The sequence below is a fragment of the Triturus cristatus genome, chromosome 1_1 (genome assembly GCF_964204655.1).
Source record: "Triturus cristatus chromosome 1_1, aTriCri1.1, whole genome shotgun sequence".
NCBI lineage: Eukaryota > Metazoa > Chordata > Amphibia > Caudata > Salamandridae > Triturus > Triturus cristatus.
Window position 1 is genome coordinate 1,194,377,841 of NC_140579.1, and position 144,179 is coordinate 1,194,522,019.

The following is a 144,179-nucleotide window of genomic DNA, read 5'->3' on the forward strand; positions in this document are numbered from 1 at the left end:
CTGATTGTCCTGTATTTCAGAAATAAAGGATTTTACTCACCGTAGTGTGGCTTCATCTTGGAGGCAACTTCCTTTTTTCTGTATTATGCGGCGTGCCCCGCCACGATGGAGCCCCACTGCTGTCAGGGCGGTCCTGCAGCGACAATGATCAAAGACGCTGTGGGGAAGGTGAGTCCGCTTTGTGGATGTTGTATGGACAGGATGACAGCCCGGACAGCTTCAGCACAGCCCACTTGGGTAAACAATTTCAATATTTTGGGGCGAGGCATGCAACCCACTGGGTGTAACATTTATCATGCACCACAACTACCATCATTCCTTGCACAGACGCCCACAGAGGCGGGACATTTAAATTTGTGCAGGTGGTGCGATTGCTGCCTTTCCCTTCTGCCAGTGAACAAGACCATTGTTGCGCTCGAAACGCGTTTGGCTTGAGATTTGTGCAAAGGAGCAGCTGGTCTGATTGTCCTGTACTTCACAAATAAAGGACTTTACTCACCGTAGTGTGGCTTCATCTTGGAGGCAACTTCCTTTTTTCTGTGTTATGCGTCGTGCCTCGCCGCGATGGAGCCCCCCTGCTATCAGAGCGGTCCTGCAGCGACAATGATCAAAGACGCTGTAGGGCCGGTGTGTCCACTTTGTGGATGTTGTATGGACAGGATGACTGCCCGGACAGCTTCAGCGCAGCCCACTTGGGTAAACATTTTGAACATTTTGGGGCGAGGCATGCAACCCACTGTAGGTAACATTTATCATGCACCACAACTACCATCATTCCTAAATTTGTGCAGGTGGTGCGATTGCTGCCTTTCCCTTCTGCCAGTGAACAAGAGCGTTGTTGCGCTCGAAACGCGTTTGGCTTGAGATTTGTGCAAAGGAGCAGCTGGTCTGATTGTCGTGTATTTCACAAATAAAGGACTTTACTCACCGTAGTGTGGCTTCATCTTGGAGGCAACTTCCTTTTTTCTGTGTTTTGGGGCGTGCCCCGCCGCGACGGATCCCCACTACTATCAGGGCGGGCATGCAGCGACAATGATCAAAGACGCTGTGGGGACAGTGAGTCCGCTTTGTGGATGTTGTATGGACAGGATGGCAGCCCGGACAGCTTCAGCGCAGCCCACTTGGGTAAACATTTTGAACATTTTGGGGCGAGGCATGCAACCCACTGGGGGTAACATTTATCATGCAGCACAACTACCATCATTCCTTGCGCAGACACCCACAGAGGCGGGACATTAAAATCGTTCAGGTGGTGCGATTGCTGCCTTTCCCTTCTGCCAGTGAACAAGAGCGTTGTTGCGCTCGAAACGCGTTTGGCTTGAGATTTGTGCAAAGGAGCAGCTGGTCTGATTGTCCTGTATTTCACAAATAAAGGACTTTACTCACCGTAGTGTGGCTTCATCTTGGAGGCAACTTCCTTTTTTCTGTGTTTTGGGGCGTGCCCCGCCGCGATGGATCCCTACTGCTATCAGGGCGGGCCTGCAGCGACAATGATCAAAGACACTGGGGACGGTGAGTCCGCTTTGTGGATGTTGTATGGACAGGATGACAGCCCGGACAGCTTCAGCGCAGCCCACTTGGGTAAACAATTTCAACATTTTGGGGAGAGGCATGCAACCCACTGTGGGTAACATTTATCATGCACCACAACTACCATCATTCCTTGCACAGACGCCCCCAGAGGCGGGAGATTTAAATTCACGCAGGTGGTGCGATTGCTTCCTTTCCCTTCTGCCAGTGAACAAGAGCGTTGTTGCGCTCGAAACGCGTTTGGCTTAAGATTTGTGCAAAGGAGCAGCTGGTCTGATTGTCCTGTATTTCACAAATAAAGGACTTTACTCACCGTAGTGTGGCTTCATCTTGGAGGCAACTTCCTTTTTTCTGTGTTATGCGGCGTGCCCCGCCGCGATGGAGCCCCACTGCTATCAGGATGGGCCTGCAGCGACAATGATCAAAGACGCTGTGGGGACGGTGAGTCCGCTTTGTGGATGTTGTATGGACAGGATGACAGCCCGGACAGCTTCAGCGCAGCCCACTTGGGTAAACATTTTGAAAATTTGGGGGTGAGGCATCCAACCCACTGGGGGTAACATTTATCATGCACCACAACTACCATAATTCCTTGCGCAGACGCCCACAGAGGCGGAACATTACAATTCACGCAGGTGGTGCGATTGCTGCCTTTCCCTTCTGCCAGTGATCATGAGCGTTGTTGCGCTCGAAATGCGTTTGGCTTGAGATTTGTGCAAAGGAGCAGCTGGTCTGATTGTCCTGTATTTCACAAATAAAGGACTTTACTCACCGTAGTGTGTCTTCATCTTGGAGGCAACTTCCTTTTTTCTGTGTTATGCGGCGTGCCCCGCCGCGATGGTGCCCCACTGCTATCAGGGCGGGCCTGCAGCGACAATGATCAAAGACACTGTGGGGACGGTTAGTCTGCTTTGTGGATGTTGTATGGACAGGATGACAGCCCGGACGGCTTCAGCGCAGCCCACTTGGGTAAACATTTTGAACATTTTGGGGCGAGGCATGCAACCCACTGGGGGTAACATTTATCATGCACCACAACTACCATAATTCCTTGCACAGACGCCCACAGAGGCGGAACATTTAAAATCGCTCAGGTGGTGCGATTGCTGCCTTTCCCTTCTGCCAGTGATCATGAGCGTTGTTGTGCTCGAAACGCGTTTGGCTTGAGATTTGTGCAAAGGAGCAGCTGGTCTGATTGTCCTGTATTTCACAAATAAAGGACTTTACTCACCGTAGTGTGTCTTCATCTTGGAGGCAACTTCCTTTTTTCTGTGCTATGCGGCATGCCCCGCCGCGATGGTGCCCCACTGCTGTCAGGGCAGGCCTGCAGCGACAATGATCAAAGATGCTGTGGGGACGGTGAGTCCGCTTTGTGGATGTTGTATGGACAGGATGACAGCCCGGACAGCTTTAGCGCAGCTCACTTGGGTAAACATTTTGAACATTTTGAACATTTTGGGGCGAGGCATGCAACCCACTGGGGGTAACATTTATCATGCACCGCAACTACCATAATTCCTTGCGCAGACGCCCACAGAGGCGGAACATTAAAATTCACGCAGGTGGTGCGATTGCTGCCTTTCCCTTCTGCCAGTGAGCAAGAGCGTTGTTGCGCTCAAAACGCGTTTGGCTTGAGATTTGTGCAAAGGAGCAGCTGGTCTGATTGTCCTGTATTTCACAAATAATGGACTTTACTCACCGTAGTGTGGCTTCATCTTGGAGGCAACTTCCTTTTTTCTGTGTTTTGGGGCGTGCCCCGCCGCGACGGATCCCCACTGCTATCAGGGCGGGCCTGCAGCGACAATGATCAAAGACACTGTGGGGACGGTGAGTCCGCTTTGTGGATGTTGTATGGACAGGATGACAGCCCGGACAGCTTCAGCGCAGCCCACTTGGGTAAACAATTTCAACATTTTGGGGAGAGGCATGCAACCCACTGTGGGTAACATTTATCATGCACCACAACTACCATCATTCCTTGCGCAGACGCCCACAGAGGCGGGAGATTTAAATTCACGCAGGTGGTGCGATTGCTTCCTTTCCCTTCTGCCAGTGAACAAGAGCGTTGTTGCGCTCGAAACGTGTTTGGCTTGAGATTTGTGCAAAGGAGCAGCTGGTCTGATTGTCCTGTATTTCACAAATAAAGGACTTTACTCACCGTAGTGTGGCTTCGTCTTGGAGGCAACTTCCTTTTTTCTGTGTTATGCGGCGTGCCCCGCCGCGATGGAGCCCCACTGCTATCAGGGCGGGCCTGCAGCGACAAATATCAAAGATGCTGTGGGGACGGTGAGTCCGCTTTGTAGATGTTGTATGGACAGGATGACAGCACGGACAGCTTCAGCGCAGCCCACTTGGGTAAACATTTTGAAAATTTTGAACATTTTGGGGCGAGGCATGCAACCCACTGGGGGTAACATTTATCATGCACCACAACTACCATAATTCCTTGCGCAGACGCCCACAGAGGCGGAACATTAAAATTCACGCAGGTGGTGCGATTGCTGCCTTTCCCTTCTGCCAGTGAGCAAGAGCGTTGTTGCGCTCAAAACGCGTTTGGCTTGAGATTTGTGCAAAGGAGCAGCTGGTCTGATTGTCCTGTATTTCACAAATAATGGACTTTACTCACCGTAGTGTGGCTTCATCTTGGAGGCAACTTCCTTTTTTCTGTGTTTTGGGGCGTGGCCCGCCGCGATGGATCCCCACTACTATCAGGGCGGGCATGCAGCAACAATGATCAAAGACGCTGTGGGGACTGTGAGTCCGCTTTGCGGATGTTGTATGGACAGGATGACAGCCCGGACAGCTTCAGCGCAGCCCACTTGGGTAAACAATTTCAACATTTTGGGGAGAGGCATGCAACCCACTGTGGGTAACATTTATCATGCACCACAACTACCATCATTCCTTGCGCAGACGCCCACAGAGGCGGAACATTTAAAATCGCTCAGGTGGTGCGATTGCTGCCTTTCCCTTCTGCCAGTGATCATGAGCGTTGTTGCGCTCGAAACGCGTTTGGCTTGAGATTTGTGCAAAGGAGCAGCTGGTCTGATTGTCCTGTATTTCACAAATAAAGGACTTTACTCACCGTAGTGTGTCTTCATCTTGGAGGCAACTTCCATTTTTCTGTGTTATGCAGCATGCCCCGCCACGATGGTGCCCCACTGCTGTCAGGGCGGGCCTGCAGCGACAATGATCAAAGACGCTGTGGGGACGGTGAGTCCGCTTTGTGGATGTTGTATGGACAGGATGACAGCCCGGACAGCTTTAGCGCAGCCCACTTGGGTAAACATTGTGAACATTTTGGGGCGAGGCATGCAACCCACAGGGGGTAACATTTATCATGCCCCACAACTACCATCATTCCTTGCGCAGACGCCCACAGAGGCGGGACATTAAAATTCACGCAGGTGGTGCGATTGCTACCTTTCCCTTCTGCCAGTGAGCAAGAGCGTTGTTGCGCTCGAAATGCGTTTGGCTTGAGATTTGTGCAAAGGAGCAGCTGGTCTGATTGTCCTCTATTTCACAAATAAAGGACTTTACTCACCGTACTGTGGCTTCATCTTGGAGGCAACTTCCTTTTTTCTGTGTTATGCGGCCTGCCCCGCCGCGATGGAGCCCCACTGCTATCAGGGCGGGCCTGCAGCGACAATGATCAAAGACACTGTGGGGACGGTGAGTCCGCTTTGTGGATGTTGTATGGACAGGATGACAGCCCTGACGGCTTCAGCGCAGCCCACTTGGGTAAACATTTTGAACATTTTGGGGCGAGGCATGCAACCCACTGGGGGTAACATTTATCATGCACCACAACTACCATAATTCCTTGCGCAGACGCCCACAGAGGCGGAACATTAAAATTCACACAGGTGGTGCGATTGCTGCCTTTCCCTTCTGCCAGTGAGCAAGAGCGTTGTTGCGCTCGAAACGCGTTTGGCTTGAGATTTGTGCAAAGGAGCAGCTGGTCTGATTGTCCTGTATTTCAAAAATAAAGGACTTTACTCACCGTAGTGTGGCTTCATCTTGGAGGCAACTTCCTTTTTTCTGTGTTTTGGGGCGTGCCCCGCCGCGAACGGATCCCCACTGCTATCAGGGCGGGCCTGCAGCGACAATGATCAAAGACACTGTGGGGACGGTGAGTCCGCTTTGTGGATGTTGTATGGACAGGATGACAGCCCGGACAGCTTCAGCGCAGCCCACTTGGGTAAACAATTTCAACATTTTGGGGAGAGGCATGCAACCCACTGTGGGTAACATTTATCATGCACCACAACTACCATCATTCCTTGCGCAGACGCCCACAGAGGCGGGACATTTAAATTCGTGCAGGTGGTGCGATTGCTGCCTTTCCCTTCTGCCAGTGAGTAAGAGCGTTGTTGCGCTCGAAACGCGTTTGGCTTGAGATTTGTGCAAAGGAGCAGCTGGTCTGATTGTCCTGTGTTTCACAAATAAAGGACTTTACTCACCGTAGTGTGGCTTCATCTTGGAGGCAACTTCCTTTTTTCTGTGTTATGCGGCGTGCCCCGCCGCGATGGAGCCCCACTGCTATCAGGGCGGGCCTGCAGCGACAAATATCAAAGATGCAGTGGGGACGGTGAGTCCGCTTTGTAGATGTTGTATGGACAGGATGACAGCCCGGACAGCTTCAGCGCAGCCCACTTGGGTAAACATTTTGAACATTTTGAACATTTTGGGGCGAGGCATGCAACCCACTGGGGGTAACATTTATCATGCACCACAACTACCATAATTCCTTGCGCAGACGCCCACAGAGGCGGAACATTAAAATTCACGCAGGTGGTGCGATTGCTGCCTTTCCCTTCTGCCAGTGAGCAAGAGCGTTGTTGCGCTCAAAACGCGTTTGGCTTGAGATTTGTGCAAAGGAGCAGCTGGTCTGATTGTCCTGTATTTCACAAATAATGGACTTTACTCACCGTAGTGTGGCTTCATCTTGGAGGCAACTTCCTTTTTTCTGTGTTTTGGGGCGTGGCCCGCCGCGATGGATCCCCACTGCTATCAGGGCGGACATGCAGCAACAATGATCAAAGACGCTGTGGGGACGGTGAGTCCGCTTTGTGGATGTTGTATGGACAGGATGACAGCCCGGACAGCTTCAGCGCAGCCCACTTGGGTAAACAATTTCAACATTTTGGGGAGAGGCATGCAACCCACTGTGGGTAACATTTATCATGCACCACAACTACCATCATTCCTTGCGCAGACGCCCACAGAGGCGGGAGATTTAAATTCACGCAGGTGGTGCGATTGCTTCCTTTCCCTTCTGCCAGTGAGCAAGAGCGTTGTTGCGCTCGAAACGCGTTTGGCTTAAGATTTGTGCAAAGGAGCAGCTGGTCTGATTGTCCTGTATTTCACAAATAAAGGACTTTACTCACCGTAGTATGGCTTCATCTTGGAGGCAACTTCCTTTTTTCTGTGTTATGCAGCGTGCCCCGCCGCGATGGAGCCCCACTTCTATCAGGGCGGGCCTGCAGCGACAATGATCAAAAACGCTGTGGGGACGGTGAGTCCGCTTTGTGGATGTTGTATGGACAGGATGACAGCCCGGACAGCTTCAGCACAGCCCACTTGGGTAAACATTTTGAACATTTTGGAGCGAGGCATGCAACCCACTGGGGGTAACATTTATCATGCACCACAACTACCATCATTCGTTGCACAGACGCACACAGAGGCGTCACATTTAAATTCGTGCAGGTGGTGCGATTCCTGCCTTTCCCTTCTGCCAGTGAACAAGAGCGTTGTTGCGCTCGAAACGCGTTTGGCTTGAGATTTGTGCAAAGGAGCAGCTGGTCTGATTGTCCTGTATTTCACAAATAAAGGACTTTACTCACCGTAGTGTGACTTCATCTTGTAGGCAACTTCCTTTTTTCTGTGTTATGCGTTGTGCCTTGCCGCGATGGAGCCCCACTGCTGTCAGGGCGGGCCTGCAGCGACAATGATCAAAGACGCTGTGGGGATGGTGAGTCCGCTTTGTGGATGTTGTATGGACAGAATGACAGCCCGGACAGCTTCAGCGCAGCCTACTTGGGTAAACATTTTGAACATTTTGGGGCGAGGCATGCAACCCACTGGGGGTAACATTTATCATGCACCACAACTACCATCATTCCTTGCGCAGACGCCCACAGAGGCGGGACATTAATATTCACGCAGGTGGTGCGATTGCTACCTTTCCCTTCTGCCAGTGAGCAAGAGTGTTGTTGCGCTCGAAACGCGTTTGGCTTGAGATTTGTGCAAAGGAGCAGCTGGTCTGATTGTCCTGTAATTCACAAATAAAGGACTTAAGTCACCGTACTGTGGCTTCATATTGGAGGCAACTTCCTTTTTTCTGTGTTATGCGGCGTGCCCCGCCGCGATGGAGCCCCACTGCTATCAGGGCGGGCCTGTGGCGACAATGATCAAAGACGCTGTGGGGACGGTGTGTCCGCTTTGTGGATGTTGTATGGACAGGATGACTGCCCGGACAGCTTCAGTGCAGCCCACTTGGGTAAACATTTTGAACATTTTGGGGCGAGGCATGCAACCCACTGGGGGTAACATTTATCATGCACTACAACTACCATCATTCGTTGCGCAGACGCACACAGAGGCGGGATATTTAAATTTGTGCAGGTGGTGCGATTGCTGCCTGTCCCTTCTGCCAGTGAACAGGAGCGTTGTTGCGCTCGAAACGCGTTTCGCTTGAGATTTGTGCAAAGGAGCAGCTGGTCTGATTGTCCTGTACTTCACAAATAAAGGATTTTACTCACCGTAGTGTGGCTTCATCTTGGAGGCAACTTCCTTTTTTCTGTGTTATGCGGCGTGCCCTTCCGCGATGGAGCCCCACTGCTATCAGGGCGGGCCTGCAGCGACAATGATCAAAGACGCTGTGGGGACGGTGAGTCCGCTTTGTGGATGTCGTATGGACAGGATGACAGCCCGGACAGCTTCAGCGCAGCCCACTTGGGTAAACATTTTGAACATTTTGGGGCGAGGCATGCAACCCACTGGGGGTAACATTTATCATACACCAAAACTACCATCATTCGTTGCGCAGACGCACACAGAGGCTTCACATTTAAATTCGTGCAGGTGGTGCGATTGCTGCCTTTCCCTTCTGTCAGTGAACAAGAACGTTGTTGCGCTCAAAACGCGTTTGGCTTGAGATTTGTGCAAAGGAGCAGCTGGTCTGATTGTCCTGTATTTCACAAATAAAGGATTTTACTCACCGTAGTGTGGCATCATCTTGGAGGCAACTTCCTTTTTTCTGTGTTATGCGGCGAGCCCCGCCGCGATGGAGCCCCACTGCTATCAGGGCGGGCATGCAGCGACAATGATAAAAGACGCTGTGGGGACGGTGAGTCCGCTTTGTGGATGTTGTATGGACAGGATGACAGCCCGGACAGCTTCAGCGCAGCCCACTTGGGTAAACATTTTGAACATTTTGGGGCGAGGCATGCAACCCACTGGGGGTAACATTTAACATGCACCACAACTACCATCATTCCTTGCGCAGACACCCACAGAGGCGGGACATTTAAATTTGCGCAGGTGGTGTTATTGCTGCCTTTCCCTTCTGCCAGTGAACAAGAGCGTTGTTGCGCTCGAAACGCGTTTGGCTTGAGATTTGTGCAAAGGAGCAGCTGGTCTGATTGTCCTGTATTTCACAAATAAAGGACTTTACTCACCATAGTGTGGCTTCATCTTGGAGCCAACTTCCTTTATTCTGTGTAATGCGACGTGCCCCGCCGCGATGGAGCCCCAATGCTATCAGGGCGGGCCTGCAGCAATAATGATCAAAGACGCTGTGGGGACGGTGAGTCCGCTTTGTGGATGTTGTGTGGACAGGATGGCAGCCCGGACAGCTTCAGCGCAGCCCACTTGGGTAAACAATTTCAACATTTTGGGGCGAGGCATGCAACCCACTGGGTGTAACATTTATCATTCACCACAACTACCATCATTCCTTGCGCAGACGCCCACAGAGGCGGGACATTTAAATTCGTGCAGGTTGTGCGATTGCTGCCTTTTCCTTCTGCCAGTGAACAAAAGAATTTTTGCGCTCGAAACGCGTTTGGCTTGAGATTTGTGCAAAGGAGCAGCTGGTCTGATTGTCCTGTATTTCACAAATATAGGATTTTACTCACCGTAGTGTGGCTTCATCTTGGAGGCAACTTCCTTTTTTCTGTGTTATGCGGCGTGCCCCGCCGCGATGGAGCCCCACTGCTGTCAGGGCGGGCCTGCAGCGACAATGATCAAAGACGCTGTGGGGACTGTGAGTCCGCTTTGTGGATGTTGTATGGACAGGGTGACAGCCCGGACAGCTTCAGCGCTGCCCACTTGGGTAAACATTTTGAACATTTTGGGGAGAGGCATGTAACCCACTGTAGGTAACATTTATCATGCACCACAACTACCATCATTCCTTGCGCAGACGCCCACAGAGGCGGGACATTTAAATTCGCGCAGGTGGTGCGATTGCTGCCTTTCCCTTCTGCTAGTGAACAAGAGCGTTGTTGCGCTCGAAACGCGTTTGGCTTGAGATTTGTGCAAAGGAGCAGCTGGTCTGATTGTCCTGTATTTCACAAATAAAGGACTTTACTCACCGTAGTGTGGCTTCATCTTGGAGGCAACTTCCTTTATTCTGTATTATGCAGCGTGCCCCGCCGCGATGGAGCCCCAATGCTATCAGGGCGGGCCTGCAGCGACAATGATCAAAGACGCTGTGGGGACAGTGAGTCCGCTTTGTGGATGTTGTATGGACAGGATGGCAGCCCGGACATCTTCAGCGCAGCCCACTTGGGTAAACATTTTGAACATTTTGGGGCGAGGCATGCAACCCACTGGGGGTAACATTTATCATGCAGCACAACTACCATCATTCCTTGCGCAGACACCCACAGAGGCGGGACATTCAAAATCGCTCAGGTCGTGCGATTGCTGCCTTTCCCTTCTGCCAGTGAGCAAGAGCGTTGTTGCGCTCGAAACGCGTTTGGCTTGAGATTTGTGCAAAGGAGCAGCTGGTCTGATTGTCCTGTATTTCACAAATAAAGGACTTAACTCACCATAGTGTGGCTTCATTTTGGAGCCATCTTCCTTTATTCTGTGTTATGCGACGTGCCCCGCCGCGATGGAGCCCCAATGCTATCAGGGCGGGCCTGCAGCAATAATGATCAAAGACGCTGTGGGGACGGTGAGTCCGCTTTGTGGATGTTGTGTGGACAGGATGGCAGCCCGGACAGCTTCAGCGCAGCCCACTTGGGTAAACATTTTGAACATTTTGGGGCGAGGCATGCAACCCACTGGGGGTAACATTTACCATGCACCACAACTACCATCATTCCTTGCGCAGACGCCCACAGAGGCGGGACATTTAAATTCGTGCAGGTGGTGCGATTGCTGCCTTTCCCTTCTGCCAGTGAGTAAGAGCGTTGTTGCGCTCGAATTGCGTTTGGCTTGAGATTTGTGCAAAGGAGCAGCCGGTCTGATTGTCCTGTGTTTCACAAATAAAGGACTTTACTCACCGTAGTGTGGCTTCATATTGGAGGCAACTTCCTTTTTTCTGTATTATGCTGCATGCCCCGCCGCGATGGAGCCCCTATGCTATCAGGGCGGGCCTTCAGCGACAATGATCAAAGTCGCTGTGGGGATGGTGAGTCCGCTTTGTGGATGTTGTATGGACAGGATGACAGTCCGGACAACTTCAGCGCAGCCCACTTGGGTAAACAATTTCAACATTTTGGGGCTAGGCTTGCAACCCACTGGGGGTAACATTTATCATGCACCACAACTACCATCATTCCTTGCGCAGACGCCCACAGAGGCGGGACATTTAAATTCGTGCAGGTGGTGCGATTGCTGCCTTTCCCTTCTGCCAGTGAACAAGAGCGTTGTTGCACTCGAAACGCGTTTGGCTTGCTATTTGTGCAAAGGAGCAGCTGGTCTGATTGTCCTGTATTTCACAAATAAAGGATTTTACTCACCGTAGTGTGGCTTCATCTTGGCGGCAACTTCCTTTTTTCTGTATTATGCGGCGTGCCCCGCCGCGATGGAGCCCCACTGCTGTCAGGGCGGGCCTGCAGCGACAATGATCAAAGACGCTGTGGGGACGGTGAGTCCGCTATGTGGATGTTGTATGGACAGGATGACAGCCCGGACAGCTTCAGCACAGCCCACTTGGGTAAACAATTTCAACATTTTGGGGCGAGGCATGCAACCCACTGGGTGTAACATTTATCATTCACCACAACTACCATCATTCCTTGAGCAGACGCCCACAGAGGCGGGACATTTAAATTCGTGCAGGTTGTGCGATTGCTGCCTTTCCCTTCTGTCAGTGAACAAAAGAGTTTTTGCGCTCGAAACGCGTTTGGCTTGAGATTTGTGCAAAGGAGCAGCTGGTCTGATTGTCCTGTATTTCACAAATATAGGATTTTACTCACCGTAGTGTGGCTTCATCTTGGAGGCAACTTCCTTTTTTCTGTGTTATGCGGCGTGCCCCGCCGCGATGGAGCCCCACTGCTGTCAGGGCGGGCCTGCAGCGACAATGATCAAAGACGCTGTGGGGACTGTGAGTCCGCTTTGTGGATGTTGTATGGACAGGGTGACAGCCCGGACAGCTTCAGCGCTGCCCACTTGGGTAAACATTTTGAACATTTTGGGGAGAGGCATGCAACCCACTGTAGGTAACATTTATCATGCACCACAACTACCATCATTCCTTGCGCAGACGCCCACAGAGGCGGGACATTTAAATTCGCGCAGGTGGTGCGATTGCTGCCTTTCCCTTCTGCTAGTGAACAAGAGCGTTGTTGCGCTCGAAACGCGTTTGGCTTGAGATTTGTGCAAAGGAGCAGCTGGTCTGATTGTCCTGTATTTCACAAATAAAGGACTTTACTCACCGTAGTGTGGCTTCATCTTGGAGGCAACTTCCTTTATTCTGTGTTATGCGGCGTGCCCCGCCGCGATGGAGCCCCAATGCTATCAGGGCGGGCCTGCAGCGACAATGATCAAAGACGCTGTGGGGACAGTGAGTCCGCTTTGTGGATGTTGTATGGACAGGATGGCAGCCCGGACATCTTCAGCGCAGCCCACTTGGGTAAACATTTTGAACATTTTAGGGCGAGGCATGCAACCCACTGGGGGTAACATTTATCATGCAGCACAACTACCATCATTCCTTGCGCAGACACCCACAGAGGCGGGACATTCAAAATCGCTCAGGTCGTGCGATTGCTGCCTTTCCCTTCTGCCAGTGAGCAAGAGCGTTGTTGCGCTCGAAACGCGTTTGGCTTGAGATTTGTGCAAAGGAGCAGCTGGTCTGATTGTGCTGTATTTCACAAATAAAGGACTTTACTCACCGTAGTGTGGCTTCATCTTGGAGGCAACTTCCTTTTTTCTGTGTTTTGGGGCATGCCCCACCGCGACGGATCCCCACTGCTATCAGGGCGGGCCTGCAGCGACAATGATCAAAGACACTGGGGACGGTGAGTCCGCTTTGTGGATGTTGTATGGACAGGATGACAGCCCGGACAGCTTCAGCGCAGCCCACTTGGGTAAACAATTTCAACATTTTGGGGAGAGGCATGCAACCCACTGTGGGTAACATTTATCATGCACCACAACTACCATCATTCCTTGCGCAGACGCCCACAGAGGCGGGAGATTTAAATTCACGCAGGTGGTGCGATTGCTTCCTTTCCCTTCTGCCAGTGAACAAGAGCGTTGTTGCGCTCGAAACGCGTTTGGCTTAAGATTTGTGCAAAGGAGCAGCTGGTCTGATTGTCCTGTATTGAACAAATAAAGGACTTTACTCACCGTAGTGTGGCTTCATCTTGGAGGCAACTTCCTTTTTTCTGTGTTATGCGGCGGGCCCCGCCGCGATGGAGCCCCACTGCTATCAGGGCGGGCCTGCAGCGACAATGATCAAAGACACTGTGGGGACGGTGAGTCCGCTTTGTGGATGTTGTATGGACAGGATGACAGCCCTGACGGCTTCAGTGCAGCCCACTTGGGTAAACATTTTGAACATTTTGGGGCGAGGCATGCAACCCACTGGGGGTAACATTTATCATGCACCACAACTACCATAATTCCTTGCGCAGACGCCCACAGAGGCGGAACATTCAAATTCACACAGGTGGTGCGATTGCTGCCTTTCCCTTCTGCCAGTGAGCAAGAGCGTTGTTGCGCTCGAAACGCGTTTGGCTTGAGATTTGTGCAAAGGAGCAGCTGGTCTGATTGTCCTGTATTTCAAAAATAAAGGACTTTACTCACTGTAGTGTGGCTTCATCTTGGAGGCAACTTCCTTTTTTCTTTGTTTTGGGGCGTGCCCCGCCGCGAATGGATCCCCACTGCTATCAGGGCGGGCCTGCAGCGACAATGATCAAAGACACTGTGGGGACAGTGAGTCCGCTTTGTGGATGTTGTATGGACAGGATGACAGCCCGGACAGCTTCAGCGCAGCCCACTTGGGTAAACAATTTCAACATTTTGGGGAGAGGCATGCAACCCACTGTGGGTAACATTTATCATGCACCACAACTACCATCATTCCTTGCGCAGACGCCCACAGAGGCGGGAGATTTAAATTCAAGCAGGTGGTGCGATTGCTTCCTTTCCCTTCTGCCAGTGAACAAGAGCGTTGTTGCGCTCGAAACGCGTTTGGCTTAAGATTTGTGCAAAGGAGCAGCTGGTCTGATTGTCCTGTATTTCACAAATAAAGGACTTTACTCACCGTAGTGTGGCTTCATCTTGGAGGCAACTTCCTTTTTTCTGTGTTATGCGGCGTGCCCCGCCGCGATGGAGCCCCACTTCTATCAGGGCGGGCCTGCAGCGACAATGATCAAAGACACTGTGGGGACGGTGAGTCCGCTTTGTGGATGTTGTATGGACAGGATGACAGCCCTGACGGCTTCAGTGCAGCCCACTTGGGTAAACATTTTGAACATTTTGGGGCGAGGCATGCAACCCACTGGGGGTAACATTTATCATGCACCACAACTACCATAATTCCTTGCGCAGACGCCCACAGAGGCGGAACATTCAAATTCACACAGGTGGTGCGATTGCTGCCTTTCCCTTCTGCCAGTGAGCAAGAGCATTGTTGCGCTCGAAACGCGTTTGGCTTGAGATTTGTGCAAAGGAGCAGCTGGTCTGATTGTCCTGCATTTCAAAAATAAAGGACTTTACTCACTGTAGTGTGGCTTCATCTTGGAGGCAACTTCCTTTTTTCTGTGTTTTGGGGCGTGCCCCGCCGCGAATGGATCCCCACTGCTATCAGGGCGGGCCTGCAGCGACAATGATCAAAGACACTGTGGGGACAGTGAGTCCGCTTTGTGGATGTTGTATGGACAGGATGACAGCCCGGACAGCTTCAGCGCAGCCCACTTGGGTAAACATTTTGAACATTTTGGAGCGAGGCATGCAATCCACTGGGGGTAACATTTATCATGCACCACAACTACCATCATTCGTTGCACAGACGCACACAGAGGCGTCACATTTAAATTCGTGCAGGTGGTGCGATTCCTGCCTTTCCCTTCTGCCAGTGAACAAGAGCGTTGTTACGCTCGAAACGCGTTTGGCTTGAGATTTGTGCAAAGGAGCAGCTGGTCTGATTGTCCTGTATTTCACAAATAAAGGACTTTACTCACCGTAGTGTGACTTCATCTTGTAGGCAACTTCCTTTTTTCTGTGTTATGCGTTGTGCCTTGCCGCGATGGAGCCCCACTGCTGTCAGGGCGGGCCTGCAGCGACAATGATCAAAGACGCTGTGGGGACGGTGAGTCCGCTTTGTGGATGTTGTATGGACAGGATGACAGCCCGGACAGCTTCAGCGCAGCCCACTTGGGTAAACATTGTGAACATTTTGGGGCGAGGCATGCAACCCACTGGGGGTAACATTTATCATGCACCACAACTACCATCATTCCTTGCGCAGACGCCCACAGAGGCGGGACATTAAAATTCACGCAGGTGGTGCGATTGCTACCTTTCCCTTCTGCCAGTGAGCAAAGCGTTGTTGCGCTCGAAACGCGTTTGGCTTGAGATTTGTGCAAAGGAGCAGCTGGTCTGATTGTCCTGTAATTCACAAATAAAGGACTTTAGTCACCGTACTGTGGCTTCATATTGGAGGCAACTTCCTTTTTTCCGTGTTATGCGGCGTGCCCCGCCGCGATGGAGCCCCACTGCTATCAGGCTGGGCCTGTAGCGACAATGATCAAAGACGCTGTGGGGACGGTGTGTCCGCTTTGTGGATGTTGTATGGACAGGATGACTGCCCGGACAGCTTCAGCGCAGCCCACTTGGGTAAACATTTTGAACATTTTGGGGTGAGGCATGCAACCCACTGGGGGTAACATTTATCATGCACTACAACTACCATCATTCGTTGCGCAGATGCACACAGAGGCGGGATATTTACATTCGTGCAGGTGGTGCGATTGCTGCCTTTCCCTTCTGCCAATGAACAAGAGCGTTGTTGCGCTCGAAACGCGTTTGGCTTGAGATTTGTGCAAAGGAGCAGCTGGTCTGATTGTCCTGTATTTCACAAATAAAGGACTTTACTCACCGTAGTGTGGCTTCATCTTGGAGGCAACTTCCTTTTTTATGTGTTATGCGGCGTGCCCCGACGCGATGCAGCCCCACTGCTATCAGGGCGGGCCTGCAGCGACAATGATCAAAGACGCTGTGGGGACGGTGAGTCCGCTTTGTGGATGTTGTATGGACAGGATGACAGTCCAGACAGCTTCAGCACAGCCCAGTTGGGTAAACAATTTCATCATTTTGGGGCGAGCCATGCAACCCACTGGGGTTACTGTATGAGAGTAGGGTCTGCTATCCTATGGTCACCCCAAATTTTTGCTTTTTGCTTCACTGGTTTTTGACATATTGAGGCTGTGGGCCTGCCAATCAGACCCCCAGCCTGCTGTTCTCTCTACTAAATTCACACTATGCATATTGGGGTGCATAACCAATTGGAAGTGGATCACCCTGTGATCCCCTGTACCAGTGTACACTAGGTACCCAGGGCATTGGTGTATCTAAGGCCTGCCAGGGGCTGAAGCATGTATTATGCCACCCCAGGCTTGGCCTAACAAATTTGACACAACTGGCTGATCACTCAGCTGGGGTAAGTTGGTGTAACCACCTCTTACTTAGGTGTAGTATACCTATACCTAACCTTAAATGGGACACATGTTAACCTATAAGTCACTCCTATGGCAGGCCTTAACAATCCTGAAGGCAGAGTGCTTGGTTCCATGTGAGATGGTGCTCTGGCATGAGCTGAGCCTGTCTGCAGTGGTCGGGACAACTTCCTTCTACTGTTTCCAGATATCGTCATACCATATACTCTTAAGTGCATTATGAACCTCGCGGTTAAATGCTATCTTTGGTTTGGCTTTATCAAAACATGTCGAGTAAGGTGTCATACGAATTGGAATACTAACCCCTCGCCAATTCTGGCGACGGGGTTAGCATTCCACCCTTCTAGAGGGACACGACATGTACAGTACCTGAAACCCGGGTAAAATCAGACATAGCCTCAGCTCCACAAAATGGATGCTGCCACCACAGACACAAGTCTGCCCTCCTGCTGCTGGGAGTCCTTCCAGCTTGGGAGGTGTGGACAAAGGGTTTCCTGCCAGGGGAGGTGCGTGCACCACCCCAGACAGGATTTTGTGTATTGGTCAGGTAGGGCTTGAAAGAAACCAGACATGCCTGAGGCTCACAAGGAGCCTCGGTGCATATGCCAGTTCAATCCGGTCCTGGGGAACACCAGTCCCGGGCCTGGGGCGAGCTGGACAAAGGATTGGGGGTGTAACCACCCCCCTTCCTGGTCCCACCCTTAGGGAGGGACCTAGCAGGTAGTCCGGCCCCTAGAATCCGCTTAAAGGTAGGAGCTGTGTCCTAAGACTTCAGACATCCTGGAATCAACTTAACTACAAGAAGAAGACGGGAACTTCGACGCTCTGCCGCACAGAGGACTGAAGCCAATCTCCCCTGTGGTCAGGGAGTGACCACCTTGCTAACGCAAGCACCATCCAGCGAATCAACGTCTGCTTTGCTGCCGCCTCCCGCCGGAGCCCGAGCCCAGAGACTGACAAGGCCTAGACCTCCAGACCTCTCACCGCCCGATCCACAGTCCCTGAAAAGAGGAGACCCGTGGAGGCAACGAGATACGTGGAGCCAGCCATCTTGAAACGACAATGACAAGCTGCAAGTGCAACAACCGAGGCTCCCTCCAAGATGTGCTTTGGGATCTGAGAAGCCCAACCCTCGAGCAGCATCTGCACCAAAGGTGAGCCCTCCAGCATCTCCACGATCTGCGTGGGGCCCTTCTGCATTTTGCCACTCGACGCGCCTAACCAGTTGCTGGCCCGTTGGCTAGTGGCCATCTTGGCGATGAACTTCAAAAAATACACTGCTGGTCTGGTTGCTCCAGACTGGCCCTTGCTCCCCTCCAAAGGAGCGGTCCCTCTGACCTTGCTGGTCAGAACCATCAGCTTATTTCGTTTTCCAGAACAATTGCTTTTGCCAAGGCTTGTTTGCTTCGATCAAGTCGCCGACACCGCCGAGAGCCTGCATAGGACAGCTCGTGAACCGACTCCTGGACGTCGTCCACCTTCAGGGGCCATGTGGCTGCAGAGACAAGCTACACCTTTCTTCCTGTTTGCACCCGACATCGCCTGGTACCCACCTGGTGCCACGCTGGTCACTGGCTAGTGACTGTGAACACTGTCCCCTCTGCTTACAGGTCTTCTACAACTCCGATCCACCCTTGGATCCACCGCATCCCTTCCGGACCGACCGCCTGCAGTATCTTTGTCCACAGGCTCCATTGAACAGATAGAAGAAACCCGACGCACTTCGACACCTACGCACCCGCTTCCTGTGGGTGAGGTAAAGCTGGCACTCCGGTGCCCCAGTGTAGAGTATCATCTCTAGTGTCTGTGTTTCCGATCTTGAGTTCATAGTCCACCCGGAAGATCCTTTTTGCAGTAACTTTGTACTTTTTACGCACCCATTGAAAACCTATGGGAGCACGCGTGTGACTATTTGCACTGCACACGCAACCCGTGGACCTCCTGGTCACTAATTAAAGTTAGCTCCTTGTAGGCCCAGCGATTCTAGAGGCCCTAGGCCTTTTCCCTTTTCTGTTTGTGGTACTTATACCACTATTTTAGTATATGGTTTGAGCGGCCACCAGGGCCTATCCATATAAAGTGCAACTTCTGTGTATTCTACTGTAATCTTGTTTGACGATTTGTGCTCCTGTGCTCAGAAAGAGACTAGGGGTTACTTTGAGAAATAAATACATATATATTTTCAATATATATCTGTGTGGTGTCCTTTCATTGGTATAAAGGGGGGTTACATTTGGTAAAACAGCCTGCTTAACACGCTTCACGAGTTTAGCCTCAAAGACTGCTTAGCCTACGCTACCACTAGGGCAGCTAGTCCGAAAAGGTTGACTTACAACCACACCATAAGGGTTGCTTGGCATGGTACAAGGTGGTCACTTTAACTAGTGAACATCATATACCAGGCCAACTTCTCACATTGGTGAGCAGCGGTTAGATTTGAGCTTGCTGTGTTTTACCATTGTAATCTCTTGGTTACCAATTGAAAGATCACATAGGTACCTATAGGTACATATAAAACAAGATTAGATATACTTAAGTTCTACTGAACTTAGTGTTGTAGAGCAAAGGGAGTAGCACACCCTGACTACAACTACTAGATAGGTTTAGTAGGTAAACCCAAGTGTAGGTAGATTGCAACACATCCACCCACACTTAAGAGCAATGGCTGGGGCAGAGGGGTCCACTGTACCCATCTCTGTTGAGAGTGACCCCCAGAGGGCACCATCCATCTTTGCTACCCTTAATCAAAATGAGCTCAGGCAGTTGGCAAATATCAGGGGCCTTAAACAGCCCAAGAATCCTACTTCTGCTGAACTCAGGGAGCTTTTACAGGCTGATGAAGATCAGAAAGCTCTCAGGAAAGCCTCCCAGTTAGGCCCCTTAGGGACAGGAACAGGAGCCCCCCCTTCTGAAGATGCTACTGAAGTACCCCTTTCCAATAGCCATCCCTTAGATGAGAATCATACTACAGAGGAGGAAAGTGGTGAGGATACAGAAAGTAGTGAGGATGAAGGGAGAACTAGCCCAGTGCCAAGTGTTATACGTGGCCCAGCTAACTTAAGGCTACTGGGGACTGACAATGGGATCATCCCATTGGATCTCCCTAGTGGACTTAACCAGGGGTCTGGGAGGCAAAGGAATCACTCAGGTGAATCTAATGCTTCTCATACCTCTAGAGGCTCTCAAGGTCACTCCAGGAGAAGGATGACCACCCCTCAGAGGAGGGAGCATGAGGCCAGAATGCAAGAAGCCCAGCTGAGGATCAGGAAGCAGGAGCTAGAAGTAGCTCTGATGGAAGAGAAACTGAGCAAGGCTAGGCAGCATAAAGAGAGTGGGTCTATACCCACTGGTGGCAGCATTGTCCCTAAGGACAAAGATAGGGTCTTTGATAATAGGAACCTGTCTAAGGTTGTGCCCCCCTACAAAAGTGGGGATGACATCCACAAATGGATGACTGCTCTTGAGAGAGCCTGCAAAGTACAGCAGGTTCCTGAAGACCAGTGGGCAGCAATCCTCTGGCTCTCCTTTGAAGGAAGAGGCAGAGACAGACTCCTCACTACTAGAGAAGAGGATGTCAGAAATTACAGAGTCCTGAAGAGTGTCCTAGTTGATGGGTTAGGCTTAACCACTGAACAGTACAGGTTAATGTTCAGAGACACCCAGAAGACACAGACTCAGGACTGGTCTGAATACATTGAATGTGCCACTAAGGCTTTGGAGGGTTGGTTGCTGGGAAGTAAGGTATCTGATTATACAGGATTGTACAATTTGATGATGAGAGAACAGATTTTAAATAACTGTCAAAACCAGCAACTGCATCAACACTTGGTTGACTCTGATCTGACCTCTCCCCAAGAATTGGGAAAGAAGGCAGACAAATGGGTCAGAACCAGGGTTAAGCAAAAGAACCAGAACCAGGGCCAAGGGGGTGATCAGAAGAAAACAGACCAAAAGGGTGGAGATCAGAAATCTAAAGACCAGAAGTCTTCAACAGGGCCCCAAACTACTGCTAAGGAGGGTGGGTCCCAACAACAATCCAAGGGAAAGAAGAAAGAAGGTCAAAAGAAACCCTGGTGCAATCATTGCAAGAATACAACTCACTGGACTAGTGATTGTAAAAAGGGTGGAGCCCCCAACACTGTTGCCCCTAAGGCACCTGCTCCCAGTACTACTGTTAGCAGTGTTGGTCCCCAGACAAAGGGTGTAGTGGGAATCACTATGGGAACTGAAGGAGATTCTGACTTAGACAGAACCCTGACACAGGCAGTCTTGATCTGTGATGGGGACATTGATTTGTCCCTGACTGTGAGCCCCAGTAACCTGGGCAAGTACAGACAGACTCCTTTAATTAATGAAAAAGTGGCTCAAGCCTACAGGGACACATGTGCCAGTGTCACTATGGTGACACCAGGCTTTGTGGACCCTGGACAGTACATACCAGGTGAGAATTACCTGGTGACCAATGCCAGCAATGCCACTACTTCACATAGTGTGGCAGTTGTTAACTTCTCAAGGAGAGGGGTGACTGGCCTCAAAAGGGTTGTGGTTAGTGCAGACCTCCCAGTAGAATGTTTGTTGAGCAATGACCTAGAGAGTTCTCTATGGTCTGAAGTGGAGTACAGGACACATGCAGAGATGTTAGGTATATCACCACATGTCCTTGCTGTGACCAGGTCACAGGCCAAAAAGTGCCTTACTGAACCACAGATCTTGGATCCTGGAACAATGGACCAAGCACCTACCAAGAAGAAGAACAGGAGGGTCAAGGCTGTGCCTTCCCCCCTGCCTCAGAGTGATGATCAACCTTCCCAGGAAGCTGATCTAGAGGACCCTGAAGGAAATGTCCCTGAAGAGCTTGAACCTGATCAGGTTGAGTTTCTGGGGACAAGGGGACCTTCAAGGGCTGACTTGAGGCAGGCTCAGTTATCCTGTCCCTCTCTTGAACCCCACAGACAGCTGGCTGCTGCTGAGGCTGCTGGGAATGCTCAAGGTACCCATAAAGTGTATTGGGATGAAGGGCTCCTTTATTCAGAGGCTAGAGACCCCAAGCCTGGTGCTACCAGGAGGTTGGTTATACCTCTGCAATTTAGGGGCTTCCTTCTTACCTTGGCCCATGATATTCCTTTAGCAGGACACTTAGGCCAGAACAAGACTTGGGACAGGCTTGTCCCTCACTTTCACTGGCCTCACATGAATGAAGATACCAAGGAGTTTTGTCGCTCCTGTGTGACCTGCCAAGCCAGTGGCAAATGAGGTGGCACAACAAAGGCCCCCCTGATACCACTACCTGTGGTGGGGGTCCCCTTTGAAAGAGTGGGAATAGATATAGTGGGTCCCATGGATCCTCCCACTGCATCTGGGCACAGATTTATACTGGTGGTAGTGGATCATGCCACCAGGTATCCAGAGGCAATTCCCCTTAGGACCACTACAGCTCCTGTTGTGGCCAGGGCCCTGCTGGGAGTATTCTCCAGAGTGGGGTTTCCTAAGGAGGTGGTTTCTGACAGAGGTACCAACTTCATGTCAGGATACTTGACAGCTATGTGGAAGGAATGTGGTGTCAACTACAAGTTCACCACCCCTTATCACCCACAATGCAATGGGCTTGTTGAGAGATTCAACAAGACCCTAAAGGGTATGATCAAAGGATTACCTGAAAAGCTCAGGCGAAGATGGGACATCCTTCTACCCTGCCTTCTGTTTGCTTACAGAGAGGTCCCACAAAAGGGGGTTGGCTACAGCCCCTTTGAATTGTTGTTTGGGCACCCTGTAAGAGGCCCACTGTGTTTAGTGAAGGAAGGATGGGAGTTACCTCTCAAAAAGCCTAAACAAGACATAGTGGACTATGTACTTGGTCTCCGCTCCAGGATGGCTGAGTATATGGAGAAGGCATCCAAAAACCTTGAGGCAAGCCAGGCCTTACAGAAAGCTTGGCATGACCAAAAGGCTGTCTTGGTTGAGTTTCAGCCAGGACAGAAGGTATGGGTGTTGGAGCCAGTGGCCCCAGCAGCACTCCAAGACAAATGGTCTGGACCCCATACAATCCTGGAAAAGAAGGGAGAGGTCACCTACTTGGTGGACCTAGGAACTCCCAGGAGTCCCCACAGGGTACTCCATGTTAACAGGTTAAAAGCATATGTTGACAGGGCAGACATGGGCTTGCTCATGGCTACAGATGAGGGACAGGAGGAAGAGAGTGACCCTCTCCCAGACCTGTTGTCTCAGAACCCTGAAGATGGCTCAGCTGAAGGAGTGACCCTTGGAGGCAACCTCACTGCCCATCAGCAGACTGAATGTAGACAAGTTCTACAATCATTTCAACATCTGTTTTCCTTGATACCTAGCCAAACTGACTGGTGTACCCATGTGGTGGACACTGGTGACAGTCTGCCTGTAAAGAACAAGCTTTACAGACAACCTGACCACGTCAGGGACTGTATAAAGGCTGAGGTACACAAAATGCAGGAATTAGGTGTCATTGAACCCTCAGAGAGCCCCTGGGCTAGCCCTGTGGTTCTGGTCCCCAAACCTCACACCAAAGATGGCAAGAGAGAGATGAGGTTCTGTGTGGATTACAGAGGACTCAATGCTGTCACCAGGACAGATGCACACCCTATTCCAAGGGCAGATGAGCTCATAGACAAACTGTATTCTGCTAAGTTTTTGAGCACATTTGACTTGACAGCTGGCTATTGACAAATCAGATTAGCTGAGGAGTCTAAGGCCAAAACAGCATTCTCAACCCCAGGTGGGCACTACCAATTTGTGGTGATGCCCTTTGGTCTGAAGAATGCACCTGCCACCTTCCAAAGGTTGGTGAATCAAGTCCTTACTGGGTTGGATGACTTTTGCGCAGCATATCTTGATGACATTGCTGTCTTTAGCTCCACCTGGGAGGATCACCTGATCCACCTGAAGAAGGCTCTTGAGGCTCTGCAAAGGGCAGGCCTCACTATCAAGGCTACTAAGTGCCAGATAGGGCAGAGTAAGGTTGTGTATTTGGGCCACCTTGTAGGTGGAGGCCAAGTTCAACCACTGGAGAGTAAGATACAATCCATCAAGGACTGGTCTCCTCCAACCACCCAGACTCAAGTTCGAGCTTTCTTGGGCTTGACTGGGTACTACAGGAAGTTTGTTAAGAACTATGGGTCCATTGTGACTCCTCTTAATGATCTGACATCCAAGAAGATGCCCAAAAAGGTTCAGTGGACAGTAAGCTGTCAAAAGGCATTTGATGACCTGAAGGAGGCCATGTGCTCTGCACCTATCCTGAAAAGTCCTGACTACTCCAAAGAGTTTATTGTCCAAACAGATGCTTCTGAGTTGGGTGTGGGAGCTGTGCTGTCACAACTTAATGTAGATGGTCAAGACCAACCCATTGCTTTTATTAGCAGAAGGTTGACCCCCAGAGAGAAGAATTGGTCAGCTATTGAGAGGGAGGCCTTTGCTGTGGTGTGGGCCCTGAAGAAGCTGAGGCCATACTTGTTTGGCACTCACTTCAAGATTCAGACCGACCATAAGCCCCTCTTGTGGCTAAATCAGATGAAGGGTGAAAACCCCAAACTGCTTAGGTGGTCCATTTCCCTACAGGGGATGGACTTTACAGTGGAGCACCGGCCAGGTACTGACCATGGGAATGCAGATGGTCTCTCCAGGTACTTCCACTTAGGACATGAAGACGAGACTGGTCAAGGCTAGTTTAATGTCCCTGCGTTTGGGGGGGGTTTGTGTAGGAGAGTAGGGTCTGCTATCCTATGGTCACCCCAAATTTTTGCTTTTTGCTTCACTGGTTTTTGACATATTGAGGCTGTGGGCCTGCCAATCAGACCCCCAGCCTGCTGTTCTCTCTACTAAATTCACACTATGCACCCTAGGTGCATAACCAATTGGAAGTGGATCACCCTGTGAGCCCCTGTACCAGTATACACTAGGTACCCAGGGCATTGGTGTATCTAAGGCCTGCCAGGGGCTGAAGCATGTATTATGCCACCCCAGGCTTGGCCTAACAAATTTGACACAACTGGCTGATCACTCAGCTGGGGTAAGTTGGTGTAACCACCTCTTACTTAGGTGTAGTATACCTATACCTAACCTTAAATGGGACACATGTTAACCTATAAGTCACTCCTATGGCAGGCCGTAAGAATCCTGAAGGCAGAGTGCTTGGTTCCATGTGAGATGGTGCTCTGGCATGAGCTGAGCCTGTCTGCAGTGGTCGGGACAACTTCCTTCTACTGTTTCCAGATATCGTCATACCATATACTCTTAAGTGCATTATGAACCTCGCGGTTAAATGCTAACTTTGGTTTGGCTTTATCAAAACATGTCGAGTAAGGTGTCATACGAATTGGAATACTAACCCGTCGCCAATTCTGGCGACGGGGTTAGCATTCCACCCTTCTAGAGGGACACGACATGTACAGTACCTGAAACCCGGGTAAAATCAGACATAGCCTCAGCTCCACAAAATGGATGCTGCCACCACAGACACAAGTCTGCCCTCCTGCTGCTGGGAGTCCTTCCAGCTTGGGAGGTGTGGACAAAGGGTTTCATGCCAGGGGAGGTGCGTGCACCACCCCAGACAGGATTTTGTGTATTGGTCAGGTAGGGCTTGAAAGAAACCAGACATGCCTGAGGCTCACAAGGAGCCTCGGTGCATATGCCAGTTCAATCCGGTCCTGGGGCACACCAGTCCTGGGCCTGGGGCGAGCTGGACAAAGGATTGGGGGTGTAACCACCCCCCTTCCTGGTCCCACCCTTAAGGAGGGACCTAGCAGGTAGTCCGGCCCCTAGAATCCGCTTAAACATCCTGGAATCAACTTAACTACAAGAAGAAGACGGGAACTTCGACGCTCTGCTGCACAGAGGACAGAAGGAAATCTCCCCTATGGTCAGGGAGTGGCCATCTTGCTAACGCAAGCACCAACCAGCTACTCGACTTCTGCTTTGCCACCGCCTCCTGCCGGAGCCCAAGCCCAGAGCCCGACAACACCTGGACCTCCAGACCTCTCACCGCCCGATCCACAGTCCCTGAAAAGAAGGAACCCGTGGAGGCACCGAGACCCGTGGAGCCAGCCATCTTGAAAGACCCACGACAAGCTGAAAGCGCGACAACAGAGGCTCCCTCCGAGTTCTGCTTTGGGTCCTGAGAAGCCCAACATCCGAGCAGCATCTGCACCAAAGGTGAGCCCTCCAGCATCTCCACGATCTGCGTGGGGCCCCTCTGCACTTTGCAACTCGATGCGCCTGCCCGGTCCCTGGCCCGTTGGCTAGTGACCATTTTGGCGACGAACCTTGAAATCTACGATGCTGGTCTGGTTGCTCCAGAATGGCCCTTGCTCCCCTCCAAAGGAGCCGCCCCTCTGACCTTGCTGGTCAGAGTAATCAGCTTTCTTCATTCTTCACGACTTCTGCTTTTGCCAAGGCTTGTTTGCTTCCTTCGAGTTGCCGACACCGCCGACAGTGATAGCCTGCGTGGGACAGCTCGTGAACCGACTCCTGGACGTCGTTGACCTTCAGGGACCACGTGGCTGCAGAGACAAGCTACACCTCATCACCTGTTTGCACCCGACATCGCCTGGTACCTACCTGGTGCCACGCCGGTCACTGGCTAGTGACTGTGAACACTGTCCCCTCTGCTTTCAGTTCTTCTACAACTCCGATCCACCCTTGGATCCACCGCATCTCTTCTGGACCGGCCGCCTGCAGCATCTTTGTCACCAGGCTCCATTGAACAGATAGACGAAACCCGACGCACTTCGAGACCTATGCACCCGCTTCCTGTGGGTGAGGTAAAGCTGGCACTCCGGTGCACAAGTGTAGAGTAACATCTCTAATGCCTAGATCTGAAGTCTTGATTTCGTAGTTCAACCAGAAGACCCCTTTAGCAGTAACTTTTGAACTTTTACGCACCCATTGAAAACCTATGGGAGCCCGCGTGTAACTTTTCTCACTGCACACGCGACCCGTGGACCTCCTGGTTGTAGGAAGGTGGATATCTGACTATGGTTACCCTCAACTTTTTGCCTAGTGTCTAGCTGGTTTTTCGACTTAGTTGGCCTGAGATCCTGCCATCCAGGGTCTCAGGCTGTCTGCTCTCTCTTTAAAATGGACTCCATGTACCCTAGGTACATAACCAATTGGTAAAGATCACCTTATTGGACCCTGTACAGTGTACCCTAGGTACCCAGGGCATAGGTGTACCCTAGGCCTCCCAGGGGCTGCAGCATGTATTATGCCACCCCTGGTCTGGCCTTCCAATCAGACACAACTGGCTGATCACTCAGCTGGGGCAAGGTCGTGTAATCACCCCTTGCTTAGATATAGTATACCTATATCTACCCTTAAAATAGACACATGTGTACCTATCAGCCACTCCTATGGCAGGCCTTAACAATCCTGGAGGCAGAGTGCTTGGTAACATGTGAGATGGTGCTCTAGCATGAGCTGAGCCTGTCTGCAGCTTTCGGAACCATGTCCTTATAGCTGTTCTATGATATAGCCTACCTTATACTCTTAAAGTGCCTTATACTCTTAAACGGTTATGGTAACTATGGTTTGGCTTTATCAAAACATGTCGTGTAAGGTGTCTAACACTTTGGAATAATACCCCCATACCATTTCTGGTGATGAGGATATTATTCCTCCCTTCTAGAGGGAGAGACATGTTAAAATCCTACTTTGCTGTTTAACTCTAACCAAAGCCTCAGCATCACAAAATGGATGCTGCTGCCACAGACATGAGTCTGACCTCCTGCTGCTGGGAGTGATCCCGGCAAGGGAGGCTTGGACAATAGGTTTCCTGCTTGGGGAGGTGCTAGCACAGACAGACTTTAGTGTATTGGGGCAGGGAGGGCTAAAAGGAATGAGACATGCCTGGGGCACACAAGGTGTCCCATGCATAGTCCAGTTCAAACCGGTGCTGGGGCACTCCAGCCCAGTCCTGGCGCGAAACTGGACAAAGGGAAGGGGGTGTAACCACCCCCCTCCCAGGTCCCACCCATAAGGCGTGACCTAGCAGGCAATCCAGCCCCCCAGATTAGTATAAGAGTGGTAGCTGGGCCCCATGAGATTGAATTATCCTGAACCTGCAACTTGAACAGAAACTCTGGACCTTCGACATTCGACGAAAGAAGAAGACTGAAGAATCTCCCTTGTGGCCAAGGAGTGGCTACCCTGTGCAAACAGGCACCATCAAGAGACTACCCTTTGCTTTGCTGAAGTTCTACGAGGGACCGACTGCAGAGCCCGACCAGAGCCTTGACTTCCAGACTTCTCCGACCCTGATCCACATCCACAGCCGAGCTGAGATCCGTGAAGGCGACGAGAGACGTGGGACCGGCTACCTGGGAAAAGTGGCTAGTATCTTCCAGCGCAGCTTCTGAGGCACCCTCGAAGTTGTGCACCGGGGATTGAGAAGCCCCAACCACAAGCACCGTCTGCACCGAAGATCAGCCCCCCACACTCCACGAGTCCTGCGTGGGGCCCTTCTGCATTTTCCTGCTTGCCGCGTCTGTCCAGTTGCTTGCCCGTTTGTGACGACGCATCCTGAAATCTTCACTGCTGGTTTGGCTCCTCCAGACTGGCTCCCGCTTCCTTGCAAAAGAGAAGCACCCCAGACCTTCCTGGTCTGCACCAGAAGCAAGTCCTCCGTTCTTTGTGGGTTCCGCTTGCCAAGGCTTGGTGAGTCCTAGTTCAACTTCGACACCGCCGACAGCAAGAGCCTTCATGGGACAGCTCGCCTCCTGGTCCTGGTCATCCTCGACGTCTCCTGGTCCCCGTGGCTGCAGCGACAAGCTTCACCTTCACCTGCAATCTTCACGACATCGCCTGGTTCCTTCCTGGTTCCACGTGGTCACTGGCTAGTGACCTTGACTCTGTCCCTTCTGCTTGCAGGTCTCCTCTCTTCTTGATCCCAGCCTTGGGATCCCACGGACACTCTTCACTGACTGCCTGTCAGCAACTTTCCTTCAGGCATCCATAGAAGTCCACGACGAAACCCGACGCAAGTTCACACCTATGCACCCGCAGCCCGTGGGCTAGGTAACTTGGGTACTTCGGTGCTCACAAGGGTAGTGACTATCCTAGGGTCTAGTTTCCGAGTCTCGACTCTCTAGCTGCTTCAGAAGTGTCCTTAAACTGTTAATTTCTAACTGCTAGTAATTCTATCGACTTTTACGCATTACGCGTGAGTGTTTCCACTCTGCACCTGAATCCCGTGGGCCTCCCACTTCCTAACTGTTGCTAGTGTAGTGTAGCCCCAGCGATTCCCTAGGCCTAGGTCTATCCTATTTCCGTGACAGTGGTCCTTATACCACTTCTTTAGTATATGGTTTGCGTGGCCCCTAGGGCCTAACTGTATTACTTACCTGTGTGACTTAATGTATGCCTAAATAAGACTGTGTTGTACTTACCTCTAATCTCATAAAGAGTGCTCAGGGTTTGTCTAGAATAAATACACTTTATTTTATATATATATCTGTTGTGGTGTCCTTTCATTTGGTATTCAAGGGATTATATATGGTATCACAGCTGGCTTCACATGCCATTCAGAGTTTAGCCTAAGACTGCTCTTGTCCATGCTACCACTAGGATAGCTGGTCTATAAGGTTGACTTTACAACCAATCACCATAAGGGTTGTTTGGACTGATATAAGGTGTACACTAGAACTAGTGACATCATACATCAGGCCAACTTCTCACATTGGTGAGCAGCGGTTGGGATCTGAGCTTGCTGTTGTAATACCATTGTAATCTTGAGATACTAAATTGAAAGATCACACAGATATTGTTTAGGTACATATAACATAGATTATAATACTTAAGTCCTACTGGACTTAGTGGTTGTAGGTTGAAGGGAGTGACACACCCTGACTACAACTGTCGTACTTTGAAATTTGGGACCGCGTAGGAGGCAGGGCCCTACCCCGGTCTATCACGGTATTAGCGAACCGCGAATGGTCAATGCGGTATGTACAAGTGCTTTGTATAACATTCTAGCTATGAATGCACTGTGTATACGTTATTATACATCACTACGTGGGTTCCATCTTAGAGCGGTGGCCATCTTATGGTTGCCCTCACATAGGCTACATATTACGAGCAAATACGGGCCTTTAGAGCACATGTGCCTTCCTTTGACTTCTCTGTGACCTGGGCAGCTTGGCTCCGCTGCCCCAGGTCAGTCCGGTCCCACGAGCTCCCCGTCCTACGGCCACCTGTGATTAGCATCAGGGCTTGACACACCATAAAGCCTTTTCATCCCACACAAGCCTCCAGCTAATCTCTTTCACACCTGACTGTTCCTGCTTTATGGCTTGTTTTCCAAACAGGAGATGCTCGTGTTTATTGGGGCCTGTTGATCTGATGTGGGATCTGAGCCTTGCTGGGTAAATAATTGTGGGCTGGCTTAACTGGAATGTGGGATGGTCATCATGACTCTGCCTTTTCGTTTGAAATATATACATATGAATGACCATGCCATAAAACAAGGAATGTGTGCCTGAAGCAGAATATTTTGTATTTAAGGAGAAGCCCGTTTCTGTGATTTTTAGCAGTCTCCTGAGAACATACACGCTGTTGTACTTCTAGGATACCTGTAATTGGTCTGCAGCCAATAAACTGATCTTTGACTTCACCCAGAAGACTCTGTGTTTCTGTAGGTCTGAAACAGGAAGAACCCGAAGTCATAGAGTGTGTTCCCCTGCACCGCTGGGCTTAAAATTCCCAGTACTTCAGTTGGCGCCCAACTCGGCGCGATTTCAGCGGTACCGGTCCAAGCCAGAGGTTCGTGAGGAGCTTTGTGTGTAAATTCTGGAGGAAGGCCGCCACTTCATCGACCCCTGCATGTCGACGTGGTCCGAAAGTCTTTTCTGCGAGGTTCTCTGCGTCCCGACGGCTACGAAGGACTGCTGCCCTGATTAATTGCCCTGTTTTGGACCCTTGACGATTTTTGTAGTGCGAAACAATCGAGAGAGTCTTCTGGTGACGCCATTGATCATCGATATTCAGTTAAGTATAAGTGGAGCGTCTCCCAATTTGTTTGGTATCCTTCGGGATAATTTTGATTTGGAGTTTGCAAACCCCAAAGCCAGAGGACTCGTGTATTCACGAGACTATCGTAATCGATAATCCTTTGAAGTTTGGAACTAGACTAGTGAGCGAAGATGCCTGGTGCTAGTGTATTTGGAAGATTATTTTGTTTGAGTTGTGGAAGGGATTTCCAGTTAGAGGATTCATGTCCGGTTCCTCCAATTGGAACTCCAACTTATGAGCTTTATGTAAAATATGGCGTGGGCCCCATTGCATATAATGAAGTATGGATCCGATACACCAGAAAGGACGGTGTTTTAAAATGGCCCCAAAATGGTAGTTTCGATACAGATATCTTAGATAATTTGGAAGTTAAATTGTTTAAAAAGAAAGCCCGGCCGGCGATGTTTGATTCTTTCCGCCTATGGCGAAAGGAAGCCAAACAGAAGGAAATTAAGCTAGCGAAAAGGAATAAGAGAGAAAGAGGTATGTCAGTGATGCAAGCAGCTGTGCAATTTAAAGATAATGAGGAGGAACAAATGAATGAGCAATTGCACAGACAGCGCAAACTAGGGATCGATAAATGTTACCCTGTTTTGTCACCCCTTGTGCAAGATGAGACAAAAGAGAAAGAGAAAGATTCCCTAATGTCCCATTTGCTAAGTTCGCCACCCCCGTATGCACAAAATGCCACCGCGCCTCCACATCTTGTAAATGCGCAGCCTCCAGTAAATATGCCGCAAGCCTTCCCACAGCCGCCAGCTCCTCCTCAGCTGGCTCCTATCCCTGCAGTGCAGCCCTCTCAAGGGCTGCCAGTCTTGTTACCTGTTACCCCCGCGCTTCCTGCGACTTTGCCTAGCACACCAGCGGCTTTCCCTGGCGCTCCTTCTTACACTACCCAGGTACCTGTATCTGAATCTGTTTTTCTTCCCTCTATCTATCCCCCCGTTCTCGCCTCAAATTCTCCTTCAGCACGACAACGACTAGCTAATGTAGTTACTAGTTTAATGTCGCCTCTCTTTGGGTCATCTAGTGCGACTCCTGGCTTACAGCGTAAGGAATTGCGCAGTCAGCTGCCTGGTCCCGACGAGAAAGAGGTGTTAGATCATCTGGCGCGTAGGTGGATTGGTTTCCCTTCACTCTATGATGTGGAATCAGTTGTTAACGTTTTTCACCAATGGGATGCCCCAAAGCAGAGGTATGTCTTTGATAAGATGTGTGAATTCCTCTGTGAGGAATTGGAGGATAATGGTGCAAACCCAAACCCACAGGAATTGTGTCGAGTGCGATTTGATTTTGAAACAGGTATAATTGTGGGCCCCAATGTAGATAAAGCAGTTGCGACTTTACTGTCCCTCAGAAATGGGGATTGTCAGCAATCATTGTTCGAACAGGAATTCCCTGTGGGGAAGAAGGGAAAAGCGCGACAATACCCTATGAGAGAAGTCCCTCCGGTATGGAAGGAAGCCGTTGCGGCTAATGCCGCTCAAGGTATTGCTGCTGCTCCAGCACATTTTCAGCGTGTTTGGGTGCATGTCCCTTGGAAGCGTTCTGAGGTCTTAGCGCTTAAACAGACATTGCCTGACCCCCGTAAAAACCCTACAGGTTATTATAAGGAGTTATCACAAACTGCAGAATCATGTGTAATGAATCTGGCTGACATAGACATGTTGTTTGGGAATGTTGTTCCACAGCCTTTATGGGGATCCATTCGTAATGTAGATCACGCTGCAGAATTGGGTAACACATGGGCTAATATCATTGCTGCAGATGCTAGCCAAGTTGGTGGCGCGAAACCTGACCCTTTAGTAGCAGAACTCCCTGGTTGAATTATTACCTACATGAAAACTATAATGCCCGCGATGCGCGTAAATTGGGATAAATTATCCGCATGTAAGCAGAAGAAAGATGAGACAGTGTCTGATTTCTTCACCAGGTTTGAAGAAACGTTTATCGACCACAGTGGTCAAGACATTAGCACTGAAGGTGGCCAACGGTTATTTGTTGATAAATTTGTGCAGAATCTACTTCCCGAGTTGTGTAAAAAATTAAAAGACTCAGAAAGTTCCTGGGCTGTTTCCTCTTCAGCGCAAATACTGGCTACTGCACAGTATTATGAGAATAGAGACAAAGATGAGAAGGATAGAACAGATAAAAAAACGAAAGAACTGAAAACAAAGGTCCTTTTACAGCAGGCCTATCCGCCACGTGGAGGACAGAATAATTATAGGCAGACCCAAGGTATCTATCAGCAACCCCAACAATTTCAGAATAATCAGCAAATGAACGGGTATTATCAACCACGAATCCCTGTAGGTCCCAACCAATGTTCATATTGCAAAGAGGAAGGTCATTTTAAATATAGTTGCCCTAAATTAATGCAGCGTAACAGTAATGCGTATGGCGCAAGAGGTAGAGGTGGTCAGCAAGCTCCTAGAGGCAGAGGGCGTGGAAATGCTCCCCAGAACGCGCGTCCTCTTCCGCCTCAAAATACCATAAATAGCTTTGATCAGCAAGCCAACGCGACTGGTAATACAGCTCAGTACTACAATAATGATTATTATGCAGAAGACGACAATGTAGAAGATAATGATTACTAGGACAGCCGTAGACAGAGAGAGGGAGTTGTTTCAGTGCCAGTGGATCAGAGCGGACCCTATGTTAAAGTAACTACAGCAAATGTAACAGAGCCCTTTCTGCTGGACACTGGTGCTGCAAAGAGTTCAATCATGCATTCAAAACTCCCTGGCGCGCCTTTGTCAGGCGAAATGAATGTTTCAGTATGTTTTTCTGGCGCCCCAGTTAGGAACCCGATTTCTAGTCCTATGTCACTTTCTGTTGGACCTTGCGAGTTGAAAGCACCCCTCATCCTAACGACAGGTTGTGGTGAAAATTTGCTAGGATTAGATTTGCTAAAAAGATTGCATGCAACGCTATATTGTTCTCCCTCAGGAGTACAACTTACATTAGGTAAGAAAGTGATTTCCCCAATGTATTTGTCTAAGAATGCAATGCCACCTGAATTGTCACCCCTTCCGGATGCCCTTTGGGCTACTGGTCCCAATGATGTGGGTCTCCTGGAAATACCGCGATATGTGGTCACTTTAAAAGCCAATGTCAGATTGCCACGTATTCCCCAGTACAAGATCTCCAATGAAGGTCAGAAAGCATTGTTAGCAATTGTCAGTGATTTGATTAAAAAGGGTGTAATTGAAGAGACAAGAGGCAACGTTTGCAATAGTCCTGTTTTACCTGTCCTAAAACGAACGGACCCTTCACAGCCACCTGTTTACAGATTTGTGATTGATCTTAGAGAGGTTAATAAGATTGTTGTGCCACAGTTTCCAGTTGTCCCTGATATAACTGCCTTGTTAACCATGATTCCAGCCTCCGCTGCATGGTTCTCAGTGATCGATCTAAAGAATGCTTTCTTTAGCATCCCAATTGCAGAGGAGAGCAGAGACATTTTTGGCTTTAGTTTAGGAGGCCGAAGCTTTCGCTTTAAACGCGCTCCACAGGGCTACTGTGAAATTCCATCAATATACAGTCAGGCTTTAAAAGCGCAGCTTGATGCACTTGTTTTATCTAGTGGCGCTATCCTCATCCAGTATGTTGACGATTTACTAATCGCCGCGGATACTGAAAAGATTTGCAAAAACGCTACCTTGTCATTGTTGCGTCATTTGTCTGCCTTCCATCACAAAGTGTCTCTCTCAAAGATGCAATTTTGTCGACAAGAAGTGACCTACTTAGGTCATCTCTTATCGAAGGAGGGAAGGAAACTGACCCCAGAAAGAATTCAAGCCATTGCACAGTTGAGTGTGCCAAGAACACAGAGAGAAGTGCGTGCTTTCTTGGGCATTACTTCATACTGTAGGCATTGGATTCCCAATTTTTCCTTGTTAGCAAAACCTTTGTTAGCATTAACATGCAAAGACACACCGAATCCTATTCCATGGTCTGAAGAGTGTCAGAAAAGTGTTGTGGAATTGCGTAATGCATTGTGTTCAGCTCCTGTGTTGGGTACCCCTGACTACAGCAAGCCTTTTACATTGTATGTTCATGAGAAAGATGGTTGCGCATTATCAGTGTTAACACAGCCTTTTGGCGATAGACCGCGTCCATGCGCATATTTTTCGTCAACCTTGGACCCGGTAGCGAGGGCATTGCCAAGTTGTTTGAGAGCTACAGCCGCCGCAGCTATGTCTATTCGACAGTCTGCTGGCCTAGTAATGGATAATACATTGATTGTTATGGTTCCACATGCTGTGGACACATTGTTAAACAGGACCAAGACACAACACTTAACTAGTGCGCGATTATCCGGATATGAGCTGACACTGTTAGCAAATCATATACACATAAAGAGATGCAACACGTTGAATCCAGCTACACTATTACCAATTCCAGCAGACCTAGATGAGATTGAGCAACATGATTGTCTGTTCAGAACCGAAGAAGAGACGAAAGGGAGAGTAGATCTTAAAGATACTCCCCTGACTGAGTGTGATGGTACTTTATGGGTAGATGGTTCGTGTTTCAAGCTTCCAAATGGTGATACGACTGCTGCATATGCTATCACTACTTTGCACACGATTGTTGAAACTGCACGTGTGCCACAAAATTCGGCTCAAGCAGCAGAATTGATTGCCCTTACGAGAGCATGCGTGTTGTCTGAAGGAATGAAAGTGAACATATATACGGATAGCCAGCACGCCTTTGGCGTGGCTCATAGTTTTGGGCGATTGTGGAAAGAACGTGGGTTCCTGACTTCGCATGGAGCTAAGATTCAGAATGGCAAGTTGGTGAATGATCTCCTTGAGTCACTGACCCTACTGTTACAAGTTGCGATTATGAAATGCAGTGCGCACAAGAAAATCACTGATGATGTTGGTCGTGGTAATGCGTTTGCTGATGAAGTCGCGAAAGAAACAGCAAAAGATGTAAAGACTCGAATGTATGTTGCAGGCCCTGCAAGATGGGTTGGTGATGTTGGAATGTGTGAAAACACAATAGAAAGTGTAAAGTCCCTTCAAGCTGAAGCCACAGAGAAAGAGTTGAGCAAGTGGAGAGAAAGTATGGGTAAGTTGGATGAGAATGGTTGTTGGATTGATCTGTCAGAACATAGGCGATGGTTGTTACCTGATGCATATGTGCTTCCAGTGGTTACTATGGCACATGGAATGGCACATATCACGATGAAAGGAATCTGTAAGTTGTTGGCTCCAGTATGGCAGAATGCTGGAATTCCCAAGTGTGCAGAGAATGTGGTCAAGAATTGTATGGTATGCTTGAAATACAACCCTGGTAGGGGAACCCCAACTCCAGCTGGTCATTTTGCGCCTCCATCATATCCATTTGAAGTTTTGCAGCTAGATTTTATCCACATGGAAAGGTGCAACAACCTGAAATATGTGTTGGTGGTTGTCTGCGCTTTTTCAAAATGGATAGAAGCCTATCCCCTAAAAGACAACACTGCTCTATCCACAGCCAAAGCCCTTGTGAAGGAATTTTTCCCTAGGTTTGGAATGCCGAGAATGGTGTGGAGTGATAATGGGAGTGAATTTGTGGGCCAAGTAATGAAGAATGTGTGTGAGGGATTAGGGATCAAGCAGAAGTTCCACGCTGCAAATCACCCCCAATCAGCTGGATTAGTAGAGCGCTACAATGGCGCTCTAAATCTCAAGCTGGCCAAAATCCAGGTGAGCTCCGGTCTTAAATGGCCTGACGCTCTGCCTCTAGCACTCCTGTCCACCAGAATGACTGTGCATTCACGAGTGGGACTTAGTCCCTACGAGGTCGTTTTTGGCCGCCCGGCCAATGTATGGGGTGTGCCAAGACCGGCGAAATTCAGTGAAATCGAACATCCAGTACTGCTTGATTACTTGTACGAATTCACGGCTAAATTGCGTGTTTTACACCAACAGGTGCACGATACTCTTCCCCAGGCCTCTGAAGCTCCAGGACACCCTATCGACCCTGGCACGTGGGTTCTGGTGAAAAATTTCCAGCGCAAAAGCAACGATGAGCCTCGTTGGATCGGCCCTCATCTCGTACTTTTGTCTACAAGATCAGCTGTTCGAGTAAAGGGGAAAAAGAACTGGATCCACGGCGCCCACATCAAAAGGATCCCTTTGCCTCTGCCGTATGACCAGTGGGTCCAGGAGGGTATCGCTGACTCTGAAACAGACACTGTACCTCGTTTTGTGCCGTTCAGTGATGCACGCATAAAAGGCACAACTTCAGCACAACAGAGTGACGATATTTTACCAGAAGCTGTGCCACCGTCAATTCGATTGGACACCACAGAGCCTGAACTCTTGTTTCAAGATCAGACAGTACCTGGCCGTTTTCATTATAATCTAAGACCAAGGCCTATGGACAAATAAAGATTTCTTTTACCTTTTTATTTTTTGATAACCAGAGCTCTCCCATCTGAAGGACTTTCTTGATTTTTGTTTTTCGAACCACCATCCGGGTTCAGCCGCAGGGTCGCGGTGCCAAGACTTTGGGGTACAGGCCGAAAACGTTAGGTCAACGGTTCTGGTTGGTCTAGGGTGTTCCCTGGACTGACAGGCGTACTCCTTAGCAGAAGATACTCACCCGCCGCGAGCGGCACGATTAGAGGATGGAGTTTTCAAGATGGAGAGACTCGCTGAGGAAATGAACTTTAAAGCAAGAATGTGTAAAATAATGAGGAGCAAACGTTTTGTATTATTATGTCTGTTTATAGTATGTAGTATGGTAGTGTATACTGTAGGATTTGTATTCTTCTCTTCTCAAGAGCCCATTGCACCCACTGAACAGCCTGTACCTCCTCCTACTGTCTCCTCACACTCTTTTCACCCTCTGCCTGAACACGAACAAGCTAGACGATCAGAATTTGTAAACAACTCATTTATTCAGCTCCTGCACCAGCACCAACTAGTTATGAATACAACCAATTGTTGGGTGTGTGGTTTAATGCCACATACCATTAATAAGGGTATTCCTTATCTAGTGCTGCCGTTTAGTTACAATGGATCGTCATGGGCATTCCAAACCATGTTTCTCTTTGCTCTAGATGCGTACTCCCCGCGACAACCGTGTTCCATCAGATCTAGCACCAATAATAAAGCCTTAATGAAAGGAGTTGCCGATATGAGCAGAGATATCGATGCATACTCATCTATACCCAAGGAGGAATTGAGAGCTTATGTAGGGTGGAACGTGACGGGGTATAGTATTAGTCTGGGTGAAAGACAGCGAAAAATCTCATCCCCAATTTGGGTCGTACCCCACATAGGTCGGTTCTGTTTACAAGGTAATGGTCAGAATCCAAGAGCTCAACTGGGGAGAAGTGACTGTACTGAAACGTACACTTTTCCGTCACAGTTTTCCCCAGCGTTTTTGGCTGCCAAGGCTACATATTTTATCTGCAATGACCGAGCATATACATGGTTGCCCCCTGATTTCTCGGGCACATGTTATATTGCAAACCTGCTACCGCCAACATTTACTGCCGCCTCCGACTATCACAAGACCAGAGTTGTGAGAGGCGTGATTAGTAAGGAGGATACTGCCGGTCAGGAAGCGGGAGACTTCTTTTTGGGTTTCCTGCCGTTTTGGGGACCTATGGTAAATAGTAGGAACCTGAGACAACTGACTCGTGTGGTTGAATCCACCGTTAATGTTACGGCTGGTGCCCTTGGTAATTTAACAGCTGAGCTCCAAGCGGATCGCCTCATGACTTTGCAGAACCGCATGGTTCTAGACGTCATACTTGCAGGCCGCGGTGGGGTATGTAAGGTTATCCAATCTAGCTGTTGCATTTTCATACCAGATAACGCTCCAACAGTTTATCAAGCCATCTCCAAACTGCATAAAATATCTGAATCCATACACGTGGATAAAGGAGATTGGTCACTGGTGGGGTGGTTCTGGGAACTGATATCTGCCTGGGGTTGGAAGATTCTGATGGTCATTGGAATGATCTTAGCCATCCTTTTCCTGTTCTGTCTGTGCATACAGTGTGCTCCTGCGATATGTGGCCTCTGTGCTACATTATGTGTAAGGAAACCTGTATCGAGGGACGAGCTAAGTAATAGGATGATGCTACAGCAACATCTCCATGACTTCATGAATATTGACCTAGACTCGGATTGATGTGAGCATAAGTTATTGCCTATGTAAGGGCAAAAGGTGGGTCTGTCGTACTTTGAAATTTGGGACCGCGTAGGAGGCAGGGCCCTACCCCGGTCTATCACGGTATTAGCGAACCGCGAATGGTCAATGCGGTATGTACAAGTGCTTTGTATAACATTCTAGCTATGAATGCACTGTGTATACGTTATTATACATCACTACGTGGGTTCCATCTTAGAGCGGTGGCCATCTTATGGTTGCCCTCACATAGGCTACATATTACGAGCAAATACGGGCCTTTAGAGCACATGTGCCTTCCTTTGACTTCTCTCTGACCTGGGCAGCTTGGCTCCGCTGCCCCAGGTCAGTCCGGTCCCACGAGCTCCCCGTCCTACGGCCACCTGTGATTAGCATCAGGGCTTGACACACCATAAAGCCTTTTCATCCCACACAAGCCTCTGCCTTTTCGTTTGAAATATATACATATGAATGACCATGTCATAAAACAAGAAATGTGTGCCTGAAGCAGAATATTTTGTATTTAAGGAGAAGCCCGTTTCTGTGATTTTTAGCAGTCTCCTGAGAACATACACGCTGTTGTACTTCTAGGATATCTGTAATTGGTCTGCAGCCAATAAACTGATCTTTGACTTCACCCAGAAGACTCTGTGTTTCTGTAGGTCTGAAACAGGAAGAACCCGAAGTCATAGGGTGTGTTCCCCTGCACCGCTGGGCTTAAAATTCCCAGTACTTCACAACTACCAGAGAGGTTTAGTAGAAACAACTAGTGTAGGTAGGTGCACACACCACACCCTCACTAGATCATGTCTCTGGGAGGAGATCAAGTAGATGCTCTCTCAGGAGGGGCAGGTCTGAAGAAGACCCCCTCTAGATATGATACCCTAACTTTTCAGGAGATGAGACAATTGTGTACCTCCAGAAAGTTAAAACAGGGTGCAAACCCTACCCTCCTTCAGCTAGTACAACTCCTAGAGGAGTATGATACTTTGAGGGCCTCACAGGCTAGTACCCTAGGTACAAAGGAGGGTCTACCCAATACAGATGAGTCAGATGGGACTTCAGATGAAGAGGTAGACAGCCAGGGCCAAGTAGGAAGACTTAGCCAGGCTAACCTAAGCTTACATGGGAGTTTGCATGGGGTCCCCCCATACAGACCCCCAAGTGGGCTTACACAGAGAAGCAGGAGGGACAGATCTCCTTCAAGGGAATCCATCCACTCCCATGTCTCTAGCATCTCTAAAGCTTCCTCTCACAGGGGAATGACTTCCCCTGAGAGATAGGAGCATGAAGCCAGAATGAGGGAAGCTAATCTGAGGATTCAGAGGGAAGAACTTGCCCTTGCCAAGGAGAAGCTTGCTCTGGCTAGAGAGCAAAAATTGTGTGGGTCAGAACCCACTGGTGGCAGCAACATTCCTAGAGATAGGGATAGGTCTTATGACCATAGAAACCTAAGCAAGATAGTCCCCCATATCAGAATGGGGATGACATCCACAAGTGGATGACTGCTTTGGAGAGGGCCTGCAAAGTACAGCAGGTACCCCAGAGTCAGTGGGCAGCTATCTTGTGGCTCTCCTTTTCTGACAAAGGTAGAGACAAGCTCCTCACAGTCAGTGATGAGGATGCTAACAATTACAAAGTCCTGAAGAGTGCTCTGATAGATGGGTTTGGCTTAACCACTGAGCAATATAGGTTGTTGTTCAGAGACACCCAGAAGACACAGACACAGGACTGGTCTGATTTTGTGGATTGTGCCACTAAGGCTTTGGAAGGTTGGTTAACTGGCAGCAAGGTGCAGGACTATGCAGGATTGTACAACTTGATTATGAGGGAGCAGATCCTTAGTAATTGTCAGAACCAGCTTCTCCATCAACACCTGGTAGACTCAGATTTGACCTCTCCCCAAGAATTGGGAAAGAGGGCAGATAAATGGGTCAGGACCAGGATTAGGCCTAAAAATCAGGGTGGTGACCAAAAGAAAGATACCACCAAGCCTCAAGAGAAGGGTGGGGATAAAGCCAAAGAGAAATCTTCCTCAGGGCCCCAAAACTCCACACAGGGTGGTGGGTCCCAAGCTCCCTCCTCTACCACAGTTAAAAAGCCTTACTGCCATGAGTGTAAAACTCCTGGGAATTGGAAAACTGACAGCAGTTGCCCAAAGGCAAAAAACAAAACTGTTCCTCCAACTACTCCTGTCACACCACCTATTACTGTCAGCAGTAATCTCCCAGGTGGTGGGAGTGCCCCCAAAAATTTGGTTGGGTTTTCTTGGGGAACACAGGGGGACCCTGGCTTAGCCAATTCCCCTACAGCAGCTACTCTTGTCTGTGATGGTGGCATGGGGTTTGCCAACTTCACTGCCTGTCCCAACACTTTGGGTAGGTACAGACAGGAGCCCTACATCAATGGTAGAAAAGCTGAGGCCTACAGAGACACTGGAGCTAGCATCACTATGGTGGCCCATAGGCTAGTTCCCTCTGAGCAGCTTTTGCCTGGTTTTTCATACCAGGTAACTAACATTGATGGCAAACAGAACAGTCATCCCATGGCAGAGGTATGTCTCAGCTGGGGAGGTGTCACTGGCCCTAAAAGGGTGGCAGTGTCTCCAACCTTGCCTGTGGACTGCTTACTGGGAAATGACTTAGAACTCTCAGCATGGGCTGGAGTTGAACAAGACACCCATTCCAAAATGGTAGGCCTTTCAAAAAAGGGTAGTGGGGTTGTGCCAGCCACAACCCCTGTCCAAGTAGATTTCTTCCCTGAAAAGGTTGGAAGGGCAGTGGTAGCCACAGCCCAGGCAAAGACAGACTTCCCTGTAGAGATTGGCGGCAGAGCTGTGACAGTCACAGCTCAAACCCAAACTGAGTGCCTCCCTGAAAAGGTTGGCAAGGCTGTAATGGTCTCAGCCCATACTCAGACTGACATAGGTGTAGTGAAGCTTGAAACTATGGATCACCCCACACAAACAGAGAGTAGTGGGGAGGAAGAAAAGTCTCCCTCTCCCCAGACATTAGGAAAAGGTCAGCCTCCTCAGGGATCTGACCTCACCCCTTGTGAAGGAACTGCCCCAGAGGTAGCCAGGCCTGGCCTGGCAGAGCCTCTGATGTCAGTGGCCCCTTCCAAGGTGGGACCCAGTCTGGTGCAGGTAGCCTGCCTCTCTCTACCCTGCCTCAGTCAGCCCAGGGCTGCAGAGGTCAGGGAGGCCAGTGGACCCCAAGAGGGCCCCTGTCCACAAGAACCCCCCATCAAAAGAATGAGGATTGCCTGGCTAGTAGCCCTAGCCAGGTGATGGTTAAAAACATTCCTGAGGGATCCCCTTTACAGGTAGTTAGGGACCTCCCCCAGAGGGATTCTGTTGGGCACAGGCAAACCTGGGACCTTAGGGCCCCAAACCTGACCTGTCCCTCCAGTAAGCCCACAAAAGGGACCCAGCCTCCAGCTTTAGGTAGCCAGATGCTGACCCTGAGAGCACAGTGCAAGTCAGTAAAAGAAAGAAAGGCATCCATGGTGGAGGATGATTGGAGGAAGCTGAGGCCTCACTTTGAGGACACTCACTTCAGTACTCCATCTCAACACCAGCCTTTTACTTTGCAAAGACACACCAAAGGTAGAGATTCCCTATGGTGGAGACCCTATGATACCTTTAGGGTGAGGGATTGCTTAGTGGACCATGAGACAGGGGGAAACCATGCCAGTGCTGGTTCTTCCTTATATGGCCACTTAGGCAATAGAGGCTTACCTTGTCAAGGCCAGCCTTATCTCCTTTCGTTTGGGGGGGGGTTGTGTAGGAAGGTGGATATCTGACTATGGTTACCCCCAACTTTTTGCCTAGTGTCTAGCTGGTTTTTCGACTTAGTTGGCCTGAGATCCTGCCATCCAGGGTCTCAGGCTGTCTGCTCTCTCTTTAAAATGGACTCCATGTACCCTAGGTACATAACCAATTGGTAAGGATCACCTTATTGGACCCTGTACAGTGTACCCTAGGTACCCAGGGCATAGGTGTACCCTAGGCCTCCCAGGGGCTGCAGCATGTATTATGCCACCCCTGGTCTGGCCTTCCAATCAGACACAACTGGCTGATCACTCAGCTGGGGCAAGGTCGTGTAATCACCCCTTGCTTAGATATAGTATACCTATGTCTACCCTTAAAATAGACACATGTGTACCTATCAGCCACTCCTATGGCAGGCCTTAACAATCCTGGAGGCAGAGTGCATGTGAGATGGTGCTCTAGCATGAGCTGAGCCTGTCTGCAGCTTTCGGAACCATGTCCTTATAGCTGTTCTATGATATAGCCTACCATATACTCTTAAAGTGCCTTATACTCTTAAACGGTTATGGTAACTATGGTTTGGCTTTATCAAAACATGTCGTGTAAGGTGTCTAACACTTTGGAATAATACCCCCATACCATTTCTGGTGATGAGGATATTATTCCTCCCTTCTAGAGGGAGAGACATGTTAAAATCCTACTTTGCTGTTTAACTCTAACCAAAGCCTCAGCATCACAAAATGGATGCTGCTGCCACAGACACGAGTCTGACCTCCTGCTGCTGGGAGTGATCCCGGCAAGGGAGGCTTGGACAATAGGTTTCCTGCTTGGGGAGGTGCTAGCACCTCCCCAGACAGACTTTAGTGTATTGGGGCAGGGAGGGCTGAAAGGAATGAGACATGCCTGGGGCACACAAGGTGTCCCATGCATAGTCCAGTTCAAACCGGTGCTGGGGCACTCCAGCCCCAGTCCTGGTGCGAAACTGGACAAAGGGAAGGGGGTGTAACCACCCCCCTCCCAGGTCCCACCCATAAGGCGTGACCTAGCAGGCAACCCAGCCCCCCAGATTAGTATAAGAGTGGTAGCTGGGCCCCAGGAGATTGAATTATCCTGAACCTGCAACTTGAACAGAAACTCTGGACCTTCGACATTCGTCGAAAGAAGAAGACTGAAGAATCTCCCTTGTGGCCAAGGAGAGGCTACCCTGTGCAAACAGGCACCATCAAGAGACTACCCTTTGCTTTGCTGAAGTTCTACGAGGGACCGACTGCAGAGCCCGACCAGAGCCTTGACTTCCAGACTTCTCCGACCCTGATCCATATCCACAGCCGAGCTGAGATCCGTGGAGGCGACGAGAGACGTGGGACCGGCTACCTGGGAAAAGTGGCTAGTATCTTCCAGCGCAGCTTCTGAGGCACCCTCGAAGTTGTGCACCGGGGATTGAGAAGCCCCAACCCCAAGCACTATCTGCACCGAAGATCAGCCCCCCACACTCCACGAGTCCTGCGTGGGGCCCTTCTGCATTTTCCTGCTTGCCGCGTCTGTCCGGTTGCTTGCCCGTTGGCTAGTGGCCTTTGTGACGACGCATCCTGAAATCTTCACTGCTGGTTTGGCTCCTCCAGACTGGCTCCCGCTTCCTTGCAAAAGAGAAGCACCCCAGACCTTCCTGGTCTGCACCAGAAGCAAGTCCTCCGTTCTTCGTGGGTTCCGCTTGCCAAGGCTTGGTGAGTCCTAGTTCAACTTCGACACCGCCGACAGCAAGAGCCTTTGTGGGACAGCTCGCCTCCTGGTCCTGATCATCCTCGACGTCTCCTGGTCCCCGTGGCTGCAGCGACAAGCTTCACCTTCACCTGCAATCTTCACGACATCGCCTGGTTCCTTCCTGGTTCCACGTGGTCACTGGCTAGTGACCTTGACTCTGTCCCTTCTGCTTGCAGGTCTCCTCTCTTCTTGATCCCAGCCTTGGGATCCACCGGACACTCTTCACTGACTGCCTGTCAGCAACTTTCCTTCAGGCATCCATAGAAGTCCACGACGAAACCCGACGCAAGTTCACACCTATGCACCCGCAGCCCGTGGGCTAGGTAACTTGGGTACTTCGGTGCTCACAAGGGTAGTGACTATCCTAGGGTCTAGTTTCCGAGTCTCGACTCTCTAGCTGCTTCAGAAGTGTCCTTAAACTGTTAATTTCTAACTGCTAGTAATTCTATCAACTTTTACGCATTACGCGTGAGTGTTTCCACTCTGCACCTGAATACCGTGGGCCTCCCACTTCCTAACTGATGCTAGTGTAGTGTAGCCCCAGCGATTCCCTAGGCCTAGGCCTATCCTATTTCCGTGACAGTGGTCCTTATACCACTTCTTTAGTATATGGTTTGCGTGGCCCCTAGGGCCTAACTGTATTACTTACCTGTGTGACTTAATGTATGCTTAAATAAGACTGTGTTGTACTTACCTCTAATCTCATAAAGAGTGCTGAGGGTTTGTCTAGAATAAATACACTTTATTTTATATATATATCTGTTGTGGTGTCCTTTCATTTGGTATTCAAGGGATTATATATGGTATCACAGCTGGCTTCACATGCCATTCAGCTCTTGTCCATGCTACCACTAGGATAGCTGGTCTATAAGGTTGACTTTACAACCAATCACCATAAGGGTTGTTTGGACTGATATAAGGTGTACACTAGAACTAGTGACATCATACATCAGGCCAACTTCTCACACTGGTCACTAACTGAGGTTAGCCCCTTGTAGGCCCAGCGATTCTAGAGGCCCTAGGCCTTTTCCCTTTCCTGTTCGTGGTACTTATACCACTATTTTAGTATATGGTTTGAGTGGCCACCAGGGCCCATCCATATAATGTGCAACTTCTGTATATTGTAATACTTTCTTGTTTAACGATTTGTGCTCCTGTGCTCATAAAGAGTCTAGGGGATACTTTGAGTAATAAATACATATATATTTTGAATATATATCTGTGTGGTGTCCTTTCATTGGTATAAAAGGGGGTTACATATGGTAAAACAGCTTGCTTAACACGCTTTAACGAGTTTAGCCTCAAAGACTGCTTAGCCTACGCTACCACTAGGGCAGCTAGTCCGAAAAGGTTGACTTACAACCACACCATAAGGGTTGCTTGGCATGGTACAAGGTGGTCACTTTAACTAGTGAACATCATATACCAGGCCAACTTCCCACAATGATCAAAGACGCTGTGGGGACGGTGAGTCCGCTTTGTGGATGTTGTATGGACAGGATGACAGCCCGGACAGCTTCAGCGCAGCCCACTTGGGTAAACAATTTCAACATTTTGGGGCGAGGCATGCAACCCACTGGGGGTAACATTTATCTTGCACCACAACTACCATCATTCCTTGCGCAGACGCCCACAGAGGCGGGACATTTAAATTTGTGCAAGTGGTGCGATTGCTGCCTTTCCCTTCTGCCAGTGAACAAGAGCGTTGTTGCGCTCGAAACGCTTTTGGCTTGAGATTTGTGCAAAGGAGCAGCTGGTCTGATTGTCCTGTACTTCACAAATAAAGGACTTTACTCACCGTAGTGTGGCTTCATCTTGGAGGCAACTTCCTTTTTTCTGTGTTATGCGTCGTGCCTCGCCGCGATGGAGCCCCACTGCTATCAGGGCGTGCATGCAGCGACAATGATCAAAGACGCTATGGGGACGGTGAGTCCGCTTTGTGGATGTTGTATGGACAGGGTGACAGCCCGGACAGCTTCAGCGCAGCCCACTTGGGTAAACATTTTGAACATTTTGGGGTGAGGCATGCAACCCACTGGGGGTAACATTTATCATGCATCACAACTACCATCATTCCTTGCGCAGACGCCCACAGAGGCGGGACATTTAAAATTGTGCAGGTGGTGTGATTGCTGCCTTTCCCTTCTGCCAGTGAACAAGAGCGTTGTTGCGCTCGAAACGCGTTTGGCTTGAGATTTGTGCAAAGGAGCAGCTGGTCTGATTGTCCTGTATTTCACAAATAAAGGACTTTACTCACCGTAGTGTGGCTTCATCTTGGAGGCAACTTCCTTTTTTATGTGTTCTGCGGTGTGCCCCGCCGCGATGCAGCCCCACTGCTATCAGGGCAGGCCTGCAGCGACAATGATCAAAGACGCTGTGGGGACAGTGAGTCTGCTTTGTGGATGTTGTATGGACAGGATGGCAGCCCGGACAGCTTCAGCGCAGCCCACTTCGGTAAACATTTTGAACATTTTGGGGCGAGGCATGCAACCCACTGGGGGTAACATTTATCATGCAGCACAACTACCATCATTCCTTGCGCAGACACCCACAGAGGAGGGACATTTAAATTCGCGCAGGTGGTGCGATTGCTGCCTTTCCCTTCTGTCAGTGATCATGAGCGTTGTTGCGCTCGAAACGCGTTTGGCTTGAGATTTGTGCAAAGGAGCAGCTGGTCTGATTGTCCTGTGTCGTACTTTAATATTCGGGACCGCGTAGGGGACAGGGCCCTACCCCTGTCTATCTTGGTATTAGCAAACCGCAAATGGTAAATGCGGCATGTACGAGTGCTTTATATATCGTTCTAGCTATGAATGCACTGCGTACACGTTATTCTGCTTCACTACGTGGGTTCCATTTTGGAAGCAGTGGCCATCTTGTCATTGCCCTCACATAGGCTATAATGGAGTAAATACGGGCCTCACAGTACATGGGCTTTCCCTCTGACTTCTCTGTGACCTGGGCAGCTGGCTCTGCTGCCCCAGGTCAAACCGGTCTCACGAGCTCCCCTTCCTCCGTCCACCTGTGATTAGCATCAGGGCTTGACCCGTCATAAAACCCTTTCATTCTACACAATCCCCCGGCTAATCTCTTCCACACCTGCTTGTTCCTGCTTTATGACTTGTTTCCCAAAACAGGAGATGCTCATGTTTATTGGGGGGTCTATTGACATCAAATGTGGGATCTGAACCTTACTGTGTAAATCATTGTGGGCTGGCCGAACTGGAATGTGGGATGGTCATCATGACTCTGCTTTTTCGTTTGTAATGTATACTTATAATGGCCATATCGTAAACCAAGGAATGTGTGCCTGGAGCATGATATTTTGTACTTAAGGAGAAGCCCGTTCCTATGATTTTCAGCAGTCTCCTGAGAACATACACGCTGTTGTACTTCTAGGATACCTGTCATTGGTCTGCAGCCAATAAACGAATCTTTGACTTCACCCAGAAGACTCTGTGTTTCTGTAGGTCTGGAACAGGGTGAACCCAGAAGTCATAGGGTGTGTGCCCCTGCACCGCTGGGACTAAAATACCCAGTACTTCAGTTTGGCGCCCAACGTTGGGCGATTTCAGCGGTACCAGTCCAAGCCAGAGGTTCGTGAGGAGCTTCGTGTGTAAATTCCGGAGGAAGGCCGCCACTTCATTGACCCCTGCATGTCGACGTGGTCCAAAAGTCTTTTCTGCGAGGTTCTCCGCGTCCCGACGGCTACGAAGGACTGCTGCCCTGATTAATCGACCTGTTTTGGACCCTTGACGAATCTGAGAGAGCGAAACAATCGAGAGAGTCTTCTGGTGACGCCATCGATCAACAATATTCAGTTAAGTATAAGTGGAGCGTCTCTCATTTGTTTTGGTATCCTTCGGGATCGTTTGATTTGGTAATTTGGTACTTTGGAGTTTGCAAACGCCAAAGCCAGAGGACTCGTGTATTCACGAGGCTATCGTAATCGATAATCCTTTGACGTTTGGATCTAGACTAGTGAGCAAAGATGCCTGGTTCTGGACTATTTGGTAGATTATTCTGTTTGGGTTGTGGAAAAGATTTCCAGCTAGAGGAATCATGTCCGGTTCCTCCGGTTGGAACTCCAACTTATGAGCTCTATGTAAAACATGGCGTAGGCCCCATTGCATATAACGAAGTATGGATCCACTACACCAGGAAAGATGGTGTTTTAAAATGGCCCCAAAATGGTAGTTTTGATACCGATATTTTAGATAATTTGGAAATTAAATTGTTTAAGAAGAAAGCCCGGCCGGCGATGTTTGACTCTTTCCGCTTATGGCGAAAGGAAGCCAAACAAAAGGAAATTAAGTTAGCGAAAAAGAATAAGAGAGAGAAAGGTATGACAGTAATGCAAGCAGCTGTACAATTTAAAGACAATGAGGAGGAGCAGATGAGTGAGCAATTGTATAGGCAGCGCAAGTTAGGGATTGACAAATGTTACCCAGTTTTACCACATTCTAAGCAGAATGAGTTAGAAGAAAAGGAGAAAGATCCCCTGATGTCACATTTGTTGAGTTCGCCACCCCCGTATGCTCAAAATGCCACGGCGCCTCCCCAGCTTGTAAATATGCCACCTCCAGTGAATATACTACAAGCCTTGCCGCTACCGCCAGTTGCTTTGCAGCCGGCTCTTATCCATGTAGCGCAGCCCTCTCAAGGGCCGCCAGTTGTGCTTCCAACTGCCCCCGCACTTCCTGCGACTTTGCCTAATTCAGCAGCTGCCTCCCCTGACACTCTTCCTTGCACCACTCCAGTACCTGTTTCTACATCCTCTTTTCTCCCCTCTGTTTATCCCCCTGTTTTTGCCTCAGCTTCTCCTTCAGCGCGACAGCGCTTAGCTAATGTGGTTACTACATTAATGTCGCCTCTCTTTGAGTCGTCTGGTGCGACTCCTGGTTTACAGCGTAAGCAATTGCGCAGCCAATTGCCTAACCCTGACGAGAAAAAGGTAATAGATAACATGGCGCGTAGATGGATTGTTTTCCCTTCACTGTATGATGTGGAATCAGTTGTCAACGTTTTCCATCAATGGGATGCCCCAAAACAGAGATATGTGTTTGAGAAAATGTGCGAAATTCTCTGTGTAGAATTGGAGGATAGTGGTAAAAATCCGAACCCGCAGGAATTGTGTAGAGTGAGATTTGATTTTGGAACTGGTATAATTGTGGACCGCGGGGTAGATAAAGCAGTTGCGGTTGTATTGTCCTTTAGGAATGATGATTGCCAACAATCATTGTTTGAACAAGATGTCCTTGTGGGGAAAAAGGTAAAAGCGCGACAATACCCTATGAGAGAAGTTCCCCCGGTATGGAAGGAAGCGGTTGCAGCTGCCGGTGGTAACCCCGCTGTGGCGGCGCATTTCCAGCGTGTTTGGGTGCATGTTCCATGGAAGCGCTCTGAGGTGTTAGCGCTTAAGCAGTCCTTGCCTGATCCCCGTAAGAACCCAGCAGGTTATTATAAAGAGTTGTCGCAGACGGCAGGGTCATGCGTTATGAATCTGGCCGACATAGACATGTTGTTTGGTAATGTTGTTCCACAGCCCCTATGGGGGTCAATTCGTAATGTAGATCACAATGCAGAACTAGGGGATACATGGGCTAACATAGTTGCTGCTGATGCTAGACAAACTGGTGGTGCGAAACCAGAACCTTTAGTAGCTGAACTGCCTGGTAGAATCATCACGTATATGAAGACAATAATGCCTGCGATGCGCGTAAATTGGGACAAGTTATCTGCATGCAAGCAGAAGAAAGATGAGACAGTGTCAGACTTCTTTACTAGGTTTGAAGAAACGTTTATTGATCACAGTGGGCAGGATATGAGTACTGAGGGTGGCCAACGGTTATTTGTGGATAAGTTTGTGCAGAATTTACTTCCTGACCTGTGTAAAAAGTTAAAAGATTCAGAAAGTTCTTGGGCTGTTTCTTCTTCAGCGCAAATACTGGCTACTGCACAGTATTATGAAAATAGAGATAAAGACGAGAAAGATAGAACAGAAAAGAAAACGAAGGAACTAAAGACAAAGGTCCTTTTACAGCAGGCCTATCCGCCACGTGGAGGTCAGAATAATTATAGGCAACCCCAAGGTGTCTATCACCAACCCCAACAGTTTCAGAACAACCAGCAAATTAATGGGTATTATCAACCACGTGTCCCTGTAGGTCCCAACCAATGTTCATACTGCAAAGAGGAAGGTCATTATAAATATAGTTGCCCTAAATTAATGCAGCGGAACGGTAATGCGTATGGCGCAAGAGGTAGGGGTGGTCAGCAAGCTCCTAGAGGCCGAGGGCGTGGAAATGCTCCCCAGAACGCGCGTCCTCAGCCGCCTCAAAGTACCATCAATAGCTTTGATCAGCAAGCTAACGCGATTAGTAATACGGCCCAGTATTATAATAATGATTATTATGCAGAGGACGGTGATGCAGAAACTAATGATTACTAGGAAAGCCATAGACAGAGAGAGGGAGTTGTTTCAGTGCCAGTGGATCAGAGTGGACCGTATGTTGAGGTGACTACAGCATATGTAACGGAGCCTTTTCTGCTAGACACTGGTGCTGCAAAGAGTTCAATCATGCATTCAAAACTCCCTGGCGCACCTTTGTCTGGCGATATAAATGTTTCAGTAGGTTTTTCTGGCGCCCCTGTTAGGAACCCGATTTCCAGTCCCATGTCACTTTCTGTTGGACCTTGCGAGCTGAAAGCACCCCTGATTCTGACAACAGGTTGTGGTGAGAATTTGCTGGGATTAGATTTGTTGAAAAGATTGCACGCTACACTGTATTGTTCTCCTTCAGGAGTACAACTTACATTAGGCAAGAAAGTGATTTCCCCAATGTATTTGTCTAAGAATGCAATGCCACCTGAATTGTCACCCCTTCCGGATGCCCTTTGGGCTACTGGTCCCAATGATGTGGGTCTCCTGGAAATACCGCGATATGTGGTCACTTTAAAGGCTAATGTCAGACTGCCACGTATTCCCCAGTACAAGATCTCTAATGAAGGGCAGAAAGCATTGTTAGACATTGTCAGCGACTTGATTAATAAGGGTGTGATTGAAGAGACAGGAGGCAACGTTTGCAATAGTCCGATTTTACCTGTCTTAAAACGAACGGATCCTTCACAGCCACCTGTTTACAGATTTGTGATCGATCTCAGAGAGGTTAATAAGATTGTTGTGCCACAGTTTCCGGTTGTCCCTGATATAACTGCCTTGTTAACGATGATTCCAGCCTCTGCTGCATGGTTTTCAGTGATTGATTTAAAGAATGCTTTCTTTAGTATCCCAATTGCAGAAGAGAGCAGAGATATTTTTGGTTTTAGTCTGGGAGGCCGAAGCTTCCGCTTCAAACGCGCTCCCCAGGGCCACTGTGAGAGTTCATCCATATACAGTCAAGCTTTGAAAGCGCAGCTTGATGCACTTGTTTTACCTAGTGGCGCTATCCTGATTCAGTACGTGGATGATTTACTAATTGCCGCGGATACTGAGAAGATCTGTAAAGAAGCCACATTGTCACTGTTGCGCCATTTATCCGCTTTCCATCACAAAGTGTCTCTCTCTAAGCTGCAATATTGTCGACAAGAAGTGACCTACTTAGGTCATCTCTTATCGAAGGAGGGAAGGAAACTGACCCCAGAAAGAATTCAAGCTATTGCACAGTTGAGTGTGCCAAAAACACAGAGAGAAGTGCGTGCTTTCTTGGGCATCACTTCATACTGTAGGCATTGGATCCCTAGTTTTTCTTTGTTGGCAAAACCTTTAGTAGCCTTAACATGCAAAGACACACCGAATCCTATCCCATGGTCTGAAGAGTGCCAGAAAAGTTTTGTGGAATTGCGTAATGCATTATGCTCAGCACCTGTGTTGGGTACCCCCGACTACAGTAAGCCTTTTACATTGTATGTTCACGAGAAAGATGGTTGTGCGTTGTCAGTGTTAACACAGCCTTTTGGCGACAGACCGCGCCCATGCGCATATTTTTCATCCACCTTGGACCCTGTAGCAAGGGCATTGCCAAGCTGTCTGAGAGCGACAGCTGCTGCAGTGATGTCTATCCGACAATCTGCTGGTTTGGTAATGGACAATACATTGATTGTTATGGTTCCACACGCTGTAGACACATTATTAAATAGGACCAAGACACAACACTTGACTAGTGCGCGATTATCAGGTTATGAACTTACACTGTTAGCAAATCACATACACATAAAGAGATGCAATACGCTGAATCCAGCTACATTGTTGCCAATTCCAGCAGACTCAGATGAGATTGAGCAACATGACTGTCTGTTCAGAACAGAAGAAGAGACGAAAGGGAGAGTAGATCTAAAAGATACTCCCCTGACTGAGTGTGATGGCACTTTATGGGTAGATGGTTCATGTTTCAAACTCCCTAATGGTGACACGACTGCTGCATATGCTATCACGACTTTGCACACGGTCGTGGAAACTGCACGAGTGCCACATAATTCGGCCCAAGCAGCAGAATTAATCGCCCTCACGAGAGCGTGCGTGTTATCTGAAGGAATGAGAGTAAATATATACACAGATAGCCAGTACGCCTTTGGCGTGGCTCATAATTTTGGGCGATTGTGGAAGGAGCGTGGGTTCCTGACGTCGCATGGAGCTAAAATTCAGAATGGCAAGTTGGTGAATGATCTCCTTGAGTCACTGACCCTACCGTTGCAAGTTGCGATCATGAAATGCAGTGCGCACAGGAAAGTCACAGATGATGTTGGACGTGGGAATGCGTTTGCTGATGAGACCGCGAGAGAAACAGCACAGAAAGTGAAGACTAGAATGTATGTTGCAGGCCCCGCAAGATGGGTTAATGATGTGGGAATGTGTGAGAACACAATAGAGAGTGTGAAGTCGCTTCAAGCTGAAGCCACAGAGGAAGAGTTAAGGAAGTGGAGAGAAAGTATGGCTAAGTTGGATGAGAATGGTTGTTGGGTTGATCTGACAGAACATAGGCGATGGTTGTTGCCTGATGCATATGTGCTTCCAGTGGTTACAATGGCACATGGAATGGCACATATCAGTACGAAAGGAATTTGTAAGTTGTTGGCTCCAGTATGGCAGAATGCTGGGATTCCCAAGTGTGCAGAGAATGTGGTCAAGAATTGCATAGTATGCTTGAAGTACAACCCTGGTAGGGGAACCCCAACTCCAGCTGGTCACTTTGTACCCCCATCATGTCCATTTGAAGTTTTGCAGCTGGATTTTATTCACATGGAAAGATGCAACAACCTGAAATATGTACTGGTGGTTGTTTGTGCTTTCTCAAAATGGATAGAGGCTTATCCTCTGAAAGATAACACTGCCCTATCCACAGCCAAAGCCCTTGTGAAGGAATTTTTCCCTAGGTTTGGGATGCCAAGAATGGTGTGGTGTGATAATGGAAGTGAGTTTGTGGGTAAAGTGATGAAGAATGTATGTGAAGGGCTAGGGATAAAGCAGAAGTTCCATGCTGCAAATCACCCCCAATCAGCTGGATTAGTAGAACGCTACAATGGAGCCTTAAAGCTCAAGCTGGCCAAAATCCAGGCGAGCACCGGTCTTAAATGGCCTGACGCTCTGCCTTTAGCACTCCTGTCCACCAGAATGACCATACACTCACGAGTGGGACTTATCCCTTACGAGGTTGTTTTTGGCCGTCCGGCCAACATATGGGGTGTACCGAGTCCTACGAAGTTCAGTGAGATAGAGCATCCAGTACTGCTTGATTACCTGTATGATTTGACTGTTAAACTGCGTGTTTTGCACCAACAGGTACATGATACTCTCCCTCAAGCCTCTGAACCTCCTGGACACCCTATCAACCCTGGTACGTGGGTGCTAGTCCGAAATTTCCAGCGTAAGAGCAACGACGAGCCTCGCTGGATCGGCCCTCATCTTGTTCTTCTTTCGACAAGATCAGCAGTGCGAGTGAAAGGGAAGAAACACTGGATCCATGGTACCCACTGTAAAGTAGTCCCCTTGCCTCTGCCATATGACCAGTGGGTCAAGGAGGGTATCGCCGACTCTGAGACGGACACTGTGCCTCGTTTTGTACCATTCAGTGACGCACGCATAAGAGGCACAGTTTCAGACCAAGAGAGTGACAATATTCTGCAGGAAGCTGTGCCACCATCAAATCGACTGGACACCACTGAGCCTGAACTTTTGTTTCAAGACCAAACAGCAACTGGCCGTCTCCGCTATAATTTGAGACCTAGGCCCATGGACAAATAAAGATTTCCTCACTATTTCCTCTTTGACATTTTTGCTCTCCCATCTGAAGGACTTTCTTGATTTTTGTTTTTTGAACCACCATCCGGGTTCTGCCGCAGGGTCGCGGTGCCAAGACTTTGGGGTACAGGCCGAAGACGCTAGGTCAACGGTTCTGGTTGGTCTAGGGCGTTTCCCTGGACTGACAGGCGTACTCCTTAGCAGAAGAAACTCATCCGCCGCGAGCGGCCCGAGTAGAGGATGGAGTTTTTTAAGATGGAGAGACCGATTGAGGAAATGAACTTTAACGCAAGGATGTGTAGAATTGTAAAAAGTAAATGTTTTGTCTTTTTGTGCCTTTTTACACTGTGTAGTATCATGATGTTTATTGTAGGATTTGTGTTTTTCTCCGCTCAAAAGCCCATTGCACCCACTCAACAGCCTATACCTCTTTCTACTGCCTCCTCTCACTCTTTTCACCCTTTGCCTGAGCACGAACAGACTAGACGATCAGAGTTTGTAAATAACTCGTTTATCCAACTCCTGCACCAGCACCAACTAATAATGAATACGACCAATTGCTGGGTGTGTGGGTTAATGCCACATACCATTAACAAGGGTATTCCCTACCTGGTGCTGCCGTATAGTTACAATGGATCGTCATGGGCATTCCAGACCATGTTTCTCTATGCTCTAGATACATACTCCTCTCGCCAACCGCGTTCCATCAGACCTATCACCAATAATAAGGCTTTGATGAAAGGAGTGGCCGATATGAGTAGGGATATCGATGCATACTCATCCATTCCCAAAGAAGAGTTGAGACCTTATGTAGGATGGAACGCGATGGGGTATAGTATTAGTCTGGGTGAAAGACAGCGAAAAATCTCATCTCCAATCTGGGTCGTACCCCACATGGGTCGGTTCTGCTTACAGGGTAATGGTCAGAATCCTAGAGCTCAACTGGGAAGAAGTGACTGTACTGAAACGTACACCTTCCCGTCACAGTTTTCCCCTGCGTTTTTGGCTGCCAAGGGCACATATTTCATCTGTAATGACCGAGCATATACATGGCTGCCCCCTGATTTCTTGGGCACATGTTATATTGCGAACTTGCTACCGCCGACATTTACTGCTGCCTCTGACTATCACAAGACCAGAGTTGTGAGAGGTGTGATTAGTAAGGAGGATACTGCGGGTCAGGAAGCAGGAGACTTCTTCTTGGGTTTCCTGCCGTTTTGGGGACCTATGGTCAATAGTAGGAACCTGAGACAGCTGACTCGTGTGGTTGAATCCACTGTCAATGTAACGGCTGGTGCCCTTAGTAATCTGACAGCTGAGCTCCAAGCGGATCGCCTTATGACTTTGCAGAACCGCATGGTTCTAGACGTTATTCTTGCAGACCGCGGTGGGGTATGCAAGGTCATCCAATCCAGTTGCTGCATTTTCATACCAGATAATTCTCCAACAGTGTATCAAGCCATCTCCAAACTCCATAAAATATCTGAATCCATACACGTGGATAAGGGAGATTGGTCACTGGTGGGGTGGTTCTGGGAATTGATATCTGCCTGGGGTTGGAAAGTTCTGATGGTCATTGGAATGATCTTAGCCATTCTTTTCCTGTTCTGTCTGTGTATACAGTGTGCTCCTGCGATATGTGGTCTCTGTGCTACCTTATGTGTAAGGAAACCTGTATCGAGGGACGAACTAAGTAATAGGATGATGCTACAGCAACATCTCCATGACTTTGTGGACATTGACCTAGACTCGGATTAAGATGAGTATAGTGATTGCCTATGTAAGGGCAAAAGGAGGGTCTGTCGTACTTTAATATTCGGGACCGCGTAGGGGACAGGGCCCTACCCCTGTCTATCTTGGTATTAGCAAACCGCAAATGGTAAATGCGGCATGTACGAGTGCTTTATATATCGTTCTAGCTATGAATGCACTGCGTACACGTTATTCTGCTTCACTACGTGGGTTCCATTTTGGAAGCAGTGGCCATCTTGTCATTGCCCTCACATAGGCTATAATGGAGTAAATACGGGCCTCACAGTACATGGGCTTTCCCTCTGACTTCTCTGTGACCTGGGCAGCTGGCTCTGCTGCCCCAGGTCAAACCGGTCTCACGAGCTCCCCTTCCTCCGTCCACCTGTGATTAGCATCAGGGCTTGACCCGTCATAAAACCCTTTCATTCTACACAATCCCCCGGCTAATCTCTTCCACACCTGCTTGTTCCTGCTTTATGACTTGTTTCCCAAAACAGGAGATGCTCATGTTTATTGGGGGGTCTATTGACATCAAATGTGGCATCTGAACCTTACTGTGTAAATCATTGTGGGCTGGCCGAACTGGAATGTGGGATGGTCATCATGACTCTGCTTTTTCGTTTGTAATGTATACTTATAATGGCCATATCGTAAACCAAGGAATGTGTGCCTGGAGCATGATATTTTGTACTTAAGGAGAAGCCCGTTCCTATGATTTTCAGCAGTCTCCTGAGAACATACACGCTGTTGTACTTCTAGGATACCTGTCATTGGTCTGCAGCCAATAAACGAATCTTTGACTTCACCCAGAAGACTCTGTGTTTCTGTAGGTCTGGAACAGGGTGAACCCAGAAGTCATAGGGTGTGTGCCCCTGCACCGCTGGGACTAAAATACTCAGTACTTCACCTGTATTTCACAAATAAAGGACTTTACTCACAGTAGTGTGGCTTGATCTTGGAGATAACTTCCTTTTTTAGGTCTCGTCTTGCTATCGTGTAAGCGATCGCAAAGCGAGACTATTGTAAAAGGGCATTTCAAAGTGCTCCCAAAAAGCGGATTGCATTGCTAGCACGCGCACAATCACGCGCTTGGTGCCGCCATGCACTCCGCTTTTTGGGAGGACTTCAAAGGGTTCGCTCCGCCTGGAATGCGCTCCCCCGCCCCCAAGCGCGCGCGCGCTATGCTCCGCCTGGCTTGTTTAATTAGACGGGGAACATCTCCGCAGCAGTGGACATTTTTTGTTTGCGATCTGCTTTGGTGACTAATGAGTCTGCAGTCTCGGGAAACAAGGGCGGCGGAGGACAAGTTCCTCACTGACAAAATTCCAGATAAGCCAATGTCTGGCAGGTAAATAAGAGCGTGAGAGATGCAGGCTTATGTTCTGGGGGTCTCAGAAGAATAGACGCAGCGAACGCAGAACACCTCTCTCTCTCTTTTTCTTTCTCTGTCTCACTAAAATCGTCCGCTCTCTCTGCCTCGGTGCCTCGGTGCCCCTGTACCTCTCCCGTGTTTCTATCTGACTGTCTTGCCCTGTCTCTCACGCCGTCGCCCTCTTTCCTCTCTCGCCAAACACCCTGCTCTCTCTACCCGCCCTCGCCAAGCGCGCGCGCCACGCTCCGCCGGGCTTGTTTTTCTTGTTTTTTTATTTCACCCTGGTGGTGCCTGTGACCTATCTATGTAGCTCAGAGAAACCCCTAGGTGTTTCTGCGCTGCTACATACAGAGCTAGCCGTCTCACTTCAGAGGAGGGAATACTGTAAGCGTGCTAATGTCCGTCTGGTGACTTTCATGGCGCTAGACCGCCTTTTACTAGTGCGAGGAGGCCGGTGCCTCAGAATGCTTTTTGATGGCGGTTAATGACCCGAGACTGATGGAGCCCCGGCACTGGGAGCTGTGGCTTTGCAGTAATTCTGAATATCAAAGCCTTCACTTCAAAACAAGCTGCAGGAAAGGGCTCTTTGCACGCACAGGCCCCGCCTCGCGCCACAATCAGGCGGCTCACGCACAATGTGTGATGCACTAATGAGTTCGGAGTGGAATTTAAGAGCATTCTTCGGTAACAAATCTTCATGCAATTGTGAGGCAGGGACTCTAGCGTGGCTGGCTTTAATTGCCTGTTGTTTTACTCGGAGAGGCTCTGGCCGGGCACGCCCGCACGCCGGACATTTGGTCCTAATCACGGCTCCTGATGGACAGATATGCACCAGGGGGCAGTAAATACCACATTGGCTCTGCATTGTTGCACCGACTGTCCCGTGGGCGTCTCTCTGTTTCCGATGGTCAGGCTCGTGACCGTGCGCGAGCACAGCCCGCTGGTGATTTCAAGCTGTAAAGCGCCAAGAAGCCCGGTAAATGGCAGTGCTGTGCTTTGCAAATGCCACCAGACATAACACTCACAGAACAGACATTAGAGTATATGAAATATGAGCAACAGCCTCAAAACAAGACGCCATCAAGCATAGAGACTCCACGAAGGCCAAAACCCAATCTTATATATCTAACAAAAGCACAAGCTGGAATGTAAGACACAATTAGACATAAGCAAACAGGGGGCATTCTGAAGTCAGAAACATCACTGGATATTAACAAGCATTGACAAAGCTAATAGCTCTCCCCTTTGGGACCTATTTTATTTGCTAAATGTTTTAGCCATGCTGCACAGCTTAAGAATTTAAACATAAAAAGCTCCTGACTCGGACATCTGCGTTTCTTTGCGCGCACACGACGCTTTCCTAGAACGATAGTTTACCAGGGAATTAGAAGTTAGAAACAGAACCCAGTTGCACGGGCCCCTGAACAACAAGGCCGCACTGTCAAACTTCATGCGAGAGGCCTTCACTGCATTAATTGGAAAGGTTTTCAAAGGGATCAAATGACAAAACAAACCCAGCTCTCCACATCAGAACACATGACAAACAAAATGAAAAAAGGTCTCCATGGCTGATGCGGGAAGTCTCTGCAAAGAAGACTGCATAAGAGAACCATGGGAAAAACAACAAGCATTTGCAATGCAATAGGTCTCGCATTTATGCGAGTTTAAGCTATTGGTATTGTTATTTGCAATGTCAACAGCTCAAAATCGCGTAAATGCGAGACCTATTGCATTGCAAATGCTTGTTCTGTGTTATGCGGCGTGCCCCGCCGCGATGGAGCCCCACTGCTGTCAGGGCGGGCCTGCAGCGACAATGATCAAAGACGCTGTGGGGACGGTGAGTCCGCTTTGTGGATGTTGTATGGACAGGATGACAGCCCGGACAGCTTCAGCGCAGCCCACTTGGGTAAACATTGTGAACATTTTGGGGCGAGGCATGCAACCCACTGGGGGTAACATTTATCATGCACCACAACTACCATCATTCCTTGCGCAGACGCCCACAGAGGCGGGACATTTAAATTTGCGCAGGTGGTGCGATTGCTGCCTTTCCCTTCTGCCAGTGAACAAGAGCGTTGTTGCGCTCGAAACGCGTTTGGCTTGAGATTTGTGCAAAGGAGCATCTGGTCTGATTGTCCTGTATTTCACAAATAAAGGACTTTACTCACCGTAGTGTGGCTTCATCTTGGAGGCAACTTCCTTTTTTCTGTGTTATGCGGCGTGCCCCGCCGCGATGGAGCCCCACTGCTATCAGGGCGGGCCTGCAGCGACAATGATCAAAGATGCTGTGGGGACGGTGAGTCCGCTTTGTGGATGTTGTATGGACAGGATGACAGCCCGGATAGCTTCAGCGCAGCCCACTTGGGTAAACAATTTCAACATTTTGGGGCGAGGCATGCAACCCACTGGGGGTAACATTTATCATGCACCACAACTACCATCATTCTTTGCGCAGACGCCCACAGAGGCGGGACATTTAAATTTGTGCAAGTGGTGCGATTGCTGCCTTTCCCTTCTGCCAGTGAACAAGAGCGTTGTTGCGCTCGAAACGCGTTTGGCTTGAGATTTGTGAAAAGGAGCAGCTGGTCTGATTGTCCTGTACTTCACAAATAAAGGACTTTACTCACCGTAGTGTGGCTTTATCTTAGAGGCAACTTCCCTTTTTCTGTGTTATGCGTCGTGCCTCGCCGCGATGGAGCCCCACTGCTATCAGGGCGGGCCTGCAGCGACAATGATCAAAGACGCTGTGGGGACGGTGTGTCCGCTTTGTGGATGTTGTATGGACAGGATGACTGCCCGGACAGCTTCAGCGCAGCCCACTTGGGTAAACATTTTGAACATTTTGGGGCGAGGCATGCAACCCACTGGGGGTAACATTTATCATGCACCACAACTACCATCATTCGTTGCGCAGACGCACACAGAGGCAGGATATTTAAATTTGTGTAGGTGGTGCGATTGCTGCCTTTCCCTTCTGCCAGTGAACAAGAGCGTTGTTGCGCTCGAAACGCGTTTGGCTTGAGATTTGTGCAAAGAAGCAGCTGGTCTGATTGTCCTGCATTTCACAAATAAAGGACTTTACTCACCGTAGTGTGGCTTCATCTTGGAGGCAACTTCCTTTTTTATGTGTTATGCGGCGTGCCCCGCCGTGATGCAGCCCCACTGCTATCAGGGCGGGCCTGCAGCGACAATGATCAAAGACGCTGTGGGGACGGTGAGTCCGCTTTGTGGATGTTGTATGGACAGGATGACAGCCCGGACAGCTTCAGCGCAGCCCACTTGGGTAAACAATTTCAACATTTTGGGGCAAGGCATGCAACCCACTGGGGGTAACATTTATCATGCACCACAACTACCATAATTCCTTGCGCAGACGCCCACAGAGGCGGGACATTTAAATTCGTGCAGGTGGTGCGATTGCTGCCTTTCCCTTCTGCCAGTGAACAAGAGCGTTGTTGCGCTCGAACCGCGTTTGGCTTGAGATTTGTGCAAAGGAGCAGCTGGTCTGATTGTCCTGTATTTCACAAATAAAGGAATTTACTCACCGTAGTGTGGCTTTATCTTGGAGGCAACTTCCTTTTTTCGGTATTATGCGGCATGCCCCGCCGCGATGGAGCCCCAATGCTATCAGGGCGGGCCTGCTGCGACAATGATCAAAGATGCTGTGGGGACGGTGAGTCCGCTTTGTGCATGTTGTGTGGACAGGATGACAGCCCGGACAGCTTCAGCGCAGCCCACTTTGGTAAACAATTTCAACATTTTGGGGCGAGGCATCCAACCCACTGGGGTAACATTTTTCATGCACCACAACTACCATCATTCCTTGCGCAGACGCCCACATAGGCGGGACATTTAAATTCGCACAGGTGGTGCGATTGCTGCCTTTCCCTTCTGCCAGTGATCAAGAGCGTTGTTGCGCTCGAAACGCGTTTGGCTTGAGATTTGTGCAAAGGAGCAGCTGGTCTGATTGTCCTGTATTTCACAAATAAAGGACTTTACTCACCGTAGTGTGGCTTCATTTTGGAGGCAACTTCCTTTTTTCTGTGTTATGCGTCATGCCCCGCCGCGATGGTGCCCCACTGCTGTCAGGGCGGGCCTTCAGCGACAATGATCAAAGACGCTGTGGGGACGGTGAGTCCGCATTCTGGATGTTGTATGGACAGGATGACAGCCCGGACAGCTTTAGCGCAGCCCACTTGGGTAAACATTGTGAACATTTTGGGGCGAGGCATGCAACCCACAGGGGGTAACATTTATCATGCACCACAACTACCATAATTCCTTGCGCAGACGCCCACAGAGGCGGAACATTAAAATTCACGCAGGTGCTGCGATTGCTGCCTTTCCCTTCTGCCAGTGAGCAAGAGCGTTGTTGCGCTCGAAACGCGTTTGGCTTGAGATTTGTGCAAAGGAGCAGCTGGTCTGATTGTCCTGTATTTCACAAATAAAGGACTTTACTCACCATAGTCTGGCTTCATCTTGGAGGCAACTTCCTTTTTTATGTGTTATGCGGCGTGCCCCGCCGCGATGCAGCCCCACTGCTATCAGGGCGGGCCTGCAGCGACAATGATCAAAGACGCTGTGGGGACGGTGAGTTTGCTTTGTGGATGTTGTATGGACAGGATGACAGCCCGGACAGCTTCAGCACAGCCCACTTGGGTAAACAATTTCAACATTTTGGGGCGAGGCATGCAACCCACTGGGGGTAACATTTATCATGCACCACAACTACCATCATTCCTTGCGCAGACGCCCACAGAGGCGGGTGTAGGAGAGTAGGGTCTGCAATCCTATGATCACCCAGATTTTTTGCTTTTGCTTCATTGGTTTACGACTTTCCCTGGCTGTGGGCCTGCCAATCAGACCCACAGCCTAGCTGTTCTCTCTCCAGATTAAAACACATGTACATTAGGTGCATCCACTAATTGGAACTGGGCCGCCTTATCAGTCCCTGTATCAGCATACCACAGGTATCCAGGGCATCGGCGTACCCAGGGCCTACCAGGGGCTGCAGCATGTATTATGCCACCCCTGGATAGCCACCCAAATCTGACACAACTGGCTGCACGACAGCTGGGGCAAGGTGGTGTAATCACCTGTTGCTGTAGGTGTAGTATTCCTATACCTAACCCTAAAATGGACGCATGGATTCCTATCAGTCACTCCTATGGCAGGCCTTATCAATCCTGAAGGCAGAGTGCTGGGAGTCATGTGAGATGGTGCTCTGGCGCGAGCTGAGCCCGTCGACGGCTTGCGGAACCAAGTCCTAATAGCTGTTCCATGGTGACGCGTGCCATCTACCTTAAAATGCCTTATAATCCTCGCGGTTATTTGCTAACTATGGCATCGCATCACCCACACATGTCGAGTAAGGTGTCATACGAATTGGAATACAAACCCCTCGCCAATTCTGGCGACGGGGTTAGCATTCCACCCTTCTAGAGGGACACGACATGGAAGTAACCTTGAACCCCGGTTAAAGTTGACTCAAGCCTCAGCATCACAAAATGGATGCTGCCACCAGACACAAGTCTGACCTCCTGCTGCTGGGAGACCTTCCAGCGAGGGGAGCTTGGACAAAGGGTTTCCTGTCGAGGGCGGTGTTAGCTCCATCCCAGACAGGGTTTGTGTATCCCAGGTAGGCAGGGCTGAAAGGAAGGTGATTGCAAGTGGCACCCCGGTGCTCACTGTGCATAGCCCGGCTCAAACCAGTTTCGGGGGCACCCCAGCCCCTGAGCCTGGGCGAAGCCGGACAAAGGATAGGGGTGTAACTACCCCCCTCCTGGTCCCACCCATAGGTAGGACCTAGCCACGGGCCAGCCCCTTTTCCTAGTATAAAGGTAGGAGCGAGTCCCCTTCCCAAATTGGATAATTCTAAATCTTGAACTACTTTCCACGAAAGGAACTCTTGACTTTTTCTGAAGACTCTCCCTTGTGGCTAAGGAGTAGCCACCCTGCACCAGCAGGCACCACCTAAGCGCTTGCGGTTTGCTGCACGTCTCTCCTACGGATCAAGACTACCCAGCTCGACGAGACCCGGATTCCCCGCCATCTCTGACCTCTACCTACATCGTCAGCCCAGCTGAGATTCGTAGGTGTGACGAGACCTGCGGGACCGGCCATCTTCAGAACCAGCACGACGCTTATCTAGCACAACCACCGAGGGACCCTCGAGTGAGTGCACCTAGGGTTTGAGAAGCCCTAACCCTGAGTAGCTCCAGCACCGAAGCCTGCCTCCCCAGCTTCCCCGAGATCTGCGTGGGGGCCCTTCTGCTCCTTGCTGCTCACCGCCTTGTCCGGCCACTCGCCGTCGGCTAGTGGCCCTCTTCACGACGCACCACGACAGTTTTTCATCACTGGTCTGGTTGCTCCAGACTGGTCCTTGCTCCCCTTCAGCAGATGAGTACCTCGGACCCTCCTGGTCCACCCCAGACGCCATCTTGACTCCCCCGCGTGGGCTTGCCTCTGCCAAGACCTGCTGCCCCACTCCTGGGCCCAGCATCATCGACAGCAGACACCTTCGTGGGACAGCTCGCCCTCCATCCTGGTCGCCGCCGCGCCTCCTGGTCCGAGGAACAGCCGAGTCTGACGTCACCCACTCACCTGGTCGAGGTGACTTCAGCCGGTACCTTCCTGGTGCCCACACGATCGCTGGCTAGCGGTTGAGAACTGAGTCCCCTCTGCTTTCAGGTTTCCTTCATCACCGATCCAGGCTTGGATCTCGCTGAACATCGACACTGGTCGCCTGCCAGCAACTTCTTCTTTCAGGCTCCCGAGACTACAACGAGGACTCCCGACATCTTGCTGAACCCCACGCAGCCGCAGCCTCTGGGCTAGGTAACTCGAGCATTTCAGTGCTCCATCGTAGGTTCACTCTACAAGTGTCCAGCTCCTTTTCCGTTTAGTCCAACTGATCGGATTCCTCCGGAATCAGTAACTTTAGACTCTCTAATCTCTCCCAGTCCACTTGCAGTGTAAATGGTTTTGTGCCCTTCGGGCATTTGTGTAAATTGTGCAACTAGGAGTATTTTCCCAAGAGTTTTGTATTGTGCTTAGCTCCCTGACTCATAAAGAGCCAGGGTAGTCTTGTTATAAATAAATATCCTTTATTTTCATAACAACTTGTGTGGTGTCCTTTCACTTGGTGTTCAAGGGGTATATGTGATGGTAAACAGCTGGCTTAACACGCCCTCTAGAGTTTAGCCTGAAGACTGCTCTTGTCCACGCTACTAGGATAGCTGGTCTACAAGGTTGACTTACAACCAATCATCAATAAGGGTCGTTTGGAATGATACACAGTGATCACTAGAATAGTGAGCACTACATATCAGGCCAACTTCTCACATTGGTGAGCAGCGGTTGGGATTTGAGCTTGCTGTTGTTTTACCACACACGTATCCTAAGAATATCAAGTTGAAAGATCACATAAGTACCCAGGTACATATAACTTAACTTAGAATACTCGGAGTTCTACTGAACCAGCTGTTATAGTGAAACAGGGACTAGCACACCCTGACTATAACTCTTAGCAAGGGATCAGTAGGGAAACACATAGTGTAGGTAGGTGCATCACTTACACCTCACTAGAAAGCATGTCGGTCCGCGGAGAGTCTGCAGAGACTCCCTTAGTGGTCATTGACCCTCCACAGGTCATGTCACGATATGCAGCTCTTAGCTTCACGGAGATGAGACAACTGTGTGCCTCCAGGAAGTTAAAACAGGGTTCTAACCCTACCGTCCCATTCCTGATAGGTCTCTTAGAGACTTATGATGCTAGAAGGGCTCTTAACGTAGGCCCCTCTAACCCAGATGGGAGCATGCCCCCCTTAGAGGGAACCCTTGGTGACCCAGACCTTGGCCTCCATACAGAGGAGGAAGAGGAGGAATTATCAGGAGACGAGGCAGACAAAGGTCCAGTAGTAGTCGGCAGGCTCACGAGGACCAACTTAAGCAGGCATGAGAATGGAACTGGGGGAGCCCCGGGCCCACGCTCAAGCAGGCTTAACCTTGGGAACGGACGAGCTAGGTCTCTCTCGAGAGGCTCTAACAGATCTGTTCGAACACATGTCTCTCAGGCATCTTCTCAGAGAGGAATGACGTCCCCTCAGAGAAGGGAGCACGAAGCGAAGATGAGGGAAGTCAATCTGAGGATCGAGCGGGAAGAACTTGCCCTCGCCAAAGAAAGACTTGCCTTGGCCCGAGAGCAGAGATTGAGTGGGTTAGACCCCACTGGTGGCAGCATTCTCATTAGAGAGAAAGACAGGGGTATAGACACTAGACACCTGAGTAAAATAGTGCCCCCCCTTTAAACAAGGGGACGACATCCACAAGTGGATAACTGCTTTGGAGAGGGCCTGCACTGTCCAGTGCGTCCCCCCAAGTCAGTGGGCAGCTATACTGTGGCTCTCCTTTGAAGGTAAAGGACGGGACAAGATCCTCACTACAAGAGCTGAGGATGCTAACAACTACCAAGTCCTGAAAAATACACTGATTGATGGGTTCGGCTTAACCACTGAGCAGTACAGGTTGCTGTTCAGAGACACCCAGAAAATTCAGTCTCAGGATTGGACTGACTTTGTCGATTGTGCCACTAAGGCTTTGGAAGGCTGGTTGCTGGGTAGCAAGGTTACTGATTACACAGGATTGTACAATCTTATCATGAGAGAACAGATTTTAAACAACTGTCAGAACCAATTGTTGCATCAGCACCTTGTCGACTCGGAGCTGACCTCTCCCCAAGAATTGGGAAAGAAGGCAGACAGATGGGTCAGAACAAGGGTCAAGCAGAACCAGACTCAGAACCAGGGTGGTCAGAAGAAAGCAGACCAAAAGGGTAGTAACAAGAACGAACAAAATGACCAGAAGTCTTCGACAGGTCCCCAACAAACCAAAGAGGGTGGGGGTCAGGCTTCACAGAAGAAGAAGACTCAAGAAGGCCAGTCAAAAAGGTGGTGCCAATACTGTAAAAGTAAGACTCACTGGTTTAGTGAGTGCACCAAGAAAGGAGGGCAAACTCCTGCCACTGCAGCCCCTAAGGCACCTGCACCCCCTAGTACAGTCAGCAGTGGTAGTGCACCTCCCAAGGCATTAGTTGGGTTAACCTTGGGAACTGAGGGGTGTGACGACTTAGTTGGCATGCTCACTCAGGCCGTCCTTGTCTGTACAGGGGATATGGATATGTTCCCTGATGCCAGTCCCAATACTTTGGGCAAATACAGGCAGACGCCTTTGATCAATCGAAAAGTGGCTCAGGCCTACAGGGACACGTGTGCCAGTGTCACCATGGTGACACCTACCTTTGTGGACCCTGGACAGATCATGCTAGGTACCGATTACCTAGTGACCAATGCCAGCAATGTCACTACCAATCACAGTATGGCAGTTGTTGATTTCTCCTGGGGAGGGGTAAGTGGCCCAAAGAAAGTTGTGGTTAGTTCAGACCTCCCCGTAGAATGTCTGTTGGGCAATGATTTGGAAACATCACAATGGTCAGAAGTGGAGCAGAGGACTCACATGGAAATGTTAGGCTTGCCAGCACATGTCCTTGCTGTGACCAGGTCACAGGCCAAAAGATGCCCCACTGAACAGGTGCTGGATCCTGGAAGAACGGACCAGACACCATCCAAGAAAAGGAGCAGTAAGGGTAAGGCCTCGCCTTCCCCCTTGCCCCAGGTCGTGGATCAAGTCTCTGAGGAGGCTGACCTTAAAGAACTGAGGGAAACTGAGCCAAAAGAGCTTGAACCTGGTCAGGTTGAGTTTCTGGGCTCACGGGGACCCTCTAGGGAAGACCTGGGGAAGGCACAGTTAGACTGCCCCTCACTTGAACCCCTCAGACAGCAAGCTGCTGCTGAGGCTGCAGGGAACGCCACAGGTACCCACAAAGTGTACTGGGACGATGGACTCCTGTACTCCGAGGCAAGAGACCCCAAGCCTGGCGCGACCAGGAGGCTGGTCGTCCCCTTGTCTCTGAGAGGTTTCCTTCTTACCTTGGCCCACGAGATTCCCCTTGCAGGTCACTTAGGCGAGAATAAGACTTGGGACAGGATTGTTCCACACTTTCACTGGCCCCACATGTCCGAAGATACGAAGGAGTTTTGTCGCTCCTGTGTCACTTGCCAAGCCAGTGGTAAGTCAGGTGGCACGACAAAGGCCCCCCTCATACCACTGCCGGTGGTGGGGGTACCCTTTGAACGAGTGGGGATCGACATTGTCGGACCAATGGAACCCCAGACAGCATCAGGGCACAAGTTTATACTGGTGGTGGTGGACCACGCCACCAGGTATCCTGAAGATATTCCCCTTAGGACCACTACAGCACCTGTTGTGGCACGAGCCCTAGTTGGAGTGTTCTCCAGAGTGGGCTTCCCTAAGGAGGTTGTCTCTGACAGAGGTGCAAACTTCATGTCGGGATATCTGACTGCCATGTGGAAGGAGTGTGGTGTCAACTACAAGTTCACCACACCCTATCACCCACAATGCAATGGGCTTGTTGAGAGATTCAACAGGACCCTGAAAGGGATGATTCATGGACTACCTGAAAAGCTTCGGCGGAGATGGGATGTCCTGATACCCTGCCTCTTGTTCGCCTACAGAGAGGTCCCGCAGAAGGGGGTTGGCTACAGCCCTTTTGAGCTTCTGTTCGGACATCCTGTAAGGGGACCCCTTTGTTTGGTAAAGGAAGGATGGGAGAGACCTCTCAAAAAGCCGGCATCAAACATTGTGGACTATGTGCTCGGTCTCCGCTCGCGGATGGCTGAGTACATGGAAAAGGCATCTAAAAACCTTGAGGCGAGCCAAGAATTACAAAAAGCTTGGCACGACCAAAAGGCTGTCCTGACTGTGTATCAGCCTGGACAGAAGGTGTGGGTGCTGGAGCCAGTGGCCCCAGCAGCACTCAAAGACAAATGGTCTGGGCCCCACACGATCATTGAGCAAAAGGGAGAGGTCACCTACTTGGTAGACCTGGGAACTCCCCGGAGCCCCCACAGGGTGCTCCATGTAAACAGGCTCAAAGCATATGTCGACAGGGAGGGCATGGGCTTGCTCATGGCCACAGATGAGGGACAGGAGGAGGAGAGTGACCCTCTCCCGGATCTGCTCTCTCAGAACCCTGACGATGGGTCAGTAGATGGTGTTGTCTTTTGTGGCAGCCTCTCTGGACATCAACAAAAGGATTGTAAACAGGTTCTTCAATCCTTCCGACATATGTTCTCTCTGACACCCAGTCAGACCAATTGGTGTACCCATGAGGTCGACACTGGGGACAGTCTGCCCGTAAAGAGTAAAATCTATCGACAGCCTGATCATGTCAGAGACTGCATCAAGACAGAGGTGCAGAAAATGTTGGAGCTGGGAGTCATTGAGCCCTCGGACAGCCCCTGGGCTAGTCCAGTAGTTCTCGTGCCAAAACCTCACACCCAGGGCGGTAAGAAAGAAATGAGGTTTTGCGTAGACTACAGAGGCCTCAATGCAGTCACTAAGACTGACGCCCACCCAATACCAAGAGCAGATGAACTTATAGACCGGTTGGCTTCGGCCAACTACTTAAGTACATTTAACCTGACAGCTGGGTATTGGCAAATCAGGTTAGCTGAGGAGGCCAAGCCCAAAACCGCCTTTTCTACCCCGGGTGGGCATTATCAGTTCGTGGTGATGCCCTTTGGTTTGAAAAATGCACCTGCCACCTTCCAAAGGCTGGTGAATCAAGTTCTCACTGGGTTGGACGACTTCTGTGCGGCGTATCTGGACGATATCGCTGTCTTTAGCTCCACCTGGGAGGATCACCTGGTCCACCTGAGGAAAGTGTTAGAGGCTCTGCAAAAGGCAGGCCTCACTATCAAGGCCACTAAGTGCCAGATAGGGCGGACACAGGTTGTATACCTGGACCACCTTGTAGGTGGAGGCCAGGTTCAGCCTGGAGAGCAAGATACAGGCCATCCAGGACTGGGCTCCTCCAACCACCGAGACTCAGGTTCGAGCTTTCTTGGGCCTGACTGGTTATTACCGGAAATTTGTCAGAAATTATGGATCCATTGTGACCCCGCTAAACGACCTGACAAGTAAAAAGATGCCAAAAAAAGTTCAGTGGACAGCAAGCTGTCAGAAGGCATTCGATGACCTAAAGCAGGCCATGTGCACAGCACCTATCCTAAAGAGTCCAGACTACTCCAAAACATTCATTGTCCAAACAGACGCTTCGGAGTTGGGTGTGGGAGCTGTTCTATCTCAGCTGAATTTTGATGGTCATGACCAGCCCATAGCTTTTATTAGCAGGAGGCTGACCCCCAGAGAGAAGAATTGGTGAGCTATTGAGACGGAGGCCTTTGCTGTGGTTTGGGCCCTGAAGAAGTTGAGGCCATACTTGTTTGGCACTCACTTCAAGATTCAGACCGACCATAAGCCCCTCTTGTGGCTAAACCAAATGAAGGGTGAAAACCCCAAACTACTTAGGTGGTCCATTTCCCTACAGGGGATGGACTTCACAGTGGAGCATAGACCTGGCACTGATCATGGCAATGCAGATGGGCTCTCCAGGTATTTCCACTTAGAGCAAGAAGACTCACCTGGTCAAGGTTAGCTTATTGTCCCAAAGTTTGGGGGGGGTCATGTAGGAGAGTAGGGTCTGCAATCCTAGGATCACCCAGATTTTTTGCTTTTGCTTCATTGGTTTACGACTTTCCCTGGCTGTGGGCCTGCCAATCAGACCCACAGCCTAGCTGTTCTCTCTCCAGATTAAAACACATGTACATTAGGTGCATCCACTAATTGGAACTGGGCCGCCTTATCAGTCCCTGTATCAGCATACCACAGGTATCCAGGGCATCGGCGTACCCAGGGCCTACCAGGGGCTGCAGCATGTATTATGCCACCCCTGGATGGCCACCCAAATCTGACACAACTGGCTGCACGACAGCTGGGGCAAGGTGGTGTAATCACCCGTTGCTGTAGGTGTAGTATTCCTATACCTAACCCTAAAATGGACGCATGAATTCCTATCAGTCACTCCTATGGCAGGCCTTATCAATCCTGAAGGCAGAGTGCTGGGAGTCATGTGAGATGGTGCTCTGGCGCGAGCTGAGCCCGTCGACGGCTTGCGGAACCAAGTCCTAATAGCTGTTCCATGGTGACGCGTGCCATCTACCTTAAAATGCCTTATAATCCTCGCGGTTATTTGCTAACTATGGCATCGCATCACCCACACATGTCGAGTAAGGTGTCATACGAATTGGAATACGAACCCCTCGCCAATTCTGGCGATGGGGTTAGCATTCCACCCTTCTAGAGGGACACGACATGGAAGTAACCTTGAACCCCGGTTAAAGTTGACTCAAGCCTCAGCATCACAAAATGGATGCTGCCACCAGACACAAGTCTGACCTCCTGCTGCTGGGAGACCTTCCAGCGAGGGGAGCTTGGACAAAGGGTTTCCTGTCGAGGGCGGTGTTAGCTCCATCCCAGACAGGGTTTGTGTATCCCAGGTAGGCAGGGCTGAAAGGAAGGTGATAGCAAGTGGCACCCCGGTGCTCACTGTGCATAGCCCGGCTCAAACCAGTTTCGGGGGCACCCCAGCCCCTGAGCTGGGGCGAAGCCAGACAAAGGATAGGGGTGTAACTACCCCCCTCCTGGTCCCACCCATAGGTAGGACCTAGCCACGGGCCAGCCCCTTTTCCTAGTATAAAGGTAGGAGCGAGTCCCCTTCCCAAATTGGATAATTCTGAATCTTGAACTACTTTCCACGAAAGGAACTCTTGACTTTTTCTGAAGACTCTCCCTTGTGGCTAAGGAGTAGCCACCCTGCACCAGCAGGCACCACCTAAGCGCTTGCGGTTTGCTGCACGTCTCTCCTACGGATCAAGACTACCCAGCTCGACGAGACCCGGATTCCCCGCCATCTCTGACCTCTACCTACATCGTCAGCCCAGCTGAGATTCGTAGGTGTGACGAGACCTGCGGGAACGGCCATCTTCAGAACCTGCACGACGCTTATCTAGCACAACCACCGAGGGACCCTCGAGTGAGTGCACCTAGGGTTTGAGAAGCCCTAACCCTGAGTAGCTCCAGCACCGAAGCCTGCCTCCCCAGCATCCCCGAGATCTGCGTGGGGGCCCTTCTGCTCCTTGCTGCTCACCGCGTTGTCCGGCCACTCGCCGTCGGCTAGTGGCCCTCTTCACGACGCACCATGACAGTTTTTCATCACTGGTCTGGTTGCTCCAGACTGGTCCTTGCTCCCCTTCAGCAGAGGAGTACCTCGGACCCTCCTGGTCCACCCCAGATGCCATCTTGACTCCCCCGCGTGGGCTTGCCTCTGCCAAGACCTGCTGCCCCACTCCTGGGCCCAGCATCATCGACAGCAGACACCTTCGTGGGACAGCTCGCCCTCCATCCTGGTCGCCGCCGCGCCTCCTGGTCCGAGGAACAGCCGAGTCCGACGTCACCCACTCACCTGGTCGAGGTGACTTCAGCCGGTACCTTCCTGGTGCCCACACGATCGCTGGCTAGCGGTTGAGAACTGAGTCCCCTCTGCTTTCAGGTTTCCTTCATCACCGATCCAGGCTTGGATCTCGCTGAACATCGACACTGGTCGCCTGCCAGCAACTTCTTCTTTCAGGCTCCCGAGACTACAACGAGGACTCCCGACATCTTGCTGAACCCCACGCAGCCGCAGCCTCTGGGCTAGGTAACTCGAGCATTTCAGTGCTTCATCGTAGGTTCACTCTACAAGTGTCCAGCTCCTTTTCCGTTTAGTCCAACTGATCGGATTCCTCCGGAATCAGTAACTTTAGACTCTCTAATCTCTCCCAGTCCACTTGCAGTGTAAATGGTTTCGTGCCCTTCGGGCATTTGTGTAAATTGTGCAATCAGGAGAATTTTCCCAAGAGTTTTGTATTGTGGTTAGCTCCCTGACTCATAAAGAGCCAGGGTAGTCTTGTTATGAATAAATATCCTTTATTTTCATAACAACTTGTGTGGTGTCCTTTCACTTGGTAATCAAGGGGTATATGTGATGGTAAACAGCTGGCTTAACACGCCCTCTAGTGTTTAGCCTGAAGACTGCTCTTGTCCACGCTACTAGGATAGCTGGTCTACAAGGTTGACTTACAACCAATCATCAATAAGGGTCGTTTGGAATGATACACAGTGATCACTAGAATAGTGAGCACTACATATCAGGCCAACTTCTCACAGCGGGACATTTAAATTTGTGCATTTTGGGGCGAGGCATGCAACCCACTGGGGGTAACATTTATCATGCACCACAACTACCATCATTCGTTGCGCAGACGCACACAGAGGCGGGATATTTAAATTCGTGCAGGTGGTGCGATTGCTAACTTTCCCTTCTGCCAGTGAACAAGAGCGTTGTTGCGCTCGAAACGCGTTTGGCTTGAGATTTGTGCAAAGGAGCAGCTGGTCTGATTGTCCTGTATTTCACAAATAAAGGATTTTACTCACCGTAGTGTGGCTTCATCTTGGAGGCAACTTCCTTTTTTCTGTATTATGCGGCGTGCCCCGCTGCGATGGAGCCCCAATGCTATCAGGGCGGGCCTGCAGCGACAATGATCAAAGACGCTGTGGGGACGGTGAGTCGGCTTTGTGGCTGTTGTATGGACAGGATGACAGCCCGGACAGCTTCAGCGGAGCCCACTTGGGTAAACAATTTCAACATTTTGGGGCGAGGCATGTCACCCACTGGGGGTAACATTTATCATGCACCACAACTACCATCATTCCTTGCGCAGACGCCCACAGAGGCGGGACATTTAAATTTGCGCAGGTGGTGCGATTGCTGCCTTTCCCTTCTGCCAGTGAACAAGAGCGTTGTTGCGCTCGAAACGCGTTTGGCTTGAGATATGTGCAAAGGAGCAGCTGGTCTGATTGTCCTGTATTTCACAAATAAGGGACTTTACTCACTGTAGTGTGGCTTCATCTTGGAGGCAACTTCCTTTTTTCTGTGTTATGCGGCTTGCCACGCCGCGATAGAGCCCCACTGCTATCAGGGCGGGCCTGCAGCGACGATGATCAAAGACGCTGTGGGGACGGTGAGTCCGCTTTGTGGATGTTGTATGGACAGGATGACAGCCCAGACAGCTTCAGCGCAGCCAACTTGGTTAAACATTTTGAACATTTTGGGGCGAGGCATGCAACCCAATGGGGGTAACATTTATCATGCACCACAACTACCATCATTCGTTGCGCAGACGCACACAGAGGCGTCACATTTAAATTCGTGCAGGTGGTGCGAATCCTGCCTTTCCCTTCTGCCAGTGAACAAGAGCGTTGTTGCGCTCGAAACGCGTTTGGCTTGAGATTTGTGCAAAGGAGCAGCTGGTCTGATTGTCCTGTATTTAACAAATAAAGGAATTTACGCACCGTAGAGTGGCTTCATCTTGGAGGCAACTTCCTTTTTTCTGTATTATGCGGCGTGCCCCGCCACGATGGAGCCCCAATGCTATCAGGGCGGGACTGCAGCGACAATGATCAAAGATGCTGTGGGGACGGTGAGTCCGCTTTGTGGATGTGGTATGGACAGGATGACAGCCCGGACAGCTTCAGCGCAGCCCACTTGGGTAAACATTGTGAACATTTTGGGGCGAGGCATGCAACCCACTGGGGTTAACATTTATCATGCACCACAACTACCATCATTCCTTGCGCAGACGCCCACAGAGGCGGGACATTAAAATTCACGCAGGTGGTGCGATTGCTGCCTTTCCCTTCTCCCAGTGAGCAAGAGCGTTGTTGCGCTCGAAATGCGTTTGGCTTGAGATTTGTGCAAAGGAGCAGCTGGTCTGATTGTCCTGTATTTCACAAATAAAGGACTTTACTCACCGTACTGTCGCTTCATATTGGAGGCAACTTCCTTTTTTCTGTGTTATGCGGCGTGCCCCGCCGCGATGGAGCCCCAGTGCTATCAGGGCGTGCATGCAGCGGCAATGATCAAAGACGCTGTGGGGACGGTGAGTCCGCTTCGTGGATGTTGTATGGACAGAATGACAGCCCAGACAGCTTCAGCGCAGCTCACTTGGGTAAACATTTTGAAAATTTTGGGGCGAGGCATGCAACCCACTGGGGGTAACATTTATCATGCACCACAACTACCATCATTCCTTGCGCAGACGCCCACAGAGGCGGACATTTAAATTCGTGCAGGTGGTGTGATTGCTGCCTTTCCCTTCTGCCAGTGAACAAGAGCGTTGTTGCGCTCGAAACGCGTTTGGCTTGAGATTTGTGCAAAGGAGCTGCTGGTATGATTGTCCTGTATTTCACAAATAAAGGACTTTACTCACCGTAGTGTGGCTTCATCTTGGAGGCAACTTCCTTTTTTCTGTGTTATGCGTCGTGCCTCGCCGCGATGAAGCACCACTGCTATCAGGGCGGGCCTGCAGCGACAATGATCAAAGACGCTGTGGGGACGGTGTGTCCGCTTTGTGGATGTTGTATGGACAGGATGACTGCCCGGACAGCTTCAGCGCAGCCCACTTGGGTAAACATTTTGAACATTTTGGGGCGAGGCATGCAACCCACTGGGGGTAACATTTATCATGCACCGCAACTACCATCATTCGTTGCGCAGACGCACACAGAGGCGGGATATTTAAATTCATGCAGGTGGTGCGATTGCTGCCTTTCCCTTCTGCCAGTGAACAAGAGCGTTGTTGCGCTTGAACCGCGTTTGGCTTGAGATTTGTGCAAAGGAGCAGCTGGTCTGATTGTCCTGTATTTCACAAATAAAGGACTTTACTCACCGTAGTGTGGCTTCATCTTGGAGGCAACTTCCTTTTTTCTGTGTTATGAGGCGTGCCCCGCCCCGATGGAGCCCCACTGCTGTCAGGGCGGGCCTGCAGCGACAATGATCAAAGACGCTGTGGGGACGGTGAGTCCGCTTTGTGGATGTTATATGGACAGGATGACAGCCCGGACAGCTTCAGCGCAGCCCACTTTGGTAAACATTGTGAACATTTTGGGGCGAGGCATGCAACCCACAGGGGGTAACATTTAGCATGCACCACAACTACCACCATTCCTTGCGCAGATGCCCACAGAGGCGGGACATTTAAATTTGCGCAGGTGGTGCGATTGCTGCCTTTCCCTTCTGCCAGTGAACAAGAGCGTTGTTGCGCGGCCGGTCAGGGAAAACATGGCGGCCAGCTAGGGAGACTGGTCGGGAGTGCTGCGAGGTGGCGTGCTGGACGAGAGTGATTCGAGCGGTGAAACGGCGTTTGGGATAATTCAGAGAGCTTCCAGTATCTTTGTGTAGTGTCCCTGTAACACGGGTTCAAATTTCGGTAAAATTTGAGTAAATTAATCGGCGGTGTATGGCAAACGCTACGGTTGAGGAAAATTCATCTGAGAACCCGGCTGCTACGGAGGCGGGGCTCCCAGAGAAGCCGACGGAGGAGCATTCCACAGCGGCAAGTGGAGCAAGTGGAGTAGCAGGGTCCGGACGCTGGAGTCGGGCTGCTATGAGCGAGGTAGAGGGAGGCGGGCAGCTTCTAGAATTCAGTTTAGTGCGGGTGGGGCAGTGGGAAAGGGAGCCGCTAGCGAGCAAGGAGTAAAACTTGCCTCCTCCACTGAACTTTAAGCTGATTTACTGCTAGTTAGAGGGACCTCAATTCCCAATACTTCTTCTAGTAGGAGAGAGGTAAAGGGTGGGGGGGGCAGACATCTGCCCCAAATTGAAGACAAAACTATCGCAAAAAACAAACAAACATTACGCGCTTAGAAGTGTAGGTCAGGTAGAGGTGGGAGAAGGTGGGGGTACACAACTAGCTAGCAAAATTTCTAGCAATACGAAAAAACATATCCGGCAAGCTCACAAACCGGGGGCATTAGGAAAGAAACCCACTTTTAACCCTTCCCTAAATGCATATTTCAAACCGGTCCCTAAGACCCTTGTACTCTCGAGAGGCAAGAGTTTAGTAGATTTGGCTGGAGCCGAAAAAATTAAAAGTGAATTAGATTTAGCAGACTCCAAAGGTAGTTTAGACGATTGGGCTGATTACCTGTCTCCTAATAGATATAATCCTTTGGAGATGGAGGCAGGAAATCAGGTTTTGGGAGTAGATGAAGTTCTGGGTGTCCCAACAGATAGTTTGAGACAGATTGACTCCCTCGTTATGGTTGATAGTTCTGGCCCACAGGATAATTCTTTGAGGGCTGAAGATATGTCGGATGAGGCTCACACAGACACTGTTGTTATTGCTTTGCTAAAGAAGCTCGACTTAGACATGCATAGAGGTTTTGAAGAGTCTAAGGTTAAACAGGATGGAATCAGGGAGGCAGTCGGCCAGTTGGAAGCTAAATTTGACGAGCTGAATCTGCGTACAGCTTCTCTTGAGACGGAGGTTAAGGTGATTCACGACAAACTTGATGAGAATTGTAAGGAGCTAGCGCAGGTTAAAGTTAGAGAAAAGGCCTATGAGGAGCGTTTGGAAAGATTGGAGAATATGCAGCGTAGAAATAATGTAAAAATTTTGAGGCTTCCAGAAGGAATGGAAGGGGATGATTTAAAGGGCTTTATTGTCCATTTATTAAAAACGGAGTTACAGCTGAAGGAAACTGAAGAAGAAATATCGCAGGATATACAGAGGGTACACCGTGACCCTTTTAGATTGAATCCAAACCGCTTGAAACCTAGAAAGATTTTGATTAATTTTTTGACGTATGGGCTAAAGGAGAAAATTTTAGCGGTTGCGTTAAAGAAGGGTCTTCTAACTGTTGGTGAAGCAAGAATTGAGATTAGGTCGGATCTCTCGGTGGTAACTGCGAATAGACAATGGGAGTTGGGTAAGAGGATTGAACCTTTCAGAGAGTTGGGAGCCACGGTGCAGTTAAAATTTCCGGCGTTTCTGAAAGTCATGTGGAACAATAAGATGCATATTTTTAGAGAAGTGGAAGAGGTTGATAGTTTTTTGGAACTTTGTCAGGCCGGAGATCAGTCCGGAGGTTTATAAATATCAACGTCGTTACAGACTATTGACGTAATAAATTGAGGTGATAGATCCAGCACGTCCACCAGATTTGGCACTCGGCAGGCCTAGGTTGGGCCTAATGGTATTGGGTGGGTTTTCCCGGGTGTGGCCTCAGGGGTTGGGAGGCAGGAAGTTGGGAGGGTTAGGGTTGGGGGTAGGGGTAGTGGGAGGGTGGCAGGGGGCATTAAACATTAAAACAGATCTCATGAGCTACTTTAGCATCTGGGTGGTGGAGACAGCAAATAGGGGTGAGGATGATTACGGGTAAGACAGACCAAATTATTTGGATGTCATGGAATGTAAATGGCCTGAGGGTTAAATCTAGGAGAGATAGGATTATGAGATATTTGAAAGATTCTCCAGCAAATACTATTATTCTTCAAGAGTCTCACTTAACTGAGGTAGAGAGTAAAAAATGTATCGGTGTACTTCGGTGGTTAGACTTTGTGTTTTATACGCCACAGACATTTGTAACAAGGGGTATCTTATTGTTGGTTAGGAAGGGATTAAATTGCCAGATTGAAGAGAAAAAGGCAGACATCAAGGGTAGGTGGTTGATAGTGAATATCAGGATCGCTGGTCTATTATACAATGTTATTGGGTATTATGGCCCAAATCAAGATGATGTAGGTTCATTGGACGAGTTAGCTAAGGAGATGTTGACTTTTACGGGTTTTGTAGTTTTTGCTGGAGACTTTAATACAGTATTAGACCCCAGGCTAGATCGGTCGGCGAGTAGTAGAGCTCATGTAAATAGTAAAATGGCTTCTAAAGTAAGAGGCTTGATGGAGCAATTTGGTTTGTGTGACGTATGGCGACTGAGGGCAGGTCAGAATGTCGGATATACCTTTTTTAATAAAAAATATCGCCATAAATCTAGAATAGATTACTTCTTATTGGATGCAAGACTATTGGGAAAAGTAAAAAGAAGTATGCGTGGTGGAGTACATTTATCTTACCACTCGGCGGTCATTTTAGAGCTTGTGACCGGAATTTGCGAATCGGAGTCAGTATGGAGGTTGGATCGCACAGTCTTATATGATCAGGTGGCAATGCAGTCTCTTCAGCAGGAACTTGAAATCTTTATTGAACAAAATTTGGGTACGGCTAGACTGGACATTGTTTGGGAAACGACTAAGGCTTTTTTGCGAGGTAGATTAGGTGCTATTGGTGCCAGCAAAAGAAGGAAATATTTCTCTGAGGTTGAAAGCTTAGAACAGGAAATTAGGCAGGGTGAAGCAGCTATGGCCAACAGGGACAGTTTACAAAAGGACGAGACTATCCAAAAATTGCTGGACCTGAAAGAGAAATTAACTTATGTTGTCAACAATCGGGTAAAAGAGAAATGGGAAGCTAGTAGATTAGCTCATTTTCAATACGGGGAGGGAACAAGTAAACTACTTGCCTGGAAAGCTAGGACAGGTAGGATTAGGAATATAATTAAAGAAGTGAAAGTAGAACCATCAGGTGACATAGTTACAGAAACTAAGGATATTGTGGATGCCTTCTTTAATTACTATGTAGAGGTATATAGGGAAGATTTGGTCCCCGATATGAAGGTGATAGATGATTGGTTAAAATTGTTACAACCTTTGACTGACGACTTACAAAACATGTTGGATCAAGAGATTTATAAGGGGGAACTAGATCTGGTTATCAGATTAGCTAAGAAGGGCAAAGCACCTGGCCCAGATGGCCTCCCGGTGGAGGTGTATAAATTTCTATCTGGTAGCTTGTCACCGTTACTATTAAAGGTATTTAATGGGGTTTTTCTAGGCAATGTAGAGCTTCCTGCCTCTTGGAATCAAGCCAATATTATTGTTATCCCTAAACCTGGGAAATCACCAAGGTATATGGATTCATATAGACCAATTTCACTTTTGAATAGTGATTATAAACTTTATGAAAAGATTTTAGCAGATAGGTTGGCTAAGGTGATCCCCAGAATAGTTCATGAAGATCAAAAGGGGTTCATTAAGGGCAGGTTTCTTAAAGAATTAACCTTTACCCTAATAACAAGTATTGATGTTGCTATTGATCGAAAGCTTCCTTTGGCGATTGTTGCTTTTGATGCCGCTAAGGCTTTTGATCGTGTTAATTGGACTTTTTTGAAGGCTGTAATTATGCACCTTAGATTGGGGAAAAACTTTAGCCAATCTCTAGTATCTCTCTATCAATCTCCTACTTCAAGAGTATTAGTGAATGGAGTTCTAACCAAAAATATTAAGGTAATGAGGGGAACGAGGCAGGGCTGTCCTCTATCCCCTCTCTTGTTCGACTTATACATTGAACCGTTGGCCTGCAGAATTAGGGAGACAGATGACATTCCTCCCTTTAGATTTCAGGGCTGGACTAGGAAGATCGGTCTCTATGCTGATGATATAGTTATTTTAACATCAGACTTGAACCAAGCATTGCCCATGATAGAAACAATTACAAATAATTTTGGATTGGTTTCAGGTTACCGTTTGAATGCTGATAAAACGGATATTATGTCTTGGAATCTGGCAACAGACTCTATAACCTCGAAAAAACAGATTAGATATTTGGGGGTTCAAATAACACAGGATATCTCACAAATTGTAACAACTAACTTGGCTAAAATCAGGAAAGACATTTCTAGTCTAATGAAAGGCTGGAGTCATCTCCCACTTACTATTTTTGGTCGAGTTAATTTGATTAAGATGACAGTGCTGCCTAAGTTAACTTTCCTATTTGACTCTATCCCTTTGATGTTTGAGAAAAAGGGGTTGGCAAAGCTGCAAAGTGAGATTGGGTCATTTATTTGGTCTTCTAAGGGGTCTAGGTTATCATGGAAAAAGATAAGGAGAAAACACGTTAAGGGAGGATTGCCAGCTCCGGACTTTCAAATTTATTCCTGGGCTTTTTTGCTTAAAAATTATAGAATGCTCTTGGGTAGTCCAGGTAGCTCAGTGATTGGGGAACTACTTTCTATTTTGTTAAGTATTGAGGGGGTCAAACAGGTTGGTTTTATGTACAAATTTTCGGACCCAAAATTCTTCAAAAAAGTAAGATTGAAGGTTTTAAGAGACCTGGTTACGGTTTGGTACCGGGTCAGAAGGGCCACAAAAATCCCCTACTTTAGTGTGAATGCACCAATTTGGGAAACTCCGGGCGCCCCAAGCTGGACAGATGATGCACTGGCAAAGACTTTAAAATCAGAAGGACCCCAGAAATGGGGGGGAGTTATTTGTTGATGGTTGCTTGTTGCCATGGTCTGAATGCGATTTATGTTGGGGTTCTAAGTTTTCCAAATTCAAATATCTCCAGATTCAAAGTTGGGCTATTGGGAAAAACCATCTTATTGGACGTCACAATGACTTTGAGGAAAAACTGGCATCGGAAGTTTGCTTTAAAAAAGAAGTGGCAACATGGTACTGGGCTATAATCGAATTGGAAGATGGCCCCTTTCTACTGCCGGAGATTCTCTGGGGAGAGAGCTTGCCGAGGATTGCGACAGAAGATCAATGGCAAGTAACTATGTTGATACTTTATAAGTTGGTGAAACCTGCGAATTTAAGAAGAAACCACTTGTTCACTCTCCACAGGGCGTACTGGTCTCCAAAGCGGCTGGCAAAATTTAAAGAAGGTGGTAACGCAAGATGCCCTAAATGTAACAGTCTAAATGAGGATGATATTCACATCTTCAGATCTTCTGGGATGCTGTAAGTAACTGTTTGTCAGTTATTCTCAAGCAAAAGATTGAGGTAAGCCCTGAAAGCATCATCACAGGTAGAATGGATCTACAAGGTAAGGGCTTGGATGACAGAACAAAATTGGTGTTTCATGCTATATTGTTGGCCCGCAGGGAAATCTGTAAACTTTGGGTTTCTCCTGACCCCCCTACTGATTTGATGTGAATTAGAGCCATGAGAGACATTGGTAAATTGGACATGGTAGTTCCCCTGAAAAAGAAGCATAGATTTTGGTTGTTATTTTTTGATCATTATGGGTGATGGGTTGGGCGAGGTTTTCTTCAGATTTCGAAGTATTGTAATGATGGAAAATCCAGTCCTATGATTAAGTCGCTTTTTATCTTTTGGGGAATTTTGCTTGGAAAGTTTGAGTGAAGATCTTGTATCTTCTCTCCTTTTGCTTTCTGTTTAGCAAGTCTCCTTAATTGTAAGATAATTTACACCCTAGGGCGGTACAAAGAAAGAACGGGTGGAAAGTGGCACATGAGGACAAAAAAAAAAAAAAAAAGAGCGTTGTTGCGCTCGAAACACGTTTGGCTTGGGATTTGTGCAAAGGAGCAGCTGGTCTGATTGTCCTGTATTTCACAAATAAAGGACTTTACTCACTGTAGTGTGGCTTCATCTTGGAGGCAACTTCCTTTTTTCTGTGTTATGCGGCGTGCCCCGCCGCGATGGAGCCCCACTGCTATCAGGGTGGGCCTGCAGCGACAATGATCAAAGACGCTGTGGGGACGGTGAGGCCGCTTTGTGGATGTTGTATGGACAGGATGACAGCCCGGACAGCTTCAACGCAGCCCACTTGGGTAAACATTGTGAACATTTTGGGGCGAGGCATACAACCCACTGGGGGTAACATTTATCATGCACCACAACTACCATCATTCCTTGCGCAGACGCCCACAGAGGCGGGACATTAAAATTCACGCAGGTGGTGCGATTGCTGCCTTTACCTTCTGCCAGTGAGCAAGAGCGTTGTTGCGCTCGAAACGCTTTTTGCTTGAGATTTGTGCAAAGGAGCAGCTGGTCTGATTGTCCTGTATTTCACAAATAAAGGACTTTACTCACCGTAGTGTGGCTTCATCTTGGAGGCAACTTCCTTTTTTCTGTGTTATGCGGCGTGCCCCGCCGCGATGGAGCCCCACTGCTATCAGGGCGGGCCTGCAGCGACAATGATCAAAGACGCTGTGGGGACGGTGAGGCCGCTTTGTGGATGTTGTATGGACAGGATGACAGCCCGGACAGCTTCAACGCAGCCCACTTGGGTAAACATTGTGAACATTTTGGGGCGAGGCATGCAACCCACTGGGGGTAACATTTATCATGCACCACAACTACCATCATTCCTTGCGCAGACGCCCACAGAGGCGGGACATTAAAATTCACGCAGGTGGTGCGATTGCTGCCTTTCCCTTCTGCCAGTGAGCAAGAGCGTTGTTGCGCTCGAAGCGCGTTTGGCTTGAGATTTGTGCAAAGGAGCAGCTGGTCTGATTGTCCTGTATTTCACAAATAAAGGACTTTACTCACCGTACTGTGGCTTCATATTGGAGGCAACTTCCTTTTTTCTGTGTTATGCGGCGTGCTCCGCCGCGATGGAGCCCCACTGCTATCAGGGCGTGCATGCAGCGACAATAATCAAAGACGCTGTGGGAACGGTGAGTCCGCTTTGTGGAGGTTGTATGGACAGGATGACAGCCTGGACAGCTTCAGCGCAGCTCACTTGGGTAAACATTTTGAACATTTTGGGGCGAGGCATGCAACCCACTGGGGGTAATATTTATCATGCACCACAACTACCATCATTCCTTGCGCAGACGCCCACAGAGGCGGGACATTTACATTCGTGCAGGTGGTGTGATTGCTGCCTTTCCCTTCTGCCAGTGAACAAGAGCGTTGTTGCGCTCAAAACGCGTTTGGGTTGAGATTTGTGCAAAGGAGCAGCTGGTCTGATTGTCCTGTATTTCACAAATAAAGGACTTTACTCACCATAGTGTGGCTTCATCTTGGAGGCAACTTCCTTTTTTCTGTGTTATGGGGCGTGCCCCGCCACGATGGAGCCCCACTGCTATCAGTGCGGGCCTGAAGCGACAATGATCAAAGACGCTGTGGGGACGGTGAGTCCGCTTTGCGGATGTTGTATGGACAGGATGACAGCCCGGAGAGCTTCAGCGCAGCCCACTTGGGTAAACAATTTCAACATTTTGGGGCGAATCATGCAACCCGCTGTGGGTAACATTTATCATGCACCACAACTACCATCATTCCTTGCGCAGACGCCCACAGAGGCGGGACATTTAAATTCGCGCAGGTGGTGCGATTGCTGCCTTTCCCTTCTGCCAGTGAACAAGAGCGCTGTTGCGCTCGAAACGCGTTTGGCTTGAGATTTGTGCAAAGGAGCAGCTGGTCTGATTGTTCTGTATTTCACAAATAAAGGACTTTACTCACCGTAGTGTTGCTTCATCTTGGAGGCAACTTCCTTTTTTCTGTGTTATGCGTTGTGCCTTGCCGCGATAGAGCCCCACTGCTATCAGGGCGGGCCTGCAGCGACAATGATCAAAGACGCTGTGGGGACGGTGTGTCCGCTTTGTGATTGTTGTATGGACAGGATGACTGCCCGGACAGCTTCAGCACAGCCCACTTGGGTAAACATTTTGAACATTTTGGGGCGAGGCATGCAACCCACTGGGGGTAACATTTATCATGCAACACAACTACCATCATTCGTTGCGCAGACGCACACAGAGGCAGGATATTTAAATTCGTGCAGGTGGTGCGATTGCTGCCTTTCCCTTCTGCCAGTGAACAAGAGCGTTGTTGCGCTTGAAACGTGTTTGGCTTGAGATTTGTGCAAAGGAGCAGCTGGTCTGATTGTCCTGTATTTCACAAATAAAGGACTTTACTCACCGTAGTGTGGCTTCTTCTTGGAGGCAACTTCCTTTTTTATGTGTTATGCGGCATGCCCCGCCGCGATGCAGCCCACCTGCTATCAGGGCGGGCCTGCAGCGACAATGATCAAAGACGCTGCGGGGACGGTGAGTCCGCTTTGTGGATGTTGTATGGACAGGATGACAGCCCGGACAGCTTCAGCGCAGCCAACTTGGGTAAACATTTTCAACATTTTGGGGCGAGGCATGCAACCCACTGGGGGTAACATTTATCATGCAACACAACTACCATCATTCGTTGCGCAGACGCACACAGAGGCGGGACATTTAAATTCGCTCAGGTTGTGCGATTGCTGCCTTTCTTTTCTGCCAGTGATCATGAGCGTTGTTGCGCTCGAAACGCGTTTGGCTTGAGATTTGTGCAAAGGAGCAGCTGGTCTGATTGTCCTGTATTTCACAAATAAAGGACTTTACTCACCGTAGTGTGGCTTCATCTTGGAGGCAACTTTCTTTTTTCTGTGTTATGCGGCATGCCCCGCCGCGATGGAGCCCCACTGCTGTGAGGGCGGGCCTTCAGCGACAATGATCAAAGACGCTGTGGGGACGGTGAGTCCGCTTTGTGGATGTTGTATGGACAGGATGACAGCCCGGACAGCTTTAGCGCAGCCCACTTGGGTAAACATTGTGAACATTTTGGGGCGAGGCATGCAACCCACAGGGGGTAACATTTATCATGCACCACAACTACCATCATTCCTTGCGCAGACGCCCACAGAGGCGGGACATTAAAATTCACGCAGGTGGTGCGATTGCTGCCTTTCCCTTTTGCCAGTGAGTAGGAGCGTTGTTGCGCTCGAAACGCGTTTGTCTTGAGATTTGTGCAAAGGAGCAGCTGGTCTGATTGTCCTGTATTTCTCAAATAAACGACTTTACTCACCGTAGTGTGGCTTCATCTTGGAGGCAACTTCCTTTTTTCTGTGTTATGCGGCATGCCCCGCCACGATGGAGCCCCACTGCTGTCAGGGCGGGCCTTCAGCGACAATGATCAAAGACGCTGTGGGGACGGTGTGTCCGTTTTGTGATTGTTGTATGGACAGGATGACTGCCCGGACAGCTTCAGCACAGCCCACTTGGGTGAACATTTTGAACATTTTGGGGCGAGGCATGCAACCCACAGGGGGTAACATTTATCATGCACCACAACTACCATCATTCCTTGCGCAGACGCCCACAGAGGCGGGACATTTAAATTTGTGCAGGTGGTGCGATTGCTGCCTTTCCCTTCTGCCAGTGAACAAGAGCGTTGTTGCGCTCGAACCGCGTTTGGCTTGAGATTTGTGCAAAGGAGCAGCTGGTCTGATTGTCCTGTACGTCACAAATAAAGGACTTTACTCACCGTAGTGTGGCTTTATCTTAGAGGCAACTTCCCTTTTTCTGTGTTATGCGTCGTGCCTCGCCGCGATGGAGCCCCACTGCTATCAGGGCGGGCCTGCAGCGACAATGGTCAAAGACGCTGTGGGGACGGTGTGTCCGCTTTGTGGATGTTGTATGGACAGGATGACTGCCCGGACAGCTTCAGCGCAGCCCACTTGGGTAAACATTTTGAACATTTTGGGGCGAGGCATGCAACCCACTGGGGGTAACATTTATCATGCACCACAATTACCATCATTCGTTGCGTAGACGCACACAGAGGCAGGATATTTAAATGTGTGCAGGTGGTGCGATTGCTGCCTTTCCCTTCTGCCAGTGAACAAGAGCGTTGTTGCGCTCGAAACGCGTTTGGCTTGAGATTTGTGCAAAGGAGCAGCTGGTCTGATTGTCCTGCATTTCACAAATAAAGGACTTTACTCACCGTAGTGTGGCTTCATCTGGGAGGCAACTTCCTTTTTTATGTGTTATGCGGCGTGCCCCGCCGCGATGCAGCCCCACTGCTATAAGGGCGGCCCTGCAGCGACAATGTTCAAAGACGCTGTGGGGACGGTGAGTCCGCTTTGTGGATGTTGTATGGACAGGATGACAGCCCGGACAGCTTCAGCGCAGCCCACTTGGGTTAACAATTTCAACATTTTGGGGCGAGGCATGCAACCCACTGGGGGTAACATTTATCATGCACCACAACTACCATCATTCCTTGCGCAGACGCCCACAGAGGCGGGACATTTAAATTCGTGCAGGTGGTGCGATTGCTGCCTTTCCCTTCTGCCAGTGAACAAGAGCGTTGTTGCGCTCGAACCGCGTTTGGCTTGAGATTTGTGCAAAGGAGCAGCTGGTCTGATTGTCCTGTATTTCACAAATAAAGGAATTTACTCAAAGTAGTGTGGCTTTATCTTGGAGGCAACTTCCTTTTTTCTGTATTATGCGGCGTGCCCCGCCGCGATGGAGCCCCAATGCTATCAGGGCGGGCCTGCTACGACAATGATCAAAGACGCTGTGGGGACGGTGAGTCCGCCTCGTGCATGTTGTATGGACAGGATGACAGCCCGGACAGCTTCAGCGCAGCCCACTTGGGTAAACAATTTCAACATTTTGGGGCGAGGCATGCAACCCACTGGGGGAAACATTTAACATGCAACACAACTACCATCATTCGTTGCGCAGACGCACACAGAGGCGTCACATTTAAATTCGTGCAGGTGGTGCGATTGCTGCCTTTCCCTTCTGCTAGTGAACAAGAGCATTGTTGCGCTCGAAACGCGTTTGGCTTGAGATTTGTGCAAAGGAGCAGCTGGTCTGATTGTCCTGTATTTCACAAATAAAGGATTTTACTCACCGTAGTGTGGCTTCATCTTGGCGGCAACTTCCTTTTTTCTGTATTATGCGGTGTGCCCCGCCGCGATGGAGCCCCTATGCTATCAGGGCGGGCCTGCAGCGACAATGATCAAAGACGCTGTGGGGACGGTGAGTCCGCTTTGTGGATGTTGTATGGACAGGGTGACAGCCCGGACAGCTTCCGCGCAGCCCACTTGGGTAAACATTTTGAAAATTTTGGGGCGAGGCATGCAACCCACTGGGGGTAACATTTATCATGCACCACAACTACCATCATTCCTTGCGCAGACGCCCACAGAGGCGGGACATTTAAATTCACGCAGGTGGTGCGATTGCTGCCTTTCCCTTATGCCAGTGAACAAGAGCGCTGTTGCGCTCGAAACGCGTTTGGCTTGAGATTTGTGCAAAGGAGCAGCTGGTCTGATTGTCCTGTATTTCACAAATAAAGGACTTTGATCACCGTAGTGTGGCTTCATCTTGGAGGCAACTTCCTTTCTTCTGTGTTATGTGGCGCTCCCCGCCGCGATGGAGCCCCAATGCTATCAGGGCGGGCCTGCAGCGAGAATGATCAAAGACGCTGTGGGGACGGTGAGTCCGCTTTGTGGATGTTGTATGGACAGGATGGCAGCCGGACAGCTTCAGCGCAGCCCACTTGGGTAAACATTTTGAACATTTTGGGGCGAGGCATGCAACCCACTGGGGGTAACATTTACCATGCAGCACAACTACCATCATTCCTTGCGCAGACGCCCACAGAGGCGGGACATTTAAATTCGCTCAGGTGGTGCGATTGCTGCCTTTCCCTTCTGCCAGTGATCATGAGCGTTGTTGCGCTCGAAACGCGTTTGGCTTGAGATTTGTGCAAAGGAGCAGCTGGTCTGATTGTCCTGTATTTCACAAATAAAGGACTTTACTCACCGTAGTGTGGCTTCATCTTGGAGGCAACTTCCTTTTTTCTGTGTTATGCGGCATGCCCCGCCGTGATGCTGCCCCACTGCTGTCAGGGCGGGCCTTCAGCGACAATGTTCAAAGACGCTGTGGGGACGGTTGAGTCCGCTTTGTGGATGTTGTATGGACAGGATGACAGCCCGGACAGCTTTAGCGCAGCCCACTTGGGTAAACATTGTGAACATTTTGGGGCGAGGCATGCAACCCACAGGGGGTAACATTTATCATGCACCACAACTACCATCATTCCTTGCGCAGACGCCCACAGTGGCGGGACATTAAAATTCACGCAGGTGGTACGATTGCTGCCTTTCCCTTCTGCCAGTGAGCAAGGGCGTTGTTGCGCTCGAAATGCGTTTGGCTTGAGATTTGTGCAAAGGAGCAGCTGGTCTGATTGTCCTGTATTTCACAAATAAAGGACTTTACTCACCGTACTGTGGCTTCATCTTGGAGGCAACTTCCTTTTTTCTGTGTTATGCGGCGTGCCCCGCCGCGATGGAGCCCCAGTGCTATCAGGGCGGGCCTACAGCGACAATGATCAAAGACACTGTGGGACCGGTGAGTCCGCTTTGTGGATGTTGTATGGACAGGATGACAGCCCGGACGGCTTCAGCGCAGCCCACTTGGGTTAACATTTTGAACATTTTGGGGCGAGGCATGCATCCCACTGGGGGTAACATTTATCATGCACCACAACTACCATAATTCCTTGCGCAGACGCCCACAGAGGCGCAACATTAAAATTCACGCAGGTGCTGCGATTGCTGCCTTTCCCTTCTGCCAGTGAGCAAGAGCGTTGTTGCCCTCGAAACGCGTTTGGCTTGAGATTTTTGCAAAGGAGCAGCTGGTCTGATTGTCCTGTATTTCACAAATAAAGGACTTTACTCACCGTAGTGTGGCTTCATCTTGGAGGCAACTTCCTTTTTTCTGTGTTATGGGGCGTGCCCCGCCGCGATGGATCCCCACTGCTATCAGGGCGGGCCTGCAGCGACAATGATCAAAGACGCTGTGGGGACGGTGGTCCGCTTTGTGGATGTTGTATGGACAGGATGACAGCCCGGACAGCTTCAGCGCAGCCCACTTGGGTAAACAATTTCAACATTTTGGTGAGAGGCATGCAACCCAATGGGGGTAACATTTATCATGCACCACAACTACCATCATTCGTTGCGCAGACGCACACAGAGGCGTCACATTTAAATTTGTGCAGGTGGTGCGATTGCTGCCTTTCCCTTCTGCCTGTGAACAAGAGCGTTGTTGCGCTCGAAACGCGTTTGGCTTGAGATATGTGCAAAGGAGCAGCTGGTCTGATTGTCCTGTATTTCACAAATAAGGGACTTTACTCACCGTAGTGTGGCTTCATCTTGGAGGCAACTTCCTTTTTTCTGTGTTATGCGGCGTGCCCCGCCGCGATGGAGCCCCACTGCTATCAGGGCGGGCCTGCAGCGACGATGATCAAAGACGCTGCGGGGACGGTGAGTCCGCTTTGTGGATGTTGTATGGACAGGATGACATCCCGGACAGCTTCAGCGCAGCCAACTTGGGTAAACATTTTGAACATTTTGGGGCGAGGCATGCAACCCAATGGGGTTAACATTTATCATGCACCACAACTACCATCATTCGTTGCGCAGACGCACACAGAGGCGTCACATTTAAATTCGTGCAGGTGGTGCGATTCCTGCCTTTCCCTTCTGCCAGTGAACAAGAGCGTTGTTGCGCTTGAACCGCGTTTGGCTTGAGATTTGTGCAAAGGAGCAGCTGGTGTGATTGTCCTGTCTTTCACAAATAAAGGACTTTACTCACCGAAGTGTGGCTTCATCTTGGAGGCAACTTCCTTTTTTCTGTGTTATGTGGCGTGCCCCGCCGCGAAGGAGCCCCACTGCTGTCAGGGCGTGCCTGCAGCGACAATGATCAAAGACGCTGTGGGAACAGTGAGTCCGCTTTGTGGATGTTGTATGGACAGGATAACAGCCCGGACAGCTTCAGCGCAGCCCACTTGGGTAAACATTGTGAACATTTTGGGGCGAGGCAAGCAACCTACTGGGGTAACATTTATCATGCACCAAAACTACCACCATTCCTTACGCAGACGCCCACAGAGGCGGGACATTTCAATTTGCGCAGGTGGTGCGATTGCTGCCTTTCCCTTCTGCCAGTGAACAAGAGCGTTGTTGCGCTCGAAACGCGTTTGGCTTGGGATTTGTGCAAAGGAGCAGCTGGTCTGATTGTCCTGTATTTCACAAATAAAGGACTACTCACCGTAGTGTGGCTTCATCTTGGAGGCAACTTCCTTTTTTCTGTGTTATGCGGCGTGCCCCGCCGCGATGGAGCCCCACTGCTATCAGGGCGGGCCTGCAGCGACAATGATCAAAGACGCTGTGGGGACGGTGAGACCGCTTTTTGGATGTTGTATGGACAGGATGACAGCCCGGACAGCTTCAACGCAGCCCACTTGGGTAAACATTGTGAACATTTTGGGGTGAGGCATGCAACCCACTGGGGGTAACATTTATCATGCACCACAACTACCATCATTCCTTGCGCAGACGCCCACAGAGGCGCAACATTAAAATTCACGCAGGTGCTGCGATTGCTGCCTTTCCCTTCTGCCAGTTAGCAAGAGCGTTGTTGCGCTCGAAACGCGTTTGGCTTGAGATTTGTGCAAAGGAGCAGCTGGTCTGATTATCCTGTATTTCACAAATAAAGGACTTTTCTCACCGTAGTGTGGCTTTATCTTGGAGGCAACTTCCTTTTTTCTGTGTTATGGGGCATGCCCCGCCGCGATGGATCCCCACTGCTATCAGGGCGGGCCTGCAGCGACAATGATCAAAGACGCTGAGGGGACGGTGAGTCCGCTTTGTGGATGTTGTATGGACAGGATGATAGCCCGGACAGCTTCAGCGCAGCCCACTTGGGTAAACAATTTCAACATTTTGGGGAGAGGCATGCAACCCACTGTGGGTAACATTTATCATGCACCACAACTACCATCATTCCTTGCGCAGACGCCCACAGAGGCAGGACATTTAAATTTGCGCAGGTGGTGCGATTGCTGCCTTTCCCTTCTGCCAGTGAACAAGAGCGTTGTTGCGCTCGAAACGCGTTTGGCTTGAGATTTGTGCAAAGGAGCAGCTGGTCTGATTGTCCTGCATTTCACAAATAAAGGACTTTACTCACCGTAGTGTAGCTTCATCTGGGAGGCAACTTCCTTTTTTATGTGTTATGTGTCGTGCCCCGCCGCGATGCAGCCCCACTGCTATCAGGGCGGCCCTGCAGCGACAATGATCAAAGACGCAGTGGTGACGGTGAGTCCGCTTTGTGGATGTTGTATGGACAGGATGACAGCCCGGACAGCTTCAGCGCAGCCCACTTGGGTTAACAATTTCAACATTTTGGGGCGAGGCATGCAACCCACTGGGGGTAATATTTATCATGCACCACAACTACCATCATTCCTTGCGCAGACGCCCACAGAGGCGGGACATTTAAATTCGTGCAGGTGGTGCGATTGCTGCCTTTCCCTTCTGCCAGTGAACAACAGCGTTGTTGCGCTCGAACCGCGTTTGGCTTGAGATTTGTGCAAAGGAGCAGCTGGTCTGATTGTCCTGTATTTCACAAATAAAGGAATTTACTCACCGTAGTGTGGCTTTATCTTGGAGGCAACTTCCTTTTTTCTGTATTATGCGGCGTGCCCCGCCGCGATGGAGCCCCAATGCTATCAGGGCGGGCCTGCTGCGACAATGATCAAAGACGCTGTGGGGACGGTGAGTCCGCCTTGTGCATGTTGTATGGACAGGATGACAGCCCGGACAGCTTCAGCGCAGCCCACTTGGGTAAACAATTTCAACATTTTGGGGCGAGGCATGCAACCCACTGGGGGCAACATTTATCATGCACCACAACTACCATCATTCGTTGCACAGACGCACACAGAGGCGTCACATTTAAATTCGTGCAGGTGGTGCGATAGCTGCCTTTCCCTTCTGCTAGTGAAAGAGAGCGTTGTTGCGCTCGAAACGCGTTTGGCTTGAGATTTGTGCAAAGGAGCAGCTGGTCTGATTGTCCTGTATTTCACAAATAAAGGATTTTACTCACCGTAGTGTGGCTTCATCTTGGAGGCAACTTCCTTTTTTCTGTATTATGCGGCGTGCCCCGCCGCGATGGAGTCCCTATGCTATCAGGGCGGGCCTGCAGCGACAATGATCAAAGACGCTGTGGGGACGGTGAGTCCGCTTTGTGGATGTTGTATGGACAGGATGGCAGCCGGACAGCTTCAGCGCAGCCCACTTGGGTAAACATTTTGAACATTTTGGGGCGAGGCATGCAACCCACTGGGGGTAACATTTATCATGCAGCACAACTACCATCATTCCTTGCGCAGACGCCCACAGAGGCGGGACATTTAAATTCGCTCAGGTGGTGCGATTGCTGCCTTTCCCTTCTGCCAGTGATCATGAGCGTTGTTGCGCTCGAAACACGTTTGGCTTGAGATTTGTGCAAAGGAGCAGCTGGTCTGATTGTCCTGTATTTCACAAATAAAGGACTTTACTCACCGTAGTGTGGCTTCATCTTGGAGGCAACTTCCTTTTTTCTGTGTTATGCGGCATGCCCCGCCGTGATGCTGCCCCACTGCTGTCAGGGCGGGCCTTCAGCGACAATGTTCAAAGACGCTGTGGGGACGGTGAGTCCGCTTTGTGGATGTTGTATGGACAGGATAACAGCCCCGACAGCTTTAGCGCAGCCCACTTGGGTAAACATTGTGAACATTTTGGGGCGAGGCATGCAACCCACAGGGGGTAACATTTATCATGCACCACAACAACCATCATTCCTTGTGCAGACGCCCACAGAGGCGGGACATTAAAATTCACGCAGGTGGTGCGATTGCTGCCTTTCCCTTCTGCCAGTGAGCAAGAGCGTTGTTGCGCTCGAAACGCGTTTGGCTTGAGATTTGTGCAAAGGAGCAGCTGGTCTGATTGTCCTGTATTTCACAAATAAAGGACTTTACTCACCGTACTGTGGCTTCATCTTGGAGGCAACTTCCTTTTTTCTGTGTTATGCGGCGTGCCCCGCCGCGATGGAGCCCCACTGCTATCATGGCGGGCCTGCAGCGACAATGATCAAAGACACTGTGGGACCGGTGAGTCCGCTTTGTGGATGTTGTATGGACAGGATGACAGCCCGGACGGCTTCAGCGCAGCCCACTTGGGTTAACATTTTGAACATTTTGGGGCGAGGCATGCAACCCACTGGGGGTAACATTTATCATGCACCACAACTACCATAATTCCTTGCGCAGACGCCCACAGAGGCGCAACATTAAAATTCACGCAGGTGCTGCGATTGCTGCCTTTCCCTTCTGCCAGTGAGCAAGAGCGTTGTTGCGCTCGAAACTCATTTGGGTTGAGATTTGTGCAAAGGAGCAGCTGGTCTGATTGTCCTGTATTTCACAAATAAAGGACTTTACTCACCATAGTGTGGCTTCATCTTGGAGGCAACTTCCTTTTTTCTGTGTTATGGGGCGTGCCCCGCCGCGATGGATCCCCACTGCTATCAGGGCGGGCCTGCAGCGACTATGATCAAAGACGCTGTGGGAACGGTGCGTCCGCTTTGTGGATGTTGTATGGACAGGATGACAGCCCGGACAGCTTCAGCGCAGCCCACTTGGGTAAACAATTTCAACATTTTGGGGAAAGGCATGCAACCCACTGTGGGTAACATTTATCATGCACCACAACTACCATCATTCCTTGCGCAGACGCCCACAGAGGCAGGACATTTAAATTTGCGCAGGTGGTGCGATTGCTGCCTTTCCCTTCTGCCAGTGAACAAGAGCGTTGTTGCGCTCGAAACACGTTTGGCTTGAGATATGTGCAAAGGAGCAGCTGGTCTGATTGTCCTGTATTTCACAAATAAGGGACTTTACTCACCGTAGTGTGGCTTCATCTTGGAGGCAACTTCCTTTTTTCTGTGTTATGCGGCATGCCCCGCCGCGATGGAGCCCCACTGCTATCAGGGCGGGCCTGCAGCGACGATGATCAAAGACGCTGCGGGGACGGTGAGTCCGCTTTGTGGATGTTGTATGGACAGGATGACAGCCCGGACAGCTTCAGCGCAGCCAACTTGGGTAAACATTTTGAACATTTTGGGGCGAGGCATGCAACCCAATGGGGGTAACATTTATCATGCACCACAACTACCATCATTCGTTGCGCAGACGCACACAGAGGCGTCACATTTAAATTCGTGCAGGTGGTGCTATTCCTGCCTTTCCCTTCTGCCAGTGAACAAGAGCGTTGTTGCGCTTGAACCGCGTTTGGCTTGAGATTTGTGCAAAGGAGCAGCTGGTGTGATTGTCCTGTCTTTCACAAATAAAGGACTTTACTCACCGTAGTGTGGCTTCATCTTAGAGGCAACTTCCTTTTTTCTGTGTTATGCGGCGTGCCCCGCCGCGAAGGAGCCCCACTGCTGTCAGGGCGGGCCTGCAGCGACAATGATCAAAGACGCTGTGGGGACGGTGAGGCCGCTTTGTGGATGTTGTATGGACAGGATGACAGCCCGGACAGCTTCAACGCAGCCCACTTGGGTAAACATTGTGAACATTTTGGGGCGAGGCATGCAACCCACTGGGGGTAACATTTATCATGCACCACAACTACCATCATTCCTTGCGCAGACGCCCACAGAGGCGCAACATTAAAATTCACGCAGGTGCTGCGATTGCTGCCTTTCCCTTCTGCCAGTGAGCAAGAGCGTTGTTGCGCTCGAAACGCATTTGGCTTGACATTTGTGCAAAGGAGCAGCTGGTCTGATTGTCCTGTATTTCACAAATAAGGGACTTTACTCACCGTAGTGTGGCTTCATCTTGGAGGCAACTTCCTTTTTTCTGTGTTATGCGGCGTGCCCCGCCGCGATGGAGCCCCACTGCTATCAGGGCGGGCCTGCAGCGACGATGATCAAAGACGCTGTGGGGACGGTGAGTCCGCTTTGTGGATGTTGTATGGACAGGATGACAGCCCGGACAGCTTCAGCGCCGCCAAAGTGGGTAAACATTTTGAACATTTTGGGGCGAGGCATGCAACCCAATGGGGGTAACATTTATCATGCACCACAACTACCATCATTCGTTGCGCAGACGCACACAGAGGCATCACATTTAAATTCGTGCAGGTGGTGCGATTCCTGCCTTTCCCTTCTCCCAGTGAACAAGAGCGTTGTTGCGCTCAAAACGAGTTTGGCTTGAGATTTGTGCAAAGGAGCAGCTGGTCTGATTGTCCTGTATTTAACAAATAAAGGAATTTACTCACCGTAGAGTTGCTTCACCTGGAGGCAACTTCCTTTTTTCTGTATTATGCGGCGTGCCCCACCACGATGGAGCCCCAATGCTATCAGGGCGGGACTGCAGCGACAATGATCAAAGACGCTGTGGGGACGGTGAGTCCGCTTTGTGGATGTTGTATGGACAGGATGACAGCCCGGACAGCTTCAGCGCAGCCCACTTGGGTAAACATTGTGAACATTTTGGGGCGAGGCATGCAACCCACTGGGGTTAACATTTATCATGCACCACAACTACCATCATTCGTTGCGCAGACGCCCACAGAGGCGGGACATTAAAATTCACGCAGGTGGTGCGATTGCTGCCTTTCCCTTCTGCCAGTGAGCATTAGCGTTGTTGCGCTCGAAACGCGTTTGGCTTGAGATTTGTGCAAAGGAGCAGCTGGTCTGATTGTCCTGTATTTCACAAATAATGGACTTTACTCACCGTAGTGTGGCTTCATCTTGGAGGCAACTTCCTTTTTTCTGTGTTTTGGGGCGTGCCCCGCCGCGATGGAGCCCCACTGCTGTCAGGGCGGGCCTGCAGCGACAATGATCAAAGACGCTGTGGGGATGGTGAGTCCGCTTTGTGGATGTTGTATGGACAGGATGACAGCCCGGACAGCTTCAGTGCAGCCCACTTGGGTGAACATTTTGGGGCGAGGCATGCAACCCACTGGGGTTAACATTTATCATGCACCACAACTACCACCATTCCTTGCGCAGACGCCCACAGAGGCGGGACATTTAAATTTGCGCAGGTGGTGCAATTGCTGCCTTTCCCTTCTGCCAGTGAACAAGAGCGTTGTTGCGCTCGAAACGCGTTTGGCTTGGGATTTGTGCAAAGGAGCAGCTGGTCTGATTGTCCTGTATTTCACAAATAAAGGACTACTCACCGTAGTGTGGCTTTATCTTGGAGGCAACTTCATTTTTTCTGTGTTATGCGGCGTGCCCCGCCGCGATGGAGCCCCACTGCTATCAGGGCGGGCCTGCAGCGACAATGATCAAAGACGCTGTGGGGACGGTGAGGCCGCTTTGTGGATGTTGTATGGATAGGATGACAGCCCGGACAGCTTCAACGCAGCCCACTTGGGTAAACATTGTGAACATTTTGGGGCGAGGCATGCAACCCACTGGGGGTAACATTTATCATGCACCACAACTACCATCATTCCTTGCGCAGACGCCCACATAGGCGGGACATTTACATTCGTGCAGGTGGTGTGATTGCTGCCTTTCCCTTCTGCCAGTAAACAAGAGCGTTGTTGCGCTCAAAACGCGTTTGGGTTGAGATTTGTGCAAAGGAGCAGCTGGTCTGATTGTCCTGTATTTCACAAATAAAGGAATTTACTCACCATAGTGTGGCTTCATCTTGGAGGCAACTTCCTTTTTTCTGTGTTATGGGGCGTGCCCCGCCACGATGGAGCCCCACTGCTATCAGTGCGGGCCTGAAGCGACAATGATCAAAGACGCTGTGGGGACGGTGAGTAGGCCTGGGCAAAAATTTCGTTCCGTTCGCGGAAATTACGATAATTTGACATTTTTGCGTTCCGCGGAGAGCGCGAAAATGTCAAAAATTCCGATTTCCGCAGCTTGGCGATAATTTGTTTCTTGCTCGCACTGTAAAATGATACATTCTCGCGCGCGCGCGATCGCCTTACCTGAATCCCTGCGTTCGCCGACAAGTTTTCTTGATCCGGTCGCGTTATCCATGAGATGTTGTATTGTTTTTAGCCATTTGCGCTGTCTCGCGACAGTTCGCGCCCGCAGTGACGTCATGCGTCGCGCGATCACGTCTTTCTTCTCGCGATCATGCACCGCGAGAACAACTCAAAACAAGATGGCCGCGCCCGCAAGCAACCACATGGGTAAGTTGGCGACCCGCAACCATGCAGAAAATCTCGCGAACATGCCGGAAAAAAACTTCCGCATCTTCGCGATATTTCTGCTTGTTTGCGATAATTTTAAACATTCTCGCGATAATTTGCGAAGGTTAATTCCGCAAATTCCGCCCACCCATAACGGTGAGTCCGCTTTGCGGATGTTGTATGGACAGGATGACAGCCCGGAGAGCTTCAGCGCAGCCCACTTGGGTAAACAATTTCAACATTTTGGGGCGAATCATGCAACCCACTGTGGGTAACATTTATCATGCACCACAACTACCATCATTCCTTGCGCAGACGCCCACAGAGGCGGGACATTTAAATTTGTGCAGGTGGTGCGATTGCTGCCTTTCCCTTCTGCCAGTGAACAAGAGCGTCGTTGCGTTCGAAACGCGTTTGGCTTGAGATTTGTGCAAAGGAGCAGCTGGTCTGATTGTTCTGTATTTCACAAATAAAGGACTTTAATCACCGAAGTGTTGCTTCATCTTGGAGGCAACTTCCTTTTTTCTGTGTTATGCGTTGTGCCTTGCCGCGATGGAGCCCCACTGCTATCAGGGCGGGCCTGCAGCGACAATGATCAAAGACGCTGTGGGGACGGTGTGTCCGCTTTGTGATTGTTGTATGGACAGGATGACTGCCCGGACAGCTTCAGCACAGCCCACTTGGGTAAACATTTTGAACATTTTGGGGCGAGGCATGCAACCCACTGGGGGTAACATTTATCGTGCAACACAACTACCATCATTCGTTGCACAGACGCACACAGAGGCGGGATATTTAAATTCGTGCAGGTGGTGCGATTGCTGCCTTTCCTTTCTGCCAGTGAACAAGAGCGTTGTTGTGCTTGAAACGTGTTTGGCTTGAGATTTGTGCAAAGGAGCAGCTGGTCTGATTGTCCTGTATTTCACAAATAAAGGACTTTACTCACCGTAGTGTGGCTTCATTTTGGAGGCAACTTCCTTTTTTATGTGTTGTGCGGCGTTCCCCGCCACGATGCAGCCCCACTGCTATCAGGGCGGGCCTGCAGCGACAATGATCAAAGACGCTGTGGGGACGGTGAGTTCGCTTTGTGGATGTTGTATGGACAGGATGACAGCCCGGACAGCTTCAGCGCAGCCCACTAGGGTAAACAATTTCAACATTTTGGGGCGAGGCATGCAACCCACTGGGGGTAACATTTATCGTGCAACACAACTACCATCATTCGTTGCACAGACGCACACAGAGGCGGGATATTTAAATTCGTGCAGGTGGTGCGATTGCTGCCTTTCCCTTCTGCCAGTGAACAAGAGCGTTGTTGCGCTCGAACCGCGTTTGGCTTGAGATTTGTGCAAAGGAGCAGCTGGTCTGATTGTCCTGTATTTCACAAATAAAGGATTTTACTCACCGTAGTGTGGCTTCATCTTGGAGGCAACTTCCTTTTTTATGTATTATGCGGCGTGCCCCACCGCGATGGAGCCCCAATGCTATCAGGGCGGGCCAGCAGCGACAATGATCAAAGACGCTGTGGGGACGGTGAGGCCGCTTTGTGGATGTTGTATGGAAAGGATGACAGCCCGGACAGCTTCAACGCAGCCCACTTGGGTAAACATTGTGAACATTTTGGGGCGAGGCATGCAACCCACTGGGGGTAACATTTATCATGCACCCCAACTACCATCATTCTTTGCGCAGACGCCCACAGAGGCGGGACTTTAAAATTCACGCAGGTGGTGCGATTGCTGCCTTTCCCTTCTGCCAGTGAGCAAGAGCGTTGTTGCACTCGAAACGCGTTTGGCTTGAGATTTGTGCAAAGGAGCAGCTGGTCTGATTGTCCTGTATTTCACAAATAAAGGACTTTACTCACCGTACTGTGGCTTCATATTGGAGGCAACTTCCTTTTTTCTGTGTTATGCGGCGTGCCCCGCCGCGATGGAGCCCCACTGCTATCAGGGCGTGCATGCAGCGACAATGATCAAAGACGCTGTGGGGACGGTGAGTCCGTTTTGTGTATGTTGTATGGACAGGATGACAGCCAGTACAGCTTCAGCGCAGCTCACTTGGGTAAACATTTTGAACATTTTGGGGCGAGGCATGCAACCCACTGGGGGTAATATTAATCATGCACCACAACTACCATCATTCCTTGCGCAGACGCCCAAAGAGGCGGGACATTTACATTCGTGCAGGTGGTGTGATTGCTGCCTTTCCCTTCTGCCAGTGAACAAGAGCGTTGTTGCGCTCAAAACGCGTTTGGGTTCAGATTTGTGCAAAGGAGCAGCTGGTCTGATTGTCCTGTATTTCACAAATAAAGGACTTTACTCACCATAGTGTGGCTTCATCTTGGAGGCAACTTCCTTTTTTCTGTGTTATGGGGCGTGCCCCGCCACGATGGAGCCCCACTGCTATCAGTGCGGGCCTGAAGTGACAATGATCAAAGACGCTGTGGGGACGGTGAGTCTGCTTTGCGGATGTTGTATGGACAGGATGATAGCCCGGAGAGCTTCAGCGCAGCCCACTTGGGTAAACAATTTCAACATTTTGGGGCGAATCATGCAACCCACTGTGGGTAACATTTATCATGCACCACAACTACCATCATTCCTTGCGCAGACGCCCACAGAGGCGGGACATTTAAATTTGTGCAGGTGGTGCGATTGCTGCCTTTCCCTTCTGCCAGTGAACAAGAGCGTCGTTGCGCTCGAAACGCGTTTGGCTAGAGATTTGTGCAAAGGAGCAGCTGGTCTGATTGTTCTGTATTTCACAAATAAAGGACTTTACTCACCGTAGTGTTGCTTCATCTTGGAGGCAACTTCCTTTTTTCTGTGTTATGCGTTGTGCCTTGCCGCGATGGAGCCCCACTGCTATCAGGGCGGGCCTGCAGCGACAATGATCAAAGACGCTGTGGGGACGGTGTGTCCGCTTTGTGACTGTTGTATGGACAGGATGACTGCCGGACAGCTTGAGCACAGCCCACTTGGGTAAACATTTTGAACATTTTGGGGCGAGGCATGCAACCCACTGGGGGTAACATTTATCATGCGACACAACTACCATCATTCGTTGCGCAGACGCACACAGAGGCGGGATATTTAAATTCGTGCAGGTGGTGCGATTGCTGCCTTTCCCTTCTGCGAGTGAACAAGAGCGTTGTTGTGCTTGAAACGTGTTTGGCTTGAGATTTGTGCAAAGGAGCAGCTGGTCTGATTGTCCTGTATTTCACAAATAAAGGACTTTACTCACCGTAGTGTGGCTTCATCTTGGAGGCAACTTCCTTTTTTATGTGTTGTGCGGCGTGCCCCGCCGCGATGCAGCGCCACTGCTATCAGGGCGGGCCTGCAGCGACAATGATCAAAGACGCTGTGGGGACGGTGAGTTCGCTTTGTGGATGTTGTATGGACAGGATGACAGCCCGGACAGCTTCAGCGCAGCCCACATGGGTAAACAATTTCAACATTTTGGGGCGAGGCATGCAACCCACTGGGGGTAACATTTATCATGCACCACAACTACCATCATTCCTTGCGCAGACGCCCACAGAGGCGGGACATTTAAATTTGTGCAGGTGGTGCGATTGCTGCCTTTCCCTTCTGCCAGTGAACAAGAGCGTTGTTGCGCTCGAACCGCGTTTGGCTTGAGATTTGTGCAAAGGAGCAGCTGGTCTGATTGTCCTGTATTTCACAAATAAAGGATTTTACTCACCGTAGTGTGGCTTCATCTTGGAGGCAACTTCCTTTTTTATGTATTATGCGGTGTGCCTGGCCGCGATGGAGCCCCAATGCTATCAGGGCGGGCCAGCAGCGACAATGATCAAAGACGCTGTGGGGACGGTGAGTCCGCTTTGTGGATGTTGTATGAACAGGATGACTGCCCGGACAGCTTCAGCGCAGCCCACTTGGGTAAACATTTTGAACATTTTGGGGCGAGGCATGCAACCCACTGGGGGTAACATTTATCATGCACCACAATTACCATCATTCGTTGCGCAGACGCACACAGAGGCAGGATATTTAAATTTGTGCAGGTGGTGCGATTGCTGCCTTTTCCTTCTGCCAGTGAACAAGAGCGTTGTTGCGCTCGAAACGCGTTTGGCTTGTGATTTGTTCAAAGGAGCAGCTGGTCTGATTGTCCTGCATTTCACAAATAAAGGACTTTATTCACCGTAGTGTGGCTTCATCTAGGAGGCAACTTCCTTTTTTATGTGTTATGCGGCGTGCCCCGCCGCGATGCAGCCCCACTGCTATCAGGGCGGCCCTGCAGCGACAATGATCAAAGACGCTGTGGGGACGGTGAGTCCGCTTTGTGGATGTTGTATGGACAGGATGACAGCCCGGACAGCTTCAGCGCAGCCCACTTGGGTTAACAATTTCAACATTTTGGGGCGAGGCATGCAACCCACTGGGGGTAACATTTATCATGCACCACAACTACCATCATTCCTTGCGCAGACGCCCACAGAGGCGGGACATTTAAATTCGTGCAGGTGGTGCGATTGCTGCCTTTCCCTTCTGCCAGTGAACAAGAGCGTTGTTGCGCTTGAACCGCGTTTGGCTTGAGATTTGTGCAAAGGAGCAGCTGGTCTGATTGTCCTGTATTTCACAAATAAAGGAATTTACTCACCGTAGTGTGGCTTTATCTTGGAGGCAACTTCCTTTTTTCTGTATTATGCGGTGTGCCCCGCCCCGATGGAGCCCCAATGCTATCAGGGCGGGCCTGCTGCGACAATGATCAAAGACGCTGTGGGGACGGTGAGTCTGCCTTGTGCATGTTGTATGGACAGGATGACAGCCCGGACAGCTTCATCGCAGCCCACTTGGGTAAACAATTTCAACATTTTGAGGCGAGGCATGCAACCCACTGGGGGTAACATTTATCATGCACCACAACTACCATCATTTGTTGCGCAGACGCACACAGAGGCATCACATTTAAATTCGTGCAGGTGGTGCGATTGCTGCCTTTCCCTTCTGCTAGTGAACAAGAGCGTTGTTGCGCTCGAAACGCGTTTGGCTTGAGATTTGTGCAAAGGAGCAGCTGGTCTGATTGTCCTGTATTTCACAAATAAAGGATTTTACTCATCGTAGTGTGGCTTCATCTTGGAGGCAACTTCCTTTTTTCTGTATTATGCGGCGTGCCCCGCCGCGATGGAGCCCCTATGCTATCAGGGCGGGCCTGCAGCGACAATAATCAAAGACGCTGTGGGGACGGTGAGTCCGCTTTGTGGATGTTGTATGGACAGGGTGACAGCCCGGACAGCTTCCGCGCAGCCCACTTGGGTAAACATTTTGAAAATTTTGGGGCGAGGCATGCAACCCACTGGGGGTAACATTTATCATGCACCACAACTACCATCATTCCTTGCGCAGACGCCCACAGAGGCGGGACATTTAAATTCGCGCAGGTGGTGCGATTGCTGCCTTTCCCTTCTGCCAGTGAACAAGAGCGTTGTTGCGCTCGAAACGCGTTTGGCTTGAGATTTGTGCAAAGGAGCAGCTGGTCTGATTGTCCTGTATTTCACAAATAAAGGACTTTAATCACCGTAGTGTGGCTTCATCTTGGAGGCAACTTCCTTTATTCTGTGTTATGCGGCGCTCCCTGCCGCGATTGAGCCCCAATGCTATCAGGGCGGGCCTGCAGCGACAATGATCAAAGACGCTGTGGGGACGGTGAGTCCGCTTTGTGGATGTTGTATGGACAGGATGGCAGCCGGACAGCTTCAGCGCAGCCCACTTGGGTAAACATTTTGAACATTTTGGGGCGAGGCATGCAACCCACTGGGGGTAACATTTATCATGCAGCACAACTACCATCATTCCTTACGCAGACGCCCACAGAGGCGGGACATTTAAATTCGCTCAGGTGGTGCGATTGCTGCCTTTCCCTTCTGCCAGTGATCATGAGCGTTGTTGCGCTCGAAACGCGTTTGGCTTGAGATTTGTGCAAAGGAGCAGCTGGTCTGATTGTCCTGTATTTCACAAATAAAGGACTTTACTCACCGTAGTGTGGCTTCATCTTGGAGGCAACTTCCTTTTTTCTGTGTTATGCGGCAAGCCCCGCCGTGATGCTGCCCCACTGCTGTCAGGGCGGGCCTTCAGCGACAATGTTCAAAGACGCTGTGGGGACGGTGAGTCCGCTTTGTGGATGTTGTATGGACAGGATGACAGCCCGGACAGCTTTAGCGCAGCCCACTTGGGTAAACATTGTGAACATTTTGGGGCGAGGCATGCAACCCACAGGGGGTAACATTTATCATGCACCACAACTACCATCATTCCTTGCGCAGACGCCCACAGAGGCGGGACATTAAAATTCACGCAGGTGGTGCGATTGCTGCCTTTCCCTTCTGCCAGTGAGCAAGACCGTTGTTGCGCTCGAAACGCGTTTGGCTTGAGATTTGTGCAAAGGAGCAGCTGGTCTGATTGTCCTGTATTTCACAAATAAAGGACTTTACTCACCGTACTGTGGCTTCATCTTGGAGGCAACTTCCTTTTTTCTGTGTTATGCGGCGTGCCCCGCCGCGATGGAGCCCCACTGCTATCAGGGCGGGCCTGCAGCGACAATGATCAAAGACACTGTGGGACCGGTGAGTCCGCTTTGTGGATGTTGTATGGACAGGATGACAGCCCGGACGGCTTCAGCGCAGCCCACTTGGGTTAACATTTTGAACATTTTGGGGCGAGGCATGCAACCCACTGGGGGTAACATTTATCATGCACCACAACTACCATAATTCGTTGCCCAGACGCACACAGAGGCGTCACATTTAAATTCGTGCAGGTGGTGCGATTCCTGCCTTTCCCTTCTGCCAGTGAACAAGAGTGTTGTTGCGCTTGAACCGCGTTTGGCATGAGATTTGTGCAAATGTGCAGCTGGTCTGATTGTCCTGCATTTCACAAATAAAGGACTTTACTCACCGTAGTGTGGCTTCATCTGGGAGGCAACTTCCTTTTTTATGTGTTATGCGGCGTGCCCCGCCGCGATGCAGCCTTACTGCTATCAGGGCGGCCCTGCAGCGACAATGATCAAAGACGCTGTGGGGACGGTGAGTCTGCTTTGTGGATGTTGTATGGACAGGATGACAGCCCGTACAGCTTCAGCGCAGCCCACTTGGGTAAACAATTTCAACATTTTGGGGCGAGGCATGCAACCCACTGGGGGTAACATTTATCATGCACCACAACTACCATCATTCCTTGCGCAGACGCCCACAGAGGCGGGACATTTAAATTCATGCAGGTGGTGCGATTGCTGCCTTTCCCTTCTGCCAGTGAACAAGAGCGTTGTTGCGCTCGAACCGCGTTTGGCTTGAGATTTGTGCAAAGGAGCAGCTGGTCTGATTGTCCTGTATTTCACAAATAAAGGAATTTACTCACCGTAGTGTGGCTTTATCTTGGAGGCAACTTCCTTTTTTCTGTATTATGCGGCGTGCCCCGCCGCGATGGAGCCCCAATACTATCAGGGCGGGCCTGCTGCGACAATGATCAAAGACGCTGTGGGGACGGTGAGTCCGCCTTGTGCATGTTGTATGGACAGGATGACAGCCCGGACAGCTTCAGCGCAGCCCACTTGGGTAAACAATTTCAACATTTTGGGGCGAGGCATGCAACCCACTGGGGGTAACATTTATCATGCACCACAACTACCATCATTCGTTGCGCAGACGCACACAGAGACGTCACATTTAAATTCGTGCAGGTGGTGCGATTGCTGCCTTTCCCTTCTGCTAGTGAACAAGAGCGTTGTTGCGCTCGAAACGCGTTTGGCTTGAGATTTGTGCAAAGGAGCAGCTGGTCTGATTGTCCTGTATTTCACAAATAAAGGATTTTACTCACCGTAGTGTGGCTTCATCTTGGAGGCAACTTCCTTTTTTCTGTATTATGCGGCGTGCCCCGCCGCGATGGAGCCCCTATGCTATCAGGGCGGGCCTGCAGCGACAATGATCAAAGACTCTGTGGGGACGGTGAGTCCGCTTTGTGGATGTTGTATGGACAGGGTGACAGCCCGGACAGCTTCCGCGCAGCCCACTTGGGTAAACATTTTGAAAATTTTGGGGCGAGGCATGCAACCCACTGGGGGTAACATTTATCATGCACCACAACTACCATCATTGCTTGCGCAGACGCCCACAGAGGCGGGACATTTAAATTCGCGCAGGTGGTGCCATTGCTGCCTTTCCCTTCTGCCAGTGAACAAGAGCATCGTTGCGCTCGAAACGCGTTTGGCTTGAGATTTGTGCAAAGGAGCAGCTGGTCTGATTGTTCTGTTTTTCACAAATAAAGGACTTTACTCACCGTAGTGTTGCTTCATCTTGGAGGCAACATCCTTTTTTCTGTGTTATACGTTGTGCCTTGCCGCGATGGAGCCCCACTGCTATCAGGGCGGGCCTGCAGCGACAATGATCAAAGACGCTGTGGGGACGGTGTGTCCGCTTTGTGATTGTTGTATGGACAGGATGACTGCCCGGACACCTTCAGCACAGCCCACTTGGGTAAAAATTTTGAACATTTTGGGGCGAGGCATGCAACCCACTGGGGGTAACATTTATCATGCAGCACAACTACCATCATTCCTTGCGCAGACGCCCACAGAGGCGGGACATTTAAATTCGCTCAGGTGGTGCGATTGCTGGCTTTCCCTTCTGCCAGTGATCATGAGCGTTGTTGCGCTCGAAACGCGTTTGGCTTGAGATTTGTGCAAAGGAGCAGCTGGTCTGATTGTCCTGTATTTCACAAATAAAGGACTTTACTCACCGTAGTGTGGCTTCATCTTGGAGGCAACTTCCTTTTTTCTGTGTTATGCGGCAAGCCCCGCCGTGATGCTGCCCCACTGCTGTCAGGGCGGGCCTTCAGCGACAATGTTCAAAGACGCTGTGGGGACGGTGAGTCCGCTTTGTGGATGTTGTATGGACAGGATGACAGCCCGGACAGCTTTAGCGCAGCCCACTTGGGTAAACATTGTGAACATTTTGGGGCGAGGCATGCAACCCACAGGGGGTAACATTTATCATGCACCACAACTACCATCATTCCTTGCGCAGACGCCCACAGAGGCGGGACATTAAAATTCACGCAGGTGGTGCGATTGCTGCCTTTCCCTTCTGCCAGTGAGCAAGACCGTTGTTGCGCTCGAAACGCGTTTGGCTTGAGATTTGTGCAAAGGAGCAGCTGGTCTGATTGTCCTGTATTTCACAAATAAAGGACTTTACTCGCCGTACTGTGGCTTCATCTTGGAGGCAACTTCCTTTTTTCTGTGTTATGCGGCGTGCCCCGCCGCGATGGAGCCCCACTGCTATCAGGGCGGGCCTGCAGCGACAATGATCAAAGACACTGTGGGACCGGTGAGTCCGCTTTGTGGATGTTGTATGGACAGGATGACAGCCCGGACGGCTTCAGCGCAGCCCACTTGGGTTAACATTTTGAACATTTTGGGGCGAGGCATGCAACCCACTGGGGGTAACATTTATCATGCACCACAACTACCATAATTCGTTGCCCAGACGCACACAGAGGCGTCACATTTAAATTCGTGCAGGTGGTGCGATTCCTGCCTTTCCCTTCTGCCAGTGAACATGAGTGTTGTTGCGCTTGAACCGCGTTTGGCTTGAGATTTGTGCAAATGTGCAGCTGGTGTGATTGTCCTGTCTTTCACAAACAAAGGACTTTACTCACCGTAGTGTGGCTTCATCTTGGAGGCAACTTCCTTTTTTCTGTGTTATGCGGCGTGCTCCGCCGCGAAGGAGCGCCACTGCTGTCAGGGCGGGCCTGCAGCGACAATGATCAAAGACGCTGTGGGGACGGTGAGTCCGCTTTGTGGATGTTGTATGGACAGGATGACAGCCCGGACAGCTTCAGCGCAGCCCACTTGGGTAAACATTGTGAACATTTTGGGGCGGGCATGTAACCCACTGGGGGTAACATTTATCATGCACCACAACTACCATCATTCCTTGCGCAGACGCCCACAGAGGTGGGACATTAAAATTCACGCAGGTGGTGCGATTGCTGCCTTTCCCTTCTGCCAGTGAGCAAGAGCGTTGTTGCGCTCGAAACGCGTTTGGCTTGAGATTTGTGCAAAGGAGCAGCTGGTCTGATTGTCCTGTATTTCACAAATAAAGGACCTTACTCACCGTACTGTGGCTTCATATTGGAGGCAACTTCCTTTTTTCTATGTTATGCGGCGTGTCCCGCCGCGACGGAGCCCCACTGCTATCAGGGCGTGCATGCAGCGACAATGATCAAAGACGCTGTGGGGACGGTGAGTCCGCTTTGTGGATGTTGTATGGACAGGATGACAGCCAGGACAGCTTCAGCGCAGCTCACTTGGGTAAACATTTTGAACATTTGGGGGCGAGGCATGCAACCCACTGGGGGTAATATTTATCATGCACCACAACTACCATCATTCCTTGCGCAGACGCCCACAGAGGCGGGACATTTACATTTGTGCAGGTGGTGTGATTGCTGCCTTTCCCTTCTGCCAGTGAACAAGAGCGTTGTTGTGCTCGAAACACGTTTGGCTTGAGATTTGTGCAAAGGAGCAGCTGGTCTGATTGTCCTGCATTTCACAAATAAAGGACTTTACTCACCGTAGTGTGGCTTCATCTGGGAGGCAACTTCCTTTTTTATGTGTTATGCGGCGTACCCCGCCGCGATGCAGCCTTACTGCTATCAGGGCGGCCCTGCAGCGACAATGATCAAAGACGCTGTGGGGACGGTGAGTCCGCTTTGTGGATGTTGTATGGACAGGATGACAGCCCGGACAGCTTCAGCGCAGCCCACTTGGGTAAACAATTTCAACATTTTGGGGCGAGGCATGCAACCCACTGGGGGTAACATTTATCATGCACCACAACTACCATCATTCCTTGCGCAGACGCCCACAGAGGCGGGACATTTAAATTAATGCAGGTGGTGCGATTGCTGCCTTTCCCTTCTGCCAGTGAACAAGAGCGTTGTTGCGCTCGAACCGCATTTGGCTTGAGATTTGTGCAAAGGAGCAGCTGGTCTGATTGTGCTGTATTTCACAAATAAAGGAATTTACTCACCGTAGTGTGGCTTTATCTTGGAGGCAACTTCCTTTTTTCTGTATTATGCGGCGTGCCCCGCCGCGATGGAGCCCCAATACTATCAGGGCGGGCCTGCTGCGACAATGATCAAAGACGCTGTGGGGACGGTGAGTCCGCCTTGTGCATGTTGTATGGACAGGATGACAGCCCGGACAGCTTCAGCGCAGCCCACTTGGGTAAACAATTTCAACATTTTGGGGCGAGGCATGCAACCCACTGGGGGTAACATTTATCATGCACCACAACTACCATCATTCGTTGCGCAGACGCACACAGAGACGTCACATTTAAATTCGTGCAGGTGGTGCGATTGCTGCCTTTCCCTTCTGCTAGTGAACAAGAGCGTTGTTGCGCTCGAAACGCGTTTGGCTTGAGATTTGTGCAAAGGAGCAGCTGGTCTGATTGTCCTGTATTTCACAAATAAAGGATTTTACTCACCGTAGTGTGGCTTCATCTTGGAGGCAACTTCCTTTTTTCTGTATTATGCGGCGTGCCCCGCCGCGATGGAGCCCCTATGCTATCAGGGCGGGCCTGCAGCGACAATGATCAAAGACTCTGTGGGGACGGTGAGTCCGCTTTGTGGATGTTGTATGGACAGGGTGACAGCCCGGACAGCTTCCGCGCAGCCCACTTGGGTAAACATTTTGAAAATTTTGGGGCGAGGCATGCAACCCACTGGGGGTAACATTTATCATGCACCACAACTACCATCATTGCTTGCGCAGACGCCCACAGAGGCGGGACATTTAAATTCGCGCAGGTGGTGCCATTGCTGCCTTTCCCTTCTGCCAGTGAACAAGAGCGTCGTTGCGCTCGAAACGCGTTTGGCTTGAGATTTGTGCAAAGGAGCAGCTGGTCTGATTGTTCTGTTTTTCACAAATAAAGGACTTTACTCACCGTAGTGTTGCTTCATCTTGGAGGCAACTTCCTTTTTTCTGTGTTATACGTTGTGCCTTGCCGCGATGGAGCCCCACTGCTATCAGGGCGGGCCTGCAGCGACAATGATCAAAGACGCTGTGGGGACGGTGTGTCCGCTTTGTGATTGTTGTATGGACAGGATGACTGCCCGGACACCTTCAGCACAGCCCACTTGGGTAAAAATTTTGAACATTTTGGGGCGAGGCATGCAACCCACTGGGGGTAACATTTATCATGCACCACAACTACCATCATTGCTTGCGCAGACGCCCACAGAGGCGGGACATTTAAATTCGCGCAGGTGGTGCCATTGCTGCCTTTCCCTTCTGCCAGTGAACAAGAGCGTCGTTGCGCTCGAAACGCGTTTGGCTTGAGATTTGTGGAAAGGAGCAGCTGGTCTGATTGTTCTGTATTTCACAAATAAAGGACTTTACTCACCGTAGTGTTGCTTCATCTTGGAGGCAACTTCCTTTTTTCTGTGTTATACGTTGTGCCTTGACGCGATGGAGCCCCACTGCTATCAGGGCGGGCCTGCAGCGACAATGATCAAAGACGCTGTGGGGACGGTGTGTCCGCTTTGTGATTGTTGTATGGACAGGATGACTGCCCGGACAGCTTCAGCACAGCCCACTTGGGTAAAAATTTTGAACATTTTGGGGCGAGGCATGCAACCCACTGGGGGTAACATTTCTCATGCAACACAACTACCATCATTCGTTGCGCAGACACACACAGAGGCGGGATATTTAAATTCGTGCAGGTGGTGGGATTGCTGCCTTTCCCTTCTGCCAGTGAACAAGAGCGTTGTTGTGCTTGAAACGTGTTTGGCTTGAGATTTGTGCAAAGGAGCAGCTGGTCTGATTGTCCTGTATTTCACAAATAAAGGATTTTACTCATCGTAGTGTGGCTTCATCTTGGAGGCAACTTCCTTTTTTCTGTATTATGCGGCGTGCCCCGCCGCGATGGAGCCCCTATGCTATCAGGGCGGGCCTGCAGCGACAATAATCAAAGACGCTGTGGGGACGGTGAGTCCGCTTTGTGGATGTTGTATGGACAGGGTGACAGCCCGGACAGCTTCCGCGCAGCCCACTTGGGTAAACATTTTGAAAATTTTGGGGCGAGGCATGCAACCCACTGGGGGTAACATTTATCATGCACCACAACTACCATCATTCCTTGCGCAGATGCCCACAGAGGCGGGACATTTAAATTCGCGCAGGTGGTGCGATTGCTGCCTTTCCCTTCTGCCAGTGAACAAGAGCGTTGTTGCGCTCGAAACGCGTTTGGCTTGAGATTTGTGCAAAGTAGCAGCTGGTCTGATTGTCCTGTATTTGACAAATAAAGGACTTTAATCACTGTAGTGTGGCTTCATCTTGGAGGCAACTTCCTTTATTCTGTGTTATGCGGCGCTCCCCGCCGCGATTGAGCCCCAATGCTATCAGGGCGGGCCTGCAGCGACAATGATCAAAGACGCTGTGGGGACGGTGAGTCCGCTTTGTGGATGTTGTATGGACAGGATGGCAGCCGGACAGCTTCAGCACAGCCCACTTGGGTAAACATTTTGAAAATTTTGGGGCGAGGCATGCAACCCACTGGGGGTAACATTTATCATGCAGCACAACTACCATCATTCCTTGCGCAGACGCCCACAGAGGTGGGACATTTAAATTCGCTCAGGTGGTGCGATTGCTGCCTTTCCCTTCTGCCAGTGATCATGAGCGTTGTTGCGCTCGAAACGCGTTTGGCTTGAGATTTGTGCAAAGGAGCAGCTGGTCTGATTGTCCTGTATTTCACAAATAAAGGACTTTACTCACCGTAGTGTGGCTTCATCTTGGAGGCAACTTCCTTTTTTCTGTGTTATGCGGCAAGCCCCGCCGTGATGCTGCCCCACTGCTGTCAGGGCGGGCCTTCAGCGACAATGTTCAAAGACGCTGTGGGGACGGTGAGTCCGCTTTGTGGATGTTGTATGGACAGGATGACAGCCCGGACAGCTTTAGCGCAGCCCACTTGGGTAAACATTGTGAACATTTTGGGGCAAGGCATGCAACCCACAGGGGGTAACATTTATCATGCACCACAACTACCATCATTCCTTGCGCAGACGCCCACAGAGGCGGGACATTAAAATTCACGCAGGTGGTGCGATTGCTGCCTTTCCCTTCTGCCAGTGAGCAAGAGCGTTGTTGCGCTCGAAACGCGTTTGGCTTGAGATTTGTGCAAAGGAGCAGCTGGTCTGATTGTCCTGTATTTCACAAATAAAGGACTTTACTCACCGTAGTGTGGCTTCATCTTGGAGGCAACTTCCTTTTTTCTGTGTTATGGGCCGTGCCCTGCCGCGATGGATCCCCACTGCTATCAGGGCGGGCCTGCAGCGACAATGATCAAAGACGCTGTGGGGACGGTGAGTCCGCTATGTGGATGTTGTATGGACAGGATGACAGCCCGGACAGCTTCAGCGCAGCCCACTTGGGTAAACAATTTCAACATTTTGGGGAGAGGCATGCAACCCACTGTGGGTAACATTTATCATGCACCACAACTACCATCATTCCTTGCGCAGACGCCCACAGAGGCAGGACATTTAAATTTGCGCAGGTGGTGCGATTGCTGCCTTTCCCTTCTGCCAGTAAACAAGAGTGTTGTTGCGCTCGAAACGCGTTTGGCTTGAGACATGTGCAAAGGAGCAGCTGGTCTGATTGTCCTGTATTTCACAAATAAAGGAATTTACTCACCGTAGTGTGGCTTTATCTTGGAGGCAACTTCCTTTTTTCTGTATTATGCGGCGTGCCCCGCCGCGATGGAGCCCCAATGCTATCAGGGCGGGCCTGCTGCGACAATGATCAAAGACGCTGTGGGGACGGTGAGTCTGCCTTGTGCATGTTGTATGGACAGGATGACAGCCGGACAGCTTCAGCGCAGCCCACTTGGGTAAACAATTTCAACATTTTGGGGCGAGGCATGCAACCCACTGGGGGTAACATTTATCATGCACCACAACTACCATCATTCGTTGCGCATACGCACATAGAGGCGTCACATTTAAATTCGTGCAGGTGGTGCGATTGCTGCCTTTCCCTTCTGCTAGTGAACAAGAGCGTTGTTGCGCTCGAAACGCGTTTGGCTTGAGATTTGTGCAAAGGAGCAGCTGGTCTGATTGTCCTGTATTTCACAAATAAAGGATTGTACTCATCGTAGTGTGGCTTCATCTTGGAGGCAACTTCCTTTTTTCTGTATTATGCGGCGTGCCCCGCCGCGATGGAGCCCCACTGCTATCAGGGCGGGCCTGCAGCGACAATAATCAAAGACGCTGTGGGGACGGTGAGTCCGCTTTGTGGATGTTGTATGGACAGGGTGACAGCCCAGACAGCTTCCGCGCAGCCCACTTGGGTAAACATTTTGAAAATTTTGGGGCGAGGCATGCAACCCACTGGGGGTAACATTTATCATGCACCACAACTACCATCATTCCTTGCGCAGACGCCCACAGAGGCGGGACATTTAAATTCGCGCAGGTGGTGCGATTGCTGCCTTTCCCTTCTGCCAGTGAACAAGAGCGTTGTTGCGCTCGAAACGCGTTTGGCTTGAGATTTGTGCAAAGGAGCAGCTGGTCTGATTGTCCTGTATTTCACAAATAAAGGACTTTAATCACCGTACTGTGGCTTCATCTTGGAGGCAACTTCCTTTTTTCTGTGTTATGCGGCGTGCCCCGCCGCGATGGAGCCCCACTGCTATCAGGGCGGGCCTGCAGCGACAATGATCAAAGACACTGTGGGACTGGTGAGTCCGCTTTGTGGATGTTGTATGGACAGGATGACAGCCCGGACGGCTTCAGCGCAGCCCACTTGGGTTAACATTTTGAACATTTTGGGGCGAGGCATGCAACCCACTGGGGGTAACATTTATCATGCACCACAACTACCATAATTCGTTGCCCAGACGCACACAGAGGCGTCACATTTAAATTCGTGCAGGTGGTGCGATTCCTGCCTTTCCCTTCTGCCAGTGAACATGAGTGTTGTTGCGCTTGAACCGCGTTTGGCTTGAGATTTGTGCAAATGTGCAGCTGGTGTGATTGTCCTGTCTTTCACAAACAAAGGACTTTACTCACCGTAGTGTGGCTTCATCTTGGAGGCAACTTCCTTTTTTCTGTGTTATGCGGCGTGCTCCGCCGCGAAGGAGCGCCACTGCTGTCAGGGCGGGCCTGCAGCGACAATGATCAAAGACGCTGTGGGGACGGTGAGTCCGCTTTGTGGATGTTGTATGGACAGGATGACAGCCCGGACAGCTTCAGCGCAGCCCACTTGGGTAAACATTGTGAACATTTTGGGGCGGGCATGTAACCCACTGGGGGTAACATTTATCATGCACCACAACTACCATCATTCCTTGCGCAGACGCCCACAGAGGTGGGACATTAAAATTCACGCAGGTGGTGCGATTGCTGCCTTTCCCTTCTGCCAGTGAGCAAGAGCGTTGTTGCGCTCGAAACGCGTTTGGCTTGAGATTTGTGCAAAGGAGCAGCTGGTCTGATTGTCCTGTATTTCACAAATAAAGGACCTTACTCACCGTACTGTGGCTTCATATTGGAGGCAACTTCCTTTTTTCTATGTTATGCGGCGTGTCCCGCCGCGACGGAGCCTCACTGCTATTAGGGCGTGCATGCAGCGACAATGATCAAAGACGCTGTGGGGACGGTGAGTCCGCTTTGTGAATGTTGTATGGACAGGATGACAGCCAGGACAGCTTCAGCGCAGCTCACTTGGGTAAACATTTTGAACATTTGGGGGCGAGGCATGCAACCCACTGGGGGTAATATTTATCATGCACCACAACTACCATCATTCCTTGCGCAGACGCCCACAGAGGCGGGACATTTACATTCGTGCAGGTGGTGTGATTGCTGCCTTTCCCTTCTGCCAGTGAACAAGAGCGTTGTTGTGCTCGAAACACGTTTGGCTTGAGATTTGTGCAAAGGAGCAGCTGGTCTGATTGTCCTGCATTTCACAAATAAAGGACTTTACTCACCGTAGTGTGGCTTCATCTGGGAGGCAACTTCCTTTTTTATGTGTTATGCGGCGTGCCCCGCCGCGATGCAGCCTTACTGCTATCAGGGCGGCCCTGCAGCGACAATGATCAAAGACGCTGTGGGGACGGTGAGTCCGCTTTGTGGATGTTGTATGGACAGGATGACAGCCCGGACAGCTTCAGCGCAGCCCACTTGGGTAAACAATTTCAACATTTTGGGGCGAGGCATGCAACCCACTGGGGGTAACATTTATCATGCACCACAACTACCATCATTCCTTGCGCAGACGCCCACAGAGGCGGGACATTTAAATTCATGCAGGTGGTGCGATTGCTGCCTTTCCCTTCTGCCAGTGAACAAGAGAGTTGTTGCGCTCGAACCGCATTTGGCTTGAGATTTGTGCAAAGGAGCAGCTGGTCTGATTGTCCTGTATTTCACAAATAAAGGAATTTACTCACCGTAGTGTGGCTTTATCTTGGAGGCAACTTCCTTTTTTCTGTATTATGCGGCGTGCCCCGCCGCGATGGAGCCCCAATACTATCAGGGCGGGCCTGCTGCGACAATGATCAAAGACGCTGTGGGGACGGTGAGTCCGCCTTGTGCATGTTGTATGGACAGGATGACAGCCCGGACAGCTTCAGCGCAGCCCACTTGGGTAAACAATTTCAACATTTTGGGGCGAGGCATGCAACCCACTGGGGGTAACATTTATCATGCACCACAACTACCATCATTCGTTGCGCAGACGCACACAGAGACGTCACATTTAAATTCGTGCAGGTGGTGCGATTGCTGCCTTTCCCTTCTGCTAGTGAACAAGAGCGTTGTTGCGCTCGAAACGCGTTTGGCTTGAGATTTGTGCAAAGGAGCAGCTGGTCTGATTGTCCTGTATTTCACAAATAAAGGATTTTACTCACCGTAGTGTGGCTTCATCTTGGAGGCAACTTCCTTTTTTCTGTATTATGCGGCGTGCCCCGCCGCGATGGAGCCCCTATGCTATCAGGGCGGGCCTGCAGCGACAATGATCAAAGACTCTGTGGGGACGGTGAGTCCGCTTTGTGGATGTTGTATGGACAGGGTGACAGCCCGGACAGCTTCCGCGCAGCCCACTTGGGTAAACATTTTGAAAATTTTGGGGCGAGGCATGCAACCCACTGGGGGTAACATTTATCATGCACCACAACTACCATCATTGCTTGCGCAGACGCCCACAGAGGCGGGACATTTAAATTCGCGCAGGTGGTGCCATTGCTGCCTTTCCCTTCTGCCAGTGAACAAGAGCGTCGTTGCGCTCGAAACGCGTTTGGCTTGAGATTTGTGCAAAGGAGCAGCTGGTCTGATTGTTCTGTTTTTCACAAATAAAGGACTTTACTCACCGTAGTGTTGCTTCATCTTGGAGGCAACTTCCTTTTTTCTGTGTTATACGTTGTGCCTTGCCGTGCTGGAGCCCCACTGCTATCAGGGCGGGCCTGCAGCGACAATGATCAAAGACGCTGTGGGGACGGTGTGTCCGCTTTGTGATTGTTGTATGGACAGGATGACTGCCCGGACAGCTTCAGCACAGCCCACTTGGGTAAAAATGTTGAACATTTTGGGGCGAGGCATGCAACCCACTGGGGGTAACATTTCTCATGCAACACAACTACCATCATTCGTTGCGCAGACACACACAGAGGCGGGATATTTAAATTCGTGCAGGTGGTGGGATTGCTGCCTTTCCCTTCTGCCAGTGAACAAGAGCGTTGTTGTGCTTGAAACGTGTTTGGCTTGAGATTTGTGCAAAGGAGCAGCTGGTCTGATTGTCCTGTATTTCACAAATAAAGGATTTTACTCATCGTAGTGTGGCTTCATCTTGGAGGCAACTTCCTTTTTTCTGTATTATGCGGCGTGCCCCGCCGCGATGGAGCCCCACTGCTATCAGGGCGGGCCTGCAGCGACAATAATCAAAGACGCTGTGGGGACGGTGAGTCCGCTTTGTGGATGTTGTATGGACAGGGTGACAGCCCAGACAGCTTCCGCGCAGCCCACTTGGGTAAACATTTTGAAAATTTTGGGGCGAGGCATGCAACCCACTGGGGGTAACATTTATCATGCACCACAACTACCATCATTCCTTGCGCAGACGCCCACAGAGGCGGGACATTTAAATTCGCGCAGGTGGTGCGATTGCTGCCTTTCCCTTCTGCCAGTGAACAAGAGCGTTGTTGCGCTCGAAACGCGTTTGGCTTGAGATTTGTGCAAAGGAGCAGCTGGTCTGATTGTCCTGTATTTCACAAATAAAGGACTTTAATCACCGTAGTGTGGCTTCATCTTGGAGGCAACTTCCTTTATTCTGTGTTATGCGGCGCTCCCCGCCGCGATTGAGCCCCAATGCTATCAGGGCGGGCCTGCAGCGACAATGATCAAAGAAGCTGTGGGGACGGTGAGTCCGCTTTGTGGATGTTGTATGGACAGGATGGCAGCCGTACAGCTTCAGCGCAGCCCACTTGGGTAAACATTTTGAACATTTTGGGGCGAGGCATGCAACCCACTGGGGGTAACATTTATCATGCAGCACAACTACCATCATTCCTTGCGCAGACGCCCACAGAGGCGGGACATTTAAATTCGCTCAGGTGGTGCGATTGCTGCCTTTCCCTTCTACCAGTGATCATGAGCGTTGTTGCGCTCGAAGCGCGTTTGGCTTGAGATTTGTGCAAAGGAGCAGCTGGTCTGATTGTCCTGTATTTCACAAATAAAGGACTTTACTCACCGTAGTGTGGCTTCATCTTGGAGGCAACTTCCTTTTTTCTGTGTTATGCGGCAAGCCCCGCCGTGATGCTGCCCCACTGCTGTCAGGGCGGGCCTTCAGCGACAATGTTCAAAGACGCTGTGGGGACGGTGAGTCCGCTTTGTGGATGTTGTATGGACAGGATGACAGCCCGGACAGCTTTAGCGCAGCCCACTTGGGTAAACATTGTGAACATTTTGGGGCGAGGCATGCAACCCACAGGGGGTAACATTTATCATGCACCACAACTACCATCATTCCTTGCGCAGACGCCCACAGAGGCGGGACATTAAAATTCACGCAGGTGGTGCGATTGCTGCCTTTCCCTTCTGCCAGTGAGCAAGAGCGTTGTTGCGCTCGAAACGCGTTTGGCTTGAGATTTGTGCAAAGGAGCAGCTGGTCTGATTGTCCTGTATTTCACAAATAAAGGACTTTACTCACCGTAGTGTGGCTTCATCTTGGAGGCAACTTCCTTTTTTCTGTGTTATGGGGCGTGCCCCGCCGCGATGGATCCCCACTGCTATCAGGGCGGGCCTGCAGCGACAATGATCAAAGACGCTGTGGGGACGGTGAGTCCGCTTTGTGGATGTTGTATGGACAGGATGACAGCCAGGACAGCTTCAGCGCAGCCCACTTGGGTAAACAATTTCAACATTTTGGGGAGAGGCATGCAACCCACTGTGGGTAACATTTATCATGCACCACAACTACCATCATTCCTTGCGCAGACGCCCAGAGAGGCAGGACATTTAAATTTGCGCAGGTGGTGCGATTGCTGCCTTTCCCTTCTGCCAGTAAACAAGAGCGTTGTTGCGCTCGAAACGCGTTTGGCTTGAGATATGTGCAAAGGAGCAGCTGGTCTGATTGTCCTGTATTTCACAAATAAGGGACTTTACTCACCGTAGTGTGGCTTCATCTTGGAGGCAACTTCCTTTTTTCTGTGTTATGCGGCGTGCCCCGCCGCGATGGAGCCCCACTGCTATCAGGGCGGGCCTGCAGCGAAAATGATCAAAGACACTGTGGGGACGGTGAGTCCGCTTTGTGGATGTTGTATGGACAGGATGACAGCCCGGACGGCTTCAGCGCAGCCCACTTGGGTTAACATTTTGAACATTTTGGGGCGAGGCATGCAACCCACTGGGGGTAACATTTATCATGCACCACAACTACCATAATTTCTTGCGCAGACGCCCACAGAGGCGTAACATTAAAATTCACGCAGGTGCTGCGATTGCTGCCTTTCCCTTCTGCCAGTGACCAAGAGCGTTGTTGCGCTCGAAACGCGTTTGGCTTGAGATTTGTGCAAAGGAGCAGCTGGTCTGATTTTCCTGTATTTCACAGATAAAGGACTTTACTCACCGTACTGTGGCTTCATCTTGGAGGCAACTTCCTTTTTTCTGTGTTATGCGGCGTGCCCCGCCGCGATGGAGCCCCACTGCTATCAGGGCGGGCCTGCAGCGACAGTGATCAAAGACACTGTGGGGACGGTGAGTCCGCTTTGTGGATGTTGTATGGACAGGATGACAGCCTGGACAGCTTCAGCGCAGCCCACTTGGGTAAACAATTTCAACATTTTGGGGAGAGGCATGCAACCCACTGTGGGTAACATTTATCATGCACCACAACTACCATCATTCCTTGCGCAGACGCCCACAGAGGCAGGACATTTAAATTTGCGCAGGTGGTGCGATTGCTGCCTTTCCCTTCTGCCAGTAAACAAGAGCGTTGTTGCGCTCGAAACGCGTTTGGCTTGAGATTTGTGCAAAGGAGCAGCTGGTCTGATTGTCCTGTATTTCACAAATAAAGGACTTTAATCACCGTAGTGTGGCTTCATCTTGGAGGCAACTTCCTTTATTCTGTGTTATGCGGCGCTCCCCGCCGCGATTGAGCCCCAATGCTATCAGGGCGGGCCTGCAGCGACAATGATCAAAGAAGCTGTGGGGACGGTGAGTCCGCTTTGTGGATGTTGTATGGACAGGATGGCAGCCGGACAGCTTCAGCGCAGCCCACTTGGGTAAACATTTTGAACATTTTGGGGCGAGGCATGCAACCCACTGGGGGTAACATTTATCATGCAGCACAACTACCATCATTCCTTGCGCAGACGCCCACAGAGACGGGACATTTAAATTCGCTCAGGTGGTGCGATTGCTGCCTTTCCCTTCTGCCAGTGATCATGAGCGTTGTTGCGCTCGAAGCGCGTTTGGCTTGAGATTTGTGCAAAGGAGCAGCTGGTCTGATTGTCCTGTATTTCACAAATAAAGGACTTTACTCACCGTAGTGTGGCTTCATCTTGGAGGCAACTTCCTTTTTTCTGTGTTATGCGGCAAGCCCCGCCGTGATGCTGCCCCACTGCTGTCAGGGCGGGCCTTCAGCGACAATGTTCAAAGACGCTGTGGGGACGGTGAGTCCGCTTTGTGGATGTTGTATGGACAGGATGACAGCCCGGACAGCTTTAGCGCAGCCCACTTGGGTAAACATTGTGAACATTTTGGGGCGAGGCATGCAACCCACAGGGGGTAACATTTATCATGCACCACAACTACCATCATTCCTTGCGCAGACGCCCACAGAGGCGGGACATTAAAATTCACGCAGGTGGTGCGATTGCTGCCTTTCCCTTCTGCCAGTGAGCAAGAGCGTTGTTGCGCTCGAAACGCGTTTGGCTTGAGATTTGTGCAAAGGAGCAGCTGGTCTGATTGTCCTGTATTTCACAAATAAAGGACTTTACTCACCGTAGTGTGGCTTCATCTTGGAGGCAACTTCCTTTTTTCTGTGTTATGGGGCGTGCCCCGCCGCGATGGATCCCCACTGCTATCAGGGCGGGCCTGCAGCGACAATGATCAAAGACGCTGTGGGGACGGTGAGTCCGCTTTGTGGATGTTGTATGGACAGGATGACAGCCAGGACAGCTTCAGCGCAGCCCACTTGGGTAAACAATTTCAACATTTTGGGGAGAGGCATGCAACCCACTGTGGGTAACATTTATCATGCACCACAACTACCATCATTCCTTGCGCAGACGCCCACAGAGGCAGGACATTTAAATTTGCGCAGGTGGTGCGATTGCTGCCTTTCCCTTCTGCCAGTAAACAAGAGCGTTGTTGCGCACGAAACGCGTTTGGCTTGAGATATGTGCAAAGGAGCAGCTGGTCTGATTGTCCTGTATTTCACAAATAAGGGACTTTACTCACCGTAGTGTGGCTTCATCTTGGAGGCAACTTCCTTTTTTCTGTGTTATGCGGCGTGCCCCGCCGCGATGGAGCCCCACTGCTATCAGGGCGGGCCTGCAGCGACAATGATCAAAGACACTGTGGGGACGGTGAGTCCGCTTTGTGGATGTTGTATGGACAGGATGACAGCCCGGACGGCTTCAGCGCAGCCCACTTGGGTTAACATTTTGAACATTTTGGGGCGAGGCATGCAACCCACTGGGGGTAACATTTATCATGCACCACAACTACCATCATTTCTTGCGCAGACGCCCACAGAGGCGTAACATTAAAATTCACGCAGGTGCTGCGATTGCTGCCTTTCCCTTCTGCCAGTGAGCAAGAGCGTTGTTGCGCTCGAAACGCGTTTGGCTTGAGATTTGTGCAAAGGAGCAGCTGGTCTGATTGTCCTGTATTTCACAAATAAAGGACTTTACTCACCGTACTGTGGCTTCATCTTGGAGGCAACTTCCTTTTTTCTGTGTTATGCGGCGTGCCCCGCCGCGATGGAGCCCCACTGCTATCAGGGCGGGCCTGCAGCGACAGTGATCAAAGACACTGTGGGACCGGTGAGTCCGCTTTGTGGATGTTGTATGGACAGGATGACAGCCCGGACGGCTTCAGCGCAGCCCACTTGGGTTAACATTTTGAACATTTTGGGGCAAGGTATGCAACCCACTGGGGGTAACATTTATCATGCACCACAACTACCATAATTCCTTGCGCAGACGCCCACAGAGGCGCAACATTAAAATTCACGCAGGTGCTGCGATTGCTGCCTTTCCCTTCTGCCAGTGAGCAAGAGCGTTGTTGTGCTCGAAACGCATTTGGCTTGAGATTTGTGCAAAGGAGCAGCTGGTCTGATTGTCCTGTATTTCACAAATAAAGGACTTTACTCACCGTAGTGTGGCTTCATCTTGGAGGCAACTTCCTTTTTTCTGTGTTATGGGGCGTGCCCCGCCGCGATGGATCCCCACTGCTATCAGGGCGGGCCTGCAGCGACAATGATCAAAGACGCTGTGGGGACGGTGAGTCCGCTTTGTGGATGTTGTATGGACAGGATGACAGCCCGGACAGCTTCAGCGCAGCCCACTTGGGTAAACAATTTCAACATTTTGGGGAGAGGCATGCAACCCACTGTGGGTAACATTTATCATGCACCACAACTACCATCATTCCTTGCGCAGACGCCCACAGAGGCAGGACATTTAAATTTGCGCAGGTGGTGCGATTGCTGCCTTTCCCTTCTGCCAGTAAACAAGAGCGTTGTTGCGCTCGAAACGCGTTTGGCTTGAGATATGTGCAAAGAAGAGCAGCTGGTCTGATTGTCCTGTATTTCACAAATAAGGGACTTTACTCACCGTAGTGTGGCTTCATCTTGGAGGCAACTTCCTTTTTTCTGTGTTATGCGGCGTGCCACGCCGCGATGGAGCCCCACTGCTATCAGGGCGGGCCTGCAGCGACGATGATCAAAGACGCTGCGGGGACGGTGAGTCCGCTTTGTGGATGTTGAATGGACAGGATGACAGCCCGGACAGCTTCAGCGCAGCCAACTTGGGTAAACATTTTGAACATTTTGGGGTGAGGCATGCAACCCAATGGGGGTAACATTTATCATGCACCACAACTACCATCATTCGTTGCGCAGACGCACACAGAGGCGTCACATTTAAATTCGTGCAGGTGGTGCGATTCCTGCCTTTCCCTTCTGCCAGTGAACAAGAGTGTTGTTGCGCTTGAACCGCGTTTGGCTTGAGATTTGTGCAAAGGTGCAGCTGGTGTGATTGTCCTGTCTTTCACAAACAAAGGACTTTACTCACCGTAGTGTGGCTTCATCTTGGAGTCAACTTCCTTTTTTCTGTGTTATGCGGCGTGCTCCGCCGCGAAGGAGCCCCACTGCTGTCAGGGCGGGCCTGCAGCGACAATGATCAAAGACGCTGTGGGGACGGTGAGTCCGCTTTGTGGATGTTGTATGGACAGGATGACAGCCCGGACAGCTTCAGCGCAGCCCACTTGGGTAAACATTGTGAACACTTTGGGGCGGGCATGCAACCCACTGGGGGTAACATTTATCATGCACCACAACTACCATCATTCCTTGCGCAGACGCCCACAGAGGTGGGACATTAAAATTCACGCAGGTGGTGCGATTGCTGCCTTTCCCTTCTGCCAGTGAGCAAGAGCGTTGTTGCGCTCGAAACGCGTTTGGCTTGAGATTTGTGCAAAGGAGCAGCTGGTCTGATTGTCCTGTATTTCACAAATAAAGGACTTTACTCACCGTACTGTGGCTTCATATTGGAGGCAACTTCCTTTTTTCTATGTTATGCGGCGTGCCCCGCCGCGACGGAGCCCCACTGCTATCAGGGCGTGCATGCAGCGACAATGATCAAAGACGCTGTGGGGACGGTGAGTCCACTTTGTGGATGTTGTATGGACAGGATGACAGCCAGGACAGCTTCAGCGCAGCTCACTTGGGTAAACATTTTGAACATTTTGGGGCGAGGCATGCAACCCACTGGGGGTAATATTTATCATGCACCACAAGTACCATCATTCCTTGCGCAGACGCCCACAGAGGCGGGACTTTTACAGTCGTGCAGGTGGTGTGATTGCTGCCTTTCCCTTCTGCCAGTGAACAAGAGCGTTGTTGCGCTCGAAACGCGTTTGGCTTGAGATTTGTGCAAAGGAGCAGCTGGTCTGATTGTCCTGCATTTCACAAATAAAGGACTTTACTCACCGTAGTGTGGCTTCATCTGGGAGGCAACTTCCTTTTTTATGTGTTATGCGGCGTGCCCCGCCGCGATGCAGCCTTACTGCTATCAGGGCGGCCCTGAAGCGACAATGATCAAAGACGCTGTGGGGACGGTGAGTCCGCTTTGTGGATGTTGTATGGACAGGATGACAGCCCGGACAGCTTCAGCGCAGCCCACTTGGGTAAACAATTTCAACATTTTGGGGCGAGGCATGCAACCCACTGGGGGTAACATTTATCATGCACCACAACTACCATCATTCCTTGCGCAGACGCCCACAGAGGCGGGAAATTTAAATTCATGCAGGTGGTGCGATTGCTGCCTTTCCCTTCTGCCAGTGAACAAGAGCGTTGTTGCGCTCGAACCGCGTTTGGCTTGAGATTTGTGCAAAGGAGCAGCTGGTCTGATTGTCCTGTATTTCACAAATAAAGGAATTTACTCACCGTAGTGTGGCTTTATCTTGGAGGCAACTTCCTTTTTTCTGTATTATGCGGCGTGCCCCGCCGCGATGGAGCCCCTATGCTATCAGGGCGGGCCTGCAGCGACAATGATCAAAGACTCTGTGGGGACGGTGAGTCCGCTTTGTGGATGTTGTATGGACAGGGTGACAGCCCAGACAGCTTCCGCGCAGCCCACTTGGGTAAACATTTTGAAAATTTTGGGGCGAGGCATGCAACCCACTGGGGGTAACATTTATCATGCACCACAACTACCATCATTCCTTGCGCAGACGCCCACAGAGGCGGGACATTTAAATTCGCGCAGGTGGTGCCATTGCTGCCTTTCCCTTCTGCCAGTGAACAAGAGCATCGTTGCGCTCGAAACGCGTTTGGCTTGAGATTTGTGCAAAGGAGCAGCTGGTCTGATTGTTCTGTATTTCACAAATAAAGGACTTTACTCACCGTAGTGTTGCTTCATCTTGGAGGCAACTTCCTTTTTCTGTGTTATACGTTGTGCCTTGCCGCGATGGAGCCCCACTGCTATCAGGGCGGGCCTGCAGCGACAATGATCAAAGACGCTGTGGGGACGGTGTGTCCGCTTTGTGATTGTTGTATGGACAGGATGACTGCCCGGACAGCTTCAGCACAGCCCACTTGGGTAAAAATTTTGAACATTTTGGGGCGAGGCATGCAACCCACTGGGGGTAACATTTATCATGCAACACAACTACCATCATTCGTGGCGCAGACGCACACAGAGGCGGGATGTTTAAATTCGTGCAGGTGGTGGGATTGCTGCCTTTCCCTTCTGCCAGTGAACAAGAGCGTTCTTGCGCTTGAAACGTGTTTGGCTTGAGATTTGTGCAAAGGAGCAGCTGGTCTGATTGTCCTGTATTTCACAAATAAAGGACTTTACTCACCATAGTGTGGCTTCATCTTGATGGCAACTTCCTTTTTTCTGTGTTATGGGGCGTGCCCCGCCACGATGGAGCCCCAGTGCTATCAGTGCGGGCCTGAAGCGACAATGATCAAAGACGCTGTGGGGACGGTGAGTCCGCTTTGCGGATGTTGTATGGACAGGATGACAGGCCGGAGAGCTTCAGCGCAGCCCACTTGGGTAAACAATTTCAACATTTTGGGGTGAATCATGCAACCCACTGTGGGTAACATTTATCATGCACCACAACTACCATCATTCCTTGGGCAGACGCACACAGAGGCGGGATATTTAAATTCGTGCAGGTGGTGCGATTGCTGCCTTTCCCTTCTGCCAGTGAACAAGAGCGTTGTAGCGCTCGAAACGCGTTTGGCTTGAGATTTGTGCAAAGGAGCAGCTGGTCTGATTGTCCTGCATTTCACAAATAAAGGACTTTACTCACCGTAGTGTGGCTTCATCTGGGAGGCAACTTCCTTTTTTATGTGTTATGCGGCGTGCCCCGCCGCAATGCAGCCCCACTGCTATCAGGGCGGCCCTGCAGCGACAATGATCAAAGACGCTGTGGGGACGGTGAGTCCGCTTTGTGGATGTTGTATGGACAGGATGACAGCCCGGACAGCTTCAGCGCAGCCCACTTGGGTAAACAATTTCAACATTTTGGGGCGAGGCATGCAACCCACTGGGGGTAACATTTATCATGCACCACAACTACCATCATTCCTTGCGCAGACGCCCACAGAGTCGGGACATTTAAATTCATGCAGGTGGTGCGATTGCTGCCTTTCCCTTCTGCCAGTGAACAAGAGCGTTGTTGCGCTCGAAACGCGTTTGGCTTGAGATTTGTGCAAAGGAGCAGCTGGTCTGATTGTCCTGTATTTCATAAATAAAGGAATTTACTCACCGTAGTGTGGCTTTATCTTGAAGGCAACTTCCTTTTTTCTGTGTTATGTGGCGTGCTCCGCCACGAAGGAGCCCCACTGCTGTCAGGGCGGGCCTGCAGCGACAATGATCAAAGACGCTGTGGGGACGGTGAGTCCGCTTTGTGGATGTTGTATGGACAGGATGACAGCCCGGACAGCTTCAGCGCAGCCCACTTGGGTAAACATTGTGAACATTTTGGGGCGGGCATGCAACCCACTGGGGGTAACATTTATCATGCACCACAACTACCATCATTCCTTGCGCAGACGCCCACAGAGGTGGGACATTAAAATTCACGCAGGTGGTGCGATTGCTGCCTTTCCCTTCTGCCAGTGAGCAAGAGCGTTGTTGCGCTCGAAACGCGTTTGGCTTGAGATTTGTGCAAAGGAGCAGCTGGTCTGATTGTCCTGTATTTCACAAATAAAGGACTTTACTCACCGTACTGTGGCTTCATATTGGAGGCAACTTCCTTTTTTCTATGTTATGCGGCGTGCCCCGCCGCGACGGAGCCCCACTGCTATCAGGGCGTGCATGCAGCGACAATGATCAAAGACGCTGTGGGGACGGTGAGTCCGCTTTGTGGATGTTGTATGGACAGGATGACAGCCAGGACAGCTTCAGCGCAGCTCACTTGGGTAAACATTTTGAACATTTTGGGGCGAGGCATGCAACCCACTGGGGGTAATATTTATCATGCACCACAACTACCATCATTCCTTGCGCAGACGCCCACAGAGGCGGGACATTTACATTCGTGCAGGTGGTGTGATTGCTGCCTTTCCCTTCTGCCAGTGAACAAGAGCGTTGTTGCGCTCGAAACGCGTTTGGCTTGAGATTTGTGCAAAGGAGCAGCTGGTCTGATTGTCCTGCATTTCACAAATAAAGGACTTTACTCACCGTAGTGTGGCTTCATCTGGGAGGCAACTTCCTTTTTTATGTGTTATGCGGCGTGCCCCGCCGCGATGCAGCCTTACTGCTATCAGGGCGGCCCTGAAGCGACAATGATCAAAGACGCTGTGGGGACGGTGAGTCCGCTTTGTGGATGTTGTATGGACAGGATGACAGCCCGGACAGCTTCAGCGCAGCCCACTTGGGTAAACAATTTCAACATTTTGGGGCGAGGCATGCAACCCACTGGGGGTAACATTTATCATGCACCACAACTACCATCATTCCTTGCGCAGACGCCCACAGAGGCGGGAAATTTAAATTCATGCAGGTGGTGCGATTGCTGCCTTTCCCTTCTGCCAGTGAACAAGAGCGTTGTTGCGCTCGAACCGCGTTTGGCTTGAGATTTGTGCAAAGGAGCAGCTGGTCTGATTGTCCTGTATTTCACAAATAAAGGAATTTACTCACCGTAGTGTGGCTTTATCTTGGAGGCAACTTCCTTTTTTCTGTATTATGCGGCGTGCCCCGCCGCGATGGAGCCCCTATGCTATCAGGGCGGGCCTGCAGCGACAATGATCAAAGACTCTGTGGGGACGGTGAGTCCGCTTTGTGGATGTTGTATGGACAGGGTGACAGCCCGGACAGCTTCCGCGCAGCCCACTTGGGTAAACATTTTGAAAATTTTGGGGCGAGGCATGCAACCCACTGGGGGTAACATTTATCATGCACCACAACTACCATCATTCCTTGCGCAGACGCCCACAGAGGCGGGACATTTAAATTCGCGCAGGTGGTGCCATTGCTGCCTTTCCCTTCTGCCAGTGAACAAGAGCATCGTTGCGCTCGAAACGCGTTTGGCTTGAGATTTGTGCAAAGGAGCAGCTGGTCTGATTGTTCTGTATTTCACAAATAAAGGACTTTACTCACCGTAGTGTTGCTTCATCTTGGAGGCAACTTCCTTTTTCTGTGTTATACGTTGTGCCTTGCCGCGATGGAGCCCCACTGTTATCAGGGCGGGCCTGCAGCGACAATGATCAAAGACGCTGTGGGGACGGTGTGTCCGCTTTGTGATTGTTGTATGGACAGGATGACTGCCCGGACAGCTTCAGCACAGCCCACTTGGGTAAAAATTTTGAACATTTTGGGGCGAGGCATGCAACCCACTGGGGGTAACATTTATCATGCAACACAACTACCATCATTCGTGGCGCAGACGCACACAGAGGCGGGATGTTTAAATTCGTGCAGGTGGTGGGATTGCTGCCTTTCCCTTCTGCCAGTGAACAAGAGCGTTGTTGCGCTTGAAACGTGTTTGGCTTGAGATTTGTGCAAAGGAGCAGCTGGTCTGATTGTCCTGTATTTCACAAATAAAGGACTTTACTCACCATAGTGTGGCTTCATCTTGATGGCAACTTCCTTTTTTCTGTGTTATGGGGCGTGCCCCGCCACGATGGAGCCCCAGTGCTATCAGTGCGGGCCTGAAGCGACAATGATCAAAGACGCTGTGGGGACGGTGAGTCCGCTTTGCGGATGTTGTATGGACAGGATGACAGGCCGGAGAGCTTCAGCGCAGCCCACTTGGGTAAACAATTTCAACATTTTGGGGTGAATCATGCAACCCACTGTGGGTAACATTTATCATGCACCACAACTACCATCATTCCTTGGGCAGACGCACACAGAGGCGGGATATTTAAATTCGTGCAGGTGGTGCGATTGCTGCCTTTCCCTTCTGCCAGTGAACAAGAGCGTTGTAGCGCTCGAAACGCGTTTGGCTTGAGATTTGTGCAAAGGAGCAGCTGGTCTGATTGTCCTGCATTTCACAAATAAAGGACTTTACTCACCGTAGTGTGGCTTCATCTGGGAGGCAACTTCCTTTTTTATGTGTTATGCGGCGTGCCCCGCCGCAATGCAGCCCCACTGCTATCAGGGCGGCCCTGCAGCGACAATGATCAAAGACGCTGTGGGGACGGTGAGTCCGCTTTGTGGATGTTGTATGGACAGGATGACAGCCCGGACAGCTTCAGCGCAGCCCACTTGGGTAAACAATTTCAACATTTTGGGGCGAGGCATGCAACCCACTGGGGGTAACATTTATCATGCACCACAACTACCATCATTCCTTGCGCAGACGCCCACAGAGGCAGGACATTTAAATTCATGCAGGTGGTGCGATTGCTGCCTTTCCCTTCTGCCAGTGAACAAGAGCGTTGTTGCGCTCGAAACGCGTTTGGCTTGAGATTTGTGCAAAGGAGCAGCTGGTCTGATTGTCCTGTATTTCATAAATAAAGGAATTTACTCACCGTAGTGTGGCTTTATCTTGAAGGCAACTTCCTTTTTTCTGTGTTATGTGGCGTGCTCCGCCACGAAGGAGCCCCACTGCTGTCAGGGCGGGCCTGCAGCGACAATGATCAAAGACGCTGTGGGGACGGTGAGTCCGCTTTGTGGATGTTGTATGGACAGGATGACAGCCCGGACAGCTTCAGCGCAGCCCACTTGGGTAAACATTGTGAACATTTTGGGGCGGGCATGCAACCCACTGGGGGTAACATTTATCATGCACCACAACTACCATCATTCCTTGCGCAGACGCCCACAGAGGTGGGACATTAAAATTCACGCAGGTGGTGCGATTGCTGCCTTTCCCTTCTGCCAGTGAGCAAGAGCGTTGTTGCGCTCGAAACGCGTTTGGCTTGAGATTTGTGCAAAGGAGCAGCTGGTCTGATTGTCCTGTATTTCACAAATAAAGGACTTTACTCACCGTACTGTGGCTTCATATTGGAGGCAACTTCCTTTTTTCTATGTTATGCGGCGTGCCCCGCCGCGACGGAGCCCCACTGCTATCAGGGCGTGCATGCAGCGACAATGATCAAAGACGCTGTGGGGACGGTGAGTCCGCTTTGTGGATGTTGTATGGACAGGATGACAGCCAGGACAGCTTCAGCGCAGCTCACTTGGGTAAACATTTTGAACATTTTGGGGCGAGGCATGCAACCCACTGGGGGTAATATTTATCATGCACCACAACTACCATCATTCCTTGCGCAGACGCCCACAGAGGCGGGACATTTACATTCGTGCAGGTGGTGTGATTGCTGCCTTTCCCTTCTGCCAGTGAACAAGAGCGTTGTTGCGCTCGAAACGCGTTTGGCTTGAGATTTGTGCAAAGGAGCAGCTGGTCTGATTGTCCTGCATTTCACAAATAAAGGACTTTACTCACCGTAGTGTGGCTTCATCTGGGAGGCAACTTCCTTTTTTATGTGTTATGCGGCGTGCCCCGCCGCGATGCAGCCTTACTGCTATCAGGGCGGCCCTGCAGCGACAATGATCAAAGACGCTGTGGGGACGGTGAGTCCGCTTTGTGGATGTTGTATGGACAGGATGACAGCCCGGACAGCTTCAGCGCAGCCCACTTGGGTAAACAATTTCAACATTTTGGGGCGAGGCATGCAACCCACTGGGGGTAACATTTATCATGCACCACAACTACCATCATTCCTTGCGCAGACGCCCACAGAGGCGGGAAATTTAAATTCATGCAGGTGGTGCGATTGCTGCCTTTCCCTTCTGCCAGTGAACAAGAGCGTTGTTGCGCTCGAACCACGTTTGGCTTGAGATTTGTGCAAAGGAGCAGCTGGTCTGATTGTCCTGTATTTCACAAATAAAGGAATTTACTCACCGTAGTGTGGCTTTATCTTGGAGGCAACTTCCTTTTTTCTGTATTATGCGGCGTGCCCCGCCGCGATGGAGCCCCAATACTATCAGGGCGGGCCTGCTGCGACAATGATCAAAGACGCTGTGGGGACGGTGAGTCCGCCTTGTGCATGTTGTATGGACAGGATGACAGCCCGGACAGCTTCAGCGCAGCCCACTTGGGTAAACAATTTCAACATTTTGGGGCGAGGCATGCAACCCACTGGGGGTAACATTTATCATACACCACAACTACCATCATTCGTTGCGCAGACGCACACAGAGACGTCACATTTAAATTCCTGCAGGTGGTGCGATTGCTGCCTTTCCCTTCTGCTAGCGAACAAGAGCGTTGTTGCGCTCGAAACTCGTTTGGCTTGAGATTTGTGCAAAGGAGCAGCTGGTCTGATTGTCCTGTATTTCACAAATAAAGGATTTTACTCACCGTAGTGTGGCTTCATCTTGGAGGCAACTTCCTTTTTTCTGTATTATGCGGCGTGCCCCGCCGCGATGGAGCCCCTATGCTATCAGGGCGGGCCTGCAGCGACAATGATCAAAGACTCTGTGGGGACGGTGAGTCCGCTTTGTGGATGTTGTATGGACAGGGTGACAGCCCGGACAGCTTCCGCGCAGCCCACTTGGGTAAACATTTTGAAAATTTTGGGGCGAGGCATGCAACCCACTGGGGGTAACATTTATCATGCACCACAACTACCATCATTCCTTGCGCAGACGCCCACAGAGGCGGGACATTTAAATTCGCCCAGGTGGTGCCATTGCTGCCTTTCCCTTCTGCCAGTGAACAAGAGCGTCGTTGCGCTCGAAACGCGTTTGGCTTAAGATTTGTGCAAAGGAGCAGCTGGTCTGATTGTTCTGTATTTCACAAATAAAGGACTTTACTCACCGTAGTGTTGCTTCATCTTGGAGGCAACTTCCTTTTTTCTGTGTTATACGTTGTGCCTTGCCGCGATGGAGCCCCACTGCTATCAGGGCGGGCCTGCAGCGACAATGATCAAAGACGCTGTGGGGACGGTGTGTCCGCTTTGTGATTGTTGTATGGACAGGATGACTGCCCGGACAGCTTCAGCACAGCCCACTTGGGTAAAAATTTTGAACATTTTGGGGCGAGGCATGCAACCCACTGGGGGTAACATTTATCATGCAACACAACTACCATCATTCGTTGCGCAGACGCACACAGAGGCGGGATGTTTAAATTCGTGCAGGTGGTGGGATTGCTGCCTTTCCCTTCTGCCAGTGAACAAGAGCGTTGTTGCGCTTGAAACGTGTTTGGCTTGAGATTTGTGCAAAGGAGCAGCTGGTCTGATTGTCCTGTATTTCACAAATAAAGGACTTTACTCACCATAGTGTGGCTTCATCTTGGAGGCAACTTCCTTTTTTCTGTGTTATGGGGCGTGACCCGCCACGATGGAGCCCCAGTGCTATAAGTGCGGGCCTGAAGCGACAATGATCAAAGACGCTATGGGGACGGTGAGTCCGCTTTGCGGATGTTGTATGGACAGGATGACAGGCCGGAGAGCTTCAGCGCAGCCCACTTGGGTAAACAATTTCAACATTTTGGGGTGAATCATGCAACCCACTGTGGGTAACATTTATCATGCACCACAACTACCATCATTCCTTGGGCAGACGCACACAGAGGCGGGATATTTAAATTCGTGCAGGTGGTGCGATTGCTGCCTTTCCCTTCTGCCAGTGAACAAGAGCGTTGTTGCGCTCGAAACGCGTTTGGCTTGAGATTTGTGCAAAGGAGCAGCTGGTCTGATTGTCCTGCATTTCACAAATAAAGGACTTTACTCACCGTAGTGTGGCTTCATCTGGGAGGCAACTTCCTTTTTTATGTGTTATGCGGCGTGCCCCGCCGCAATGCAGCCCCACTGCTATCAGGGCGGCCCTGCAGCGACAATGATCAAAGACGCTGTGGGGACGGTGAGTCCGCTTTGAGGATGTTGTATGGACAGGATGACAGCCCGGACAGCTTCAGCGCAGCCCACTTGGGTAAACAATTTCAACATTTTGGGGCGAGGCATGCAACCCACTGGGGGTAACATTTATCATGCACCACAACTACCATCATTCCTTGCGCAGACGCCCACAGAGGCGGGACATTTAAATTCATGCAGGTGGTGCGATTGCTGCCTTTCCCTTCTGCCAGTGAACAAGAGCGTTGTTGCGCTCGAACCGCGTTTGGCTTGAGATTTGTGCAAAGGAGCAGCTGGTCTGATTGTCCTGTATTTCACAAATAAAGGACTTTACTCACCGTAGTGTGGCTTTATCTTGGAGGCAACTTCCTTTTTTCTGTATTATGCAGCGTGCCCCGCCGCGATGGAGCCCCAATGCTATCAGGGCGGGCCTGCTGCGACAATGATCAAAAACGCTGTGGGGACGGTGAGTCCGCCTTGTGCATATTGTATGGACAGGATGACAGCCCGGACAGCTTCAGCGCAGCCCACTTGGGTAAACAATTTCAACATTTTGGGGCGAGGCATGCAACCCACTGCGGGTAACATTTACCATGCACCACAACTACCATCATTCCTTGCGCAGACGCCCACAGAGGCGGGACATTTAAATTCGCGCAGGTGGTGCGATTGCTACCTTTCCCTTCTGCCAGTGAACAAGAGCGTCGTTGCGCTCGAAACGCGTTTGGCTTGAGATTTGTGCAAAGGAGCAGCTGGTCTGATTGTTCTGTATTTCACAAATAAAGGACTTTACTCACTGTAGTGTGGCTTCATCTTGGAGGCAACTTCCTTTTTTATGTGTTATGTGGCGTGCCCCGCCGCGATGCAGCCCCACTACTATCAGGGCGGGCCTGCAGCGACAATGATCAAAGACGCTGTGGGGACGGTGAGTTCGCTTTGTGGATGTTGTATGGACAGGATGACAGCCCGGACAGCTTCAGCGCAGCCCACTAGGGTAAACAATTTCAACATTTTGGGGCGAGGCATGCAACCCACTGGGGGTAACATTTATCATGCACCACAAGTACCATCATTCCTTGCGCAGACGCCCACAGAAGCGGGACATTTAAATTTGTGCAGGTGGTGCGATTGCTGCCTTTCCCTTCTGCCAGTGAACAAGAGCGTTGTTGCGCTCGAACCGCGTTTGGCTTGAGATTTGTGCAAAGGAGCAGCTGGTCTGATTGTCCTGTATTTCACAAATAAAGGATTTTACTCACCGTAGTGTGGCTTCATCTTGGAGGCAACTTCCTTTTTTATGTATTATGCGGCGTGCCCCGCCGCGATGGAGCCCCAATGCTATCAGGGCGGGCCAGCAGCGACAATGATCAAAGACGCTGTGGGGACGGTGAGTCCGCTTTGTGGATGTTGTATGAACAGGATGACAGCCCGGACACCTTCAGCGCAGCCCACTTGGGTAAACAATTTCAACATTTTGGGGCGAGGCATGCAACCCACTGGGGGTAACATTTATCATGCACCACAACTACCATCATTCCTTGCGCAGACGCCCACAGAGGCGGGACATTTAAATTTGTGCAAGTGGTGCGATTGCTGCCTTTCCCTTCTGCCAGTGAACAAGAGCGTTGTTGCGCTCGAAACGCGTTTGGCTTGAGATTTGTGCAAAGGAGCAGCTAGTCTGATTGTCCTGTACTTCACAAATAAAGGACTTTACTCACCGCAGTGTGGCTTCATCTTGGAGGCAACTTCCTTTTTTCTGTGTTATGCGTCGTGCCTTGCCGCGATGGAGCCCCACTGCTATCAGGGCGGGCCTGCAGCGACAATGATCAAAGACGCTGTGGGGACGGTGTGTCCGCTTTGTGGATGTTGTATGGACAGGGTGACAGCCCGGACAGCTTCCGCGCAGTCCACTTGGGTAAACATTTTGAAAATTTTGGGGCGAGGCATGCAACCCAATGGGGGTAACATTTATCATGCACCACAACTACCATCATTCCTTGCGCAGACGCCCACAGAGGCGGGACATTTAAATTCGCGCAGGTGGTGCGATTGCTACCTTTCCCTTCTGCCAGTGAACAAGAGCGTCGTTGCGCTCGAAACGTGTATGGCTTGAGATTTGTGCAAAGGAGCAGCTGGTCTGATTGTTCTGTATTTCACAAATAAAGGACTTTACTCACCGTAGTGTGGCTTCATCTTGGAGGCAACTTCCTTTTTTCTGTGTTATGGGGCGTGCCCCGCCACGATGGAGCCCCAGTGCTATCAGTGCGGGCCTGAAGCGACAATGATCAAAGACGCTATGGGGACGGTGAGTCCGCTTTGCGGATGTTGTATGGACAGGATGACAGGCCGGAGAGCTTCAGCGCAGCCCACTTGGGTAAACAATTTCAACATTTTGGGGTGAATCATGCAACCCACTGTGGGTAACATTTATCATGCACCACAACTACCATCATTCCTTGGGCAGACGCACACAGAGGCGGGATATTTAAATTCGTGCAGGTGGTGCGATTGCTGCCTTTCCCTTCTGCCAGTGAACAAGAGCGTTGTTGCGCTCGAAACGCGTTTGGCTTGAGATTTGTGCAAAGGAGCAGCTGGTCTGATTGTCCTGCATTTCACAAATAAAGGACTTTACTCACCGTAGTGTGGCTTCATCTGGGAGGCAACTTCCTTTTTTATGTGTTATGCGGCGTGCCCCGCCGCAATGCAGCCCCACTGCTATCAGGGCGGCCCTGCAGCGACAATGATCAAAGACGCTGTGGGGACGGTGAGTCCGCTTTGTGGATGTTGTATGGACAGGATGACAGCCCGGACAGCTTCCGCGCAGTCCACTTGGGTAAACATTTTGAAAATTTTGGGGCGAGGCATGCAACCCAATGGGGGTAACATTTATCATGCACCACAACTACCATCATTCCTTGCGCAGACGCCCACAGAGGCGGGACATTTAAATTCGCGCAGGTGGTGCGATTGCTACCTTTCCCTTCTGCCAGTGAACAAGAGCGTCGTTGCGCTCGAAACGCGTATGGCTTGAGATTTGTGCAAAGGAGCAGCTGGTCTGATTGTTCTGTATTTCACAAATAAAGGACTTTACTCACCGTAGTGTGGCTTCATCTTGGAGGCAACTTCCTTTTTTCTGTGTTATACGTGGTGCCTTGCCGCGATGGAGCCCCACTGCTATCAGGGCGGGCCTGCAGCGACAATGATCAAAGACGCTGTGGGGACGGTGTGTCCGCTTTGTGATTGTTGTATGGACAGGATGACTGCCCGGACAGCTTCAGCACAGCCCACTTGGGTAAAAATTTTGAACATTTTGGGGCGAGGCATGCAACCCACTGGGGGTAACATTTATCATGCAACACAACTACCATCATTCGTTGCGCAGACGCACACAGAGGCGGGATGTTTAAATTCGTGCAGGTGGTGGGATTGCTGCCTTTCCCTTCTGCCAGTGAACAAGAGCGTTGTTGCGCTTGAAACGTGTTTGGCTTGAGATTTGTGCAAAGGAGCAGCTGGTCTGATTGTCCTGTATTTCACAAATAAAGGACTTTACTCACCATAGTGTGGCTTCATCTTGGAGGCAACTTCCTTTTTTCTGTGTTATGGGGCGTGCCCCGCCACGATGGAGCCCCAGTGCTATCAGTGCGGGCCTGAAGCGACAATGATCAAAGACGCTGTGGGGACGGTGAGTCCGCTTTGCGGATGTTGTATGGACAGGATGACAGGCCGGAGAGCTTCAGCGCAGCCCACTTGGGTAAACAATTTCAACATTTTGGGGTGAATCATGCAACCCACTGTGGGTAACATTTATCATGCACCACAACTACCATCATTCCTTGGGCAGACGCACACAGAGGCGGGATATTTAAATTCGTGCAGGTGGTGCGATTGCTGCCTTTCCCTTCTGCCAGTGAACAAGAGCGTTGTTGCGCTCGAAACGCGTTTGGCTTGAGATTTGTGCAAAGGAGCAGCTGGTCTGATTGTCCTGCATTTCACAAATAAAGGACTTTACTCACCGTAGTGTGGCTTCATCTGGGAGGCAACTTCCTTTTTTATGTGTTATGCGGCGTGCCCCGCCGCAATGCAGCCCCACTGCTATCAGGGCGGCCCTGCAGCGACAATGATCAAAGACGCTGTGGGGACGGTGAGTCCGCTTTGTGGATGTTGTATGGACAGGATGACAGCCCGGACAGCTTCAGCGCAGCCCACTTGGGTAAACAATTTCAACATTTTAGGGCGAGGCATGCAACCCACTGGGGGTAACATTTATCATGCACCACAACTACCATCATTCCTTGCGCAGACGCCCACAGAGGCGGGACATTTAAATTCATGCAGGTGGTGCGATTGCTGCCTTTCCCTTCTGCCAGTGAACAAGAGCGTTGTTGCGCTCGAACCGCGTTTGGCTTGAGATTTGTGCAAAGGAGCAGCTGGTCTGATTGTCCTGTATTTCACAAATAAAGGACTTTTCTCACCGTAGTGTGGCTTTATCTTGGAGGCAACTTCCTTTTTTCTGTATTATGCAGCGTGCCCCGCCGCGATGGAGCCCCAATGCTATCAGGGCGGGCCTGCTGCGACAATGATCAAAAACGCTGTGGGGACGGTGAGTCCGCCTTGTGCATGTTGTATGGACAGGATGACAGCCCGGACAGCTTCAGCGCAGCCCACTTGGGTAAACAATTTCAACATTTTGGGGCGAGGCATGCAACCCACTGCGGGTAACATTTATCATGCACCACAACTACCATCATTCCTTGCGCAGACGCCCACAGAGGCGGGACATTTAAATTCGCGCAGGTGGTGCGATTGCTACCTTTCCCTTCTGCCAGTGAACAAGAGCGTCGTTGCGCTCGAAACGCGTTTGGCTTGAGATTTGTGCAAAGGAGCAGCTGGTCTGATTGTTCTGTATTTCACAAATAAAGGACTTTACTCACCGTAGTGTGGCTTCATCTTGGAGGCAACTTCCTTTTTTATGTGTTATGTGGCGTGCCCCGCCGCGATGCAGCCCCACTACTATCAGGGCGGGCCTGCAGCGACAATGATCAAAGACGCTGTGGGGACGGTGAGTTCGCTTTGTGGATGTTGTATGGACAGGATGACAGCCCGGACAGCTTCAGCGCAGCCCACTAGGGTAAACAATTTCAACATTTTGGGGCGAGGCATGCAACCCACTGGGGGTAACATTTATCATGCACCACAACTACCATCATTCCTTGCGCAGACGCCCACAGAAGCGGGACATTTAAATTTGTGCAGGTGGTGCGATTGCTGCCTTTCCCTTCTGCCAGTGAACAAGAGCGTTGTTGCGCTCGAACCGCGTTTGGCTTGAGATTTGTGCAAAGGAGCAGCTGGTCTGATTGTCCTGTATTTCACAAATAAAGGATTTTACTCACCGTAGTGTGGCTTCATCTTGGAGGCAACTTCCTTTTTTATGTATTATGCGGCGTGCCCCGCCGCGATGGAGCCCCAATGCTATCAGGGCGGGCCAGCAGCGACAATGATCAAAGACGCTGTGGGGACGGTGAGTCCGCTTTGTGGATGTTGTATGAACAGGATGACAGCCCGGACACCTTCAGCGCAGCCCACTTGGGTAAACAATTTCAACATTTTGGGGCGAGGCATGCAACCCACTGGGGGTAACATTTATCATGCACCACAACTACCATCATTCCTTGCGCAGACGCCCACAGAGGCGGGACATTTAAATTTGTGCAAGTGGTGCGATTGCTGCCTTTCCCTTCTGCCAGTGAACAAGAGCGTTGTTGCGCTCGAAACGCGTTTGGCTTGAGATTTGTGCAAAGGAGCAGCTAGTCTGATTGTCCTGTACTTCACAAATAAAGGACTTTACTCACCGCAGTGTGGCTTCATCTTGGAGGCAACTTCCTTTTTTCTGTGTTATGCGTCGTGCCTTGCCGCGATGGAGCCCCACTGCTATCAGGGCGGGCCTGCAGCGACAATGATCAAAGACGCTGTGGGGACGGTGTGTCCGCTTTGTGGATGTTGTATGGACAGGGTGACAGCCCGGACAGCTTCCGCGCAGTCCACTTGGGTAAACATTTTGAAAATTTTGGGGCGAGGCATGCAACCCAATGGGGGTAACATTTATCATGCACCACAACTACCATCATTCCTTGCGCAGGCGCCCACAGAGGCGGGACATTTAAATTCGCGCAGGTGGTGCGATTGCTACCTTTCCCTTCTGCCAGTGAACAAGAGCGTCGTTGCGCTCGAAACGCGTATGGCTTGAGATTTGTGCAAAGGAGCAGCTGGTCTGATTGTTCTGTATTTCACAAATAAAGGACTTTACTCACCGTAGTGTGGCTTCATCTTGGAGGCAACTTCCTTTTTTATGTGTTATGTGGCGTGCCCCGCCGCGATGCAGCCCCACTACTATCAGGGCGGGCCTGCAGCGACAATGATCAAAGACGCTGTGGGGACGGTGAGTTCGCTTTGTGGATGTTGTATGGACAGGATGACAGCCCGGACAGCTTCAGCGCAGCCCACTAGGGTAAACAATTTCAACATTTTGGGGCGAGGCATGCAACCCACTGGGGGTAACATTTATCATGCACCACAAGTACCATCATTCCTTGCGCAGACGCCCACAGAAGCGGGACATTTAAATTTGTGCAGGTGGTGCGATTGCTGCCTTTCCCTTCTGCCAGTGAACAAGAGCGTTGTTGCGCTCGAACCGCGTTTGGCTTGAGATTTGTGCAAAGGAGCAGCTGGTCTGATTGTCCTGTATTTCACAAATAAAGGATTTTACTCACCGTAGTGTGGCTTCATCTTGGAGGCAACTTCCTTTTTTATGTATTATGCGGCGTGCCCCGCCGCGATGGAGCCCCAATGCTATCAGGGCGGGCCAGCAGCGACAATGATCAAAGACGCTGTGGGGACGGTGAGTCCGCTTTGTGGATGTTGTATGAACAGGATGACAGCCCGGACACCTTCAGCGCAGCCCACTTGGGTAAACAATTTCAACATTTTGGGGCGAGGCATGCAACCCACTGGGGGTAACATTTATCATGCACCACAACTACCATCATTCCTTGCGCAGACGCCCACAGAGGCGGGACATTTAAATTTGTGCAAGTGGTGCGATTGCTGCCTTTCCCTTCTGCCAGTGAACAAGAGCGTTGTTGCGCTCGAAACGCGTTTGGCTTGAGATTTGTGCAAAGGAGCAGCTAGTCTGATTGTCCTGTACTTCACAAATAAAGGACTTTACTCACCGCAGTGTGGCTTCATCTTGGAGGCAACTTCCTTTTTTCTGTGTTATGCGTTGTGCCTTGCCGCGATGGAGCCCCACTGCTATCAGGGCGGGCCTGCAGCGACAATGATCAAAGACGCTGTGGGGACGGTGTGTCCGCTTTGTGGATGTTGTATGGACAGGGTGACAGCCCGGACAGCTTCCGCGCAGTCCACTTGGGTAAACATTTTGAAAATTTTGGGGCGATTCATGCAACCCAATGGGGGTAACATTTATCATGCACCACAACTACCATCATTCCTTGCGCAGACGCCCACAGAGGCGGGACATTTAAATTCGCGCAGGTGGTGCGATTGCTACCTTTCCCTTCTGCCAGTGAACAAGAGCGTCGTTGCGCTCGAAACGCGTATGGCTTGAGATTTGTGCAAAGGAGCAGCTGGTCTGATTGTTCTGTATTTCACAAATAAAGGACTTTACTCACCGTAGTGTGGCTTCATCTTGGAGGCAACTTCCTTTTTTATGTGTTATGTGGCGTGCCCCGCCGCGATGCAGCCCGACTACTATCAGGGCGGGCCTGCAGCGACAATGATCAAAGACGCTGTGGGGACGGTGAGTTCGCTTTGTGGATGTTGTATGGACAGGATGACAGCCCGGACAGCTTCAGCGCAGCCCACTAGGGTAAACAATTTCAACATTTTGGGGCGAGGCATGCAACCCACTGGGGGTAACATTTATCATGCACCACAACTACCATCATTCCTTGCGCAGACGCCCACAGAAGCGGGACATTTAAATTTGTGCAGGTGGTGCGATTGCTGCCTTTCCCTTCTGCCAGTGAACAAGAGCGTTGTTGCGCTCGAACCGCGTTTGGCTTGAGATTTGTGCAAAGGAGCAGCTGGTCTGATTGTCCTGTATTTCACAAGTAAAGGATTTTACTCACCGTAGTGTGGCTTCATCTTGGAGGCAACTTCCTTTTTTATGTATTATGCGGCGTGCCCCGCCGCGATGGAGCCCCAATGCTATCAGGGCGGGCCAGCAGCGACAATGATCAAAGACGCTGTGGGGACGGTGAGTCCGCTTTGTGGATGTTGTATGAACAGGATGACAGCCCGGACACCTTCAGCGCAGCCCACTTGGGTAAACAATTTCAACATTTTGGGGCGAGGCATGCAACCCACTGGGGGTAACATTTATCATGCACCACAACTACCATCATTCCTTGCGCAGACGCCCACAGAGGCGGGACATTTAAATTTGTGCAAGTGGTGCGATTGCTGCCTTTCCCTTCTGCCAGTGAACAAGAGCGTTGTTGCGCTTGAAACGCGTTTGGCTTGAGATTTGTGCAAAGGAGCAGCTAGTCTGATTGTCCTGTACTTCACAAATAAAGGACTTTACTCACCGCAGTGTGGCTTCATCTTGGAGGCAACTTCCTTTTTTCTGTGTTATGCGTCGTGCCTTGCCGCGATGGAGCCCCACTGCTATCAGGGCGGGCCTGCAGCGACAATGATCAAAGACGCTGTGGGGACGGTGTGTCCGCTTTGTGGATGTTGTATGGACAGGATGACTGCCCGGACAGCGTCAACGCAGCCCACTTGGGTAAACATTGTGAACATTTTGGGGCGAGGCATGCAACCCACTGTGGGTAACATTTATCATGCACCACAACTACCATCATTCCTTGCGCAGACGCCCACAGAGGCGGGATATTTAAATTTGTGCAGGTGGTGCGATTGCTGCATTTCCCTTCTGCCAGTGAACAAGAGCGTTGTTGCGCTCAAAACGCGTTTGGCTTGAGATTTGTGCAAAGGAGCAGCTGGTCTGATTGTCCTGTATTTCACAAATAAAGGACTTTACTCACCATAGTGTGGCTTCATCTTGGAGGCAACTTCCTTTTTTCTGTGTTATGGGGCGTGCCCCGCCTCGATGGAGCCCCACTGCTATCAGTGCGGGCCTGAAGCGACAATGATCAAAGACGCTGCGGGGACGGTGAGTCCGCTTTCCGGATGTTGTATGGACAGGATGAAAGCCCGGACAGCTTCAGCGCAGCCCACTTGGGTAAACAATTTCAACATTTTGGGGCGAGGCATGCAACCCACTGTGGGTAACATTTATCATACACCACAACTACCATCATTCCTTGCGCAGACGCCCACAAAGGCGGGACATTTAAATTCGCGCAGGTGGTGCGATTGCTGCCTTTCCCTTCTGCCAGTGAACAAGAGCGTTGTTGCGCTCGAAACGCGTTTGGCTTGAGATTTGTGCAAAGGAGCAGCTGGCCTGATTGTTCTGTATTTCACAAATAAAGGACTTTACTCACCGTAGTGTTGCTTCATCTTGGAGGCAACTTCCCTTTTTCTGTGTTATGCGTTGTGCCTTGCCGCGATGGAGCCCCACTGCTATCAGGGCGGGCCTGCAGCGACAATGATCAAAGACGCTGTGGGGACGGTGTGTCCGATTTGTGGATGTTGTATGGACAGGATGACTGCCCGGACAGCTTCAGCGCAGCCCACTTGGGTAAACATTTTGAACATTTTAGGGCGAGGCATGCAACCCACTGGGGGTAACATTTATCATGCACCACAACTACCATCATTCCTTGCGCAGACGCCCACAGAGGCGGGACATTTAAATTTGTGCAGGTTTGTGATTGCTGCCATTCCCTTCTGCCAGTGAACAAGAGCGTTGTTGCGCTCAAAACGCGTTTGGCTTGAGATTTGTGCAAAGGAGCAGCTGGTCTGATTGTCCTGTATTTCACAAATAAAGGACTTTACTCACCGTAGTGTGGCTTCATCTTGGAGACAACTTCCTTTTTTCTGTGTTATGGAGCGTGCCCCGCCGCGATGGAGCCCCACTGCTATCAGTGCGGGCCTGCAGCGACAATGTTCAAAGACGCTGTGGGGACGGTGACACCGCTTTGTGGATGTTGTATGGACAGGATGACAGCCCAGACAGCTTCAGCGCAGCTCACTTGGGTAAACATTTTGAACATTTTGGGGCGAGGCATGCAATCCACTGGGGGTAATATTTATCATGCACCACAACTACCATCATTCCTTGCGCAGACGCCCACAGAGGTGGGACATTTCCATTCGTGCAGGTGGTGTGATTGCTGCCTTTCCCTTCTGCCAGTGAAGAAGAGCGTTGTTGCGCTCAAAACGCGTTTGGGTTGAGATTTGTGCAAAGGAGCAGCTGGTCTGATTGTCCTGTATTTCACAAATAAAGGACTTTACTCACCATAGTGTGGCTTCATCTTGGAGGCAACTTCCTTTTTTCTGTGTTATGGGGCGTGCCCCGCCGCGATGGAGCCCCACTGCTATCAGTGCGGGCCTGAAGCGACAATGATCAAAGACGCTGTGGGGACGGTGAGTCCGCTTTGCGGATGTTGTATGGACAGGATGAAAGCCCGGACAGCTTCAGCGCAGCCCACTTGGGTAAACAATTTCAACATTTTGGGGCGAGGCATGCAACCCACTGTGGGTAACATTTATCATACACCACAACTACCATCATTCCTTGCGCAGACGCCCACAAAGGCGGGACATTTAAATTCGCGCAGGTGGTGCGATTGCTGCCTTTCCCTTCTGCCAGTGAACAAGAGCGTCGTTGCACTCGAAACGCGTTTGGCTTGAGATTTGTGCAAAGGAGCAGCTGGTCTGATTGTTCTGTATTTCACAAATAAAGGACTTTACTCACCGTAGTGTTGCTTCATCTTGGAGGCAACTTCCCTTTTTCTGTGTTATGCATTGTGCCTTGCCGCGATGGAGCCCCACTGCTATCAGGGCGGGCCTGCAGCGACAATGATCAAAGACGCTGTGGGGACGGTGTGTCCGATTTGTGGATGTTGTATGGACAGGATGACTGCCCAGACAGCTTCAGCGCAGCCCACTTGGGTAAACATTTTGAACATTTAGGGCGAGGCATGCAACCCACTGGGGGTAACATTTATCATGCACCACAACTACCATCATTCGTTGCGCAGACGCACACAGAGGCGGGATATTTAAATTCGTGCAGGTGGTGCGATTGCTGCCTTTCCCTTCTGCCAGTGAACAAGAGCGTTGTTGCGCTTGAAACGTGTTTGGCTTGAGATTTGTGCAAAGGAGCAGCTGGTCTGATTGTCCTGTATTTCACAAATAAAGGACTTTACTCACCATAGTGTGGCTTCATCTTGGAGGCAACTTCCTTTTTTATGTATTATGCGGCGTGCCCCGCCGCGATGGAGCCCCAATGCTATCAGGGCGGGCCAGCAGCGACAATGATCAAAGACGCTGTGGGGACGGTGAGTCCGCTTTGTGGATGTTGTATGGACCAGATGACAGCCCGGACAGCTTCAGCCCAGCCCACTTGGGTAAACAATTTCAACATTTTGGGGCGAGGCATGCAACCCACTGGGGGTAACATTTATCTTGCACCACAACTACCATCATTCCTTGCGCAGACGCCCACAGAGGCGGGACATTTAAATTTGTGCAAGTGGTGCGATTGCTGCCTTTCCCTTCTGCCAGTGAACAAGAGCGTTGTTGCACTCGAAACGCGTTTGGCTTGAGATTTGTGCAAAGGAGCAGCTGGTCTGATTGTCCTGTACTTCACAAATAAAGGACTTTACTCACCGCAGTGTGGCTTCATCTTGGAGGCAACTTCCTTTTTTCTGTGTTATGCGTCGTGCCTCGCCGCGATGGAGCCCCACTGCTATCAGGGCGGGCCTGCAGCGACAATGATCAAAGACGCTGTGGGGACGGTGTGTCCGCTTTGTGGATGTTGTATGGACAGGATGACTGCCCGGACAGCTTCAACGCAGCCCACTTGGGTAAACATTGTGAACATTTTGGGGCGAGGCATGCAACCCACTGGGGGTAACATTTATCATGCACCACAACTACCATCATTCCTTGCGCAGACGCCCACAGAGGCGGGACATTAAAATTCACACAGGTGGTGCGATTGCTGCCTTTCCCTTCTGCCAGTGAGCAAGAGCGTTGTTGCGCTTGAAACGCGTTTGGCTTGAGATTTGTGCAAAGGAGCAGCTGGTCTGATTGTCCTGTATTTCACAAATAAAGGACTTTACTCACCGTACTGTGGCTTCATATTGGTGGGAACTTCCTTTTTTCTGTGTTATGCGGCGTACCCCGCCGCGATGGAGCCCCACTGCTATCAAGGCGTGCATGCAGCGACAATGATCATAGACGCTGTGGG